This window comes from Aristolochia californica, unplaced genomic scaffold, assembly GCF_029961685.1.
Source record: "Aristolochia californica isolate CCGP_79_NKW_82.1479 unplaced genomic scaffold, dmAriCali1.0.hap1 SCAF_8, whole genome shotgun sequence".
Taxonomy (NCBI): Eukaryota; Viridiplantae; Streptophyta; class Magnoliopsida; order Piperales; family Aristolochiaceae; genus Aristolochia; species Aristolochia californica.
Genome location: NW_027182279.1, coordinates 38,566,366 through 38,710,544, shown reverse-complemented (window position 1 = coordinate 38,710,544; position 144,179 = coordinate 38,566,366). Strand labels below are relative to the sequence as shown.

The following is a 144,179-nucleotide window of genomic DNA, read 5'->3' as shown; positions in this document are numbered from 1 at the left end:
ACCATATAAGCTTCCTGCACGTCATATTGACATTTAAATGAGTGCATGGCGAATACCTTCTTTACACTGGGCATTTTAGTCATTACAAAATAAAATTATAAAAAATATCAAATTAGAGAATTGACAAAAAAAATACGTGTAATGACAAAAGTACCCCACCATTTGGCATTTTTTCATGGTTGTTTCGACCCGTTTATAAATGTAAGAAACGAGATGATAGAAGGGTAATTTTGTCATTAATTACTTTAATGGAATCTAGACCGTTGATGTCTTATTTTTACTACATAAAGAATATATTAATAGAGGGTCAATCCAATATGAAAAATTATTTGGTGCGATATGCTATCTCAGCCGTCCGATCAAGATCAACGGTTATCTCAACACGATCGGACGGTTAAGATAATTATTTAGCACCAAATGGCTTTTCGGCTCGACCGTGTATAATAATTAATATAAATCCTAGAAAAAGAATTATTATAAAAAAAAAAAACCTTGCAGACGGCCATGAAGTCATGATCTGATTCTCGATCTCCGATCGCCAAGTGGGGCAGCTCATCCCCTAACTCCATCTCGAGGGCCCACATTTTCTTCTTTCCCACCAACACCCCCGGCTTTTTAACAAATCCCGTTGCTCTCCCCGTCCGACCGTCGACCTCAATCTCCGTTCCCAGCACCGTGTCCGCTCCCAGAAACTCCTTCACGAACGCCTCCACCATGAACGTCGGGTTCGCCGTAACGATCACTCTCCTGCCGCCGCAGCGGCTGAACACCCGCCAGCTCTCCTCCCTCACATCCCCGGCATAAAACCTCGGCAGCACCGCCCTGGCCGCCAGCTGCAGGTTCCGGAACTTGACCCCGGCGACGGAGACGAAGATCATCAACTGGATGGCCAGCGACTCGGAGAAGCATCTATAGAGAAAGTAGATAGTCGGGGAGAGGAAGAGGAGGAGAGCGCCGCGGAGAAGGCTACCCGCTTCGATGGCGATGAGGAGGAAGTAAGGAAAGGATGAACGGGAGATAAGGAGGGTCCCGTCGAGATCGGCAGCTATGGAGTGGGATTCTCTGTTCGTGGGGTCGCAGGTGGCGATTGATGGGAAGGTTCTTGGTGGTGGAGGGGACATGGCTTTGATTGCAGACCCTGAGGAGAGAGGATTATCGGAGAGCTGCTCTCGCATTGAAGAATGAATGGAGGTAACGGTTTAAATCGGTGATGGCAAAGACGGGTTAATTCGTTAATGGTGAAACTAATGGCTGCTTCAGATGACGTTAATGGAGGGTTATTTTTTTCTAGGTCATTCGGATTTTGTCAAACCTACGCTGATCAACTGAGATAAAGGGAGGGTCGAGTGTGGAAATACCATTTTTGGGTGCCTGAATTGCGTTCTGAAGCTCTCTCTTCCTCTCTTTCTACGGTCAAAATCCTCAATAAATTGATTAGATTAAAAAAACAGAGAAACTCACACTGACTTGATGATCTCATTCATGTTTGTTGAAGGTGCTAGTCATCCATGTCTCCAACATATCCAGCCTCCAAAACCCTAAAGCAAACAGAGATTTTATTTTTATTAATAACAATTCTTTTTATTAATAATATGAACTGAATTAGGAGAATAACCAAATAAATATTATATAAATATAATTTCCTACTAAATGATCATTTTAAACGTGGCAATTTTGTAATTATAATAAATATTACTTTATATTATAACATATCGTCCAATCAAATCTCATTTCGTAACTTTCGCCACGATAGAGGCTTTCGTATTGGATCACGCCTCTATATATATAATCTTAATGAAACCGAAATGTCATCGTCGACTTAGCAAGGAGATAACATAAGCACAAAAGGAGGTCAAAATTCGAGAAAAATTAAAGAATTAAACTTGTAGTTTACCAAAGAGTACTCATTCATTTTTGCATTTGAAGTTTTTCGAATGATCCATGTGTCCTATAACTTGTTCAGCCTGAATGCATGAGAGAGATAAGCTACCTCCAGACCGTTGTACCGCTCTCGCCACAGACATCTCCATTTCTCCATCTCCATCGGTTTGGTAGGAGTGGTTGGAATGACTTGTTTGGATTTTGTGAGCAAGAAGAAATGTCTCCATTAGAAAGTAGATAAGAAGTAGATATAAAACCCCAATGGCCTAAACCTAACTCTAGCTCTGTCTCTCTCTACCCTTTTGGCCACTTCTCTTTAATGGGTTTCTTCTTGAAAGTTATAACCGAACCAGATACACCCAGAACTGGAGTCCTCTCCATTTTGATTTCGTTTAAAATTGATGGATGCAGCCGATTGATCTAGTTTATAAACTGGTAAAACTGGAGCAGTCAGATATGTTCAGATCATATCATGTTGAAAGAAGCATTCGACGATGAAGTTGAAAAGCTAGGTTAATTTAAGAAACGATGTGAACATCAAACTGGTTTGATGAAAATGATATATGTTTTGGTGATTGAAAGCATTGAATAGTTCTGAGATCATTTTTCATTGTAAATGCAACAACTGTAAATGCTCTAATTCAATATTGTGACATGAAAACTGTTGCTTTCTTGTAAATGACAAATGCTTCATTAGTAATTGAAGCAAGATAAGCTTGAGACTCTTACACAACATTGTTGTTAGAAAGGTGTAGGAGAACTATTTTTCTTTGTGAATAAAGCACCTTGTGTAGATCTCTTACTTGGGAAAAACCATCCTTCAACTTTTATGCTCAATCAAGATACCATATCCTTCATCCTTGAAGGCCATGGAATAAAAAAACTTGTCCCTACAAAAACACATATGGGTATGTGAATCTAGAGGGCTGATCCAATACGAAAAATATTTGGTGTGAAACATGCGAAACGGCTATATTAGTTGTCCGATCATGATCAATAGCTATTTTAGTCGTCCGATCATGATCAACGGCTATCTTAGTCGTTCGATCAATGGCTATTTCAGTTGTCTAATCAACGGCTATCTCAACCGTCCGATCAGCCATTGATCATAATCGGATGGTTGAAATAGCCGTTTCGCACCAAATAATTTTTCGTATTGGATCAAATCTCTGTGAATCTAATCCTATCTTTATCCCTATCCCTAAGCAATGGATAATTTTTCTGCATTTTTCAATAGCCTTATTGAACTAATGAATTTTTATAAAAGAATTTAAAAAAAAACTTTTTTTTATTTTTTGTTAAATTGTAAAGGGTGATTTCATCATATCCTCTATGGATTGGAAGCATGGCAACCTTTAGGGATATGTTAAAAATAATGTAAAGTTCAAATAATTTATTGAGAATTGTGTAATCTAATAAAGTGCCAAAGTTATCTAGCAAGGGAACAGGAAAAGATATAATAGTTAAATTGAGGAGTTACTAGCAAACAACTAAAAAAAGTGGACTTCATATAATAGTTAAATTGAGGAGTTACTAGCAAACAACTAAAAAAAGTGGACTTCATTAGCACGCCAGGATGGCAATTTCACTAGCAGATGTCTTATTGTAATAAATTTTGTAAGAAAATTATAATTTCATTGTATGCTTGCAAATTTTATGAAATAAATTCACAGGCAGAGATGCTATCTTTTCCAGTGATTTTAAAATTTGTAGAAAAAATATTATTTTAAAAAAATAATATTATTTTTAGTATTTAATGATTCAATAAAAGCAAAAATAATTTAAAATAAAATAAATGATATATAGAAAAATTATATAATAAAATCAAAAAAATTGTTACAAACTATACAATTTTTTTTACAAAACTAAAAAACTTACAAATTATACAAAAAGAAAAAAACTATAGTTCATCTATGGGAGGATCCGGTGGTGGTTGGCTATGAGTTTGCAAATGCTAAAAGAGCCATATTTGCATCTCTAAGTTCTTCATGTTATGTTCTTGCTCTTTAGCATGACACTTTACCTTTTTCAGCTCTTCCCGACTTCCTGATAGTGGCTCTTTAGTTACTTACAACTCTTCCTCTAAATATTTAGATAGTTGAGACGAAGATGGTCGGGCCATCCTGGGTAGAGGTGGTTGAGACAAACCCAACCCCTTAATGTAGCCAAATCGAGATCCACGAACCTGTTGGACAATGGCACTCTTATCAATTAGCTCACCAACCTCTTGTGCCTCTTTATTCACTCGTTGCATATCCTCTTGTGAAAAAATAACATAGAGAAGTTATAAATATTCATGCTTAAAATAAAATATTATATTTATGAGAAAATTATACTTTTTTTGAGAGCATGTATATGGGACTCTTACACTATCCTCACAGAAAAAAGTCTCATAGAACATTAATTAATATAACAAAATCATACAAGAGTCTCATGGGAGGATGTCTTACATAAGTCTTTCGATTAAAAGGTGTTTTAGTTATTTCATTCTTCTATTTATGTTCAGTTATTTAATTATGCTAGGATTTATCTTTAAGTGTTAGACTTTGGGTGTAACTGAGACAAGGGCAATTTAATTGTAGCTGGATTATATTTGTTTCCTCTAGTATAAATAGATGCTCATTGTACTCAAATTACAACAAGTCAGTGAAATATTTATCTTTTCCAAAAAATTAACTTGGTATTAGAACGGATTCTGTGTATTGACTCAGTCAACCAACATAGATAATGTGATCATTTTTTTATTTATTATCTCTAGTAGTTTAGGTTTGTATTCAACATTTTTCTTCCTTTTCAGTCCTAGCACCCGTCGTCTCCTTCACCTTTGAACCTCCATAGTAAGCTTTTCATATTAAAAATTATATATTTAAGGAAAGATATTTAAATCTACTTTTGAAAAGAAATTGGCAATTGGAATTTTCTACAAAGAGAAATTGATTTTTTAACCTGTAAATATCAGACAATAGGAGTAGTTCAAACAACAGAAGAAAGCTTCAAGTTTTTAGGTATTTTATGCCATAAAGAAAGAGGCTTTATATGGAAATTATATGTTAAAATAAATATTTCAAGTCTATTTTCTAACCTGTCAAACCAATTATCAATTTGAGTTTTCTAGAGGGAGATATTAATATCAGAAGAGTCAATGGTCATGCTAGCCAAATACGAAAGAGTACTCAGTTCAACCACATTACAAAGTCCAAAATCTATCATATCTTTCTCACCTCCTTCCTGTTAAAGTTATTTTTCTCTAGTTCTTATTCAATTTATCATCTTTTGTTTTCATCGCTTCAAAGTAATGTCAAGACCCACCACCTAAAAAGTATAGGAGTGCGCCCAACATCCAACTTGAGTCAAGTATTTTATTCTTCATCCTAAAGGTGATTTGTGTTTGAGCTACCCTTTGAAATGAATAATCTCTTTGTTGTGCCTTACAATTGGACCATTTTTCGGCCTTTGAAGTTGAACGAAATGTGTTTTAGACTATGACTGTTTTGACTCTTATATGGAGTTTTGTCGTATGATCAGGGTTAATTTTCTTCTCCCATGTTGTGTTTTATCCAAGTTGGGTCTCTATTTTCTTTTTATCCCAAACTTGAGAGAGAAAAATAAAAGAAGTACAAGAAAGATTATTTTATTCCACATGTTGTGGTAATTTTACGTGACCAAAATATTCAAGAAAGGGGGATAAAAAAAAATAAAAAAAAATGCATCTAAGAAGAACTTTTTAAGCAAAAGAAGATTGAAGACCAAATTTTTTTTCTTGCAAGCTGAAGTTATAAACTCCAACTTGAGGGGGAGTGTTGAAGAGCATGTATGAGAGAGTCTTACATGGCTCTCATAGAAATAAGTCTCATAGAGTACTAATTAATATGACACAATCTTATAAGAGTCTCATAGGAGGATATTTTACATAAGTGTTTTAGTTAAAAGGTGTTTTAGTTATTTCATTCTTCTATTTATGTTTGTTGAATAGCAAATATGGAAGAGTCTTACATGACTCTCACAATAAGAAGTCTTACAGAGCCACAATTATTATGGAAAAAGGTCTCAAAGAAGAGTTTCAATTTAAAGGTGTTTTAGTTATGCTAGTCTTCTATTTATGTTGAGTTATTTAAGTATGCTAGGACTTATCTTTAAGTATTAGAGTTTGAGTGTAATTGGGATAAGGGTAGTTTAATTGTAATGGGACTCTACTACTTTTCTCTATTACAAATAGGAGTTCATGTACTCTAATTACAACAAGTCAATGAAATTTTTCCTTTTTTCATAAATTCAACATGGTATCAAAGCAGGTTCTATGAGTAGACTTGGTCAACCCACAGAGATAATGTGATCCTTTTTTTATCTATTATCTCTAGCAGTTTAGGTTTGTATATTTTTTTTTTCTTTTCAGTCCTTATACCTGTTGTTTGATTTGCGCTTTCACCTCTATACTAAGTTTTTAATATTGCATATTATATATTGGCAAAAAGATATTTGAGTCTACTTTCCAAAAAAAATGAATTTTAGAAATATAAGTTTTCTACAAAGTGTAATCAATATTTTAAGCGGCAAATGTTAGATTACAAAAGATGTTCGAGTAGTAATAGAAAACTTTAAATTCTGAGCTATTTTATGCTATCAAGAACGAGACTTTTTATGGAGAACTATATATAAAAAGAAATATTTGTAAGACTATTTTCTTACCTATTCAACCAATTCTATATCTGAGTTTTATATATGGAAATATTGATCTTGGAAGAGTCAATAGTTATGCTGGCAAAAGGAGAAAGAGTACTTCGTTCGGCCAGATTACTGAGACTGAAATCTATCAGATTATTTATCTCAAAAGAAGTATATTTTATGAAGAAAAGTTATGTGGATGAATGATATTTAAGTCTAATTTCATAAGGAGAAATTTTCATGTCAATCTGATCTATATTTAAGGATATATTCTCATTGGATGAATCAAAAGTCATGCTGGTATCTTGTTGCATCGAAAAATCTGAATTTAAGCCAAATTTTTTGCGTCACTTTTTGATTTGTTGTTATTGATCAACAATATTAGAAAAATATCTCACTTATTTTTTACCTCGGTTATACATGTTCGAGTCCCGAGTTCTATACATATTTCTTTTGCGACTCGATTATATTAGTCTACTATTTGACTCGGTTCGACTCAGTTTGACTCGGTTCTCTATCTTTGGCTGGATTATTATATTGAATTATTACTCGATTCCAATATACTATTTGGTGCAACTTCCTTATTTATTGATGGACTCGCTGCAAACTATTTCATGTGTCCTTATTACTCTTAAGGACTCTATTATTTATCGGTTATTCGTTGCTATACAATTGCACATGTGGTACATGTTATTTGGGCATTGACCCATTTCCACTATTGTTATTGTGTCTCTTTGATTGAGACATTATTTCTAAAGAATAACTCCTCGATTTCTTGCCTGGGGTTCATTATTTGCTGACTGTTGTCGGCATTGGTTCGTCTAATGCGGAATTTGAATTTCTTAGAAAAATAAAGCTCATGGTGGCCTCAACATCTTATCTTCCTCTTTACCCATTACCCATTGGTTATTTGGCAGCCCTTCTCCTACCTTCTATTATTTGACTTTCACATACTTCTTTGGGCCAACCTCTTGTGTGTTGCTTCGGTTGGTTTATATATATATATATATATATAGGTGTTTTAAGTCCATTGAGACTTTTTATATGTATTTGTGGGTCTTTTATCGCTGTTTTGTGACTGATAGGCATTACCCACTAATCACCCATTTCTACCTTTGAGAGTCGGTGCCCAGGTTGGGACACCGTGATGGAAGAACTTATTACTATATATATGTTATTTTGTTCAAGCTGATATCATTGCCATTACCTCCCAATTTGAGGTGGAGAAGTAGAAGAAGTAAAAGAAAGAGGTATTTTATTCCATATGTTGTGGTAATTTTTATGTGACCAAAATATTCAAGAAATGAAGAGCACAAAAGACGAAGTTTTTACATCTATGAAGAATTGCATTTGTGAAGATTTTTGTTTTTCAGAAAAATAAAATTAAAGACCAAAAATCCTTTTCATGGCAAATTGAAGTTATAAACTCCACCTTGAGGGGGAGTGTTGAAGAGAAAATATGAAGGAGTCTTACATGACTATCAATATAATAAGTCTTATAGAGTCACAATTATTATGGAAGGAGGTTTCACAGAAGAGTTTCAGTTTAAAGGTATTTTAGTTATGCTAGTCTTCTATTTATGTTGAATTATTTAATTATGTTAGGACTTATCTTTAAGACTTAGAGTTTGGGTGTAATTGGGCCAATAGTAGTTTAATTGTAATTAGAATCTGCTACTTTCTACTATTATAAATAGGGGTTTATGTACTCTAACTACAACAAATCAATGAAATTTTTCTCTTTTCTATAAATTTAACAATGTTCAATTGTTTAATTATACTAGGCTTTGGTATAACTGGGGCAAATATAGTTTAATTATAATTGGAGTCTACTTGTTTCTTTTATTTTCAATAAACGTTCATTATACTCAAATTACAACAAGTCAATGAAACAGAGTTTTGTTCCCCACTCTCGTTCCGGTTTTTTTTTGGGAGACAGGGATAAGGTACGGGGATAGAGTTCAGGTTCGGGCTTTGGGAAACCTGTCCCGGACCCGACCCATGCGCATCCTTACAGTTACGCCCCTTCTCGTTTGTGCGATTTCAAGGCGCTGAGATTGGACCCATTCCGGGTCAGATTCGACTACGGCCGGCACTTCCTCAATCTTCCCGTTAATTTTCATTTGACGATCCATCTCCCACGGAAGAGCACTGCTACCCTTAGTTGCGGGATTGAAATTCTTTACCTATAAATACTGACCTAGAATTCCAATAGCGGGACCTGCGTCACCAAACAAGCACAGTCGCTCCAGAGGCACTCACCAAACTCAAGATCTCCAGTCTCTCCCACCCTCCCGCCTCGTTCTTATCGCCCTCATGGGTTCCTCCTCCGCTCCGGCTCCGGCGCCCAACAGTGCCGCAACTCCCGGCCGCCTCGCCGACGTTTACAGCGAAGTCCAAAGAAGCCGTCTTAGTTATCCTCTCCCATTACCCGATGTCCTGAAGAAGCCCTTTCAAGTCGCCGACGGTCCTCCTAGTTCCGCTGCTGGGAACCCTGGTTGGGTCACTCTCCCTCTCTATGATCTGATCTGTAGTCCTTTGACGCTTGCTCCAGCTAGTACCTTAGTCCTTCTTTGTTTGCGTGATCTCTCTTTACAGAAGAAATAGCGAAGCTCTTTCCCAAGCTTTTCGGACAGCCGTCGGTTTCGCTTATTCCTGCAGACTGCACTCCCTCAGGAGCGGATCGGAAATTGAAGATTGGCGTTGTACTTTCGGGAGGACAGGCTCCTGGTGGCCACAATGTTATTTCCGGCATTTTTGGTAGATTTCTTTCGCGTCATCCCTCTAGCTGCTTTATCACGTTTCTTATTTCTGGCATCCCATTACATCTTCCTTTTGTGTTTGAGTTCGGTGGTTTAATTTTTCGGGTACTTGCAGATTATTTGCAGGATCGTGCCAAAGGGAGCACCCTTTATGGATTCAAGGGAGGTCCCGCCGGAGTAATGAAGTGCAAATATGTAGAGCTGTCATCAGAATTTATCCACCCTTACAGAAATCAGGTGACTGACTTTTCCTTGTGAGGGATTTCTTCGCTTGGTATCCTCATAGTTGGTTTTAATGTCACAGAATATAATTTTTTCTTTCTGCTTGCTGGCATCGGTTTTGTTTCTCGTGTATGTGAAAAGAATTCCGCTGCTACCATTTCAGTGTTTTTCCTTCTTTTCCGCTTGTTCAGTTTTCAGATGAATTTGTCAGGAACGGGTTAGGCAGATTAACGACATATTTTCTACTACCAATGAATAAATTACCAGTGCGGAGCTGTTGAAGCACCGGGCATTTATGTTAGCTTCCATTGCTGCATATAGTGTTGCGAGACTTTCAGAGAATTTCATTTTTTGCATAAGTTTCTGTATAAGACTACTAAAGACCAGAGGTAGCATACTGCTTACTAATTTATATGTTGCACGCAGGGTGGGTTTGACATGATATGTAGTGGAAGGGACAAGATTGAAACTCCAGAGCAGGTAACTACCTATATATTGCTTATTTGTGGTTATTTACTGAGTTTATGCTGTCTTCTTCAGAACATTTCTTTTGTTCGCTTCGTTCACATTGAAGTTGTATGCTTATTTTAGCTTCTCACAAATGTCAGTTTAAGCAAGCTGAAGAGACAGCAGTGAAACTGGATTTGGATGGTATCGTAGTCATTGGTGGAGATGACTCTAATACAAATGCTTGTCTCCTTGCTGAAAACTTCAGGTAGAAGGTCAATTTATGATTTTCCTGTGCTGTCTGGCTTACAACATGACATGACGTTTTTTAACCTTACATTGACATTTCCCAACTTCATAGAGGGTGCCCCATTCAATTTTATAAGTTCCTTAGAGCTTCTTATTTCTTTCCTCCTTTTGCTTTTACCATTATTTTTGGATGCATCCCCATAATTTTTACCATCATTTCTTCTTCAGCTAACTGTGAAGTACTAAGTTCAACTCTTTTAAGTGGAACATAAACATGTGAAACTAGTCATATGATATTGGGAATACCAATGATGACTTTCGTGATGATATTCCTATTTTGAATTTGTTTGATTTTGTTTTTTTCTACTATCCTTACTGTTATGTATGAGCATTGTCTTGTTTGGTTAACCAGGGCAAAAAATGTGAAGACGCGTGTTATGGGGTGTCCAAAGACAATTGATGGTGATCTAAAATGCAAGGAGGTTCCAACTAGTTTTGGCTTTGATACAGCTTGCAAGGTGATTCTTGCTAATGCTTTAAAATCAATCCATCAACTTTTTATTTTGAAAAGCAAGAAAGTTTATTCAAAGAGCGAAAAATCCATTTCTGACCAGACAACCTTATTTGTTATTTTTCCTTTTTGAAAAAGCAGTCAAACAAATTACATACAATTAGAAAAAATTTCAGTTATTCTGTGTAAAGAAGTAAGATTAAAGAATTTAAGAGGAGAGAAATTAAAAGAAAAGAGGAGGAAGAAATAGGATTGCTGCGCATTGAAGAAGATGATTAGGGGTTGAGCTCAACCCTTTCTTTCTTTTATATCTCACTTTTAGTTTAAAAATGGTGAAAGTACAAAATTGCCCCTTCAAATACATCATTGTCTAAATAACTTTTAAGTACATAAACAGAAAACTAACTATCTATCAAAAGGACATAACAACCTAGATATGAGAAAGCACATCTGATTGAACTAATCTTGAATGTTACGAATGACTGAAATACCCCTAACTTTTCTCATCAGTCCTTCCTCAAGTTTAAGTGTTACAAAATGTCTCAAACCCCTTTGTCCAATGGCTTTGGTGAAAAAAGTCACAAATTTGATTTGCGGATTGAAAATGTTGGGTTCATGATTGTATGCTAATGAAGTGGCAATCTAGTTTTTGGTTCTTCATGAAACACCAAATGACTTGCAATAAAGATAGTTGTTTGATTATCATATTCTTGCACCATTTATTCTTTTACTTAAACCCAAACTCATTATAAGAGAATTTGTCCACATCAATTCACATGCATTGTGAGCAATGGCTTTGTACCCAACTTTGATACTCAGTTGTGCCTCTATAGTTTGTTTCTTGCCTTTCCATGTGATCAAATTATCCCTAAAAAGTACAATACTCACTTATGGACCTTTTGTTAATTCTAGACCTTGTATAATTTGCATGTAAGGATCCCTTAATGATGAGATGGCCAAGTGACTTGTGCAAAGTCCTTTACAAGAGTACCCTTTAGTACTGCAAAACTCCATAAATTGCTTCTAGATGTACCTTTCATGGACATACTTTGATCATCATAAAGGTCAAAGCTTCTTTCAATTGGTTTAGCCCGAAGTAGTCTAGTTTCACTAAACAAATCCATTATGTGTTTTCTCTGAGTCTCTACAATTTCTAACTTATTTTTTGCCACCTCAATAACCAAAAAATACTTAGTATGCCCTAGACCCTTGTTTTGAAAGCATGTTTCAAGTGCTTCCTGATAGCCCTGATGGATATAACAGAAAATATTTGCGGTCAAATGGACTAGGCACTTGACATAACCCCTGTACATAAAAAAAGGGACTAAATGGAAGGTGCAATAACTCTTCTTATTGACTCTAGATGGAAACATTGATTGGCGATGTTTCCAAGTTCATATGCTTCACACTCAAATGATAAAGAACTCATTGAAGGAAACGGTTGAAGGAGCTTAGCAAGAGATGAGTGACCAAGATGAAGATGTCGTTGGGATGAAGAAACAAATGAATGTAGCACTTTGGCTCCTGAATCAACAACATCATCCAAGTAGTAGAGTCCATTTTCCTCATATCTGCCACCAATCATCCTCTGTTTGGAGATTTTGAAATATGGAAAATGAATGGGAAAATGTTCCTGAGCAATGGAAATGTTAAGTACTTTGACTGACAGGAAGAAGACTTGTATGAATTTTGAGAACACAGAGAATAAATGATAAGGATATGGGTATAGCACAAATTATTCCTTCACCACATATCTGAGAGTAGGAAATGTTGACAAGAATAATTGTGTTAAAAGATGAAGATTGATTTAGCGAAGAATGAGAAGAGTTATCTCGCATGTGAGCCTACGCCTCTGGGTCTATGATCCTCTAACCTGTAGAACAAGCATGAAACACACTCATACATGAATGTGCTAGAGTGACATCAGTTATCCCACTAGAACTACTATCTCCGTCTTGAACAGTTTGAGTCAGCTATGCTGGTTTTCCAAATTTACTGCAGCACCAATCTGGAATATTTTTAGTGCATCCACATTTGGCACACTTTCTCTCACTGTGGCCATGATTGTGGCTTCCCCCATCTCAGCCTCTACCTCTTTGACTACCACCATGCTCTTTAGGGGCTTACGTAGAGTTCGAATCAAGAGTGGATACGTCAAATTTGTTTACAAGCTTCATAATGGGAGTCACTATTGGCTTAACTCATAATACTCGACCACATACTTTCGCAAAGGAGGGCTCTTCCTGACTAGCCAACACTTGGGGATCTAATATGAAATATAGTACCAAGAGAAATTTGAGAAAAGAGAATGAGAGAGAAATGCGGTTGCTGCATTTTGGAGAGGAAGATGGTTGGGCCCCTTCTTTCTTTTAATCTCATTTAAGAATAAAAAATTGCCCATACATCATTATGTGGCTTATTTCTAAGTACATAAAGAGAAACTTAACATATAGGACGTGTAACAACCTGGATAAAAGAGAGGGCATATGACTAAACTACTCTTGAGTAAAAATGACTAAAATACCCAAGATTACTTTTCTCTATGAAATAACAATTTCTGTGATTTTTTTTTGTAATCACTAATGTTATTATGCTGGAGGAAAAAAGTTAATATTGTTACTGTTGGAGAGTCCTCAGATAGTGGGCCTTAAAAATATGTAGGTGGTTCAGTGGATTTAACCAAGATGAAAAACAGAAAATAAACTTGAAATAATAACTTGCTTCGTTAGTGATATACAAAGTATTTGTGAGATTTAGGAACTGTCGACAATCTTTAGCAAAAGAGATCCATGATCAATTTTGTGAGACTTTTTTGAGTCCGTTATTATGAACACTTCATCAGCTCTACTAGAATGATCTTAAGACTGTTAACAGTACTATGCCTTGCTTCTTTTTTATCTTCTCCTTTTTCAATGTGATTTTCTTTCTTTTTATATGGTTTATCACCCTCACATCTTAACTATATTCTGGTTGTGTTGGTGGCAGTTACATGAATCTTCCTCTATTTTGCGGTCCTTAGCTAACTCTAATGCTAAGCTACACTTCTGCAGCTTTTCTCACCTTCATGTGTATGGTGTTGCTTTGTCTTTGCATTTGCAACCAGTAGGCTGCTTCATATATTCTCAAACCATCTCAATTAACACTTTTATTTATTCCTCTGTTTGTCCCACTCCTGAGTTTTCTATATGTCTCCATTGTTTCTAATTTATTTCCTTCCCATGTTCATAGCCCAAATGTCTTAACGTTCTCATGTTTGCAACCTTCATCTTCTGCAAACATTGCCCAATGCTCCATTCCATAAAAGATCAAGGGTCTTTTGATCAAGGATTTGTGTTAGTTTTTTATATGAGGCAATCCATGTTCTTTGACCTAGGATTGGCCATTAAGTGCTTAACTGCAGCTTTATTATCTTTTTAGGTATGAAAATATCTATTGAAGTAAATGTAAAAATTGATAATGTCTTTTGACCCAAAGTGTCATATGGCTTTTTTTGGTGGCTTACATCGCATTTGCATAGTTAGAGCCACCCAGCAGTGGTGAATGATGAGAATGAATGGTGTTTGCTCAAACTTCACTCTTGTAGTTCTTCCAATCATTAAATTTATAATACACAATTTTACTCATCATGGGGTGGTTCAAGTTGCGGTTAGTTGTTGTTCTAATTCACTGCCAACTTGTTGTAGGTGGTTCATTTATTCCTGTAATTGAATGGAGGTATCACATTATATAAAGCAAAAAGTATTTGACCTGAACCACTCCTCTCTTAAAAGGTCAAACATAGAAATGCGTCACTAATTTCCCAGGTTGACACATTTAATTTTGGTATGCCAATTTTCTAATTTAGGCACCAAATTTAGGCCTATTTATTTTTTATTTTTTTATTATGCTCACATAGTTGATGTCCAATTAGAGTGTTTTTGTTTTTATTTTGGAATGAGAAAATAGAAATTATTACTTTATGCAAACGTAATGGAGTAACCATATAGAACTTCGGTGAAAAAAGTTGGTATCCTCACATACATCTTTGCATGTGTGTGGAGAAAGCAAGAAGCAGTTGCAACTTTATTAGAGTGATTAGCAAATTTAGTTATTTTAATTTGAATTTTCTCTTAACACCATTACATTAGGTTTTTTAATCTGATGATAGGATTTTGTTGGGGTAATTTTTAAAGTGAAAAGTTTCATGTTTAAAAATTTTACATTCGCTAAAAAATCCAGAAAATAGAAAGTTAAATCTTTTGCTTTCAAAGACAGGAAAAGTAATTTTCAATAGATAGTGCACCCTTAGATTACTTAATAAGAATACTTGGGATTGACCCATTCATATTGCGATTTATCCCATCTGAATAATCAATCAGTTTGGGTGCCTTAAAATCAGTGGGTCCAGCCAATAGCATGCCCTATGAGCTAAGTACTAATTTCAGTCTATCGCCAATCAAATGGGTGTCTTCTTTACCTCTGCTGTTTGACAGTCATTTGGTTGTCATATAGGACATGGGATTTTGTAAAGGTAAAACCTGTGGAAAGCTATTTGTGCTCTTTTGTATAGGCTCTTTTACTGTTGATGGATCTTCATCTGGCTTTTGTCTTGGTACATCTTTGATTTATTTTGGAGTACCCTACCCTTTTTTAATGTGGCAATGGTGGTTTATAATCCTTTTCACTTTGTATTTTGAGTCTTGAGTCTAAGAGAATTTCAAACAGGCTTGTAGTTGGGACGTATTCTCACTTATGACAGTATATCCATACTTTACATGTATTTCTATATATAGTAAATGGACTTCATATTACTTTTGGTCACACAGATATATGCAGAAATGATAGGGAATGTTATGACTGATGCGCGGTCTACAGGAAAATATTATCACTGTAAGTCCATTGCACTTATATTTGCAAAGTTGGAAGCTGAAGCTGTAGTTTCTCTCTCTCTCTCTCTCTCTCTGTCTATCTCTCTCAACTTGTTCTATATCTGCATAAGTTGGATCGGGTTTCTTTTCATCCAGCAGCCTTGATGATGGTAAGGTTAACAAAAAGATCTAGGATAACCTGTTTGACTTGATCCTGTCTTATAACCAATTAGCTCAATTTGGTTATTGATTACTGGATCATCTAATAAGTTGGATCTACCCAATGGTACGTGTCGCTCTGAACAATCTACTTTATCTGTTATAATGTCAAAGAAGTGGTCGTTTGGTTAATTCAATTGTAGCCAAAGAGGCATTTTTTAGTTCGGAGTTTCAGTGGTTTCTTCTTTTATTGGTTCCTTCCTTTTCTAGTGAATGCTTTTATTGTAAGAGGGGAACTCTTTTTTGTTCTTTATCTCAACATTAAAAAACATCTTTTTAAGAAAATATATAATGCAATGGTGTTTAGAGGTTTTTTTTGGTAGTATAGCTAATATAGGGGTTTCGTGTTTTCAGTTGTAAGGCTTATGGGACGTGCTGCCTCTCATATCACATTAGAGTGTGCCTTGCAAACGCATCCAAATATAACGATTATTGGAGAAGAGGTATACTGTATAGTACTATAATCTTGTACTTCGTTGTTTTTCTGAATTGCAGTTATAATTGCTTTCTGATATCTTATTCTTTCGTTTCATTATATCCATTTTATGACTTAATCTTTGTTTTGTTATCTTATTTCTTGATACAGGTGGCTGCTAAGAAGCAGACTCTGAAAAATGTCACAGACTACATTACAGATATTATTTGCAAACGAGCAGATCTTGGCTATAACTATGGTGTCATACTTATACCAGAAGGCTTAATTGATTTCATTCCTGAGGTTAAGTTGTTAAATTCTACACCCCCACCCCCGCACTAAGAAAAAAAAAGAAACTTTCTAGTTCTGATCGTGCTTCTTCTTCAGGTGCAACAACTTATTGCTGAGCTGAATGAGATCCTTGCTCATGATGTTGTTGATGAAGGTGGACTGTGGAAAAAGAAACTAAGACATCAATCACAGCTGCTTTTTGATTTTTTACCACAAGCAATTCAGGAGCAGTTAATGCTTGAAAGAGATCCTCATGGGAATGTGCAGGTGATTTAGTTTGATGTGTTTTCTTCGTATTTCCATATAAGCTAGGACAAGACATTATTTGGCATTTTTTGTGATTTTTTGCTAATTTATTTATTTGAAATTGCATCTCTGTGAATTTTGAACATCAGGTTGCCAAAATTGAGACCGAAAAGATGCTTATATCGATGGTTGAAACTGAGTTGGAGAGAAGAAAGGAGATAGGTCAATATCTGGGACAGTTCAAAGGACAATCTCATTTCTTTGGGTAAACTAATATATTTCTTTTGATATCTGCTGGCTTTTCAAAAAAAAATATTTCTTCTTAATTTTGTTAGCATCTTAGCCTGCATTAAGCAATGAATGACTATGATGGATTCTAGCTCTGATATCATTCTACAATCTCATAAATCTCTGGTTGTGCTTTTTTTTTTTTCTGTTTTCAGTTATGAAGGAAGATGTGGGTTGCCCACAAATTTTGATTCTACCTATTGCTATGCATTAGGTTATGCTGCAGGCGCCCTTCTTCAGTTTGGAAAGACTGGCTTAATTTCATCGGTTTGTTGCTTCTGCCTCTTTTCTTTCCAATAGGTTCCTCTGTTAAGAAATGCCATTTAATTGTTGCTTTTGATCTTTCTTTTATTCTTCTGTGATCATGAGTACTCATTGCTTCTTTTCAAGAAAAAATTGAATAACCATAGTTTGCCCTTTTTTTTTTTTAAATGATCATGACTACCGAAGTTATGATAATGAACATTTCATTAGTTGATTTAAAGTATGAAGCAATAGGACCAAAATATGAGGGAAAAGATTATAGACTCTAGTCCAGCCAACCTTGGCTGGACCCAAATTTTTGTTCCTTAGGAAAGTTTTATTTACATGAATTCCATCCGCTCCATTGTGTCTACAACAACACAATTATCTTCTTTTTATCATAATTTTTTTTAAATTGAGAAAAATTCAAAAGAAAATAAAAAATAGTGCAAGGGATAATAAATAAATATGTAATAAAAAATCAAATGTTAAGTTATTCTATTCAATTTGATGGTTTTATAAAGAGTTGGGTGCATGTAAGCGTATATGGAAACAGGTCCATACTCCTTTTTTCCCCCAAAATATTGTAAAATAACCCAAAAATTCTGGTGATGTGCTATTGAAAGAGTAAAAACGGTCGACTGAATAACTTCTGCAATTTGTGGAACCTCTTGTCCTCACTTGCTAGGGATAGTGTTGAAAGGAATATAGTTACTGTTTTATTATTAGAAAAGTACACCGCTATGCCATCCTGAAAAAGTATAGGCATGGCCTTCAAAAACAAACACAGGTTGTGCACATGGTGATTTACTTAATTAAGATGCGCTCTGGTGGTTTATGCAGGTGGGAAACTTGGGTGCTCCGGTTGAACAATGGACTGTAGGTGGCACTGCATTGACTTCACTTATGGATGTGGAGAGGAGACATGGTATAAAATCAATATTGCACTTGGTCACCATTTAAAGTTGGCTTTGCTCTATCCACTTTCTTGTTGTCAAAAGGATGTCCATTTTTTGGTGTCCCAGTCCTTATGTCAACTGTTTGGATTTGGTTCTTTTTCTCCGTCTTTACTAAAAACATTTAGTTTGGAAGTAGTGAAACTGGGTTTGGTTTGGGGCAGGTTCTTGAAAACCTGACCTGTCCTGCTACTCTCTCTGTTAAAACCTGTGATGGGGTTGGATTTGCAACCTCATCTCTATCTTGCCTCCATCTTGTGTCATTGGAAGCCTGCAGCAAGTTTGATTTTGGTAATTTATTTTTGAACAAGGATTTTGGTATTCTGTGCCTCTTCTTGGTAATATGTTCTGCTTTTGTAAAAGTTATATTTATTTTTCAGGTAAGTTCAAACCTGTTATCAAGAAGGCCATGGTGGAGCTTGAAGGTAATTGTCAATTTCGTGGGTGGCCGGCCCATCTGAAAGTTGTTATGACATGTCTTATATTTCTTGTTTTTAGATCTTTAATGTACAAAATCTACTGAAAATTTCAGGTGCACCATTTAGGAAATTTGCATCCATGAGAAATGAGTGGGCTCTCAAGAACCGCTACATCAGCCCTGGTATGTTATCATTTGATCTGTGGCCTTATATTTTTTAAAGGTGTTTACTCCACGTCAAAGTGGATTTGCCCCAAAAGCACTCATTGATGAACTGCACCAACACAAAAAAGAAAACCTCATACACTTCCTGAAGCCATGGCGACTTTTTTATTTCTGCAGACTACAATAACACTAGAAATTTACAAGTCACCGTCACACTGCGAGCTATTTGGTGTCTTTTCATATGTTTTCTTAGATGCACATGTTCATTTGCCTGACATTGAGCGATTTACCGATGAACAGGTCCTATCCAGTTCCATGGTCCGGCCTCTAATGACATAAATCACACTTTACTGCTTGAACTTGGAGCCCAAGCCTGAACATTTCCCATCTCTGTCATCTATGTGGAGAAAGGCAGTTGGGTTGAGTAGAGTCCGTCTGGCTGAGGTATGCATGATGAATAAATGAGTTATTACAAAAAGAACGGTAGCCCTTGTAATTGGCAAATTAATGTACTGATGATGACCTTCTGAAAGCACTTGCAATTACTTTGCCACCAGGGGGATAGCCCTGATGAGAAGCGATGTTTTTTGCTTACATCTCTGCTTCCGCGAGGGTTATTGCTGTTTTTGTTTCGAATTGAGGACGTTCGTGTAGGATACGATGTTCTGAGTCCATTATCTTATTCTATAATGGCTTGTTTTATCTTCTTTCGTTTTTCTTTTCTTCTCTCACTTCTCTCCTCCAAAAAGAATGAGAAACTTTAATTAGATTTGAATATGATGAAATTTGGGTTGAAGGGTGATCTGAGGTGAGCAGAAATCTCTGATTCTTATGGGAGCAAGGGATGACCAAAAAGGCACTTGGGTTTGAAAGAAAAAAAATTTCTTTTTAAAATTACTCAAACCCCATGTCATAAAGATTGACTGTTTTCTTAAAGGTGATTGGGTAGGACTGTTTTCTAGTGTTGCAGGGCTCTTGCTATGGTTACCTTCATAAATTATGTGACTTGTTGGAGTGGATTAACCACTTGAACAGGTAAATTGAGCGTGGTCAGCCCAGTTTTGACTCACTATGAAGTTATTATACAAGACTCATTTTCACAAGTGATCCAATCTGATTAAAGATAGTTCAATTGGCCTATCTATTTGGTGATTATAACACTGCTTGGAATAATACTCAGGAAGTAGAAAGAGCAATGGAAGAGGACTGCATACATCAATGGACGTGCATTAAATTTAGAAAACTTAATGAAAGAATCAAAAGCAAAAGTTTTAGTAGTCTTTTGGTGGTGAAGAGGATGGAGACAGGACAGGTAAAGATGGGACACAATTGCCAAATGGGAGCAAAATCCGAGTTGACAAGGAGGAGAGATGGTAAAGATGAATTGTGGCATCAAGTTTGAACTACAATCCATTTTTTGGTAACCAAATCTGTCCCTGTAGCTGTTTCACCCATCTTCTAAAAAAGCAAGCTGAAATAATAAGAATGGTTTCTTCCTCGAACTTCATAGCAAAATGGACATACAAAGAGACAAAAAGAAGAGAGAAACTGTAATGGGAGAATCGATATTGTCTTAACAAGTTGATGTCCAATTTCTCTTTCTGCTGACTCTCTGGTTCACTTCACCTCAACCAAATGATGTTTGGCTTATTCATAAGAGAAGGCTGCCCCATTTCTCTTTAGAGTCTAGTAATCTGCTTACTAGGGGTGTTGGAAATAATACATTCACAAAAATAATAACGCTTAATAAATGCAAATAAATTCTAGTGTTGATCTTTTTGTCGAACCGTTTCAGTTAAATAACATCTCTCTCTCTCTCTCTCTCCAAGATACAATAGATATTTTTGCCCTCTTAGAGACCTACAATACTAAGTAGGTCCACGAACCTTACAAGATTTTTTGATTGTTGGAACCTGATTTTTTCTCATTTTTTTCTCAAGAACACGAAGAACACTCTTCTCGTATAACACTTCTAGAGCTCAATTTTTTTTTCCATCTGTATCTCTTTAAACGTTTTGTAGCTCTATTTATAAAGTTTTCTACCCCTTCCTAGTGATTTTTGAACCGATCTGACCATCCAAATATGTAATCTTACGGTTCAAATCAATAATGCCTAATCTAACTATTCAAATTGGTTACCGCTTTGATCTAATGGTTCAGTAACTGCATGATTTGAAGGTTCGAAAGGCTATTATTTCAGGTTCCGTAGTAGATATGGTAATCAAGGTCTGCTTGGAAGATTTCCAAATGACTGATACACCACATAGTAGAAAAACAAAACCACACGTGGCTTTAATATTATCAAAATTAGAAATCCAGTTAGCATTAGTGTACCCTTCTATTACAATATAAAATCCAAAATAATGTATTTTTTAATTAATAGTACCTTTTAAATATTTAATAAGTCTTTTAATAACATCCCAATGAGTTTTATCGGGGCTACTCATATACTTCCTCAATCTTCCTACTGCGTTGGAAATATTTGGTTTGGTATAGCTTGATAAATATATTAGACTTCTAATAATTTGATAGTACCTCATCCGAGAAACACTATCTGCACCATTGTTGTTTATTTTTTTGCTCGTATTAACTGGTTTACAATTCTCATATCTGAACCATTTTAAAACTTTTTCTACATAATGAGATTAATGCAACATAATCTCATTTTTATTTTTAATTATTTCGACTCTTAAATTATATTTTCTAACCCAAGGTCTTTCATATCAAAATAATCATTAAAGTATCTTTTTACCTATAATATTTTGATATTTTCATTTCCAAATATTAAAATCTCATCAACATAAAAGACATAAAATAGTGAAAGACTTATTGTATGTTTTCCAATACACACATTTATCAAAATCACTTATTTTGAAACTATATGATAGGATCATGCTACTGCATAAGACCTTGTTTTAGACCATATACAGATTTGACTAACTTATACACCTTATTATCTTGACCAGGAACTACAAAATCCTCTGATTGTTCCAAATAAATTTATTCCTCTAATTTGCTATTGAGAAATACTGCTTTAACATCCATCTGATGTATTTCTTGGGCCACGTAACAACTTGGCTACTGACCCAAAAAGAGTTCACAAGTTTCAATAGTTCCGATCTCATAGGAAACTGACAACTGGTTTTTGGGCTGCCTCAACCTTCCCGCTCCCCCGATTATAGCTATTTGGGTCCCTCCACCAACAGGTCACTACAAGTTAAACTTCGATGGGAGCGCTTTTGGCTGCCTGGCTCCTGCGAGTTATGGAGGAGTTATCTACGATGCAAACACTTGTATCCTCTTCTCCTTTGCTAGGCCACTTGGAGTCTCCAACTCCACCACAACATAACTCTTTGGACTGAGATTCAAATCTTTACCGGCGGGTTACAAGCCCCTTGCATCAAAGGGGACTAAAAGAGGTCATTGATTGTTGTGCAAAGTCTATCTGTGCCGATCATTTGGCAGACATTCAAGCTAAGTTGGGTATTTTGCGGAAGACCCGCTTAGCTAGGTTTGTTTGTACTTTTTTTTTTTTTTAATAGTTTATACACCGTATCTAAAAAAAAACAAGAGATGTCCAAAGAATTCCATGTCCCTACTCATTGAAATTATTCTCGACCCTGCCACCATTTTCCTTCTCTTCAACGATCGCAGATTTTACAATACCACTCTCACATGAACCGGGGCGGGGGGTTAGTCAACATGAATAAAGAGATGAAGTTCATCTGGATTAATTAGGTCATTTAAAGAAACCGTTAGTGGTGCCAGCGCCAGATTCAAGTGAATGAAGCACTATCGCACTCGTTCTCCCTCTCTTCTCCCTCACGCTCTCGGCCTCCCATCTCCTTCTCCCTCTCGCCTCTCCCTTTTTCCTCTCTCATCTCCCTCTCTAGCTCTCGGCCCGCAACAGCTCTACCTCTCCCCCTCCGACCTTCCCCTCCGGACTTTCGTCGCTTATAAAATCTCTGACTTCTCCCTCCATTTGTTTTTTTCTGTTTTTTCAAACCCCAGAGACACTTTCTCTTTTCTAGGCTAATCGAATCTCAATTTCGCTCTTTTGTTTCCGTTTTTTTTTTCAAATAATCGGTCGGTTCCCATTTGTGAGATAAACCTTTTATTAGTCTGTCGCCGGGGATCAAGATCTGGGTATCGAGTATAATTTCATATAGAGGCTGGTGCCTGGGGTTTTGAGGAACATCCTGTTGGCTTCGGTTGTGCGTCTTCTTCATCGATTTTGTTTTTTTTTTTTTTTTTTTTTTCATATGATGCCGCTAGATAATCAAAAGGATTAATTTGTGCTGGAAAGGATTTGTTTGGGGGAGAAGGATTATGGCGATGGCGGCTGCGTCGTTCAACGATATTGAAAGAGCTCAGCAGATGTACCGTGACGGGAAGCATGAGGATGCTTTGGAGTTCTATACAGAAGCACTTGCGATCTGGGATACATTTTGCATCTGGAAACTTCAAATATTTGACCCGTGCTGTTAACAATTTGGATGATTTTGATTAATTGTGTTAGGTGCTTCATTGGATTCCTTGTTTTTGAATTTCTTTAAAGAAAACAGAATCGAAAATATAATAGTAAATTCCATAATTTACACAATTACATAAAACCTTCATACTTAAACAACTCAGCAGCGAGAGGAAGAAGAAAAGAAGAAGAAGAGGCTACAAACAAAGATTGCAAGGGGAAAAAGAAAAGTTACGAGCTTAAGACTTGGTCTTGAATGGGATGGCCCTGATGACAATCTGGTGGTAGACTGCAGCAAGAGCAGCACCGATGAAGGGACCAACCCAGAAAACCCACTGTAAATAAGAAAAAAGAAACAGTTAGAACACATCTGATGTAAGTCAAATAGAGCAGGTGAATTGATGGATTTGGAGTCTTACATGGTCATCCCAAGCATGGTCTTTGTTGTAGATGATGGCTGCTCCAAGGGACCTTGCAGGGTTAATGCCAGTTCCAGTAATGGGGATTGTGGCCAAGTGTACAAGGAATACAGCAAACCCAATAGGCAAGGGAGCAAGGATCTGTTATAATAAAAAAAAACAGTTTAGTTAGACTCCATCAACCAGATTTCCCATACACCAAGCTTGAAAGGAGAGCACAAAGTCAATAATGGAGTAAAGATAAAAAGATAGTGAAGGACAGGAGTAATGAAGTTGCCCTTAAATAATTGAAAGACATCAATAATATCACGTGCAGTGGGCATTTGGAGGATCAAATTTCCATTTTTTCAGGGTAAAGGTTCTGGGGGGGAGGGACCCTTGAAACAGATGCCAACTTTGAGTAAAAAGCAAGCATCCAAGGAAAAGCATGGATAACCCATTTTAAAAGCAGAGAAGCCTTATCTGGAGAAACCACTCAGGAATGAGAGTGAGGGTGGTCTTTCAACTTTATCAGAATTTGGAATATTGAGATGAGACATGGTGGTTGGAGCCTATTGTTTTCTTGAAGCAGTTTAGGCTAAGGCTGTAGATTCTACTAGCAAAGAGTTGCAGAAGACAAACAGAAGGAATTGCCGAACCAAAGGCCACAGGAAGGAAATCCACGACCTAGGAAACAAGATGAGAAGAAGTAAAATCTAATCTAAGTAGATTGGAGAAACTATCAAGAACATAGAACAAGATTCAAGAATTAGTCAGCCGAGATGGCATATTATCAGAACAAGAAACCTTTTGAAAGACCAGTAAACAAATTCAACACTTGAAGAACTCAGATCACTATAAAGGAAGAAGATTCGGTTTTTTAACTAATACTTACAGGAACATGAGAATCCCTGGCGTTTCTCTTGGCATCGGTGGCAGAGAAGACAGTGTAAACAAGAACAAAGGTTCCCACAATCTCAGCACCAAGGCCATCACCTTTGGTGTAGCCATGGGCAACCACGTTGGCACCACCACCAGAAACCTCGTAAGAACTCTTTCCAAAGCCCTTGACAACTCCAGCACCACAGATTGCACCCAAGCATTGCATCACAATGTAGTAGAGGGCTCTGGTGAGGGAAAGCTTTCTGGCCAGGAAAAGCCCAAAGGTAACAGCAGGGTTGATGTGTCCACCTGAAAGGAAGACAACTCAGAAGCATGAGATTCAAAATCAGAAAACCAAAACGTTCCCCTAGTAGTCAACTTGACCAATCCAATCCGGTACAAAATTATGAGGACAGAAACAAAAACAAAAGGGCCTAAGTTTGTAGGAAAACTGATACAGAAGAACAGCAAATATATTTAGCAGATTTTAAGCCATATAGCAGAAAAAAAAATAGCAGATTATAAAAGAAAAAAGACAGAAAGGACCAAGTTCGTCTCAGAAAGACACAAAAAAAGGAGAATTCTAGTTGATTAGCAGAGAAATCGTCCCAACATTAAAAAGAAGAAAACAGAAAATAAAGAGAATTTTTTTTAAAAATTTATCCCCAAGCAGAGAAAGAAAAAAACAATTTTTTACCTGAGATCCCAGCTGTGCAGTAGACCAAGGCAAAGATCATACCACCAAAGGCCCAAGCAATCCCCTGAATACCCACCGATGCACATTTGTTGGGAGCTCTGTTAACCCCCATCACGGTCAAGATCGTGATGTAGAGAAACAGGAAGGTAGCTATGAACTCTGCAATTCCAGCTCTCCAGAAAGACCAAGACTTGAGTTCCCCTGGCTCAAACAAAGGAGCTGGTGGAGGCTCCTTGTAGTCCTTGTCCTCGGTCTGTGCAGTTGTTCCAATAGGCTGCCTTTCAGAAAACTTGTTTGCTCCGAGCTTAACATCCTCTTCCTTGCCCTCCATATCTCCTCTCTCTTGTTTCTCTCTCGAAACTCAGGGGAACCAAACAGCCACTGAGACAAGCTGTGAAGTGGTTGGAAAGATGATATAGGGGGTTTTTATAGATAAGGATTATCAGTAGATTAAAGTGGTTTTGTCGACTTTCTTCCGCTTTAATTATGAGTTTTTGGTTATATTTTTATTCTACAAAGAAAAAAACACAAGTGGATCATGTTTGGTAGGGCCTTGACAGGCAACACTGTGAAGGACTGAAACCATTTAATTTCTGGATTATTCCTTACTAGACCTCTCTAAAATTTTCTTTTTTCTGTAACAAACCAGACCTGCTAGATAAAACGGAACTTAGCTACATGGTAAATCAAAACAGAGTTAACTTATGCATGGTGGGTGGGTATTATCCATAGTTTGATTTCTGATAAGCTTCATTATCTTTCGTTTTTTTTCTTTTTTTGGTAAGAATCTCATTTTTTCTTTGGTATGAAATACCTACTTTCTGGTTCTTACCGACAAAGAAGACAATAATTTTAACCGGGCAAAATACAATCAAGAAGGTTATCTTTTAACTGAGAAAACTGTAGATCTGTCAAAATACAGACAAAGGAATTTCTGGGCAAAACATCCTAGAGTCGCAAACAGTATAAGATTTTATTCAGTTTTTGATCGACTAAAAGGATTATAATGAATTAAGGAATATCCTCATCTGCTTACATTTTGATTAACCAGGGAGATAATATTAAAGAAACGATTTGTGGGTATTTGTGGGGTTCCATGACAGCTCGTCTGCCGCAAATTGTTCTGGAAAGGAGGCAGAGGGATGTTGACAGAGAAGGTAGGAGGATGTTGCTTTGTCGTTATCTCTTTTTGCAGACATTTTACCTTTTCTCCAGCTCTCTCACCAGGTCTGTGCGTAAAGAATGTCAAAGTTATCTTTGCTTCTAACTCATTCTAGATTCTTCCTTTTAACCCTCCTTTTCAAGTGAAATCGGAAGTCAGGAACGGCTCTCTTCATCTCCCAACGGCACATTGTTGTCAACATAAACATCAGAGATTGAAATTTTCACAAAATAAAATTGATATAGCTGAGGGATTTCGGTGGGAGAGAGCCGGAATCCACTACAAATCTCTACTATTGTGACCGTTAGGAAAGTGGAAGCCCCCACTCGTTGGCACCAAAAAAAGAAATCCGAAACCATTCTCTGCAATTTTTTTGAGTGTTTACACTGTTTCTCCGGTAGTCGTTTGATGTTGTCTGGTTCGTAAGTCTTCGTGCTCGCGAATCTTAATACCTTTGTGCAGATACCCGCCACGTACCTTCTGTTAATCTTAATTCTGATTCTTCTTCCCTTCTCATCTTTCTCAATCATCGCCCTTTTGCCCCGTGATTCCGACGAAGCTTCGTGCATTTCTGTCCGGCGTCTCCCATTGAGAAAAGAGGCCTTCGTTCGTTCAAAAGTTTGTTTTTTTACTTCATTTTTAACCTGTTAAGCCCACGACAGCGAGGTAGCTATTTTTTATAATGTGAAATTACTTTAACACCCTCGTATGTTTATTCACAATTCTACCTTTAGTTTAAGAAAGATTTTTTCATCTACTAAGATTTTGGGTTTAATAATTAAAAAAAGGAATGGTAATGTTGTGATTTTTTCATCTAAATTGGTTATCCTTCTACCAAATCTGTAATTAGGGATAACAAATTTTCCTAATTACCCAATTAACCTATTTACTCATTAATTATAAAAATTAAAAAAGATTTTTTTTCCCGTTTATGAATTCGGGCTAATTTACCCGATTACCCGTCACCCAGTTTATTAACAAAATAGATATAGATAATGGATTTTTCGGTTCTATAGAATATGAATTTGAGTTAATTTACCCGATTACCCGTCACCCAGTTTATTAACAAAATAGATATAGATAATGGATATTTCGGTTCTATAGAATATGTATGCAACCTAGAAGAAGCAAGAGAGTAGAGAATAATAAACTATTTTTAATAATTTTTAATAGTTTTTTCGTTTTAAAATAAATTTATTATATTTATATAAATATTATGTGATGTTGTAGTTTAATTTTAATTATTTTAAAATATTTATTACCATGTTTATATAGTTTTAAAATAATATAAAATTAAATTATCTATTTATATATACGTTTACTTATTTACCCATATGTAAACGGGTAAGAAAATCATATACAAAGTAAGCAGTTATCCATACGGGTGAGATGAGTAACAGAACAAAGGTATGGTAAATAGAGTGGATAATAGAATACCCATTACTTGTTTCATCCATTACCCATTTACACCCTTACCTCAAATAACTTCCACTAATTGACATAATTAAGGGTATTCTTATATAAAAATGGAATCAGGTAATGCCTATTGTTTATCGGTTTACCTATTTATCGATAATGTAAGGGTATTCTTATAATTTTATATACTTAGGAGGATATTGTTATTTATTTTATTATATAATTTTTTACTACCTTCATATATTATAAATATGTTCTTATTTTTTAAAAATTTCAAGAATTTTATATATTATTATTATTTATTTACCCGTTACTTATTTCATATAATTGGTATATGGTTCATAGACCTCATACATATATGTGGGAGTGGCCCACTTATGACATTCATGACCAGACAATTCAATCCTCAGGGACAAATAACCTCTAAGTGGACCCTACGACAACATCTGTGACAAAGAAAGCAACGAAAGGGCACCCTCACCAAAACCCCCTAATCCTCATCTTGGTTGCCACGTATAGACTGTGATTGTCCTACGTCAGCAAAGACGTTTACCCACGTGTAGCCATCTGGCTTGTATTGAGAGAGGAGAAATTTGGAAGAATGGAGAGAGACTGCAAAGCTGTTTGGTGGGTAGATAATAATGAGAGAGGATTATCTAAAATTAATTAAGGATAAGAATAATGCTTAAGAGATGATGGATTAATTTATGTGAAGATGATTTTTTTATATTGTAGGCTTTGAAATATCATAAAATTGAGGTGTCATTTGTCACATTAATTATAAAAATGATTGGTGGTATTGTAATTTACATGAGTTTTTTTTTTTAATATTTCTCATATGAAAGAGAAATGATTTATATAAAACCAACCTATGCCCAACATGAGTGCATTGATAAGAAAACCACAAGTAATAAAATGATTATTTTTTTATTAATAAAATTTTAGTTGTGAAGTTTAATGCATAAATATATTTTAAAAATATTTAATATTAAAAAATTGATATGAAAAAATTATAATTTTGGGTGTTGAAAATTATCAATTATTGGGTTTGCGTGGTATGAAGGTTGGGCAGGTATTGAAACATGAAAGATATGGCGAAACAGAAGATAAGTTTTAACTAAAAATAAATAATAGTGAATATCTATGTAATATATATTTTCATTATATAGAAGTTAAAAAATGAAGATTTTTTTATTTATAATATAAAATTACTCTAAATTTCAACAAAAAACATCATATATAGTAATTTCAATTAAGAAAATATGCTTTAAATTATTCTTTAAAATCCTTAATGTATTAAGGAAAGCAACGAAAGGGCACCCCCACCAAAAACCCCTAATCCTCATCTTGGTTACCACGTGTAGACTATGATTGTCCTACGTCAGCAAAGACATTTTACCCACGTGTAGATTGCCATGTGGCTTGGATTGAGAGAGGAGAAATTGGGAAGAATATGGAAAGAGACTACAAAGGTGTTTGGTGGGTAGATAATAATGAGAAAGGATTATCTAAAATTAATTAAGGATAAGAATAATGCTAAGAGATGATGGATTAATATATGTGAAGAAGATTTTTTTTCATATTGTTGGCATTTTGGCATTTAGATCCCTCTAGAGGTATGAACAGTGACAAGAACAACTGAAAATGAAGTTTCTCTACTCAGCAGCCCCATTAATGAGCTGCAGTATCCAGACAGGAACAACTGCTTCTGCTACAAAAAATCTTGTTTTCATCAGTTTACTTACTTCTAAGTTAAAAGAATTCCATGACAGTTTCTTTCTAGTAGCAGTGAAGAACAATTACCATCTGGCAATGAGTGTGATCTTGTCGTTCATTAATCTTTGAAGTGGGGTTTTCTACTATCTAAAACATTTAAGTAACCATGGCTTCAATCGCTTGATATGCCAAGAAGAAGACTGGACGATCATATTAGGTACCACAGAGTACGTACCCATTTATTTTAATATAAACTGTCGACAAGCTATTACACAATGCCATCTGCTTATTACAAATAACTAGTAGTAGTAGTAATAGTAGTAGTAGATGACTAGTAGTAGATGCTTAGGGTTCGTGATTCAGTGCCACCATGGAAGTGCAGTTCAACAAGTGCCCCCCGGTCCTCCAAAATAGAAGTGTGGGCCAATCGTGGCGACATCAGCCGGGTTGTCTCCTAACTTATAGCATTGTGGTGTTGGTGTAATTGGAATAATATTACTTGGGGCATCTACGAACTGCATGCTACTGTCTATCACCTTCATATTACTCATATAAGCTGCCTTTTTATAGCCTTCAGAAGGGAATTCACCACTCCCCATTGGCGCATAAGTTACTCCTGGGTTAACCAAAGAAGCAGTTTCTCCTCCCCACTGGATAGTGTCTGCGTAATTAGCTAGAGAGTTGAAGAGGTTCTCTGGCCAGTACCCAACTGATACATAACCATTACTGTCTTCGTACCCGAGCCACCAATGTGCAGGGCTGTTAGCCTTATACACGGAAAGGGTGATTTCCTCTTGAGTTCCATTGTAAGTAGAGGCAGCTAATATCATTCCAGGAGTTATTCTTGGGTGTACTTGGACGAACCCACACTTAACGTTATAGCAGTCTACGGTTGCGTAATTATCCGCCTGCCACACCATAGAGATATTAGTTGATGGTAACAGCGAATGATCTTTACTGAAAGATTAATGGGAGCTTTTTTAGGACTTACTGTAAAGTAAACGAAGAGGCGAACTTCAGTGCTGCCTCCATAATATCCTGGATATACCTGCAGTAAAGATAATCCACTCATATATGATAGAAGAAGCTAAATTTCCACGAACTGATCGAATAGATTAGAACACTTCGTTACTTACATGCCATCCGGCTTCTATAGTGTTACGTACAGGGCCACTATTGACGAACCATAACTGGGCTAGACTGAATACTTCATGGTTTGTGGTATTAATCACTGGCTTCCATACGTTTATTGTCACTTTTGTTCCATAGTAGGGGCCACCTAGTAATGTCTTCTGTGCATACTGAATGACACAAATGAAACGTAACAATTATTTGTGTAAACAATATATCTAAAGAACAAATTCGGAATTGTTTATAGGAAGGATACTTGCCTGATGTTTTGCTCCTTGGCCCAAGGGCTGGTAGCCACTTCGTCCATACTTGCTGTTGTAGTTCTCCACTGAACCAAATTTTAACAAGTCCTTCATGTGGACTCTTATCATTGGAACTGTTCCCAGTGGGCAACCTTCGTCGTCTTTTTCTGTCATCATGCTAATGTAGGATGAAGGCCTGAGCTTCTTCATAGGTGGAAATGAAGGAGGTTCGAGCTGTAACACGAATTCATTTATCAAAACTCCTGTACCAGAGAGTATCAGAAACCTAAAAAAATTATAAGCAAAAGGAAAAATTTGCACCTGCACTGTGTGGTTTCTGAGTAAAGGATGATCCAGAGATGGTTGTTTGTTTATATCAACACAATCGAAAACATCTCCGGCCTTGGTCTACTTCCATATGATGAAATTGAATGCATTAACCTTCAGAAAAAGTAACTAAGATATTTGAAAACGATAATAGGCAGCGTGCGTTTAGAAATTTCACCGTGATCGTCGTCACCGGGGGCTTGTTCACAGAAGCAAGGTATTTCTTCATCCGCACATACTCTTCCACAGATACATCAAAATCATCACAGAAGCCGTGGGAAACGAAAGCTAAAATGAGTAACAACGTGAATAAACTAATATTCATCAGACGATCCATGGCTACGGAGTCTCCGTGTAGTTCCTGCAAGTATCAGATTATTGATTCTGTAAGAAAATAACTACAAGAAACTTTTCGGCTTACTGCAATGAATGAACAAAACATCAAACTAAAAAGATAAACGACCTGTAGATTCCTACTAGAACTTCTTGCTATGAACACTGAATTACAAGGTAGCCTATTTATAGGAGTGGGACGCTTATTTTCTTGGTGGAGCGAACACAATTCTGGTGGGAAATTTATTTCTGCATTAAATAGCAAGATAGAACACGCGATCCGTTTAATTTCTTCCGGGTGGTCCGAGTAACAGTAGCAATTCGCATCGGCCATGGATATGACGGGAGTACTAAAATCTAAAAATACCTTTAACGGGACTAAGCTCTTATTGGCAGGTGATCACTGGTTTTATAAATGGCATTTACTCACGGAACCAATCTCATTATAAAACAAAAGTGATGTTATAATAGAATTATATGAATAGAACAGTTCTTTATGAACGATTCAAACAGTAGTGAAACAGGGATCATTGTCATGATAAACCAAGGAGTTTTCGTGAGACTGAATATTACCTTTACACCTCTTGGGCTTTTTTTCAACCATGTGATGACAGGTTGGTGCATGCATTGAATGCAAACAGGTGAGGTTTTATTGTCGTTCAGTATGCAGAGAAGGTAACACAAGGTGGTCCTTACTACGGAAGTTACCAATGCTGGCCCTGTACGTAACACTGTACAAGTCGGATGGCATGTAAGTAACAAGTGTTCTAATATACTCGATCAGTTCGTGGTAATTTAGCTTCTTCTATCATATAGGAGTGGATTATTTTTACTGTAGGTATTTCCAGCATTTCACAGAGGCAGCTCTGAAACTCGCCTCTTCGTTTAATTTATAGTAAGTCCTAAAAAAGCTCCCATTAATCTTTCAGTGAAGATCATTAGCTGTTACCATCAACTAATGTCTCTATGGTGTGGCAGCACCTGATTACGGACTCGGAAGCTGCTAGAACACTATCGGGGGTAGTCAACTTGAAGATAAAGATGAACTTCAGCCGCAGTGAAGTGCCAGACTTCAAGTCATCTCGATGCTTAAGGGAAGGTTAGTCAACAAAACGGAAATTTAAAGTTCATCTTCATCTCCAACATGAGCTTCATGTTAGTCATATACATGAACTGCATCTTTGGACTTGGTGTTAGTGTTGACGACTTCATGTGCATTGGAAAACAGTTTCCAGTGTTAGTGCCCCAACATGAGAAAAATATAAAAAACAAGAGAATCCTTAAACCCTAACAATATACTTATTTAAAACATAACCTTTAAACCCCAAATTAGGTAAAACATGCATTATTACTACACAAATAAGTAATTTAATGTATAATTAAAATATATTAATATAATCATTAATTAAATTAAATATTATATTATTTAATGATTACATTTTATTACACATTAATACAGTAATTACATGAACCAATGAAATACGTACATGATTAATTATAAATAATAAATAATAAATAACGTTATAAATAACAGAAACGAATGTAATAAATTTAATTATTAATTTATTAATAACATATGATATATGTTAACCTAAAAAAATGATTTAACAAGAAAATTGATCTAATCATAACTTTAATACACTATATATTTGTACGTAATATTAATTAATAATATATGTTCGTTAAATTTAAAACCATTGATTTTATTAAATAAAAAATAGGTTAATTAAACAAAAAAGTTGTCACAGCTCAGATTATTGAAAGGAAAAAGGTCGAATTGTCAAATAAAGAATAATAATAAATTTTTTATTTTATTTTATTTTCTTTTCCTTGGGTTCAAACATACCCTTAATAGCAAATATTAAACCATTTGAATATAGACAGACTCTGAATGCCAAATAAAGAATTTATTCGCTAACTGTACGTGCCATCCACAAATGGTTCGCCTTTCAACTTTCAACTTTCAACTTTCAACTTCCCTCGAGTGAAGTTGAACAAAATCTGCAATGGAGCAACTACGTCTTTTCAATCCCTCCACTGAACACCCAGAATTTAGTGATCCATGTCAACTTGGTTCAGCTCCGGGAAAGCACCAGAGCTTTCCATGTTGGCAGCATTCTTCTCCAGCATTATCAGAATCATAACATTAGTCAGAAACAGGTCTCGCAGCATCTAACCAAGAGTACCAAACAGAAGACCAACAAGCAGCAAGAAGATCACCATATGAACTTTTGTCAACATCTATTAAACTAGACATTAAATGACTTTGGGTCCAGGGCCTAAATTATTTCTTTAATTCTAAATGAACTCTGTAAAAAAAAAGCAGTGATTTTTTATTGATTGAAACAAAGCTGTAATCAAGTTTCTGCTGCATGCAAAAAGTGATTACAAAAATTGTAATGTATGTCAATATTTATTAATAACCTCATCATGCTTGGCTAGGCCAAAGCCTGTCTAAAACATCAATTATGAGTAAAGCACCTTTCAGTATCTTGAATAAAACCAGACTGCTTGCATTCATGGTTGGTTGCAACATGGGCCCAAGAATAAGAGTTGGGCAGACAGTCACAACGTCAAGTCTGTTCTTCTGTCCATACTCCAAAGCTTCACTTTCTGCTACTGTTTTTGCAAGGCAATACCAGTTCTAGTAGCACACAAATGGAGTGTTCACCTTAATCTTTTCCAAAACTTATAGACAAGACTTAGCCATTTACAGAACTGTCCATAAAACATGGTAAACAATGACATTCCACACCAATATAAAAAGCATAGTATCTACTTGATATCTACAATCAATGAGAGGAGCTCATCCTTATGATAGAAACTAATCCAGATTATAAATAGACTCTTTAACCATCCACTTGCATAAGAGAAACTAACCTCCAAACAGGGTCCAAATTTGTCTATTGATTGTAAACAAAATCTTGAACCATCTACTCGCATAAGAGAAACTAACCTCCAAACAGGGTCGAAATTTGTCAATTGATAAACACTTTTCACAACAAAGCATGATAAGCAAAATTCCAAAAATTAAACCCTATAAAGACGAAATTGAACTATAAATACCATAAACCATAACCCTAAACCCCCAAATTATGCATAGAAATTAAAATTAAATCAAATACATCTCTAAATTAATCGGAAAAAAAATTAGGGTGTAGGCTTATCTTCTGAAATTTGGGGAAAACCGAAGTTGAAGGGTGAAATCGAAGCCGAATGGGGAAATCGACGCCGAATCAAAGTAGAATAGAAGAAATCGAAGCCAAAATGTCAAAAATCGAAGAAAATTGAAATCGAAATGGGGAAAATCGAACGAAATCGGGAGGTATTTTGGGGGAAAAGAGAGTAGCGACAGGAAGAAGGAAGTGGGAGGCCGAGATGGAGAAGAGAGGGAGGCCGAGAGGGAGAAGAGAGGGAGGCCGAGAGGGATAGGAGTGAGGGAGAAGCTAGTGGGAGGCTGAAAGGGAGAGCGAGGCCGAGAGGACTTTCACAGCGAGAGGGAGAAGGAAAGGGAGGCCGATAGAGCATCTACACTTATTTAAAATAACATAAACTTAAAAAGATAAATAATTAATAGTTTAGATGAAAAAAAAATTGAATAATATGAACATAACATGAGCATAACCAATTCACTAATTGATATAATAAAAGAGGATCGGCCGAACTATAGTTTGACCATGACCTAGTCTCCTATTGCATGCTTATTGTCTACCAAATAATGTGATGACTCCTATCATTTAGTTAGGATAACTTTTCATGGAGAAGCGTCTGAAGACGCTGAGGGTGGATGACTTGAACATGCTACAATATGATATTATATCATTTGGAAAGCGTTTTCCACCTACATTCTATGATGTTACAGTGCTTCTATCAATCCATCTATCACAAGAGGTATTGATATGTGGTTTAGTGCAATATTGGTGGATGTATTCTTCTTTCATGAAATAGGACTCTATACAACTATACCAAGCTCGTGGAGCTTGTTTAAATCCATACAAGGCTTTTTTCAATCTTAAAACCTTCTGCTCATTGCCCTTCTGTTCATAGCCAAGTGGTTGTTTGACAAATACTTTTTCACTTAGTTCACCATGCAAAAAGGTTGACTTTACATCTAATTGGTAGATTGTCCACTCCTTTAGAGCTGTAAGAGAAATCACTAGTCAAATTGTATCTAACCGAGCTACAGGTGCAAAAACCTCAGTATAATCTACTCCATGCTTTTGAGTGTATCCCTTTGCGACCAACCGGGCTTTGTACTTATCCACTTTTCCATTCTCATTGAGCTTTGTCTTATTAACCCATTTACCCAAACCTTCTTTGCTTCAACAAGTAAGTTTGTCAACTCTTCGTATCATTTCTCTCTATGTCTTCTATTTCTACATCCATTTTTTTTCTCCACTTCGTACTTTTCACAACGTCACCAAATGAGACTAGATCACTGCTTGCAAACAAAGCTTGGTATGCAATATTTTCTTCCTCAGAGAGACCTTCTCCACTTTCATAATCTCTCATCCAAGCTGGTGACCTTCTGACTCTTTCTGCATTGCCATTACTCCTATTTTCTTCATTTGACTCATCTGAATGATCACCCTCTACATCTTCTGTTGAATTGTCACGGTGATCAGCCTCAATGTTTCCACCATTGTTATTTATTGGAAGAGATTCTTTGTCACTTTATCCTCAGTCCAGATCAACCGTAATAACTTCTTCATGACTCTTGCTCCAATCCTAACTGTTTTCTTCTTCAAAATTCACATCTTTGCTTACTATTATCTTCTAAGAAGCTGGATCATACAATCTATATGCCTTTGTTTCCTCACTAACTCTGAGTAGAATACATCTCACACTCTTGTCATCAAGCTTAGTCCTCTTATTATCAGGAATATGAACATGTGATATGTAACCAAACACTGAAATGATCAACTGATGGTTGAATTCCACTCCAAGCTTCTTTCAGAGTCATGTTTTTAACTACCAAAGTTGGACTTCTTTTCAGAACATAGACAGTCCAATTGACTGCTTCAAGCCAGAAAGTTTTTGGAATCTTTCTTCCTGAAAGCATGCTTCGAATTATATTCATAATGGTTTGGTTTTTTCTCACTGCAATTCTATTTTTTTGTGGAGTATATGCTGCAGTTAGTTGTCTATGTATGTCATTTTCTTTACAAAAATTTGTGAACTTATGTGATGTAAATTCTCGTCCACGATCAATGCGAAGACATCTTATATATGAACTAGTTTTTCTCTCAACACGACTCTTATAATTCTTGAAAGTAATGAAAGCTTCTGATTTATCTACCAAGAAATAAACCCAAGTTTTGCGGCTAAAATCATCAATGAAAGTGATTAGATACCTTTTCTTGCCTTTTGAAGTAGGGTTGATTGGTTTATAGATATTAGCATGCACCAGTTGAAGATTCTGAGAAACCCTCCATGTGCTTTCTTTTGGAAATGGATCTTTGTGTTGTTTTTCTACCAAACAATTTTCACATACCGTCGAAGGAGCTATAACTTGAGGCAGTCCATTCACCATTCTTTTTCGATGAAGAGTTTTTAAGCCATTGAAGTTTAAATGTCCATACTTAGAGTGCCAAATCAGAGTTGGATCCTCTGTAAGAGAAGAAAAACATATTTCTTCTTTTGGCTGTTTCTGACAGATAAGATGAACATTTTGTTTGAGGTCATTGCAGTCTCCATGATCAATCATCTCTCAGGATGATAAATTTTACATTTCCCATGCTGTATGAGAATTGCAAGCCCCTTTTCTTGTAGTTGTCCAACACTTAACAAATTAGTCTTCAGTTCTAGAACATAAAACACCTCAGTGATGACCTGCACAAGTCCATTCACCAGCATTCGTATGTTTATTTTTTCTATCACAGTCATGCTTGAATTGTCTCCCAACTTTAAAAAATTGCTAAAACTTGCATCAAGCATGAAGATAAGCTCCTTCTTGCCACATGTAACCTGAATCATGGAACCATAGCTCCTCTTTACTAGCTTCCTTGGAGTCCACATATGCCATTAACAATATTTCTTCATTAACTTCTACATAATGTGCGTTTGTCTTTGTCCCCTTTGTTGGGCATTCATATTGAAAATGTCCAACCTTATAACAATTATAACACTCAATGGTAAACTTGTCAAAATTTTGCCTACCTCGTCCTTTCCCTCTAAATCCGCCACGACCTTGTCCTCTTCCTCCTGATTGTCCTTCATAAGTAACCTTCAATGCTTGTTCTTCCACAACATGACTATTCATGCGTTGTTCATGCACTAGAAGACTGCTTTGTAGCACATCAATGGACAAGGTGTCTCGATCATTTGACTCTTTAATTGAGCACACAACATAGTCGAATTTTGTTGTCATAGATCTTAGAATATTTTCAAATACCACAATATCCTCCATTTTCTCACCATGAGCCCTCATCTTGTTAGCTATAGTAAGGGTTCGAGCAAAATATTCATTCACAGATTCTCCAAACTTCATGTTGAGCACCTCAAATTATTTTTGAAGTACTTGACGTTGTACATACTGCACCCGTGCCGTCCCCTTGTACTTTTGCTTCATTGACTCCCAAATATTCTTTGATGTATCCTTGTTCAAAATAGTCCCCAGGACTGATCGATCAATGGCTTGGAAGAGATAATTTTTAACCTTCAAATCCTTCAGCTTTGCATATGCAATCACCTTCTTTTGTTCTTTTGTGAGTTCTGCCCTTGATTCTGCTCTAAGGCTCCCTTCTTCTATCAAGTCCCAGTATTCCATGAGTGTAGAAAATTTTCCTTGATCAAAGTGTTCATTAAGCTTTGGAATTGCTCGTTGAACAAAACTATTGTCATTCTTATTGATTTTTTTTCTCTTCTCGAAACAAGCGCCGTTCTTCTCTCATCAAATCACAAGGCTCTCCTTATTTTTTTATTCCTCCTCCCCTCGAAACGCTCTCCTCCTCCTCGTATTTTTTTCTTCTCCCTCCTCTAAACGCTCTCCTCGTTTTTTATTTTTCTCTCTTATCTCCGCGAAACAGGCGCTGCTCCTCTCTCCTCAAAGCGGCGCTGGAAAAACGAAGACTGATCAGCCATTCAGCTGGGCCAGAACCCTGGCGATGGCAACGTCGACGCCGGCGAAGAAATCAGAGTCGTTTCTTCCGTCCAAAGTTAGGAAGCAGAATCGGCGAAGAAAGGTTTGAGGCTGCAGCAGGACTATTTTTTTTTTCTTGATGTCTCTCTTGCCGTCTCTAATTTTTGGGATCTCTGGGTTTTGGGAAGCTCTGGGCAGACAAAATACAATCAAGAAGGTTATCTTTTAACTGAGAAAACTGTAGATCTGTCAAAACACAGACAAACGAATTTCTGGGCAAAACATCCTACAGAGTCGCAAACAGTATAAGATTTTTAATCAGTTTATATCGTCTAAAAGGATTATAATGAATTAATGAATATCCTCATCTGCTTACAGTTTGATTAACCAGGGAGATAATATTAAAGAAACGATTTGTGGGTATTTGTGGGGTTCCATGCCAGCCCGTCTGCCGCAAATTGTTCTGGAAAGGACGCAGAGGGATGTTGACAGATAAGGTAGGAGGATGTTGTTTTGTCCTCATCTCTCTTTGCAAACATTTTGTGTTTTCTATAAAAGTTTATTTTTTAAAACTTTAAAATATAAGAATGAAGAATAATATTGTCGGGGTAAACTATTTATAGAATTATACAGAAATTAGGAAAGTGGAAGCCTCCACTCGAAGGCACAAAAAAAAAAGAGATCCGAAACCATTCTCAACAATTATAAATATGTTCTTATTTTTTAAAATTTTAAGAATTTTATATAATAATAATAATAATAATAATAATGATATTATTATTATTATTATTATTATTATTTATTTACCCATTTACTTGAATGATAATCAAAAACATATTAGAATAACTTATTTCATATAATTGGTATATGACATTCATGACCTGACAATTCAATCCTCAAGGGACAAATAACCTCTGGGCCCTATGACATCATATGTGACAATGAAAGCAACGAAAGGGCACCCTCACCGAAACCCCTAATCCTCATCTTGCTTGCCACGTGTAGACTGTGATTGTCCTACTTCATCAAAGACATTTACCCACGTGTAGATTGCCATGTGGCTTGGATTGAGAGAGGAGAAATTGGGAAGAATATGGAAAGAGACTGCAAAGGTGTTTGGTGGGTAGATAATAATGAGAAAGGATTATCTAAAATTAATTAAGGATAAGAATAATGCTAAGAGATGATGGATTAATTTATGTGAAGATGATTTTTTTTCATATTGTTGGCATTTTGGCATTTAGATCCCTCTAGAGGTATGAACAGTGACAGGAACAACTGATAATGAAGTTTCTCTGCTCAGCAGCCCCATTAATGAGCTGCAGTATCCAGACAGGAACAGCTGCTTCTGCTACTAAAAATCTTGTTTTCATCAGCTTACTTACTTCCAAGTTAAAGAATTCCATGACAGTTTCTTTCTAGTAGCAGTGAAGAATAATTACCATCTGGCAATGAGTGTGATCTTGTCGTTCATTAATCTTTGAAGTGGGGTTTTCTACTATCTAAAACATTTAAGTAACCATGGCTTCAATCGCTTGATATGCCAAGAAGAAGACTGGACGATCATATTAGGTACCAAAGAGTAAGTACCCATTTATTTTAATATAAACTTTCGACAAGCTATTACACAACGCCATCTACTTATTACAAAGCACTACTACTAGTAGTAGTAGTAGTAGATGACTAGTAGTAGATGCTTAGGGTTCGTGATTCAGTGCTGCCATGGAAGTGCAGTTCAACAAGTGCTTCCAGGTCCTCCAAAATAGAAGTGAGGGCCAATCGTGGCAACATCAGCCGGGTTGTTTCCTAACTCATAGCATTGTGGTGCTGGTGTATATGGAATAAGATTACTTGGGGCATCTACGAACTGCATGCTACTGTCTATCACCTTCATATTACGCATATAAGCTGCCTTTTTATAGCCTTCAGAAGGGAATCTACCACTCCCCATTGGCGCATAAGTTACTCTTGGGTAGTCATAAGAAGCAGTTTCTCCTCCCCACTCGATCTTGTCAGTGTAATTAGCTAGAGAGTTGAAGAGGCTATTTGGCCAGTACCTAACTGGTACATAACCATTACTGTCTTCGTACCCGAGCCACCAATGTCCAGTGCTGTAAGCCTTATACATGGAAATGGTGATTTCCTCTTGAGTTCCATCGTAATCAGAGACCTTAGGCAATATCATTCCAGGAGTTATTGTACGGTGTACTTGGACGAACCCACATTTAGTGTTATAGCAGTCTACGGTTACGTAACTATCCGCCTGCCACACCATAGAGACATTAGTTGATGGTAACAACGAATGATCTTTACTAAAAGATTAATGGGAGCTTTTTTAGGAGTTACTGTAGAGTAAACGAAGAGCTGAGTTTCAGTGCTGCCTCCGTGATATGCTGGATATACCTGCAGTAAAGATAATCCACTCCTATATGATAGAAGAAGCTAAATTTCCACGAACTGATCAAGTAGATTAGAACACTTGTTACTTACATGCCATCCGGCTTCTATAGAGTTAAATACAGGGCCACTATGAAGCCGGATGGCATGTAAGTAACAAGTGTTCCAATCTACTCAATCAGTTCGTGGAAATTTAGCTTTTTCTATCATATAGGAGTGGATTATCTTTACTGCAGGTATATCCAGCATTTCACGGAGGCAGCACTGAAACTCGCCTCTTCATTTACTTTACAGTTAAGTCCTAAAAATGTTCCCATTAGGGGGGTTAGTCAACTTGAAGTCTGAGATGATCTTCAATCGCATGACGCCCTTCAACACTTGAAGTCGTTAGTAGAACGCATATGACATTTCATCTGGATGTAGGGGATGAAGCGGTCCTTCATCTCCACGGGTTAACATCCTTCATCTCAAAGAAGGCCATATTTGATCTTCTTTGAGATGAAGGACGCGCGACGCTTACTTTTTCCTCTCTCTCCTCGCACCCCCTCTCTCTCGCGTCCTCAGTTCCCATTTTTCTTCCTCTCTCCCGCACTCCCTCTCTCGTCTCCCTGCACCCCCGACGTCGCTGCTGCCTCTCTTCTCTCGGATTCTCGTCTCCGGCCTCCATCTCTGCTCCCTCTCGTCTCCGACCTCCCTCTCTCGGTCTTCTCTCGGACTCGCCCTCTCTTTCGCACCCCCTCTCTCGTCTCCGTGCCTCCCTCTCTTTTCTCAGACTCGCTCTCCGTTTTTCTCTCTCCCTTCTCTCTCTCTCTCTTATCCCTCTCGACCTCCCTTTCTTCTCTCTCTTCTCCCTTTCAGCCTCCCACTCCCTTCTCTCTCTGGCTATTCTCCTTTCCCCCAAAATACCTTCCGATTTCATTCGATTTCCCCATTTCGATTTCGATTTTGACATTTGGGCATCGGTTGCTTAATTTCTAGTTCGATTAGGCATCGATTTACCCATTCGGCATCGATTTCACCCTTCAACTTCGGTTTTCCCCAAATTTAGAAGGTATGACTAAACCCTTATTTTTTCATTAAATTAGTGTTTTATTTGATTTAATTTTATTTTCAGTGCCTAATTGAGGGTTACTTGTGCATAATTGTGGGATTTAGGGTTACGGTTTAGGGTCTAAATTCTTGATTCGTGTTAGGGATTATTTTTTGGGTTTGGTGCTCGACATTTAAGGATCATGTAATTAGGGTTTAGGGTTTATGGTTAAGGATTTAGGGTATTTTAGGGATTATGGTTTTTAAGGTTTAGGGGGTTTAGGGTTTTTAAGGTTTTGGGGGTTTTGTGTTTTTAAGCTCTAACGTTTTATGGGTTTAAGGTCTGGAATTAGGGTGTAGGGTTTAGGGTTTAGGAATTTTAAGGTATTAAGTTTTGGAATTAGTTTTTAGGGTTTACAGTTTTGTAGGTGATAGGGTTTAGGGTTTGATGGTTTAGGGTTTTTAAGGTTTTGGGGGTTTTGTGTTTTTAAGCTCTAGGGTTTTTTGGGTTTAGGGTCTGGAATTATGGTGTAGGGTTTAGGGTTTAGGGCTTCTATGGTTTAGGGGGTCTAGGGTTTAGGGTATTATGTTCTGGAATTAGTGTTTAGGGTTTAGAGTTTAGTAGGTGATAGGGTTTAGGGACTTTAGGGTTTAGGTTTTATTAGAGGTTTTTTAGTCCAAATCAAACAAGGTTAAGTTGCCTACACGGGCGTCCATTAGCCAATGAAACCCGACCCCCATCACTTACGAGGTACAGTTCGTAGTGACTGCGAAGTTATATGGGGCTCTTCCAGGGGTGTTCGGTGAATTTGGACTTGATGTGTGTGTTTTCTCATTGTTTAATGCATATGCAGTAGTGAAAATAGTTTAATTAATTTTGAAATTTTGAGAATGTTGTTGAGGATTTTTTAAGTGCTATGGAATGTTTTTGCCATGTGGTGAGGAGATTCGGGTGTTATACGTATCCACCACATGGTATTCTATTTTTTATGGTTTGTGTTTCCGTGACGGGATTTTTTTTTTATGTTCCCTTTGTATGTGCTTTTTGCATGTTTTACTCAATCGATACAAGCTATGTTTGATGTGAATCATTGTTCCACGTTCTAATCGTGCCAACTTGTTAAACACTGACTCGTGATTACTAAAAACAAGAAACCCTCATATGTGATTTTTTCTTGGTCTGTTCATCTTCTTTCATTTTTGTGGTAGTTTTCTTTTCTTGCTCTCTCAGTTATTTGTTGTTTTCATACAAATGAACATTTCAATCTACCTTGGATAATATTTGCAGGCATGCCATACAAAAGCAGAATATGAGGAATACGGTGCAAGTATTTGCAACACAAACCCTGTCTTTAAAGGGATGTATTGAAGTTGGCATGATTTTCTTTATGGCAGTTTCTTCCATCTGCCCAATTGTACACATTTCAAACAACCTTTCTTACTCCCGCCTGACCAGTCAAGATATCTTCTTCATGGCCATATACCAGTATACTGACCTATCTGCAACTTGTCATTGGAAATATACTATGAACAAAAGGTTCGTTTCGAGCGCAGGTATTCCCGCATTGAAGGTTGTTAAGAAGCTGTTGCCTGTATACCCTTTGTAGGTAGGGGTTTTGGGTACCGTAGCCATTAGACATGACGCTAAGATGAATGGTATTTTAGCATTCTTCTTAGTTGATTCAGAATAGCATTTTTTGTATTGATTTATTTCATTAGGAGGAAGTTCCACATTGTAAAAGATTAATATATTCTTTTTTTGTTCATTTAAATTTATTTAGCTCAGATTGGTATTTTTTTATCAGAGGGAGTTTTGAGAATTTAAAGTGAATTATTGCAGATTGATGGGACGCTTAATTCCTCGATATTTTCTTGGTGGAGGGAAATTTATTTCTGCATTAAATGGTCCGTTTAATTTCTTCCCTGCGATCAGCCATGGATATGATGGGATTACTAAAATCCAAAAATACCTTTCACGTGACTAGTGATAGGCTTTCCAATATATACAAGGGTGGGGTATTAAACAGAAGGGGAACTAAAAAATCTTAGTTGTGTATGTAATTAGGTAATTTTACTTATTTATCGTTTTACTATTTATTAAAATAAAATGGAATGAGATAATACCTATTGTTTACCTGTTTACCCATTTATGGATAATATAAGGGTATTCTTGTAATTTTATATAATTAGGAAGATGTTGTTATTTATTTTATTATATAATTTTTTACCACCTTCATATATTATAAATATTTTCTTATTATTTAAAAGTTTTCAAGAATTTTATATATTATTATTATTTATTTACCCGTTTACGTGAATGATAATCAAAAGCATATTAGAATAACTTATTTCATATAATTGGTATATGATTCATAGACCTCATACCTATATGTGGGAGTGGCCCACTTATGACATTCATGACCAGACAATTCAATCCTCAGGGGACAAATAACCTTTGGGCCCTATGACAACATATGTGACAAGGAAAGCAATGAAAGGGCACCCTCACCAAAACTGCCTAATCCTTATCTTGGTTGCCATATGTAGACTATCATTGTCCTATGTCACCAAAGACATTTACCCACGTGTAGATTACCATGTGGCTTGGATTGAGAGAGGAGAAATTGGGAAGAATATGGAAAGAGACTGCAAAGGTGTTTGGTGGGTAGATAATAATGAGAAAGGATTATCTAAAATTAATTAAGTATAAGAATAAAGCTAAGAGATGATGGATTAATTTATGTGAAGATGATTTTTATTATATTTTAGGCTTTGAAATATCATAAAATTGAGGTGTCAGTTGTCACAATAATTATAAAACTCAAAATAGCGGTATTGTGGTGACTGATGTATAAGAATTTTGTGTATGTGGTAAAAAGTAAATAGTTTGGTGTAAGTAACCAAAGGCATAACGTCAAGATGGACAAGTACATTAGGGTTCATTCAGACCTGTTCAAATCACGTGTCACCAGTCAAAGAAGATTATCACCTGTTGTTGCAGAAACTTGAAAGAGAGTAGAAACCCTTCGTCATATTGTTGGCCTTTAGATCCCTCTAAAGGTCTGCCACAAATGTAAAACTTAGTTGTGTATGTAATTAGGTAATTTTACTTATTTATTGTTTTACTATTTATTAAAATAAAATGGAATGAGATAATACCTATTGTTTACCTGTTTACCCATTTATGGATAATATAAGGGTATTCTTGTAATTTTATATAATTAGGAGGTTGTTGTTATTTATTTTATTATATAATTTTTTACTACCTTCATATATTATAAATATTTTCTTATTATTTAAAAATTTTCAAGAATTTTATATATTATTATTATTTATTTACCCGTTTACGTGAAGGTACATGGTTCCATTTAATTTCTGGATTATTCCTTACTAGACCTCTCTAAAATTTTCTCTCTTCCGTAACAAACTAGACCTACTAGATAAAACGGAACTTTGCTACATGTAGAATTAAAATATATTAATATACTATTTAATTAAATAATATATTATATTAATTAATGATTGCAATTTATTGTACATTAATACAATAATTACATGTGACAATTAACTGTCCACTGATTAATTATAACAAATAAATAAATAAATAAATAAATAAAAATTAAAAATAACATAAATGAATATAATAAATAAAATTATTTATTTATTAATAACATAAGATATATTTTAACATAAAAAAGAATAATTAAACAAATGTAATTGATCAAATGCTAACTTTAATAATATTTTAATTACCACTCTTAAATCACTAATTTAATAGAGTAATAAAAATGAATATAATACTATATATTATTTTATCAATAAAACATGATTTATTTTTACGTATTATTAATTAATAATATATTTCAAATAAATTTAAAACCATTGGTTTAATTAATTATAAAATGGGATAATTAAACCAAAATAATTGATCAAATACTTACTTTAATAATAATTTAATTACCACCATCAAATCACTAATTTAATATAGTAATTAAAAAATGAATAAAATGAATAAATAAAAATATTATTTTATTAATAACACAACATGGATTTTTACGTAGTATTAATTAATAATATATTTCCACAAAATTAAAAATGATTAGTTTAATTAATTATAAAAATAGGATAATTAAACCACAATAATTGATCAAATGCGTACTTTAACAATATTTTAATTACCAGTCTTAAATATATAATTTAATATAGTAATAAAATTAATGAATATAATAAATAAATAGATATATTATTTTATTGATAGATTATTAATAACATATATATAATTAAAAATTAAAAAACATGCTTGATAATGAACTGGTTTACTTGTAATAGTCCATAATTTGTAGCATAAAAGCAAACATTTATGCCTTGGAAGATAACAACGAGTTCGTGCATTTAATATTATAATCATCAAGTCACTAGTTTAGTACATGTGAACGACAAGATACATGTTCAAAAGCAATAAGATACAACAATCAATAATCATTCCACATGCGAGTCGCTAAGGCATCTTGGTATTGTGAGGCTCATGTGGATTGTAATACACGTTGCCTCCAAATATTTGTTGATCGGTTGTCTTCATCCATAAGACTATAGCTATCATCGCTATCTTCATCACTATTTACACCTAATTTGACCCATCACCTGAATCATCATCTTTCGTTTCAAACATATCATTGTAATCCTTTCTACTTATATAATTATGTAATATACAACAAGAAATTATAATTTTTATCTGGATCTTATAAGAAACTGAGCGCCTTTAAACATTTGAAATCAAGCTTTTAAAGCACCAAAAATTCGCTCAATAGTATTCCTCAAATATGAGTGCCTTCAGTTGAATAATTCTTCCGGTAAGCTTTTTGAAATTTAACATAAGATTTGTCTAGTGTCTTTTTCATATACAATGGACCACCAATCCCACAAGAACATGGTACATGTCTATTGCAATGGCAGAGATAGTATCTTCCAATGGCGAACAAAATACTTGTGAATGCAAACATAATTGCAATCTTTTCTTCGTATGTCATAATATCCATGGAAACCTACAAATACAATCGCTACAATCACAATTACAACTACAAAAATAGTTCATGTTTCTTCCTAAAAGTCATAAACACAAACACGCCCCTATCTTCAATCATAACCTATTTTCAATCACACCTCTACACAACCATATCCATTCAGACATCCATTTTCATCCACATTCCCACACTCTTACCTTCAATCACAACCCTACACAATCATATCCATTCACACCCATATTGTCCACATCCATACTCATCCACTATATTCATCCTCACAATAACAACACAACAATCATGAAAAAAAATCTCAACCATAATGACATTCATAAAAGATCAATGATAAGTCTTACAATGTCATAATTCAAAAATCATCATTAAAATAAAAAACACTCATCCCAATGTAGATAGTGCACTTAAAATCCTTACTACAATTAACGATAACAAAATTTAAGCCACTCGAGTTGGTCTTCCACGATCATCTTCATAAACATGACCTTCTTATTTGGCATCTCCAACCATTCAAGCATGCGATACTTCAACTCTATCGACAGGTCCGAGATTTCCAAGAGAGCTTCGTACCAATCATTGTTGGTATTCACATCTTTAGACTTGATGACATCCCTAAATGCCTCAACAATATCCTTCATTGCATCAATGAATCTGCTAGTGTCATCAGTGGACATTTCAGTTCTCTTTCTATGACAAGTTAAAGGTGACGGATTACCTCTTCGAGACTGCTCAGGTGGCGACTCATTCCTGCTAAGGAATGGCGATGGAGTATCCTTACCAACATTGACATCCTCGAGCTCGTCCATTAGTGCCCGTTCTGACTCACGGAGGAGATCATCGCCCAGATCTACGCAAGTTTGACTTGTTGTCCATGTGGCTATTGAGTTTCCCGCTACAAAAGTCAATTTGTTGTAAAGTGGGCACCCTTCACGTCTATACTTCTCAACTTTTTTATGCTCCTACAAGAAAAAAATATCTTTTAGATGTCTTGGAATAGAGTTCTAGTAATGCAAAAAAATACAAAATATTTTGTCGTAAAACATTATTTACTGACCTTGATGTAGTCTTGCCATATAGAATGACAAGCAGTAACTCGTTGTGTAGTTGCATCCCAGTCAAACTCACTAGTGTTGAGACAGCTTGTTACTGTTTGGTAAGTTTTCTTCCATGATTCTGTTCGATTCTTGAGCTACTCACAAGTTTTTTTTATTGACTGCGTGTTGACATAGTCCATATACACCTCATCCTTCTAAACCCCATTGGGCAACTTGTTCCCCGTATTGACCTACTCAACCAAGAGATCGAGCATTTTTCTGTCATCTTCGAAGGTCCAAATGTCATATGATCGATCATTTTTTTGTCTTCTTCCAGCCATATATAATCTAAATCTGAGATAGTCCTCATGAAAAAAAAACTTAAACAGACAACCTTAACCTGTCCTAGTAACAAGGGACACATCGAAACACAAAAAACATTGAAAAAAATGTAACATGGAAAGATCATTCCATAGCACTTCAAAATTATTCAACAACATTCTATAACATTTAAAAATTAATCAAACTAATTCCATTGTAGATGACTAAAACAATGCAAAAACACACTCATCAAGTCACTGAAGACCCCTTGGTAGAGCCCCTTATGACTTTGCGGCCACTACGAACCATACCTCATCAGTGATGGGGGTCGTGTTTCGTTGGCTAATGGACACCCTTTTGGCGACTCAGCCTAGTTTGAATTGGACTCAACCCACCCTCCATTACCCAACATATCCTAAACCCTAATCCAAGAAAATACACCATACTAAACCCTAGCCCCTTCAAAACCCTAAACCCTAAACCCTAATTTTAATTAACCCTAACCCTAATTCCAGAAAGTAAACCATACTAAACCAATACCCTCAACACTAAAAACCTTGAGCCCCAAACCCTAAACCCTAACCTCTCGAAAACCCCAAACTCTAAAGCCCTGAACCATAATTTCTATTAACCCTTCCTGAAGACTGAGAATCCTATAAAAAATTACCATAAACCATTAACCCAAAACCCTAAATACCCTTAACCATACCCTAAACCCAAAATTATACCCTATAAAGACAAAATTAAACCCTAAATACCATAAACCCTAACCCTAAATCCCAAAATTATGTAGTAATTAAACAATCAATACAGATATCACATACAAAAATTAAAATTAAATCAAATACAACAGTAAGTTAATAAAAAAATTAGGGTTTAGGGTTTCCTTCTGAAATTTGGGGAAAATTGAAGCCCAATGGGGAAATTAAGGGAAATCGAAGTAGAATTGAAGAAATTGATGCCAAAATGGGAGAAATTGAAGGAAATCAAAACCGAAATAGGAGAAATCGAAAAAAATCGGAAGGATTTTTAGTGGAAAAGAGAGTGAGAAACGAGAGAAGGGAGCAAAAGAAAGGTAGAGGTGAGAGGGGAGGAAGGTCGGAAGGGAGAGCAACGCTGTTGTGGGCCGAGAGCAAGAGGGAGATGAGAGAGAAAATTTCACCGAGAGCGAGAACGAGAGGTTGTAGCACGATGGGAGGCCGAAAGTGAAAGGGAGAAGGAGACAGTGCCGAGTGGGAGAAGAAAGCGGGAGCTAGAGGAATAAAAAAATTTGGGAGGAACAAAGAGTCACGAGAGGCAGAAACTTGCGTCCCAACGAGTTCAAGCAGATGAATCAGGAATTTAGGTGGGAATCCTGATTCAGCCGCTTAACACTATAGCCACTTCAAGTGAATGATTTGCTTCACTCACCTCAACCTGGCAGAGGTGCACCACTAATGGGTTCAACCCCCCAACCCCACCCCCGAGACAAGTAGGGGTCACTACTTATATCGATTATTTTAAAATAAATAATTTAATGTAAAGATTGTAAAGCTTAATATCTTATTTTAATATTAGCATTCAGTAAATTTATATAGTATTCATATTTTATGGAGGGGAAACCTAATGCAGAATTATTTCAGTGGCAGTGCTGCTCATCTCACCTTTCAAAAAAAATATTTTCACTCATAGACCAAGTTTAAGTATCTTGGTTATTATCATCAAAATTAGGATACTTGGAGGAGTCTTGAGCCTCAATTTCAATACCCTCTTGCCTTCTTCTAGGGAAGGAGAGGGGTAGTGTGTTGCCCCTTTTGTGAAACATATTCTTTTTTTTATAGATTATGACATCACAATGACTTTAGATGGGTGAGTAGGCAGCCAAACCTGGTTAAATTGGGTTCATTTGGACCTGTACATGAGAGTTGAAGAAAAACTCAAGAACTTATTTGAATAAAGCCCAAATATCTTTCTGTTTCCATTGCCACTATTTCATAGAATTGGATTTAGTTTGGCACTTGACAAGTTGAAGAAGGCATAATGCAAGGACCTATCCAAATACGAATTTTTTTAAAGAGTAGAAACTTGCTATAGAGAAACATCATATTAGGTACCAAAAAGTAAGTACCCATTTCTTTTAATATAAACTTTCAACAAACAATAACCATGAGGCTAGTGCGCAACACCAAGATTACTACTGCTACTATTACTACTACTACTAGATGACACTGTATTTATAGTCATAGGAAGGTGTTTACAATGACTACAATGCCCTTAGGGTTACATACTTCAAAAGAAAAAAATATAGGAGGACATGCACCAACTTGCATAATTATAATTTAGTGACATCTCTATATAAGTTCTCCTTATTTACAAGACATGACACCCCAACAAACAAAGTCTTCCAAAACCCTCAATTATTAATCTCATCCAATAGAATCTATTTGCATTCATTGCATGCACCAAACTGAAGTGACATGGTTGAAAGCAAACCCAAGAGGTGTAAAGTTAATATTCCAGTTGGGACTTTGGATCTTCATAAAATCTATCTGATGTTTTCTCACTCAGTTTAACGAAAACTATTTTCAGAAGTATATAATGACAATGATCCCTGACTCACTACTGTTTGATTCTGTCATAAAGAACTGTTTTATTCATATAATTATGTTAAAACATCACTTGTTTTTTTATAAAACCAGTGACCACCTTTGAATGAGAGATTCGTCCCGTGACTGGTATTTTTGCATTTTGGGTACATTCTGTCATATCCATGGCCGATGCCGAATACTAATGTTTGTTACCAACCAATGCTGGTAATCTGTATAAGCAAAAAGAGTCAACAGCAGTATGTTATTTTATTTTGATGTTTTGTTCGTGTTTTGAAGAAAGACGAAAAGTTTCTTCGTAATTGTTTTGCTACCAAATCAATACTCTGTCTAATCGTGCTAATGATGCCCGATTCTCTCATACTTCTAGGAAGGAGCAGAGACTCCGTCGCCACGGCTCGTCTGCTGAATATTAGTTTATTCACGTTGCTGCTCATTTTGGCTTTCGTTTCCCACGGCTTCTGTGGGGTTTTCGATGTATCTGTGGAAAGAGTATGTGAAGATGAAGAAATACCTTGCATCTGTGAACAAGCCCCCGGTGACGACGATCACGGTGAAATTTTTAAATGCACGCTGTCTATTATAGCTTTCAAATGTTTAGTTACTTTTTCTGAAGATTAATGCATTCAATTTCATTATGTGGAAATAGACCAAGGCCGGAGATGTTTTCGATTGTGTTGATATAAACAAGCAACCATCTCTGGATCATCCTTTACTCAGAAACCACACAGTGCAGGTACAAGTTTTTCTATCACTTTTTTCCACTCTCCAGCCAAGAGAAAACAAGGTGGCCCCTACTATGGAACCCAAGTGACAATAAACGTATGGAAGCAAGTTATTAATACCCAAAACTATGAAGTATTCAGTCTTGCTCAGTTATAGGTTGCCAATCGTGGCCCTATACTTAACACTGTAGAAGTCGGATGGCAGGTATATCCATCATTTCACAGAGGCAGCAATGAAACTCGCCTCTTCGTTTTCTTTACAGTAAGTCTTAAAAAAACTTTCATCAATCTTTCAGTAAAGATATTTCTCTGTTACCATCAACTAATATCTCTATGGTGTGGCAGGCGAATGATTGCGGACCCAGAAGCTGCTATAAAACTAGGTGTGGGTTTGTCCAAGTAGACAGAAAAATAACTCCTAGAATGATATTGCCTAGGGTCTCTACATACGATGGAACTCAAGAGGAAATCACCATTTCCGTGTATAAGAATGACACCTCTGGAGATAGGTGGCTCAGGTACGAAGACGGTAATGGTTATGTACCAGTGGGGTACTGGCCAAATATTCTCTTCAACTCTCTAGCTAAAGATTCAAACAGGATCACTTGGGGAGGAGAAACGACTTCTTTTGTTTTCCCTCGCACAACTTATGTTCCAATGGGGAGTGGTAGGCTATAAAAAGGCAGCTTATATGAGTAATATGAAGGTGATAGACAATAGCATGCAGTTCATAAAAGGCCCAAGTAATCTTATTCCAATTACACCAACACCACAATGCTATAAGTTAGGAAACAACGCAGCCGATGTTGCCACGATTGGCCAACACTTCTATTTTGGAGGACCTGGGGGCACAGGTTGAAGCCCTAATCATCTACTAGTGTCATCTAGTAGTAGTAGTAGTGAGCTCTAATAAGCCTCATGGTTGTTGTGCACTAATTGTTAAGTTATGGAGCCTAATCAATGCCTTACACTGAGTCAGTACGCGGATCTACCTTTCCGGTAAGGTCGTCGTAGGGGTTGGAAGGGGGGCGAGGAACCCCTGAAAGGTCCACGATATATTGACTATTATTTTATTAAGGGCATTTTGTGATTATTATTATTACTCTCATTAGTTTGGAATTAGAACATTTAATTCCTAACACTAGCTTCATGGTACCTAATATGATGTTTCTCTATATCAAGTCTCTACTCTTTAAAAAAGTTCGTATTTGGATAGTTTCTACAGCATGCCTTCGGCAACTAATAGAGTCAGGTGCCAAACTATGTCCAATTTTGTGAAATAATGCATGCATTTGATACTATATTTATTACTGAAGTTGACATGGCAATGGAAACAAAAAGATATTTGGGTTTTATTTGAATGAGGAGTCTTTCTTCAACTCTTAGGTTTGGTTGCCTATTGACCCATCTAAAGTCATTGTGATGTCATAATCCAAAAAAATAAAAAAATATGTCTCACGAAAGGGGGTTAAAACACTACTGCTCTCCTTCCCTAGAAGAAGGCAAGAGGGTATTGGAATTAAGCCTAAAGACTCTTCTAAGTATCCTAATTTTGATGATAATAACCAAGATACTTAAACTTGGTCTATGAGTGAAAATATTTTTGTCAAAAACAAAGACATTTATGCCATTTTTTGGAAAAGGAGTCGACTCTCTATGAAGGAGTCGTGCCCATTAGTAGGCAGAAAGAAAAAATGAGTCAAACACGAGTTACAAAAAGCTTCTTATAAGGCGGCAGAGGGTGTAATTTAACGGTCTTCTTATAAGGATGGGACAAAGGTGTAATTAAAGAGAATGATGTATATTTGCTTATGTTTTTTTTTTTTTTTGAGAGCTTGTAGCCCTAAGGGCATTGTAGTAATTGTAAGTTCCTTCATCAACTATAAATAGAGGCTTAAGGCATAGGGTAAATCATTAAGTCTCCCTTCTTCCCTCTCAAATTCATTCTTAGACTTTTCTCTCTCTCTTCATCTCTTTAGTCGTCTCTCTCTCTTCTTTCTCCCTTCTTCCTTCTTCCTCTCATTTCTTCTCCTCTTTTTCTTTCCCCCTTCTTCCTTCTTCCTCTCATTTCTTCTTCTCTTCTTCTTTCTCTCCTCTCTCACCACCTTGGTTGAGGATATTGTCATGGGATCCTAAATCAAACATTGTCGAAGCCAGTTGGAAGAGAGAGGTTTGATAAAAATGTCTACAAGTTGGTTGACAGAGGGAATATGATGAACTTGAAGACATCTCATTCTTACTTTCTTGTGAACAAAATGATAGTCTATGCTAATATGTTTACTGCAATAGTGAAAAATATGGTTGTGGCAAAGTAAGTAATACATAAATTGTCTAATAGAAGAGATGGAGGTCAAGTTGAATAAATGTGCACATCTTTTAGATGATACTAAAGCCAAGTGATTCAGCACATGTAGAAGTCATGGCTCTGTATTTGGCTTCAGTAGTGGAGCGAGATATTGTGGGTTATTTCTTTGCAAACCAAGAGACAATGTTGGGTGGTGGATCACCTTGTTAGTGGGCAATTACCTCAATCTACATCAGAAAAGGCAAGAATATCTAGTGATGAGGGTTTTGAAAAGAGTAAGCCATAGTCTATGGTACCTTTAAGATATTGAAGAAATTTTTTAGCTAGTCTAAAGTGAAAAGTAGTGGGGGAATGCATAAATTGGGTTACAAGATTGATGGAGTAAAATATATCAGATTGTGTTAATGTTAAATATTGAAGGGCTCCTATAAAACTTCTATAGTGAGTAGGGTTAGAGTAAGGGGAACTTTGAAAATCAAGTTTTGTGTTAGTGGCAAGAGGAGTTCCCAAGTGCGCATGATTTCATCCTTACTTGAATTGAAATATCTTTTAAGTATTGAGCTTGATAAAGAAAAATATTGGCGGGCCTTCTACGTACTTGAATGCCTAAGAAAATATCTAGTAGGCCTAGACTTTTTACAGAGAAAGTATCACTTAGTGCTGTTTCAAAAGTTTGAAGAAGCAAGGGTTTTTCCCGATGAGGATAATGTCATCCACATATAAGAAATATTTTAGAGTCCACCAATCTATTTTATTATTTTTATATTTTTAAATATTATATATTTTATTCTATCTTGAGAAAATATTTAAAAAAATTACCTCTTTAGTAATTAAGAAATTATTATCATGTCATCAATTACTATTTTTAAAATATATAATTACAATAAATAAATAAAATATATAAAACATAGATTTATAGTTTATTTTTCGTCTCTCATCCATTGGATAGCGTTTAGGGTTTAGGGTTTCTGACTTTTGTGAAATTATATTTATCCATATCAATTCCGCTAAATTAGCGACATGCGGTGAATAGATTAATGCACAAACACCGCATAGATTAATGCACATACAGGAAAAGAATGTTATTACATGTCCGATTGTAAACAAAGCTCTAAAACAAAACAACTAGTTAAATAGGAATTAAAAAAAATAACATGGAATAAGACTGAAGAGACATTATAGACATTCAAATCTACATAAATTGCCACCTTCCACAAAAGATACCTCATTTATGCAAATAATCCTTGATTTAATATTTAAGATTCTAACTAATCTCTTTCATTTAAAAGAATAATTTTCTTCAAAAATGTTTAAGATATGATGCAAATTAATTATTGATAGGCCACAAATCAGTGCCCTTTCATCTACTATATCTATTTACTCAACCTTCCAGGTTCCTTCAAGCACAATCTAAAGCATCCTTTGCGCACGCTTTTCCTTTAATTTCGATGTTGATGTCTGGTAGTTACCCAGTTAGATAAATACAAGGAAGAAAAGTGTGTGCTCTTCTTCTTCTCTTTGTTTACTTTCATATGTTCTTCGACATTTTTAGAAACTCACTTTGCTGCTCAGCGAGATGTCTTCTAAGTAGCAGTTTCGTGCTTCTTTCTCTAACGTTTGGATATCATCGACGAAATCATCTAAGCTCAGTCCAATTTTTATTTGTATTTTTCTATGAAATGGCATCTAATCAAGTGTTGATCCATACACAACTCTAAAATAATTTGTGGGATCATAAGTTCATTTCACATATTAAAGTTAGAAGTAAAACTAAAGTAGGGTTGGTATTGAGCCAAACCGATTCACAAGCGCTTGAGCTCCACTCGTGCTCAAACTTGGAATAAGGCTTATCAAGTATAACAAGCTAAGCTCGAGATTTTACGATCTAGGCTTGTTAGTTTGTAAGTCAATTCGTTAGCATACTTTTTTTTTATGAAAATACCTTTTATCCTAATTGTTATCGATAATTCCCTCTTTAGTTGATTGGTGATTGCTCTTATTTACCTCAAACCTCAAAAAAGACCGATCGTTCAGCCCTTTTGGGTTCCTCAACATCCGATGTTACTACTTGTCAATGGAATAAATGCTATTTATAGAGAAATTTACTCTTTACTATTAGGTTTATTAAATTGACTGTTATACATTAATATGCTTCATTGCAAAGTCTTAGACTCATCTACAATAATGTGCAGTTAAATGGTACTAAGCTTATCACCAAATTCTTTATATTCATTTTTTTTCGAATTTATGGAAAAGAGAAAACCTTCATTGACTTGTTTTAATCAGACATGAACCATTATTTATAATAAAGGAAAATAGTAGAGTCCAATTACAATTAAACTACCCTTGTCCCAATTACACCCAAACTCTAACACTTAAAGATAAGTCCTAGCATAATTAAATAACTCAATATAAATAGAAGACTGACATAACTAAACTACCTTTAATATTGAACTCTTCTATGAGACCTGCTTTCATAATAATTTTGGCTATGTAAGACTTTTTATTATGTTACACTCATCATGCCACCTCACGTGATCATGGTAGGTCCCACCAGCTTGTGTGATCATGGTGGATCCATATCTTACGGGTTTGGGCTCATCTTCCAACACACTTGGATATGTGGGTTTTCCTTGGTCGTGTGGGTTTGGGCCTATCTTCCAACACTCACCCTCAAGTTGGGGGTGAAAGAATATCATGAACTCCCAGCTTACTGCAAAAGGTGTATAGGATCTTCTCGTATACAATGGCAGTCTTCCATATCTACCAACACCCCCCCCCCCCCCCCCCCCTCACGCTGGTAGTCTCTTCCATGAGGCCTAGCTGGCATAAGATAAGTGAGAGTAAAATCGCTCTAAGTCGTATGACATCGCTCCATACTCTAGTCATAACCCATGCTAGATGTAGGACACACTCCAATCTTTTATAGGTAGTGGGTCTATATGCAGTGCTCAAAAATGTAATAAAACTCCTCCATCACCGTGTCCCTTCACAGGACACTGACTCTCAAGTGGTAGGAGTAATAAATGCAAATTAAGGGGGTAATGGGTAATTACCCAAAAGATAATATTTTGGGACACATGAAATAGTCTGCAGTGAGTTCATCAGTAAATGAGGAAGTAGCACAAAATAGTATGGTGCAATCAAGTAATAATCCAAGATAATAATTTAGTAGGAGATAGAGAATCGAGTGATGCTTCCAAATTCAAAAAAAAATTCCACCAAATTCGAGTATAATTCAGCAAATTATGCAGCTCAAGGATTAAGCTGGCTTGCTAAACTCTTGTGCTTCCAACAATAACAGTAATGGGACTCGCACAATGGGCTCTGGCCTCTTCATATTCTCAACATGAAGGTAGTGGTAAGTTGTTGAAGATCAATGCATGAGACCATTTAGTTACTGATTTACCAACAGTAAATATTCTCAATAGAAGCAACGTGCTTATGCAACAACGATTTACTGAGACATACTTGGCCAGAAAACTCTACTGATTTATTGATTTTGTAGCAATGTGACCAGCTTGGTTAGCTATTCTCAATAGCAGCAATGTGATTCTGCAGTAACATGACCAGCTTGGTCAGAAGAAATAAAAAATGAAACTTAGGAGATTAGTGGACTTAGGAGTCTGGTTCTAAAATAGAAATGGAAAAAAACTTCCTTGAATTGCAACTACTTGCGGTAGATTACTGGATCATGAAACTAATTGAACTTCTGTCATGCAAGGACTCTTCATACCACAACAACCTTTCAGGAATAGCAACAACGTTTGTCTAGACTTGTCTTCTGCCATTCAAGGATTCTTCATGCAGTAGCATCAACGATTGTCGAGACTTGTCTTCTACTGTTCAAGGATTCTTCATGCAGCAACAACGACCACGTCTCAAAGATGAAACCACCGGTGACAAATAGAACAAAAACACTGGATTATCTGGAAGATCATATGAGACAGACCCAAAAACTAACATCGTGTACTGGTTTCTACTTGTCCTCCTTGACTCCATCTCATTCAAAGACAATTAAAGTTCGTCGATGCAAAATAATCAATATTCTTCCAATGCAAATTTATCCTTAAATATATATCAGATTGATATGAAGTTTTCTCTTTCATAAACTAGACTTAAATACCTTTCATCCAAGTATAATTTCTCTTCATAAAATATAATTCTTTTGAGATAAATAATCTAATAGATTTCAATCTCTGTAATCTGGCCGAACTAAGTACTCTTTCTTCTTTAGCCAGCATGACTATTAACTTTTCCAAGATCAATATCTCCATATAAAAAACTCAGATAGAGAATTGGTTGAATAGGTAAGAAAATAGACTTATAGATATTTTTTTATATATAATTCTTCATATAAAGTTTAGTTCTTGATAGTATAAAATAGCTCAAAAGTTGAAGTTTTTTGTTGTTGCTCAAACCTCTCTTGCAGTCTGACCTCTGCTGCTTAAAATATCAATTTATTTTTTTATAAAATTATATTTCCAAAATTCGTTTTGGTTTGGAAAGTAGACTCGAATATCTTTTCCGTCAATATATAATATGCAATATTAAAAGTTTAGTATCAAGTTGAAAACGCAAAGAAAACAACGGATATAGAGACTGAATAGAGAAAAAAATTGATACAAACCTAAACTGCTAGAGATAATAGATAAAAAAAATGACCACATTATCTTTGTGGGTTGACCGATTCAACTCACAGAACCTACTTTGATACATTGTTGAATTTATGGAAAAGAAAAAAACTTCATTGACTTGTTTTAATCAGAGTACATGAACCCCTATTTATAATAGTGGAAAGTAGTAAAGTCCAATTATAATTAAACTACTTTTGTCCCAATTACACCCAAACTCTAACACTTAAAATAAGTCCTAGCATAATTAAATAACTCAATATAAATAGAAGACTAACATAACTAAAATACCTTTAAACTGAAACTCTTCTGTGAGACCTGCTTCCATAATAATTTTGGCTCTGTAAGACTTCTTATTGTGTAAGACTCATCATGCCACCTCATGTGATCATGGTGGGTCCCACCAACTCGTGTGATCATGGTGGGTCCTTATCTTATGGGCTTGGGCCAATCTTCCAACACACTTGGATATGTGGGTCTTCCTTGGTTGTGTGGGCTTGGGCCCATCTTCAATAATTTTTTGTATTTTTTTTTTTTGGTAGTTTTAAATGTATGATGAGCTTGAATCCGGCTCAAACTCGAGTTTAAACTCATTTAGAATTTTCAAACTCGAGTTCAAGCTCAAAGTTTTAAGGTCAAACTAAACTCAAACTTACACAGGTTTGAACTTCACTCAACACGATGCCACCCCTAAACAGAAGGATGAAAAACTATCCATCTGACTGAAACATGTCAAAGGCAAGGTGAAGGAATAACATAACAAAAAAAGGTCCACCCTTTATTTGGATTGAGCTTTGATAACTTTTTGTGTAAACTCACATACCCCTAATTATTAGAGAAAACTTAGCTAGCAGGAACTCCTAGGAACATCTCCATCATGTACATTTTTTTCTGGGTTTATCCTATTTTGCATCAAAGCAGCTTAAAAATAAAGAAAAAATTGAGTGATATTGTTAAAATTCACTCTCAACTTATTCACCCAATAAAAAAATTATGAAATTAAAAAAAAAATCATGAATGGGCAGCTCAATGCATGCAAATGTGATATAGTTATTAGCAATAAACAATTTATTTCAATTTGTATAGCTGATATGTATGATGTATCGGATGACCCATATCTTGTTTTGAAGTAGGCATAAGAGAACCTAACAGTGAGTTCAATGGACAACTCATTTCAATCTGACCCAGTTTAGGTAGCGAGGGATTTTCCCTTACATTTCGAGAAGCAGGGACAAGATTGACAAAAAAGAAAAAACGAAACTTAATTTTTTTCTCTTTCTTTCTTAACCCAAATAGAAGACAACCATATTAATGCTACCGACCTTGAATAAGACCCAAATAACCTTTATATTCCATTGATGTGTTCTTTAACAAGGTTTAAGGAAACTCTAATTAAAGGGGTTAATTATTCTTATATTCCTTAAATATGACATATAACCTCCGGTTTTTTATTAATTGCTACATATCTTATAGTATAACATAAATTACTTTTTTCTATTATCATTTATCGCTAATTTTGATTAGATAATTCTAAGTTTGACATATGAAAAAACAAAAAAATAACACATAGAGACATAGAAGAATGACTCCAACTCTCGGATCTAACATGACCCATATGAAATTAATTTGGGTTGAGTTGTTCAAATTAGATTTTTAAGTCAGGAAAACTATCGAAATGAGTTGTAAATTATGTAATTTGTTATTGTAATTATAGGAAACGATTTGTTTCCTTGATTTGTTCTTGATTTTAAGATCTAAATTGAATTTTAATTAGGTTGTAAATGTATTATAAAAAGCTTCAATGAGGAGCAGAATAGAAATCATCGGAAAATTCTGTGTATGTGTTATTGCTTTAGTTACTCCGTTTGACATGGTATCAGAGCGGGAGATGTCTTCTGTCGTCACCTTATACGAAGAAGTTGTCCTATAGCCGAAGACCAGAGCAACAACTCTGTCGCCAGAAGAGAAAAAAAAATAGAGCTCTGCTCTGCCGTCACCTTGAACGAAGAAGACGGTGTACGTTTTATATCTTTTCCTTCAATCGTCGCATAACACCACCAAATTCCACCACCCGAACTCCGTTGGAACCCACCAAACCGTTGCCAAACCGCCGTCGAAGCACCGCTCGGCTTTTTGGAGCATCAACAGCCCGGCGAAGAGGAAGAGCTTCCGTTGCCGTAGCTGTGAACAGAATTGCCATCACAGAAGACCGACAGAAGCTCCAAAAGCTGCCACCGCTCGGCCTCCCAGCAAACAGTGTCGTCGCCGAAACTGCGGTCGCTAAAGGAAGCCGACAACCTTGGTTTTTCTCTGCGATTGCCGACGGTCCCGTCGAATCCTTGTCATCGATTATCGCCGACGACCACAGACGACCGCACCATCAACCCCGTTGTTGTTGCCGACCACCACGCCGAAGGAAGCCGACGCTGCCGCTGCTGAAGAAGAAGGCGACAACTCCGATTAAATTTTTCCTAAGTTAGGAAAATTTAATCGAGCGCTGGCCCGCGCCTGTTACAGACCCAAAACCGGACTAGAATCGGACCAAACCAAACTGAATCGGACCCGAACTGGACCACAATCGTACCAGACCAGAACCGAATCGGACTAGTCAGAACTGAATCAGACCACAATCAGACCGGACCTGAACTAGACCAGACCGAACCAAATCGGACCGGATCAAACCAAATTTCCAGACCGGACCAAAAAAATCTGAATCAGCCCAGAGACTGACAATGGATAACTATCGTCAAATATTTGTAAAAGCTAACAACCGGGTATGCACTCACTGCAGGAAAAAAGGTCATTCACAACAACGTTGTTACAAGATTATTGGTTATTCAGAGTGGTGGGACTTCTCAAAAACACCTTTGAAAAAGATTGTTGGGGAAAAGCTACTACCTATAACGAATGTTGCCCATCCAGGTATTATCGGTAAAACATTAGTATTCTCTGCATATTCTAATAATAGAACTTGGATTATTGATACAAGTGCATTCGATCACATGACGAAGGATTCCAGTCAGTTAACATTTGTCCTACCTTCTCCTCAATCCGTTATTTCCACCGCCAATGGTAGTACCTCTCTTACTACTGAGGAAGGGTCAGTTATCTTGTCGAATAATCTTATATTAGATATTGTCCTTGTTGTTCCATCTCTTGAATACAATCGGTTGTCTGTTAGCCAAATTACTTCAACTTTTGCTTGTACTGTAACTTTCTGGCCCTCCTTTTGTGTCTTTCAGGACATTCTAACCCGAAAGATTCTTGGTTATGGTGTTAGACGGGGCAAACTCTACTATTTGGAGTTAACAGATAATGGGGGATAAAAAATCAGTCAGGCAAATCAAACTAGTAGTGAAGAAAGTGATCAAGCAACTATATGGTTATGGCACCGAAGACTCGGCCATCTTTCCTTTGGTTATCTTAAGAAATTGCGACCACAACTTTTTTCAGGTTTGAATAATCTGGATTTTCATTGTGACACTTGTGAACTGTCTAAGAGCCACCGCATCTCTTATTTACCAAGTTTGCATAAGAGTTCTGAACCTTTTGAGGTTATTCAATCTGATGTTTGGGGTCCTGCAAAGGTTCCCTCTGTTTCTCGAGTTCGGTATTTTGTGACATTTATTGATAAATGCACTAGAATGGCTTGGGTATCCTTGCTGATAAAAAAGAGTGATGTGTGTCTAGGTTTTTAGAAATTTCACCAAATGGTACACACTCAGTACCAGAAGCAGATTCGTGTTTTGCAATCTGACAATGGTACTGAGTTTGTTTATACGTCGCTTGGTAATTTTTTGAACAATCATGGAATTGGTCATCAAACCTCATGCACCTATACTCCCCAACAAAATGGATTGACAGAGAGGAAGAATAAACAATTTTTGGAAGTAATGTGTGCCTCTCTCTTTGGCATGAACATGCCTCGATTTTATTGGGGTGAAGTTGTTAAATCTAATGCCTACCTTATCAATCGAACACCTTCTCGAGTTATAGACTTTCAAACTCCTCAACAAAAACTGCACTCCCTAATTTCCATTCCCCATCTTCCGAATCTTGAACCCCGGGTTTTTGGGTGTACTGTATATATTCATATCCCAAAAGTCTTGCTAAATAAACTTGATCCAGTGACAAACGATGTGTTTTTTGTTGGCTATTCTGATTTTCAAAAAGGATATCGGTGCTATGATCCACACACCCGAAAGCTCCATGTAACTCTAGATGCCTCATTCCATGAATTACAACCTTATTACTCAGGGGGAGTCTCTCATAATTCTCTTCAAGGGGAGAGCTCAAGTGAAGAGAATGTTCAACAAGAGAATAACAGAGAGGCTGAGTTTACTGAGTTAGAAGTAGTGAATGAATTTCTTCACCAACTAGGTCGACATGATGTGCAACAAGACTGTGCTCCCAACCATGAAGTCAAGAATGAATCATTAATTTCTCCTGAAGAATCCTCAGAGTTGCCTCTGTCTGCACCATCAACTGAAGAATCAACCCAGAATGTTCCTCCTCAGGTAAATACGAAACATGTGTTTAATGAATCTATTGAAACACGTGTTCGTACAAAAAATATAATTCCTAGATATCCACAAAGATTGAATAGGGGAATTCCAAAGAAACAGTATGAACCTGATCTTGAAGCCAAGACAAAATACTCAATCAACAACTATGTGTCCTCCCATAGGTTGAGTAAATCGTATGCATTTACTGTTGATAAATTATCCAGGGTTTCTATTCTTAGTAATGTGCATGATGCATTGGCTGATCAAAAATGGAAAAAGGCAATGAACGAAGAAATGGAGGCTTTAAAAATAATGCCACTTGGGAACTTGTTTCACAGCTTAAAGGTGTGAAGACAATTGGATGTCGATGGGTGTTCACGGTGAAACTCAAACCGGATGGAAGTATTGACAGATATAAAGCTCGGTTAGTTGCAAAGGTATGGAATAGACTATCAGGATACTTTTGTACCAGTAGCTAAGATCAATACAATTCGCATTCTTATATCTATAGCAGCAATTCGAGACTGGCCTCTGTAACAATTTGATGTTAAAAATACATTTCTCAATGGAGATTTAGAAGAAGAAGTCTACATGGAGTTACTACCCGGAGTTAAAATTAGTTCTTTATGTCAAGGTAAAGTTTGTAAATTGAAGAAATCATTGTACGGGTTGAAACAATCACCTAGAGCATGGTTTGGAAGATTCTCAACTACAATGAAGGAGTTTGGCTATAAGCAAAGTAACTCAGATCATACTTTGTTTATAAAATGCAAAGAAGGAAAAGTAACGGCTTTAATTGTATATGTTGATGATATGGTCTTGACAGGAGATGACCCATGTAAAATGCAAGCTTTGCAGGAGTATTTAACCACTAAATTTGAAATGAAGGATCTCATACAATTTAAATATTTTTTGGGAATTGAGGTGGCAAGATCGAAACATGGATTCTTCCTTTCACAACGAAAATATGTGTTGTATCTTCTAGCCAAAACCGGAATGCTTGATTGTAAACCAGTAGAGACGCCCATAGAAATGAATCATAAGCTCAGAATTCTCCCAGATTAAATCCCAACAGACAAAGGGCGTTATCAATGATTAGTTGGAAGATTAATCTACCTATCACACACAAGACTAGGTGTAGGATATGCAGTGAGCGTTGTGAGTCAGTTCATGCATGCACCAAGTAAAGAACATATGGAAGCAGTCTATCGGATCTTGAAATACTTAAAGAGTGCTCTAGGAAAAGGTTTGTTATTCGGAAAAAAGAGTGTCTCTAACATTGAAGGATACACAGATTCTGATTGGGCAGGAGATCAGACAACCAGAAGATCCACGTCTGGTTAATTTACTTTTGTGGAAGGTAATTTTGTCATGTGGAGAAGCAAAAAACAGAAGGTAGTATCAAGATCAAGTGTTTAAGCTGAATTTCAAGGCATGGCTCATGGTGTATGCGAATTGTTATGGATAAGAAATATCCTGAGGGACTTAGGGATTGAATATGTTGAATCTATGAAACTCTACTGTGATAAAAAGGTAGCCATCGAAATTGCAAAAAATCCTGTTCAACATGATCGCACTAAACATGTTGAAGTTGATCGCTATTTCATCAAGGAAAACCTTGATGCAAAGATTATACAATTTCTTTTTATTCCATTCGAGAGTCAGTTGGCTGATATGCTCATGAAAGGAGTATCAGGGAAAGTATTTCATGGTATCATTGACAAGTTGGGCATGATCGACATCTATGCACCAACTTGAGGGGGAGTGTTGAAATGAGCTGTAAATTATGTAATTTTTTACTGTAATTATAGGAAACGATTTGTTTCCTTAATTTATTCCTGGTTTTAAGATCTAAATTGGATCTTAATAAGGTTGTAAATGTATTATAAAAAGCCTCAATGAGGAGAAGAATAGAAATCATCAAAAATTTCTTTGTATGTGTTATTGCTTTGATTACTCCGTTTGACAAAACTCACAAAAAATGTGAGAAGTGAGTCCAACCCCTTACTCAACCCAGCCCCTTCCTAATCCAAGTCGAGTTAGACAATCCAATGGAAAAGTGACTTAATTTTATTTTGTAAAAGTATTTTTGCCTTTTAATCGTATTGAAGTTAGAAATAAACCTTGCTTTCAAAAGGATTGAAAGTATGAATCATAATCAAACCCGACTAAAGCTTAGTCAAGGTTAGGGTGAAGGAAGAAGAGAGAAGTGAAGGACCATTATCAAGTTAATCTTTTTGAGAGTTTCTTCATCCAATTTTTATGATTTAAAGTAATTAGTCAATAGTGATAAATTGAGGGGATGTGCTTAATATTAATATTCAACTTATGACCCCAATCAAAAGATTAAGGGTATGCTTGGAACCCCATGAAAAATAAAATAAAAAAATAAGAATTTAACCATTATTATTCCAAAAAAAGTTAATGAAAAGAAGAATTTGATCATTATCTCGTTTTTACTAATTATTTTTTGAAATAATAATGGTCAAATTGTCATTTTCTTTTATTTTATTTTCTTTTCTAGGGTTCCAAACTTACTCTAAGGAAATTCAGAATTTGATTTGTCATGAATGGGCGCATCTCAATTTCTACGAATTTGATATAATTATTACTAATGCTTTAGTTATCCACAACTTATCCAATATGAAAAGCTATTTGGTACGAAATGGCTATCTCAAAGGTTTGATCATGATCAATGGTTATCTGATCGGGTGGTTGAGATAGCCGTTTATCATTATCAGCCGTTTCGTATATTTCGCTCCAAATAGTCTTTTGTATTGGATCAGCCCTTTTAGTTATCAAATAACCAATTAACATAGCTTAATTATTTTGATGCATAAATTAAAAAGATCCATTCAGCTTAGTGATCGATTTTCCCTTTACACCCATGGAACAAGGACAGATTAACCCAGAAAGTTTGATCTCCGGAAAGGTGGCCATCCGCATTGCGGATATTGCTTCTCCACTTCTCCTAGTTGAAGAACAAATATACAAGAGCAGTTTTAATAATCAAACTGAGACTAACCCAAATCCCATTATCTAGGAAAGAAATCAAAGCTGAAGAAACAGGAACCGAACTTTGAAGCAACAAATATCAAACACAGAAATCCCAGTACTCGGACTTCATGCTAAAGGATGATAGTATCTGTAGATGCCAAAGAAGGTGTTGGTGATAGCCAGACAAATAGCCAAAATTCCAGCCGCTAATGAAACTATCGCCCACGGATTGCCGAAGTAGTCCCGATTCAGCTTCGCCCTCCACATATTCCATGGAGTCTTGTAGTATTTCATTATATCTCTGGTTAATTTCTGATACTTGTCCTTGGCATCTGATTCAACTATCACTCCCTTGGACATCATGTTGAACATCAAAGCGATGTTCTTTTCACTGCCCAACCCATGAACGATAATCCCACTTTGATGCAGAATCTCCACGTCCTCGGCAGTGTTCACGATGAAATCCATAAAAGCAGCGTAGAAGGTGAAGCATTTCCCGAGTGCAGGGTTGGCTTGTTCGAACGCTATCAAGTTTCTCAGGAAGGTGTTTGTGTAATTGTCAACAAGAACGTGTGAGATTTCCATCACTCCGTTCTCGAATTTTATGTCCAGGAAGTTACCTCCCTTGCGTCTCTTGAATTTGATGCCTGCGTCTTGGAGCCTCTTTGCACATGGGACGGTCGGTAATGGCCTTAGGCGATGGGAGCGGTGGTCGTCGGAGGGGTGCTTTTGCTTGACGAGAGGGAGTAGAGAGCTAGAGGAGTCGAAATTCCTTACTGGGTCGTTACCCTGATCGGATGTTACCATGAAATGGGAGTGAACCAAGTGGAGCAAGTGAAGGTGACTGGATTCTTCTGGGTGGAAGGATTTCTTGTCCTTGTCTCTGTGAATGGACGATTCCGCTTTGCTGATTGTATAATACGGGGTTTTGAAGAAGTTCACAGAGAGACTAACCAGAGAAACAGAGGAGATCGTTTTGGCGAAAGAATTGAATAATTGAAGTAAGACGAAGAAGGGGAGCTGGTTCTCTGCCAGGAGCAAATCCCTGGCTACACATCTCAGAATCCATTCAGAAGAAGAAGCAAATATGAGGTCTGTCTCGTATAATTTCTTGTCTTCCACGTGAGACTTCCTCTCCTGTGATTTGAGGAACAGCTCCAGAATGAAGCAACCATCGAGCACCAGCATCTCCCCAAACTCGTCTTCCCCAATAGGAATGTCCTCGGAGTAGCACCTCCTCGCTGATTTCTTCAATTCCTGCACACAGGATTTCATCCAAGGTCAAACCCTCGTTCCGAGAGCAGAAGTCACGCAGATACTTCCACTTCTTCTTCTCCATCGCCAGCAACCTCTTGTTTTCCCGGTGATAAGGACCGATGGAGAGAATCTCAGGCTCGTAAGCTTCCTCATTTGTACGGCGTATGATATGAGGCACCCGGACAATGGTGGGTAGCTCCGGATGTGACTGCTCCGCATTTGAGGACCTGTATTTGTTTTTCATGGCAATCATCCATGACCCATCGTCGCCTTCTCCAGTACTCATCTTCGAATGCACAGCTTGCTCGAATGGTGGCTTCAGATGAAATTACAGGAGAATAAGCCGAGAATGCATTGAGAAACCAAGTGGAATCGGCGGCCTATGTATAAAAAAATGGACTCGATCGACCTATCTGGAAGAGTAGTTGAACAAGGACAGCCATCTTTATGAAATCAGTAAATGAGCAACATGGCCGGCACAAAAATCTTTCTTCTTCTAGTTTTTTAGTGGACTACAGTTCAGCATAAAACCTCTTCTTTTCTTACAAAGGAAATTTGAATCGAGAGAAAATCCCTAATGAAAGAATCAAATAATCTTTCATTAGCCTATAAATAAGTTTGTATTAATTGTAAAATTCATTTTGATTCAATAAAATTCGTCCCTCTCTCTTTTCGTATGTGGATTAGATTCGCAAGGCTTAACCACGTAAAATTGGTTTGTGCTTTTTGTTTCTTTTATCTTCAATTTCATGTTCACATCACATGGTGTCAAAGCCAAATGTTTTATTTTGGCTATTTTTTGTTTCGCATAATTTTTGTGTATTTTCTATGATATTGTTTTTCATTCAAATTGATTTATGCATTAGATAGATCATCTTATTACGAGCATTTTGCTTCTTGTTTCATCAAAATCCATTGAGAAATGGTCTATAATTTTTTTCACAAATAGTCACCGTATTTTTTAACCACTTTTTTCGTTGCAATATAGTACTTTTTTTTATGTAAACTAAAGCATTCATTTGAAAGAGGATTCAACTACAAGTATTTCCCCTCACATTTCATCAAAATCTATCAAGAAATGATGGTGCACTTGAGATTTCAAATCTATAGTTCATTTTGCATCGAAGAAATTCACGTTCACAAGATGGAGATTCTATCCCATAAGACAGCAAGTTATATTTCCTCTTACCCCCATTACAACTTGAGGGGGAACGTTAAGAGAAAAATTAAATTAAATTTAAAATTAACCTATGTAATAATTTAGGTAAAAATAATGACAAATCAATCTCTATCAATCAAGAGATTGATTTGCCGTGATTTTAAGAAATCATAGGAAAATCTTGATTGATTTAACGAAATTCGTATCCTTAATTAAGGAATCAAATGATCCTTAATTAGTCCATAAATAGGCTCGTATTAATTTTAAAATTTATTCTAATTCAATAAAAAAATTCCGGTGTCGGCAACCAACTCAGAGATTACTTACAACCACTACTTTCAAGAAAAAAAGAAGTACAACATAATAAATTTAGATCACTATAGGCAATGTGTTACATTTATATTGTTAAAGTGAGCATTCAATTTATTTGGTTAAATTCAATATCAATGTGTTCAATGGGTAGCACTACTTGACGGCATTTATGGATTAAATTTTGCATGAATTTATAGATGAGACAAGATTGAAATGAAGCAATGTTATAAAATTTAATTGATGTGGTGTTGAAGTCAATAGATGCTTCTAGATGTCGATTTTATTGATGAGACAAAAGTTTTAGACTTTTGCTTGTGAAATCAATTTTTTTTTAAATATGCATTTAAAAAAATATTTTATTTATTTTATTTTCCTCGTGTAAAAATCATAAAATTTAAGAAATTTAGCTTAAATAACAACTAATTTGGGGAATGACTGGATCACTACTTGTTTGGCTCTCGATCCCCATTAAATCAATTTTGATTATAAAAATACTTAAATAACTAATTAAAAAAATTGAGTTATTTAAATGACAAAAAAAAGTCTCAGATGAAAATTGGTTGAACATCTATTTGACCATTAGAATACTCCATGTAAATAGATTGACTAGTACTTCAAGATTGTTTGATTGCTTGGCATCTTGAGAAGCAATTGTCCAAGTCGAGCATTTCTACAGATAGATTGTTGGCCCAAGTGGCTTCTCAAGAGGCGTGGGGGAGGAGGTAAATTGAGATTATAATTTAAAAAATTAGTGCTTAAATATAAAACTTAAATCATAGTAATAATAAAAGTAAACACTACAGAGGAGACGGAGAGTTTTTGTTTTCCATGTTTCATTTGCCCAAAAAAAATTAGAGATTTTGGCTCTCTTTAAGCCTAGTGTAATGTCCAATTACACACAAGTCAATTTCTCCTAAAGATTATACAACTAGATTATATAGCTCTAATATGCTTTTCCCTTCTAGATTCCAGGTTCTAGAACACATTTCAAAGAATAAATCAAAAATACCCAAAAGAAAGAAAAACTGACACCCTTTTTAATGGAGAGACAACCTTCTCCAAAAGAGTTATCAAGCCTTTTGAGCACAAGAGTTGAAGTAGAGGAGGTTGAATGTTGAGTGATTTGAGAGAGGTATGTAGTTTTTGCAAAATGTATAGCTTTTTTTCTCTCAAAAAAGGTTTGTACAAAAAATTCAAATGAATAGGCTTTTTGAGTGCTTTGAATTGCCAATGAATGCTTCCTTAAATGCTTCCCAATGAGTTTGGGGGTTAATTATTATAAGTTTTCCAACCAAACTAGTCATTATTATAGGTTTCCCAAACTTGTTGATCAATCGAGGCATCAATAAATGAGTTTTCAACCTTTGAAAAAACTCATTGATCGACCCTTTTCCATTGCTTTATAGGATTGGTTGTGTAGTGCTTGGCATGATCGATCATGCAATAAGGTATAATTGATCATGTTGTATAAACTTATATAGTAGCATTCTGGATGATCAATCATGCTTTATAAGCTATGCCACACTACATTTGGGATGGTCGATCAATCCCATGTAGGTTGATAGATCATGATTTATGCCAGAGTGTAAATTTGAGTTTTAAGCCTAACTAAAATAAAACTAAGGGTTATTGTAAGTTTAAATCAGTTTTATGCATCGTTCAAATATAGTTTTAAAAAATTATATGCCCTAAACCTCCAATACTCATGTGTACCATAGAATTGAAGTTTGTTGACTATCCTCATACAATACTAGAGTTCTTGAGATATTTTTTAAAGACATTGACTCTAATTTTCAAATCTCCAAGCTTTACTAGTAGGTGCTTCTTCAAAATGACTTGACATGTCGTATAGCTCGAGGCCTTGTATTAGATTTTCTAATTCTTTTGTATAAACTTTGATCTTGTATCTCTTGAAGGAAATGCATTTGAAATGTTTGAGTTGCAAAAATCAACATAATTACAGTTAAGGTTTATTATCATTACAATATGGAAGAGAGTCAACCAGATGTCGTTTGAAGTAGGGTTGATTGGTCCATAGATGTCAGCATGCACCAGTTGAAGATTCTGAGAAGTCCTTCATGTGCTTTCTTTTGGAAATGGATCTCTGCGTTGTTGTCCTTCCAAACAATTTTCACATACAGTCGAAGGAGCTGTAAATTGAGGCAGTCTATTCACCATTCTTTTCCACTGAAGAACTTTTAAGTCATTGAAGCTTAAATGTCCATATCTAGAGTGCCAAATCCGAGTTGGATCCTCTGTAAGAGAAGAAAAACATATTTCTTCTTTTTGTTGTTTCTATGCAGATGAGATGAACATTCTGTTTGAGGTCATTGCAGTCTCCATGATCAATCCTCTCTCAAGATGATAAATTTTACATTTTCCATGTTGTATGAGAATTACAAGCCCCTTTTCTTGTAGTTGTCCAACACTTAGCAAATTATTCTTCAGTTCTGGAACATAAAACACCTCAATGATGACCTGCACAAGTTCATTCACCAACATTCGTATGTTTTCTTTTCCTATCACAACCATGCTTGAATTGTCTCCCAAACTTTACAAAACTGCTAAAACTTTCATCAAGCATGGAGAAAAGCTCCTTTTTGCCACACATATGGTTGTTGCAACCTAAATCAAGGAACTATAGCTCCTCTTTACTAGCTTCCTTGGAGTCTACATATGTCATTAACAACATTTCTTCATTAACTTCTACATAATGTGTCTTTGTCTCTGTCCCCTTTATTGGGCATTCATATTGAAAATGTCCAAGCTTATGACAATTGTAACACTCAATAGTAGACTTGTCAAAATTTTGCCAACCTCATCCTCTCCCTCTAAATCCGCCACAACCACGTCCTCTTCCTCCGGATTGTCCTTCATAAGTAACCTTCAATGCTTGTTCTTCCACAACTTGACTATTCATGCGTTGTTCATGCACTATAAGACTACTTTGTAACACATCAATGAACAAGGTGTCAAGATTATTAGACTCTTCAATTGAGCACACAACATAATCGAATTTTGTAGTCATAGATCTTAGAATATTTTCAATGACCACAATATCCTCCATTTTCTCACCATGAACCCTCATATTGCTAACTATAGTAAGGGTTTGAGCAAAATATTCATTCACAGATTCTCCTAACTTCATGTTGAGCAATTTCTTTCGAAGTTCTTGACGTTGTACATGCTGAACTACTTTTACTTCAAGAAGTCCCAAATATTCTTCGATGTATCATTGTTCAAAATAGTCTCCAAGACTGATCGATCAATGGTTTGGAAGAGATAATTCTTATCCTTCGAATCCTTCAACTTTGCATATGTAATCACCTTCTTTTGTCCTTCTGTGAGTTCTGCCCTTGATTCTGCTCTAGGGATCCCTTCTTTTATCAAGTACCAATATTCCTTTGAGTGCAGAAAATTTTTCATGATCATACACTTGTGATCATAGTGTTCATTAAGCTTTGGAATTGTTGGTTGAACAAAACTACTTTCAGTTGTCATTCTTAAAGTTTTTTTTTTCACTTCAAGGATTTTTTTTCTCTCCTCGAAACAAGCGTCGTTCTTCTCTCCTCAAAGCAACACGAGGCTCTCCTTGTTTTTTTTTTTTAATTTCTCCTCTCCTCAAAAAGCTCTCATCGTATTTTTTTCTTCTCTCTCCTCTAAACGCTCTCCTCGGTTTTTTTTTCTCTCTTATCTCGTCGAAACAGGCGCTCTCCTCGAAGCGGCACTGGAAAAACGAAGACTGATCAGCCGTTCGGTCAGGCGAGAACCCAGGCGATGGCAATGTCGACGTCGGTGAAGAAATCAGAGTCGTTTCTTCCATCCGAAGTTAGGAAGCAGAAATTGGAGAAGAAGGGTTTGCGGCTGCTGCACGACTATTTTTTTTTCTTGATGTCTCTCTCGCCGTCTCTAATTTTTGGGATCTCTGGGTTTCGGGAAGCTCCGGAGGGAGCTTTTGTCGAATCAGGAGGGGTCTGCGGCTACGGTGCGGCTATTTAGTCAGCAGAGATGGCATATTATCATAACAAGAAACCTTTTGTAAGACCAGTAAACAAATTCAACATTTGAAGAACTCAGATCACTATAAAGGAAGAAGATTCGGTTTTTTAACTAATACTTACAGGAACATGAGAATCCCTGGTCGGTTTTTTAACTAATACTTACAAGAACATGAGAATCCCTGGCGTTTCTCTTGGCATCGGTGGCAGAGAAGACAGTGTAAACAAGAACAAAGGTTCCCACAATCTCAGCACCAAGGCCATCACCTTTGGTATAGCCATGAGCAACCACGTAGGCACCACCACCAGAAACCTCGACCAGAAACCTCGTAAGGACTCTTTCCAAAGCCCTTGACAACTCCAGCACCACAGATTGCACCCAAGCATTGCATCACAATGTAGTAGAGGGCCCTGGTGAGGGAAAGCTTTCTGGCCAGGAAAAAGCCCAAAGGTAACAGCAGGGTTGATGTGTCCACCTGAAAGTAAGACAACTCAGAAGCATGAGATTCAAAATCAGAAAACCAAAACGTTCCCCTAGTAGTCATCTTGACCAATCCAATCCGGTACAAAATTATGAGGACAGAAACAAAAACAAAAGAAAAAAGACAGAAAGGACGAAGTTCTTCTCAGAAAAACACAAAAAAAGGAGAATTCTAGTTGGTTGATCAGAGAAATCGTCCCAACATTCAAAAGAAGAAAACAGAACATCAAGAGATTTTTTTAAAAAAAAATTTATCCCCAAGCAGAGAGAAAAATATGAAAAAAAAAAAACAATTTTTTACCTGAGATCCCAGCCGTGCAGTAGACCAAGGCAACGATCATACCACCAAAGGCCCAAGCAATTCCCTGAATACCCACCGATGCACACTTGTTGGGAGCTCTATTAACCCCCATCACGGTCAAAATCGTGATGTAGAGAAACAGGAAGGTAGCTATGAACTCTGCAATTCCAGCTGTCCAGAAAGACCATGACTTGAGTTCCCCTGGCTCAAACAAAGGAGCTGGTGGAGGCTTCTTGTAGTACTTGTCCTCGGTCTGTGTAGCTGTTCTAATAAGTTGCCTTTCAGAGAACTTGTTTGCTCCGAGCTTAACATCCTCTTCCTTGCCCTCCGTATCTCCTCTCTCTTGTTTCTTGTTGAAACCATTGTGCTAAAAGGCTCGAACTTGTTAGGAAAGCAACCCCACGGATCTTATACAAGGATTGGTCCGGTCGATACAAACACAAATTCCAACACTCCCCCGCACGGGGAAAACCCGTGGACAAACTCCTGGAAAAACCCAGGACAAATTCACCAAAAATACCTGAGACAAAATTCGGTGGGAGCGGGACTCGAACTCGGGACCAACCTGCTCTGATACCATGTTACTTACCATTGCGCCAAAAGACCGGTCTGTTAGCGAAGGCGCAGCATGCATATTAAAGACAAGTCATTCCAACACTCCCCCACACGGGGAAAACCCGTGTACAAAAGCAAATGCACAATCCCACCTATACGGGGACGGCCAAAGACAAAGTCCCACCTATGCGGGGACGAAACAAACGGGGGGAGCGGGACTCGAACTCGAGACCACCTACTCTGATACCATGTTGAAACCATTGTGCTAAAAGGCTCGAACCTGTTAGGAAAGCAACCCCATGGATCTTATACAAGGATTGGCCCGGTCGATACAAACACAAATTCCAACATTTCTCTCCTCAGGGGCACCAAACCGCTACTGAGAAAAGTTGTGCAGTGGTTGGAAAGATGACATAGGGAGTCTTTATAGGTGAGGATTATCTGTAGATTAAGGCCCTGTTAGTGGTTTTGTCGATTTTCTTCCGCTTTAATTATGAGTTTTTGGTTATATTTTTATTCTACAAAGAAAAAAATACAGGTGGATCATGTTTGGTAGGGCCTTGACAGGCAACACTTAGGACTGAAACCATTTAATTTCTGGATTATTCCTTACTAGACAAACCAGACCTGCTAGATAAAACGGAACTTTGCTACATGGTAAATCAAAACAGAGTTAAAAACTTGGACACAAACTTATGCCTGGTGGGTGGGTATTATCCATAGTTTTTCTTCTGGTGGAAAGAATCTCATTTTTTCTATGGTATAAAATACCTTCTTTCTGGTTCTTATCGACAAAGAAAACAACAATTTTAACCGGGCAAAATACAATCAAGAAGGTTATCTTTTAACTGAGAAAACTGTAGATCTGTCAAAACACAGACAAAAGAATTTATGGGCAAAACATCCTACAGAGTCGCAAACAGTATAAGATTTTTAATCAGTTTAGATCGTCTAAAAGGATTATAATGAATTAAGGAATATCCTCATTTGCTTACAGTTTGATTAACCAGGGAGATAATATTAAAGAAACGATTTGTGGGTATTTGTGGGGTTCCATGCCAGCCCGTCTGCCGCAAATTGTTCTGGAAAGGACGCAGAGGGTTGTTGACAGAAAAGGTAGGAGGATGTGTTTTGTCCTCATCACTCTTTGCAAATACGAAGAATAATATTATTGGTGTAAACTATTTATAGAATTATACAGAAATTATAGGTGATTAGGACTCTACTATCTCTAATAAAATTAATATAAGAGGAATTTCGGTTGGAGAGAGCCAAATCCACTACAAATCTCTACTATTGTCACCTTTAGGAAAGTGGATGCCTCCACTCGTTGGCACAAAAAAAAAAGAGATCCGAAACCATTCTTAGCAATTATAAATATGTTCTTATTTTTTAAAATTTTAAGAATTTTATATAATAATAATAATAATATTATTATTATTATTTATTTACCCGTTTAGTTGAATGATAATCAAAAGCATATTAGAATAACTTATTTTATATGCTTCATAGACCAGAAAATTCAATCCTCAGGGACAAATATGTGAGAGTGGCCCACTTATATGACATTCATGACTTGACAATTCAATCCTCAGGACAAATAACCTCGGCCCTATGACAGCATATGTGACAAGGAAAGCAATGAAAGGGCACCCTCACCAAAACAGCCTAATCCTCATCTTGGTTGCCACGTGTAGACTGTGATTGTCCTACGTCAACAAAGACGTTTACCCACGTGTAACCATGTGGCTTGGATTGAGAGAGGAGAGATTTGGAAGAATGGAGAGAGACTGCAAAGCTGTTTGGTGGGTAGATAATAATGAGAGAGGATTATCTAAAATTAATTAAGGATAAGAATAATGTTTAAGAGATGATGGATTAATTTATGTGAAGATGATTTTTTTATATTTTAGGCTTTGAAATATCATAAAATTGAGGTGTCATTTGTCACATTAATTATAAAAATGATTGGTGGTATTGTAATTTAAATGAGTTTTTTTTTAATATTTCTCATATGAAAGAGAAATGATTTTTATAAAACCAACCTATGCCCAACATGAGTGCATTGATAAGAAAACCACAAGTAATAAAATGATTATTTTTTTATTAATAAAATTTTAGTTGTGAAGTTTAATGCATAAATATATTTTAAAAATATTTAATATTAAAAAATTGATATGAAAAAATTATTATTTTGGGTGTTGAAAATTATCAATTATTGGGTTTGCGTGGTACGAAGGTTGGACAGATGTTGAAACATGAAAGATATGGCGAAACAGAAGATAAGTTTTAACTAAAAATAAATAATAATGAATATCTATGTAATATATATTTTCATTATATAAAAATTAAAAAAATGAAGATGTTTTTATTTATAATATAAAATAACTCTAAATTTCAATTAAGAAAATATGCTTTAAATTATTCTTTAAACTCCTTAAGGTATTTTTTTCGTATTGCATAATTCAATTTGCAATATTTATTAGTAACTTATATGAAACAAAAAAAACAAAAAAAAAATAACATAGACATATTTAAATAACTTATATGCAATGATTTGTTTTTCTTTAATTTTATTGGTTTATTTGATACAAAAAATATTTCTTAAATTTAAATATAATCGGAGTGCTATGTAACGGTAAATATGCAACAAGGATCTTTTTGTGGAGCCAAGGGTGGTAGGATGAGACCATTGTATGGATTGTGTGAAGAAGGATTATGTGTCTATTTTATAATGATAGCAACGAGTATAGATCCACAGGAAATCGTGTTCAGCTAAGCCTTAATGTGGTGAAGTGGGGGTTTCCACCATCTAAAATATTTAATTCACTATGACTTCAATCGCTTGATATGCCAAGAATAAGATTGGATGATCATATTAGGTACCAAAGAGTAAGTACCCATTTATTTTAATATAAACTTTCGACAAGCTATTACACAACGCCATCTGCTTATTACATATGACAACAACTACTACAACTACTAGTAGATGACACTGGTAGATGATTAGGGTTCGTGATTCAGTGCCGCCATGGAAGTGCAGTTCAACAAGTTCCCCCAGGTCCTCCAAAATAGAAGTGTGGGCCAAGCGTGGGAACATCAGCTGCGTTGTCTCCTAACTGATAGCATTGTGGTGCTGGTGTACTTGGAATAAGATTACTTGGGGCATCTACGAACTGCATGCTACTGTCTATCACCTTCATATTACGCATATAAGCTGCCTTTCTATAGCCTTCATAAGGGAATCTAGCACTCCCCATTGGCGCATAAGTTACTCCTGGTTTAACCAAAGAAGCAGTTTCTCCTCCCCAAGTGATCCTGTTTGCGTAATTAGCTAGAGAGTTGAAGAGGTTCTCTGGCCAGTACCCAACTGATACATAACCATTACTGTCTTCGTACCCGAGCCACCAATGTCTAGGGTTGTTAGCCTTATACACGAAAATGGTGATTTCCTCTTGAGTTCCATCTTTAGTAGAGACCTTTGGCAATATCATTCCAGGAGTTATTCTTGGGTGTACTTGGACGAACCCACACTTAACGTTATAGCAGTCTGCGGTTGCGTAATTATCCGCCTGCCACACCATAGAGACATTAGTTGATGGTAACAGCGAATGATCTTTACTGAAAGATTAATGGGAGCTTTTTTAGGACTTACTGTAGAGTAAATGAAGAGCCGAGTTTCAGTGCTGCCTCCGTGATATGCTGGATATACCTGCAGTAAAGATAATCCACTCCTATATGATAGAAGAAGCTAAATTTCCACGAACTGATTGAGTAGATTAGAACACTTGTTACTTACATGCCATCCGGCTTCTATAGTGTTACGTACAGGGCCACTATTGACGACCCATAACTGGGCTAGACTGAATACTTCATTGTTTTGGGTATTAATCACTGGCTTCCATACATTTATTGTCACTCGAGTTCCATAGTAGGGGCCACCTTGTATTCTCTTCGTTGCATACTGAATGACACAAATGAAACGTAACAATTATTTGTGTAAACAATATATCTAAAGAACAAATTCGGAATTGTTTATAGGAAGGATACTTGCCTGATGTTTTGCTCCTTGGCCCAAGGGCTGGTAGCCACTTCGTCCATACTTGCTGTTGTAGTTCTCCACTGAACCAAATTTTAGCAAGTCCTTCATGTGGACTCTTATCATTGGAACTGTTCCCAGTGGGCAACCTTCGTCGTCTTTTTCTGTCATCATGCTAATGTAGGATGAAGGCCTGAGCTTCTTCATAGGTGGAAATGAAGGAGGTTCGAGCTGTAACACGAATTCATTTATCAAAACTCCTGTACCAGAGAGTATCAGAAAATTAAAAGCAAAAGGAAAAATTTGCACCTGCACTGTGTGGTTTCTGAGTAAAGGATGATCCAGAGATGGTTGTTTGTTTATATCAACACAATCGAAAACATCTCCGGCCTTGGTCTGCTTCCATATGATGAAATCGAATGCATTAACCTTCAGAAAAAGTAACTAAAATATTTGAAAGCGATAATAGGCAGCGTGCGTTTAGAAATTTCACCGTGATCGTCGTCACCGGGGGCTTGTTCACAGACACAAGGTATTTCTTCATCCGCACATACTCTTCCACAGATACATCAAAATCATCACAGAAGCCGTGGGAAACGAAAGCTAAGATGAGGAACAACGTGAATAAACTGATATTCATCAGACGATCCATGGCTACGGAGTCTCCGTGTAGTTCCTACAAGTATCAGAGTATTGATTCTGTAAGAAAATAACACGGAAGAAACTTTTCGGCTTTCTGCATTGCATAAACAAAACATCAAACTAAAAAGAAAAACGACCTGTAGATTCCTACTAGAACTTCTTGCTATGAACACTGGATTACAAGGTAGCCTATTTATAGGAGTCGGACGCTTAATTCCTCCATATTTTCTTGGTGGAGGGAAATTTATTTCTGCTTTTGGCATTAAATACCTTTCACGTGACTAATCTCATTAAAACAACGTGGATTTAACCAGTTAAGCACACAACAGTGAGGCGGCTATTTTTATAAGGTGAAATTACTTTAAGACCCTCGTATGTTTATTCACAATTCTACCTTTTACTTTAAGAGATTAACATAATTTTTTTCATCTACTAAGATTTTGGGTTTAATAATTGAAAAAAAGGAATGGTAATGTTGTGATTTTTGAAGAATTCAGTGTTGGATTTTGAAGAATTCATATAATTGATATATGCTTCATAGTCCTCGTACCTACGTGTGAAAATTCATGACGAGACAATTCAATCCTCAGTGGACAAATATCCTCTGAGTGGGCCCTATGACTGGAAATGTGAAAAGGAAAGCAATGAAAGGCCACGTGTAGACTATGATCGTCCTACGTCAGAAAAGACGTTTACCGACGTGTAGAAAATTCGATTGAGACGAGGAGAAAATTGGAAGATGCTTGAGAGAGACGTTTACCGATGTGTAGAAAATTGGATTGAGACGAGGAGAAAATTGGAAGATGCTTGAGAGAGACTGCAACGGTTAAGAATAATGCTAAGAGATGATGGATTAATTTATGTTACCATGAATGTTTTATATTTTGGCCTTTGAAGAATCTGACATATTAGTAATAAATAAAATAAAATAAGCAATTTATCTATGTTTTAGTGAAAAATATTATTAATAAATAAAATTTGAAATTACTGTATATTTTAATTTTTAATTTTTAGAAACTACGGAGAGAGGACAAACTTGGAAGAATATGGAGAGAGCTTTGCCTTTGTACCAACTGCCTTTTCCAATTCTAAGTTGACATATTGGGGCAATACTGAAGAAGAAAACAACAACTTTAACATCTAAGATGCAAAAAAAACCGACAAGCATTATGTGCCTTTTGAAAGTTTAATTTAGAGTCTACTTTGTACACTAAAACATATAGTTAAAGATTGAAAACTACTTATCTAATTTATTATATTTATATAAATCTTATGTGATCTTGTAGTTTAATTTTAATTTTTAATTATTGTAAACTATTTATTACCATGTTTATGTAGTTATAAAATAATATAAAATTAAATTATCTATTTATACATACGTTTACTTAATCATTACAAAGTAAGCAGTTATCCATTCAGGTGAGATGAGTAACAAAACAAAGGTATGGTAAATAGAGTGGATAATAGAATACCTATTACTTGTTTCATCCATTACCCATTGACACCCTTACCTCAAATAACTTCAACTAATTGACATAATTAAGGATTCTAGAGTATTTGATATAGAAATTTTGTAGTAAGTTAATATGCTTTTATTCTGCTGTCGATAAATAACATATGCAAGATCAAACCTAATTTGAGGACATCAGAACAATACCCAAGAAATCTCATAAATTTGATTGAGTTTTCAGAATAAACAACATATGCAAGATCAAACCTCATATGAAGATATCATACCCAAGAAACTTAAAAACTAAGGTTAATTATGATTAGGCCAAGTTTTCTATTAGCTCAATGATTTTGTTAGACTAAGAATGATATCATTTAAGCTCTATTCATCGATAATGTAAGGGTATTCTTGTAATTTTATATACTTAGAAGGATGTTGTTATTTATTTTATTATATAATTTTTTTACTACCTTCATATATTATAAATATGTTCTTAATTTTTTAAAAATTTGAGAATTTTATATATTATTATTGTTTATTTACCCGTTTACTTGAATGATAATCAAAAGCATATTAGAATTAACTTATTTCATATAATCGATCTATGCTTCATATTCCTCATACCTATATGTGAAATTTCATGACGAGACAATTCTATCCTCAGGGGACAAATATTCTCCGAGTGGGCCCTATGACAACAAATATGAACAGGCCTAATCCTCTTCTTGGTTGCCACGTGTAGACTGTGATTGTCCTACGTTAGAAAAGACGTTTACCGACGTGTAGACTGCCATGTGGCTTGGATTGAGAGAGGAGAGAATTGGAAGAATCTGGAGAGTGAATACAAAGGTGTTTGGTGGGTAGATAATAATAAGAGATGGCAAAGTATAAGAATAATGCTAAGAGATGATGGATTAATTTATGTGAAGATAAATTTTTTATATTTTTTTATTTGAAATATCATATAATTGAGGGGTCAGTTGTTACACTAATGGAAAACATGATTGGAGGTATTGTAATTAGAGACTCACAAACCAACCTATGCACAACATGAGTGCATTGATAAGAAAACAACAAGTAATAAAATGATTATTTTTTATTAATAAAATTTGAGTTGCGAAGTTTAATTCATAAAGTATATTTAAAGTTAAATTAATTTTAAAAAATTTATGATTTGTTTTTATAAATTTGGGTGCTGAAAATTATCCATTAATGGATTTGTATTATCGGAAGGTTGGTGGGTGTCGAAACATGAAAGATATGGTAGAACAGAAGAAAATTTTTAACTAAAAATAAATAATAATGAATATCTAAGCAATATATATTTTCATTATATAAAAAATTAAAAAAAAGAAGTGGTTTTTATTTGTAATATTTTTTTTAAAATTTCAACATAAATATCATATATAGTAATTTAAATTAAGAAAAATTGCTTAAAATTATTCTTTAAACTCCTTAAGTTATTTTTTTATATTTCATAATTCAATTTGCAATATTCATTAGTAACTTAAATGAAATAAAAAAAATAACATAGACATATTTATTAAACTACTGAAGAGTTTCATATTAAATAAAAATATTCCTTATATGAATAAAAAAATTGGTGTAAATTGATTTAGAATGTGAAAAATATTATTAATAAATAATTTTTATAAATTATTGTATATTTTAAAATATTTTTATTTTTAATTTTATTTGCGTATATGTTCATGTAATTTAAACTTTTGGTTAGACCACCATGATTTCATTACTAGGAGTGGAATGAGGGTGGACCCAATGTTGTTTTATAAAAAAAAAAAAAGATTAGGGAAATGTTGCCCTTATTGTTTTTCCATATTACGATAGTTCAAACTCTTGTTTAGGTCCCAACCTTAAACATGTAGTTGAGGGACTCGAGGCGAGTTCCACGAAATAATTCAAGAAGTGGGGGTAGAGAGTTAAACTTGATCAATTTAGATTTTTGCTTCAAGAAAGGCAAGCAAAGGAGCAAGAGGTTTACATATTTAGAAGACCACAACTATGTTTACTAGTGTCTCTTTGCTTTTCAAACCTGAACCAAATTCACTATTTGTTAATTGAATATGAAAAATGTTAGCAATCCCCATTAACTTTTCCAAACATATTTAAGAGTATTAAAAATATTCAACATGCTAGAACACTAAAAGTAACTTTTTTCTTAGAGCTTGAGTGTAATCTATCTACTTCAAATATCAAAATCTTAATGATTCTTTTAGGCCTAAAGTGAAAATGGAAAATCATATGTTATTAATAAATTAATAACTCGACGTAGTACTTTCGTTTTTGTTATTTATAACGTTATTTATTTATTATTTGTAATTAATCATGTGCGTATTTCATTGGCTCATGTAATTACCATATGAATGCACAATAAAATATCTAATTCAATTAATAAATATATAAATATATTTAATTATACATTAAATAACTTATTCATGTAGTAATAATGGTTGTTTTACCTAATTTGGGGTTTAAGGATATGTTATAATTAAGTGTACTGTAAGGGTTTAGGGATTCTTTTTTTTTTTACGTTTTTCTCATGTTGGGGCACTAACGCTGGAAATTGTTTTCCAGTGTACATGAAGTCGTCAACACTAACACCAAGTGCAAAGTTGAAGTTCATGTACATGACTGACATGATCTTCATGTTGGAGATGAACATGAACTTCAAAAATCCATTTTGTTGACTACCCCCCCTAAAAGTAACTTGTTTCTTAGAGCTTGAGTGTAATCTATCTACTTCAAATATCAAAATCTTAATGATTCTTTTAGGCCTAAAGTGAAAATGGAAAATCCGACTTCAATTATCATAAATATAAACTTACTTGGAGATATAACCTTGATATTTTCAACATAAACAATAACGTGTATGTACCAAAGACATAGTATCATTTAAAAACATTTTCTTTAGACTTACTAAAAGACATATGTTAAATTTTTAGAAAAGAGAAATACTTCATTGACTTGTTCATAACTGACTATAACGAACCTCTATTTATAATAAAGAAAATAAGTAGAATCAGAGTATAATTAAACTGCACATGTCTCAATTACACCCAAACTCTAACATTAAAGATAACCTTGATGCTTTCAGCATAAATAATTACGTGTATGTACCAAAGACATAGTATCATTTAAAAGCATTTTCTTTAGACTTGCTAAAAGACATCTATTAAATTTTTAAAAAAGAAAAATACTTCATATACTTGTTCATAACTGAATATAATGAACCTCTCTTTATAATAGAGGAAATAAGTAGAATCAGAGTATAATTAAACTACCCATGTCTTAGTTACACCCAGAGAATCAGTTACACTTAAAGATAAGTCCTATCATAATTAAACAACTGAGCATAAATAGAAGACTTAAATAACTAAAACACTTTTTAACTTAAACGCTTCTTTGAGACATCCTCTCATGAGACTCCTGCAAGATTCTATTATATTAATTTCTATTTGTGGGATTTCTTCTGTGAGAATCATGCAAAAGTTTTCACTACCTGCTCTTCAATAACATTAATTTTCACTATTTGATGCAAATATTTGATGTTTGAGTTTCTCATATGCACGGAAATTGTCCTTGAAGAGATCTAGAATACGGAGATCAACTTCTTGATGAGATGCTTAACATTTTGCTTTAATGTGAAAGGCTGAAATATTTCACTCTAAGCATTGACAACCAAAATACTAGTATGGATAAATTCAATATTTTACCTCAATGTTGTGTCAGAAGTTCCATTGGAAAGTAATAAAAAAAAAAAAAAAGAAGAGTCCAAACTGAGCAGTGTGTTAGTCTCCAACAAACATTGCATTAAAATAATTGAATGGTCACCTCTACATATTGAGCATTCAACACCAATTTGTTCTAACTCTAAGTGAATATTACTGATGAACCTTGAGCTCAATTATTGACTTACAATATTCAATTATTGTCACTATCATCTCATGGTGGTGATTATTATTAATATTATACATAGAGAGTATGTGATACTTTTTTGGTAATCGATAGAGTAACCCTCCAATTGCTCCACATGGAGCCATAAATCCCATCTCGAACAGTTTACAATGTATATAAGTCATAGTTTAAGCACTAAAAACACTATCCAACAGCCTTTTCCAATTCAAACCCAATTAGATTGACTAAGTTGACATATTGGGCCAATACTGAAGAAGAAAACAAAAATTTTAACATCTAAGATGCCAAAAAACCGACAAGCATGATGTGCCTTTTGAAAGTTTAATTTAGAGTCTACTTTCCACACTAAAACATTTAGTTAAAGATTGAAAAACTACTTATCTATGTATAAGAATTAGATTACAATAAACCTACTTATTGCATAAGAATTAGATTGCACCCAACTATAGAACTAGGATAGATCTTGAATTGTTTACTTTAGATTGAAATTTTAATTTAGAGTCTACTTTCCACACTAAAAAATATTAGTTGTGTATGTAATTAGGTAATTTTACTTATTTATCATTTTACTATTTATTAAAATAAAATGGAATGAGATAATACCTATTGTTTATCTGTTTACCCATTTATGGATAATATAAGGGTATTCTTGTAATTTTATATAATTAGGAGGATGTTGTTATTTATTTTATTATATAATTTTTTACAACCTTCATATATTATAAATATGTTCTTACTATTTAAAATTTTCAAGAATTTTATATATTATTATTAATTATTTACCCGTTTACTTGAATGATAATCAAAGGCATATTAGAATAACTTATTTCATATAATTGGTATATGATTCATAGACCTCATACCTATATGTGGGAGTGGCCCACTTATGACATTCATGACCAAACAATTCAATCCTCAGGGGACAAATAACCTCTGGGCCTTATGACAACATGTGTGACAAGGAAAACAACGAAAGGGCACCCTCACCAAAACCGCCTAATCCTTATCTTGGTTGCCACATGTAGACTGTGATTGTCCTACGTCAACAAAGACATTTACCCACGTGTAGATTGCCATGTGGCTTGGATTGAGAGAGGAGAAATTGGGAAGAATATAAGTGTGATCTTGTCGTTCATTAATCTTTGAAGTGGGGTTTTCTACTATCTAAAACATTTCAGTAACTATGGCTTCCATCGCTTGATATGCCAAGAAGAAGATTGGACGATCATATTTGGTACCAAAGAGTAAGTACCCATTTATTTTAATATAAACTTTCGACAAACTATTACGCAACGCCATCTGCTTCTTACAGATCACTACTACTACTACTACTACTACTAGTAGATGATTAGGGTTCGTGATTCAGTGCTGTCCTATCAGTTCTTCATGAATGATTCCTTTGTTCGTTCAAAAGTTTGTTTTTTTACTTCATTTTTAACCAGTTAGGCACACAACTGTGAGGCGGCTATTTTTATAAGGTGAAATTACTTTAAGACCCTCGTATGTTTATTCACAATTCTACCCTTTAGTTTAAGAGATTAACAAGATTTTTTCATCTACTAAGATTTTGGGTTTAATAACTAAAAAAAAGGAATAGTAATGTTATGTTTTTTTAAGAATTCAGTGGGATTTATGAAGAATGCTGTGTTTGGAACACAAAAAGAAAGTGGAGAGAAAAGAAAAGAAAAGAAAGAGAAATTTTTTTTCTCTTGTTTGAATGCGTGTGGAAAATGAGAAAGAAAATAGAAGAGAAATATAATTCAAGTTGTTTAGATATACGTAGAAAAAAAATAGTAATATTTTAAATTATTGATGATTAAAATTTTATCTCAGGTTTATTTTTTCTTTAAAATTTTAAATTATATATGATTTTATTCTCCTTAAATTTCATTATTTTGTGAGAAAAATTTTATTAACTAATAGAGATAGTGATTTTTTTTTCTCTCGAAGATTCTCCAAACAACAAAAAATACATTTCTCTTCCTTTATTTTATTTTTTGTGGTTTCCAAACAGATACTACATGCTAATGTGTTATATACATTTTCTCTCGTATACATTCCACTTATGGTTCATTTCCATATAATTTTAAATTATTAATAAATATTTAATAAAATAACAATGGCAAACAAGCACTATCAAATTATGAACATAACTCTTGATTAAGGGCTCTTTTAAACCCTTCTAGTAATTTCTTTCATCTACAGAGTACATTATTGTAATCGAAAATTATTGGTTCCTTTACAAATATAAGGTTGATTAGTTCATAAAAACTGATCAAATAGAAAACTGATAGTGGTACTTGTACCACTATAATATTAGAACTCCTAAAATGCATTACAACACCCAATAATGGTAAAATCTTGCTCTAAATTGGTTATCCTTCTACCAAATCTGTAATTAGGGATAAGAATTTTACCTGATTACCCAATTAACCTATTTACTTGTTAATTAAAAAAATATAAAAGATTTTTTTTCCTGTTTACGAATTTGAGTTAATTTACCTGATTACCCGTCACCCAGTTTATTAACAAAATAGATATAGATAATGGATTTTTCGGATCTATAGAATATGTATGCAACCTAGAAGAAGGAAGAGACTAGAGAATAATAAACTATTTTTAATAAGTTTTAATAGTTTTGCTGTTTTCAAATAATTTATTATATTTATATAAATCTTATGTGATGTTGTAGTTTAATTTTAATTTTTAATTATTGTAAAATATTTATTACAATGTTTATGTAGTTATAAAATAATATAAAATTAAATTATCTATTTATATATATGTTTTACTTAATCATATACAAAGTAAACAGTTATCCATTCGAGTGAGAAGAATAACAGAACAAAGGTATGGTAAATAGAGTGGATAATAGAATACCCATTACCTGTTTCGTCCATTACCCATTTACACCCTTACCTCAAATAACTTCCACTAATTGACATAATTAAGGATTCTAGAGTATTTGATATAGAAATTTTATAGTAAGTTAATATGCTTTTATTCTGTTGTCGATAAATAGTATATGCAAGATCAAACCTAATTTGAGGACATCAAATCAATACCCAAGAAATCTCATAAATTTGATTGAGTTTTCAGAATAAACAACATATGGAAGATCAAACCTCATATGAAGATATCATACCCAAGAAACTTAAAAACTAAGGTTAATTATGATTAGGCCAAGTTTTTCTATTAGCTCAATGATTTGTTTGACTAAGAATGATATCATTTAAGCTCTATTCATCGATAATGTAAGGGTATTCTTGTAATTTTATATACTTAGGAGGATGTTGTTATTTATTTTATTATATAATTTTTTACTACCTTCATATATTATAAATATGTTCTTATTTTTTAAAAATTTCAAGAATTTTATATATTATTATTGTTTATTTACCCGTTTACTTGAATGATAATCAAAAGCATATTAGAATTAACTTATTTCATATAATCGATCTATGCTTCATAGTCCTCATACCTATATGTGAAAATTCATGATGAGACAATTCAATCCTCAGGGGACAAATATCCTCCGAGTGGGCCCTATGACAACAAATGTGAACAGGCCTAATCCTCTTCTTGGTTGCCACGTGTAGACTGTGATTGTCCTACGTCAGAAAAGACGTTTACTGGCGTGTAAACTGCCATGTGGCTTGGATTGAGAGAGGAGAAAATTGGAAGAATCTGGAGAGAGACTGCAAAGGTGTTTGGAGGGTAGATAATAATAAGAGACTGCAAAGTATAAGAATAATGCTAAGAGATGGTCACCTCTACATATTGAGCATTCAATACCAATTTGTTCTAACTCCAAGTGAATATTTCTGATGAACCTTGAGCTCAATTATTGACTTACAATATTCAATTATTGTCACTATCATCTCATGGTGGTGATTATTATTAATATTATACATAGAGAGTATGTGATACTTTTTTGGTAATCGATAGAGTAACCATCCAATTGCTCCACATGGAGCCATAAATCCCATCTCGAACAGTTTACAATGTATATAATAGATTGAACAATGGAAGATATAAGTCATAGTTTAAGCACTAAAAATACTATCCAACAGCCTTTTCCAATTCAAACCCAATTAGATTGGCTCAGTTGACATATTGGGCCAATACTGAAAAAGAAAACAAAAATTTTAACATCTAAGATGCCAAAAAACCGACAAGAATGATGTGCCTTTTGAAAGTTTAATTTAGAGTCTACTTTCCACACTAAAACATATAGTTAAAGATTGAAAAACTACTTATCTATGTATAAGAATTAGATTACAATAAAGCTACTTATTGCATAAGAATTAGATTGCACCCAACTATTGAACTAGGATAGATCTTGAATTGTGGGTGACACACATTAAATAATATTTTCTCTTGGTCCCTAATTGCCTGGCTGACACAATTTACAAAGTTTTGCATATGAGAAACTAGTAACGACTTGGTGCTTATTGTGAATGATTTCATAGAAGCAAAACCTATTTGAATATTACCCAAATATCTTGTGTTGCTTTGCATTAAGCCTACTTCATATAATCAAATGTAGTAAACGAATGAGTTGTAAACACCAACTTTTCCATTGTTGCTGAACAAGTGAGAAAAGAAAGGAAATCAGCCTTGTTATTTCCTTTGTGTATAGGATCAAGGTTAATTACTAAATCTTCTAAATTCGTGTTTTGGCCCTCGGACTTCATATTCCTCATATAAGCATCCTTTCTATAACCTTCAGAGGTGAAATGAGCAATCTTCATTGGTGAGTAAGTTGTGTTGAGGTAAGTGTAGGAGACCATTTTTTAATTCACGACATTTGCTTTATTTGCTACGGAATTGAAGATGGCAGCCAATTTCAAGTGATTTCATCCTTCACACATTAAAATAGCTTATGTGCAATGTTTATATGCTTTTATAGTAAACCTAGGCATATTGGAAACTTTACTTACCCAATATAAAAGTAAAATCTATTTCCTCTTGATCTACTCCACCTTAAGTAGAGTTTAGTGTTATAAAACCCACATAACTAGGTTCAATTGGACTATGTCTTATGCTTGGGTTAATAACACATGAGACCAAAACAATGTCAAATTCTAGTTGACCAAGTCAAGTTGTCTGATTCAATTGATGAATCAGCTGATCCAACCTGGTCATGACTAGGTCATATGATTCCCTCACTCGATGCACAATATGGGAATTAATAAGGGAGGTGACCTTGCTCTCCTATAACTTTGATGGGAAGGAGGTGACTGACACACCACATATTGTAAAAACAAAACCACACGTGGCTTTAATATTATCAAAATTAGAAATCCAGTTAGCATTAGTGTACCCTTCTATTACAATATGAAATCCAAAATAATGTATTCTGTAATTATTAGTACCTTTTAAATATTTAATAAGTCTTTTAATAACATCCCAATGAGTTTTATCAGGGCTACTTATATACCTACTCAATCTTCCTACTGCGTTGGAAACATTTGGTTTGGTATAGCTTGATAAATATATTACACTTCTAATAATTTGATAGTACCTCATCCGAGAAACACTATCAGCACCATTCTTGTTTATTTTTTTTGCTAGAATCATATGGTGTGGTAACTAGCTTACAATTCTCATATCTGAACCATTTTAAAACTTTTTCCATATAATGAGATTAACGCAACATAATCTCATTTTCATTTTTAATTATTCTGATTCTTAAATTATATTTGCTAACCCAAGGTCTTTCATATCAAAATAATCATTAAAGTATCTTTTTACCTATAATATTTTGATATTTTCATTTCCAAATATTAAAATGTCATCAACATAAAGACATAAAATAATGAAAGACTTATTGTATGTTTTCCAATACACGCATTTATCAAAATCACTTATTTTGAAACTATAAGATAGGATCACCTTGTCAAAATTTTCATGCTACTGCATAAGAGCTTGTTTTAGACCATATAAGGATTTGATTAACTTATACACCTTATTATCTTGACCAGGAACTACAAAATCCTCTGACTGTTCCATATAAATTTATTCCTCTAATTCGCCATTGAGAAATACTGCTTTAACATCCATCTGATGTATTTCTTGAGCCACGTAACAACTTGGCTACTGACACAAAAAGTGTTCAAAAGTTTCAACAGCTCCAATCTCAGAGGAAACTAGCAACTGGTTGTTGGGCAGTCTCAACCTTCTCGCCCCCCGATTATGGCTATTTGGGTCCCTCCACCAACGGGTCACTACAAGTTAAACTTCGATCAGAGCGCTTTTGGCTGCCTGGGTCCTGCAGGTTATGGAGGAGTTATCTACGATGCAAACAGTTGTATCCTCTTCTCCTTTGCTAGGCCACTTGGAGTCTCTGACTCTACCACAACATAACTCTTTGGACAGAGATTCAAATATTTACAAGCGGGCTACAAGCCCATCAAAGGGGACTAAAAAAAGTCATTGATTGTTGTGCAAAGTCTATTTGTGCCAATCATTTGGCAGACATTCAAGCTAAGTTAGGTATTTTGCTGAAGACCCGCTTAGCTAGGTTTGTTTTTACTTTTCTCTCTCTTTTTAATAGTTTATACACCATATTGAAAAAACAAAAAAACACAACCAGGCAAGCCATTTGATTTAGAGAATTCCATGTCCCTACCCATTGAAATTATTCTCGACTCTGCCACCATTTTCCTTCTCTTCAACGATCGCAAATTTTACAATACCACTCTGACATGAACCGTCTTAGGGGGGGGGGGGGGGGGGGGGGAGGGAGTTAGTCAACATGAATCAAGAGATGAAGTTCATCTTGATTAATTAGGTCATTTAAAGAAACCGTTAGTGGTGCCAAAGCCAGATTCAAGTGAATGAAGCACTATCGCACTCATTTTCCCTCTCTTGTCCCTCACGCTCTCAGCCTCCCATCTCCATCTCCATCTCCCTCTCCCTCTCCCTGTCGCCTCTCCCTTTTTCCTCTCTCACCTCCTCTCTAGCTCTCGGCCTGTAACAACTCTACCTTTCCCCCTCCAACCTTCCCCTCCGGACTTTCGTCGCTTATAAAATCTCTGACTTCTCCCTCCATTTTTTTTCTATTTTTTCAAACCCCAGAGACACTGTCTCTTTTCTAGGCTAATCGAATCTCAATTTCCCTCTTTTTTTTCCCTTTTTTTTTCAAATAATCAGTCGGTTCCCATTTGTGACATAAACCTTTTATTAGTCTGTCGTCGGGGATCAAGATCTGGGTATCGAGGATAATTTCATATAGATGCTGGTGCCTGGGGTTTTGAGGAACATCCTGTTGGCTTCGGTTGTGCGTCTTTTTCATCGATTTTTTTTTTTTTTTTTCATATGATGTGGTTAGATAATCAAAAGGATTAATTAGTGCCGGAAAGGATTATTTTCGGAGGGAAGGATTATGGTGATGGCGGCTGCGTCGTTCAACGATATTGAAAGAGCTTAGCAGATGTACCGTGACGGGAAGCATGAGGATGCTTTGGAGTTCTATACAGAAGCACTTGCGATCTGGGATATATTTTGCATCTGGAAACTTCAATATTTGACCCGTGCTGTTAACAATTTGGATGATTTTGATTAATTGTGTTAGGTGCTTCATTGGATTCCTTGTTTTTGAATTTCTTTAAAGAAAACATAATCGAAAATATAACCGGGGGGGGGGGGGGGGGGGGGGGGGGGGGTCGTTAGTGGAGCGCAGATGACATTTCATCTGGATGCAGATGATGAAGCGGTCCTTCATCTCCACGGTTTAAAATCCTTCATCTCAAAGAAGGCCATATTTGATCTTCTTTGAGATGAAGGACGCGTGACGCTTCTTTTTCCCCTCTCTCGTGTGTCCACATTTTCCTTTTTTTCTTCCTCTCTCCCGCACTCCCTCTCTCGTCTCCCTGCGCCCCCGACGTCGCTGCTGCCTCTCTTCTCTTGGATTCTCGTCTCCGTCTCTCGGTCTTCTCTCGGACTTGCCCTCTCTCTCGCACCCTCTCTCGTCTCCGTGCCTCCCCCTCTTCTCTCAGACTCGCTCTCCATTTTTCTCTCTCGCTTCTCTCTCTCTCTCTCTTATCCCTCTCGACCTCCCTTTCTTCTCTCTCTTCTCCCTTTGAGCCTCCCACTCCTTTCTCTCTGTGGCTATTCTCCTTTTCCCAAAAATACCTTTCAATTTCGTTCGATTTCCCTATTTCGATTACGATTTTCTTCGATTTTGACATTTGGGCATCGATTGCTTAATTTCTACTTCGATTAGGCATCGATTTTCCCATTCGGCATTGATTTCACCCTTCGGCTTCGATTTTCACCAAATTTCAGAAGGTATAACTAAACCCTAATTTTTTTTCACTAAAGTAGTGCCTAATTGGGGGTTATTTGTGCATAATTGTGGGATTTAGGGTTACGGTTTAGGGTCTAAATTCTTGATTCGTATTAGGGATTATTTTTAAGGTTTAGTGCTCGGTATTTAAGGGTCCTGTAATTAGGGTTTAGGGTTTATCGTTAAGGATTTAGGGTATTTTAGGGATTAGGATTTTTAAGGTTTAGGGGGTTTAGGGTTTTTAAGGTTTTGGGGATTTTGTGTTTTTAAGCTCTAGGGTTTTTTGGGTTGAGGGTTTAGGGCTTCTAAGGTTTAGGGGGTCTAGGGTTTAGGGTATTATGTTATGGAATTAGTGTTTAGGGTTTAGAGTTTAGTAGCTGATAGGGTTTGACTTTAGGGTTTGATGGTTTATGGTTTAGGTTTTATTAGGGGTTTTTGAGTCCAATTCAAACAAGGCTGGGTTGCCTACACGGGCGTCCATTAGCCAACAAAACTCGACCCCCATCACTGACAAGGTACAGTTCGTAGTGACTGCGAAGTTATATGGCGCTCTACCAGAGATGTTCGGTGAATTTGGATTTGATGTGTGTGTTTTCTCATTGTTTAGTGCATATGCAGTAGTGAAAATAGTTTAATTAATTTTGAAATGTTTGAGAATATTGTTGAGAATTTTTGAAGTACTATGGAATGTTTTTGCCATGTGGTGAGGAGATTCGGGTGTTATACATATCCACCACATGGTATTCTATTTTTAATGGTTTGTGTTTCTGTGACGGGTAAAGGTTGTCTGATAAAGTTTTTTTCATGAGGACTGTCTCGGATTTAGATTATACATGGCTGCAAGAAGACAACCAACTAGTCGACCATATGACATTTGGACCTTCGAAGACGATAGCAAAATGCTCGATCTCTTGGTCGAGCAGGTTAATCTAGGGAACAAGTTGCCTAACAGGGTATGGAAGCATGAGGTATATATGGACTGTGTTAATAAGTTCAATGAAGACGCAGTCAATAAAAAGACTGTTAAGCCGGTGAAGAATCGAAAAAGATCATGGAAGAAAACATACCAAACGGTAACAAGTTGTATCAACACTAGTGGGTTCGGTTGGGATGCAACCACACAACGAGTTACTGCATGTAATTCTATATGGCTTGACTACATAAAGGTTAGTAAATCATGATGTACTATAACATATTTTTTATGTTTTTCGCGTTAGTATAATTCTATTCCAAGACGTATAAATGATGTTTTATTCTTGTAGGAGCATAAAGATGTTGAGAAGTACAGACGTGAAGGTTGTCCCCCTATACAACAAATTAGCTGTGGTGGTGGGAAACACAATAGCCGTAGGGTAAGGAGGTGCAACCTTTGTAGATCGGGCCGATGAACTCATCCATGAATCGGAACATGTCCCGATGGATGAGCCCGAGGATGTTGATATAGTTAGGGATACTCCATCGCCATTATTAAGCATGGATGAGTCTCCAGGTAATCAATCTGAAAAAAGTAAGCGGTCATCTTCAAGTCGTCGTAGAAAGAGAGCCGAAATGCCCGATGATGACACTAGTAGATTCATTAATGCAATGGATCGAATAGCTCAAACATTTGAGAATTTCATGATGAAGCCTAAAGAGAAAGAGCTCGATATTGAAAGAGATTGGGTCAAAGCCCTCAGGGAAATCCCGAACCTGTCTGCAGAATTGAAGTTTCACGCTCTTTTATGGTTGGATACGCCAAGTAAGAAGGTCATGTTTGCGGAGATGACAGTGGAAGAGCAAGTCGAGTGGCTTAAATTTTGTTTTGAAAACTACTTGTAATGCATTATAAATACACTATTTTTTTGGAATATTGTTATGTATTAGGTATGATGTTTGAATTATGACGTTGCAAGACTTATTAGTATGGTTAGTATTTAAATTTGATATGTTGTTGTGTTTATATATTGCATGGATGAATATGGTAGATGAGTATGGATGTAAACAATTAAATGAATATGGTTGCGTAGGGATGTGATTGAATGTAGGATGTGGGAATGTGGATGAATATGTTTGTGTATAGGTGTGATTGCAAATAGGTTATGATTGAAGATTGATGTTTACTTGTGTTTATGACATTTAGGCGATTGAATTTGTAGATTTCCATGGATACTATGACAGACGAAGAACAGGTTGCAACTATGGTTGCATTCACAACTTTGTTTATCGCCATGGGAAGATACTATATGTACCATTGCAACAGACGTGTACCACGTTCTTGTGGGATGAATGGTCCATTGTATTTGCAAAAGGCACTAGACAAATCACCAGTTAAATTTGGGAAAGTTTACAGGATGAATCAACTAGTATTTCACAAATTGGCAGATATACTTACTAGTAAAGGGTTTTTTATCAACCACAAAGACCATCTCATTTGAAGAACAACTTGCATATTTCCTCCTAATTGTTGGTCAACAACAATCTTATAGTGTCACAGCAGAGATATTTGATAGATCAAACTAGACCATAAGTAAGTATTTCAACAAGGTGTTGGATGCAATCCTCAAACGTCACTTTGATTACGTCAAACGACCTTCGGAACGCACACACTCGAAGATTTTAACCAATTCAATGTTTTATCCGTACTTCAAGGTAACATCACTTCCTATAACTAAATAATTTTAGATTAATATACAAAGTTAGTCAATATTAATTGAAAATGTATAATTAGGATTGTATTGGAGCTATTGATGGAACTCATATCAAAGCGAACATTCCACTTGAAGATCAACCAAGGTTCTGGAATAGAAAATGATATCTCTCACAAAATGTGATGGCAGCATGTTCATTTGACATGCAATTCACTTATGTACTTGCTGGATGGGAGGGATCAACAGTTGATTCCCGTGTACTGAAGGACGCATTGACTCACCGAGATAAAATCTTTGTACCTGAAGGTAAGTAATATATTTTTATGCAGTCATTTTTTATCTATTTTATCTTCAATTATTTTATGTAGTATATAATTTCTATTATAGGAAAATATTATCTAGTCGATGCTGGTTATGCAAATCTTCCAGGATTTTTGGCTCCATATCGAGGAACCCGGTATCATCTGCAAGAGTTTGGAGATAATATTCCTAGAAATGAAAAAGAATTATTCAACCGAAGACACTCATCTTTACGGAATATTATTGAGCAAACTTTTGGTGCTTTAAAAGCTCGATTTCAAATGTTAAAAGGCACTCCTCCATTTTCTTTTAAGATCCAGGTGAAAATTGTACATGCTTGTTGCATATTGCACAATTATATACGTGGAGAGGATTATGATGATATATTTGAAGATGAAGATGATGATTCGGGTGGCGAGTTCGGTGGAGGAGGTGATGCGGTCCAATTAGGTGCAATGGATGATACAGACAGCGACGATTGCGATGGTCTTGAGGATGTGGGTAGCTAAGTAACATGCTTTCGGAGGCAGAGTGCATTAGAATCCACAAGAGCCGCACAATTTCGAGATGCCATATCGACTTCCATGTGGAACGATAAATGATGGTTGTATCTTATTACTTTTGAACGTGCGTCATTTATATGTACTAAACTTGTAACTTGATGATTTTAATATTAAAGGAACGAACTCGTTATTAGAATAATTTCTTTTAGGTTATTAATAAAGTTGTATATGTATTTATTTATTACTTTTGTTAAATTTTATTACTATATTAAACTTCATATATAAGTCTTTGGTAAATAAAATATAATTAAAGTATGCATTTGATTAATTAATTACTTTTAATTTTGTCAAAATATATTATTAATTAATACCATGTAAAAAATCTATCTTATGTTATTAATATAATACTTTTTTATTCATTGATCATATTTATTTTTTATTTACTCTATTGTATTTGTAATTTAATAGTGGTAATTAAAATATTGTTAACTCAAACACTTGGTTTAATTAACTTATTTTTATAATTAATAAAATCAGTGGTTTTAATTTTCGAAGATGAAGATGAAGGTGAACTTGTCCACACTAACACCCATTGCGAAAGATGAAGATCATATAGATGCATGAGATGAAGATGAAAATCAAATTTTCGTTTTGTTGACTACTCCCCCCCAATAGTAAATTCCATAATTTACACAATTACATAAAACCTTCATACTTAAACAACTCAGCAGCAAGAGGAAGAAGAAAAGAAGAAGAAGAGGACACAAACCAAGATTACAAGGGGAAAAAGAAAAGCTACGAGCTTAAGACTTGGTCTTGAATGGGATGGCCCTGATGACAATCTGGTGGTAGACTGCAGCAAGAGCAGCACCAATGAACGGACCAACCCAGAAAACCCACTGTAAATAAGAAAAAAGAAACAGTTAGAACACATCTGATGTAAGCCAATTAGAACACGTGAATTGATGGATTTGGAGTCTTACATGGTCATCCCAAGCATGGTCTTTGTTGTAGATGATCGCTGCTCCAAGGGACCTTGCAGGGTTAATGCCAGTTCCAGTAATGGGGATTGTGGCCAAGTGTACCAGGAATACAGCAAACCCAATAGGCAAGGGAGCAAGGATCTGTTATAATAAAAAAACAGTTTAGTTAGACTCCATCAACCAGATTAGCATTTCAGTTTACATTTCCCATACACCAAGCTTGAAAGGAGAGCACAAAGTCAATAATGGAGTTAAGATAAAAAGATAGAGAAGGACAGGAGTAATGAAGTTGCCCTTAAATAATTGAAAGACATCAATAATATCACGTGCAGTGGGCATTTGGAGGATCAAATTTCCATTTTTTCAGGGTAAAGGTTATGGGGGAGGGACCCTTGAATAGGGGTAGCATCGAGCCGAGCCGAGCCCGAACCTACCTAAGTTCGAGCCGAGCTTGATTTAAATATTTCGAGCCAAGCTTCAAGCAGAGCATCGTCTCGAGCCTAATATTGCAATCGAACACGAGCCCAACGAGTTCGAGCCGAGCTTCGAGCCAAGCTCGAGCCTCAACATTCATTTAAAACTTTTTAAAAAATATATATCGAATAAAATGTATATAAAATTATACATACATTTTACATAAAATTGGGCATGACCTCTACATAAAATTGGGCATAACCTATATATATAATACGTGTATAAGATTGGGCATAACCTCTACTTAAAATTGAGCATAATCTATATATATAATACTTGTATAAAATTCGGCATGACCTCTACTTAAAATTGGGCATAATCAATATACATAATACCTGCATAAACACTCCATAAACACTCCATAGAATTGTTTATACATTCCATAAACACTCCATGAAATTGTTTATACACTCCATAAAATAGTCTAAACACTCCATACACTGTATAACATTATAAATAAACTCCATACAATAATCAAACACAACAAAATTAAATGAAATATCACTATCAATTTACAATCACCCAAATAAAAACTATCAATCCTTTAAATAAAATCTTATTACTATTAGAGACTTACTAGAAAATTACAATAAATATTTTAAAATTTTCTTAGAAAAGTTAAATGGACCTCTTATTGCCTTTTCTAAGGAAATAAATAAAAATTAATAATTAATCTAATATATTATTATACTTATTGATAAATTTTAAATCACATAAAATGTCAAACACAAAATTGCTATGAAAATTGCCTCATGCTTAAAGTATTATATCATCAACTGTCAAATACTTATTCAAAATTTTCTATATGGTTTTCTAACCCATCTTGGTAAGAAAATCTTACTTAGAGAATTATATGATTTTTTAAAAAGAATTTATAATTAGAAAAATATTTTGAAAAAACATGAGGCACTAATGGTCCCTATATTTCTACTAAAAATGTCTTTTCAACATTTATTGAAAAAACCACTAATAGTCTCTAGAAACGTATTTCTACTAAAATATCTTTTCAATTTCTTTAAGAGCCATGAGGAAGGGACAGAGTTTTTTTTTCCTTGTTTATGATCTCGCCCGTAGGGGTGGGTTTGAATAAATTATATATAAAATTATGCATACATTTTAAAAAAATATAATGATAGGGGAGGTTCAGGATTGAATTTCAATAATGGATTAAAATGCACCAATATTAATCTTTTTTACTCCAATTGTTGTCTAGCTTGTTTTGTAATTTTTGAATCCCCCTAGATGAAAATTTATATTCTAGGAAAAAATAAAAATATTTTTCCTATGATACATATGCCCAAAAAAACCTTTAAATAAAATCTTATTACTATTAGTGACTTATTAGAAAATTACAAGAAATATTTTAAAATTTTCTTAGGAAAGTTAAATGGACCTTTTATTGTCTCTTCTAGGGAAATAAATAAAAATTAATAATCAATATAATATATTACTATACTTATCGATAAAATTTTAATTAAATAAAATATCAAACACAAAATTACAATGAAAATTGCTTCATGCTAAAAGTATTACAGCATCAACTGTTAAATACTTATTCAAAAAATTTCTATACAGTTTTCTACCCCATCTTGGTACGAAAATCTTACTTAGAAAATTATATGATTTTTAATAAAAAATTTCAATTAGAAAAATGTTTAAAAAAACATGAGACACTAATATTTTATAGAAACTTATTTCTATAAAATTTATTTTAAATTTTTTTGAGAGGAAAAAGTTTTTTTTTTTTTTACTTTATGATCTCGCACGTGCGAGATCATCTTCGCGCGGAGGAGGGGGGAGATTATTTCTCCCCTAATTTCTCCCCTGAAGTTAGGTTATGGTTTTCCGCCGAGACAACACGGAGGGAAGGACGTTACGGCACCGGGGAGGACCTATCGTCAGGGATGACGAAGGTGGCGGCAACGTAAACGACGATGACGGAAGCAATGGCGACGGAAACAAATGCGATGACGAGGAGAGAAAGAAATCAAACGGACGGCGACAGAGGCAGCCGATGAGCAGCTGCGACGGTGGTAGAGACGGCCAACGAACAGTTGCGACATCGATAGAGGCGGCGACAACAGCCGACGGGAGGGGTTCGGCGGTGACAAGGGTAGGAAAAAATCTCCCCCCCCTCGCTCTCGATCCCACTCCCAATCCCGATACCGATTCCGACTCACCTCGAGCAGACGAATCGAACCTGGCTTCGGTCGAGCTCGGCTCGTTAAGGTAAACGAACCGATTTTGGTGCTCGAGCTTGGCTCGAGCTCGATAGATAACGAATCGAACCGAGCCGGTACCGTGCCGAACTCAAGCCGCTCGCGAGCCGGCTCGGTTCGAAGCCACCCCTACCCTTGAAACAAGTGCCAACTTTGAGTAAAAAGCAAGCATCCAAGGAAAAGCATGGATAACCCATTTTAAAAGTAGAGAAGCCTTATATGGAGAAACCATTCAGGAATGAGAGTGAGGGTGGTCTTTCAAATTTATCAGAATTTGGAATATTGAGATGAGACATGGTGGTTGGTGCCTATTGTTTTCTTGAAGCAGTTTAGGCTAAGGTTGTAGATTCTACTAGCAAAGAGTTGTAGAAGACAAATAGAAGGAACTGCAGAACCAAAGGCCACCGGAAGGAAATCCACGACCTAGGAAAAAAGATGAGGAGAAGTAAAATCTAATCTAAGTGGCTTGGAGAAACTATCAAGAACATAGAACAAGATTCAAGAATTAGTCAACAGAGATGGCATATTATCAGAACAAGAAACCTTTTGAAAGAATAGTAAACAAACTCAACATTTGAAGGACTCAGATCACTATAAAGGAAGAAGATTCGGTTTTTTAACTAATACTTACAGGAACATCAGAATCCCTGGCGTTTCTCTTGGCATCAGTGGCAGAGAAGACAGTGAAAACAAGAACAAAGGTTCCACAATTAGGGGTGGCTTCGAACCGAGCCGACTCGTGAGCGGCTCGAGTTCGGCTCGGTGCCGGCTCAATTCGATTCGTAATCTATCGAGCTCGATCCGAGCTCGAGCTCTGAAATCGGCTCATTTACCTTAACGTGTCGAGTTCGATAGAAGCCAGGTTCGGTTCGTCGGCTCCCGAGCCGGCTCGAGGTCAGTCGGGATCTGTATCGGGTCGGGAGTGGGGGAGCGGGAGCGTGAGTGAGAGCGAGGGGGGGGGGGGGGGAATTTTTTCCTCCCCTCCCATCAGCTGTTGTCGCCGCCTCTACCGTCGTCGACAACTGTTCTCTTCGGTCACCACTGTGGTTGTCCGTTCTATTTCTTCCTCTCCTCGCCGTCGCCTCTGTTTCCGTTGCTGCCATTTCTGTCACCGTCGCTTCCGTCGCCGCCGCCGCCGCCTCCATCACAGCCGTCATCCCCGATGACAGGTCCTCCCCGGCGCCATAACCCCCTTCCCTCCTCCTCGTCTCGGCGAAAAACCAGAACCAAGGGAGAAATTAGGGGAGAAATAATCTCCCCCCTCCCCCGCGCGAAAATGATTTCACACGTGCGAGGTCATAAAGTAAAAAAATAAAAATCCTTAAACTCTCCTTCCTCGTAGCTTTTGAAAAAAATTAAAAATACAGTTTATAAAAATAAGTTTCTATGAACTATTAGTGTCTCATGTTGTTTTTAAATATTTTTCTAATTGAAAATTCTTATTAAAAATCATATAATTTTCTAACTAAGATTTTCCTACCAAGATGGGGTAGAAAACTGTATAAAAAATTTTTGAATAAATATTTATGTTGTAATACTTTGAGCATGAAGCAATTTTCATTGCAATTTTGTGTTTGACATTTTATTTGATTAAAAATTTATCGATAAGTATAATAATATATTAGATTGATTATTAATTTTTATATATTTCCCTAGAAGATGCAATAAAAGGTCCATTTAACTTTCCTAAGAAAAATTTAAAATATTTTTTTAATTTTCTAATAAGTCACTAAAAGTAATAGGATTTTATTTAAAGTTTTTTTTGGGAATATGTATCATAAGAAAAATATTTCTACCCTTCAGTTTAAGAGATTAACAAGATTTTTTCATCTAAATTGGTTATCCTTCTACCAAATCTGTAATTAGGGATAGCAATTTTTCCTGATTACCCAATTAACCTATTTACTCCTTAATTATAAAAAATAAAAAATAATTTTTTTTCCAATTTATGAATTCGAGTTAATTTACCCAATTACCCGTCACCCACTTTATTAACAAAATAGATATAAATAATGGATATTTCGGTTCTATAGAATATGTATGCAACCTAGAAGAAGGAAGAGAGTAGAGAATAACAAACTATTTTTAATAATTTTAAATAGTTTTTATGTTTTAAAATAATTTATTATATTTATATAAATCTTATGTGATGTTGTAGTTTAATTTTAATTATTTTCAACTATTTATTACCATGTTTATATAGTTTTAAAATAATATAAAATTAAATTATCTATTTATATATACGTTTACTTATTAACTCATATGTAAACGGGTAAGAAAATCATATACAAAGTAAGCAGTTATCCATACGGGTGAGATGATTAACAGAACAAAGGTATGGTAAATAGAGCGGATAATAGAATACACACTACTTGTTTCATCCATTACCCATTTACACCCTTACTTAAAATAACCTCCACTAATTGACATAAATAAGGGTATTCTTATATAAAAATGGAATCAGGTAATGCCTATTGTTTATCGGTTTACCCATTTATCGATATTGTAAGGGTATTCTTGTAATTTTATATACTTAGGAGGATATTGTTATTTATTTTATTTTATAATTTTTTACTACCTTCATATATTATAAATATGTTCTTATTTTTTAAAATTTTCAAGAATTTTATATATTATTATTATTTATTTACCCATTTACTTATTTCATATAATTGGTATATGGTTCATAGACCTCATACTTATATGTGGGAGTGGCCCACTTATGACATTCATGACCAGACAATTCAATCCTCAGGGACAAATAACCTCTAAGTGGGCCCTACGACAACATCTGTGACAAGGAAAGCAACGAAAGGGCACCCTCACCAAAACCCTATCCTCATCTTGGTTGCCACGTGTAGACTGTGATTGTCCTAACGTTTACCCACGTGTAGCCATGTGGCTTGAATTGAGAGAGGAGAAATTTGGAAGAATTTGGAGAGAGACTGCAAAGGTGTTTGGTGGGTAGATAATAATGAGAGAGGATTATCTAAAATTAATTAAGGATATGAATAATGCTTAAGAGATGATGGATTAATTTATGTGAAGATGATTTTTTTATATTTTAGGCTTTGAAATATCATAAAATTGAGGTGTCATTTGTCACAATAATTATAAAAATGATTGGTGGTATTGTAATTTAGATGAGTTTTTTTTTAATATTTCTCATATGAAAGAGAAATGATTTTCTTAAGTTAAGATTTTTATATTATTTTTATTTTAATTTTAATTAGAAACCATCAAACCAACATGAGTGCATTGATAAGAAAACCACAAGTAATAAAATGATTATCTTGTTATTAATAAAATTTTAGTTGTGAAGTTTAATGCATAAAATATATTTTTATAATATTTAATATTAAAAAATTGTTATGAAAAAATTATAATTTTGGGTGTTGAAAATTATCAATTATTGGGTTTGAGTTGTACGAAGGTTGGCAGGTGTTGAAACATGAAAGATATGGCTAAACAGAAGATAAGTTTTAACTAAACATAAATAATAATGAATATCTAAGTAATATATATTTTCATTATATAAAAATTAAAAAAATGAAGATGTTTTTATTTATAATATAAAATTACTCTAAATTTCAATTAAGAAAATATGCTTTAAATTATTCTTTAAACTCCTTAAAGTATTTTTTTCGTATTGCATAATTCAATTTGCAATATTTATTAGTAACTTATATCAAACAAAAAAAATAACATAGACATATTTAAATAACCTATATGCAATGATTTGTTTTTCTTTAATTTTATTGGTTTATTTGATACAAAAAATATTTCTTAAATTTAAATATAATCGGAGTGCTATGTAATGGTAAATATGCAACAAGGATCTTTTAGTGGAGCCAAGGGTGGTATGATGAGACCATTGTATGGATTGTGTGAAGAAGGATTATGTGTCTATTTTATAATGATAGCAACGAGTATAGATCCACAGGAAATCGTGTTCAGCTAAGCCTTAATGTGGTGAAGTGGGGGTTTCCACCATCTAAAATATTTGATTCACTATGACTTCAATCGCTTGATATGCCAAGAATAAGATTGGATGATCATATTAGGTACCAAAGAGTAAGTACCCATTTATTTTAATATAAACTTTCGACAAGCTATTACACAACGCCATCTGCTTATTACATATGACAACAACTACTACAACTACTAGTAGATGACACTGGTAGATGATTAGGGTTCGTGATTCAGTGCCGCCATGGAAGTGCAGTTCAACAAGTTCCCCCGGGTCCTCCAAAATAGAAGTGTGGGCCAAGCGTGGGAACATCAGCCGCGTTGTCTCCTAACTGATAGCATTGTGGTGTTGGTGTACTTGGAATAAGATTACTTGGGGCATCTACGTACTGCATGCTACTGTCTATCACCTTCATATTACGCATATAAGCTGCCTTTCTATAGCCTTCAGAAGGGAATCTAGCACTCCCCATTGGCGCATAAGTTACTCCTGGTTTAACCAAAGAAGCAGTTTCTCCTCCCCAAGTGATCCTGTTTGCGTAATTAACTAGAGAGTTGAAGAGGTTCTCTGGCCAGTACCCAACTGATACATAACCATTACTGTCTTCGTACCCGAGCCACCAATGTCTAGGGTTGTTAGCCTTATACACGGAAATGGTGATTTCCTCTTGAGTTCCATCTTTAGTAGAGACCTTTGGCAATATCATTCCAGGAGTTATTCTTGGGTGTACTTGGACGAACCCACACTTAACGTTATAGCAGTCTACGGTTGCGTAATTATCCGCCTGCCACACCATAGAGACATTAGTTGATGGTAACAGGGAATGATCTTTACTGAAAGATTAATGGGAGCTTTTTTAGGACTTACTGTAGAGTAAATGAAGAGCCGAGTTTCAGTGCTGCCTCCGTGATATGCTGGATATACCTGCAGTATATCCACTCCTATATGATAGAAGAAGCTAAATTTCCACGAACTGATCGAGTAGATTAGAACACTTGTTACTTACATGCCATCCGGCTTCTATAGTGTTACGTACAGGGCCACTATTGACGACCCATAACTGGGCTAGACTGAATACTTCATTGTTTTGGGTATTAATCACTGGCTTCCATACATTTATTGTCACTCGAGTTCATACTGAATGACACAAATGAAACAAATGATTATTCGCTTAGTATTCTCTTCGTTGCATACTGAATGACACAAATGAAACGTAACAATTATTTCTGTAAACAATATATCTAAAGAACAAATTCGGAATTGTTTATAGGAAGGATACTTGCCTGATGTTTTGCTCCTTGGCCCAAGGGCTGGTAGCCACTTCGTCCATACTTGCTGTTGTAGTTCTCCACTGAACCAAATTTTAGCAAGTCCTTCATGTGGACTCTTATCATTGGAACTGTTCCCAGTGGGCAACCTTCGTCGTCTTTTTCTGTCATCATGCTAATGTAGGATGAAGGCCTGAGCTTCTTCATAGGTGGAAATGAAGGAGGTTCGAGCTGTAACACGAATTCATTTATCAAAACTCCTGTAACAGAGAGTATCAGAAACCTAAAAAAATTATGAGCAAAAGGAAAAATTTGCACCTGCACTGTGTGGTTTCTGAGTAAAGGATGATCCAGAGATGGTTGTTTGTTTATATCAACACAATCGAAAACATCTCCGGCCTTGGTCTACTTCCATAGGATGAAATGGAATGCATTAACCTTCAGAAAAAGTAACTAAAATATTTGAAAACGATAATAGGCAGCGTGCGTTTAGAAATTTCACCGTGATCGTCGTCACCGGGGGCTTGTTCACAGAAGCAAGGTATTTCTTCATCCGCACATACTCTTCCACAGATACATCAAAATCATCACAGAAGCCGTGGGAAACGAAAGCTAAAATGAGTAACAACGTGAATAAACTAATATTCATCAGACGAGCCATGGCTACGGAGTCTCCGTGTAGTTCCTACAAGTATCAGATTATTGATTCTGTAAGAAAATAACTACAAGAAACTTTTCGGCTTACTGGAATGAATGAACAAAACAACAAACTAAAAAGATAAACGACCTGTAGATTCCTACTAGAACTTCTTGCTATGAACACTGAATTACAAGGTAGCCTATTTATAGGAGTGGGACGCTTAATTCCTCGATATTTTCTTGGTGGAGCGAACACAATTCTGGTGGGAAATTTATTTCTGCATTAAATAGCAAGATAGAACACGCGATCCGTTTAATTTCTTCCCGGTGGTCAGAGTAACAGTAGCAATTCGCATCGGCCATGGATATGACGGGAGTACTAAAATCTAAAAATACCTTTAACGGGACTAAGCTCTTATTGGCAGGTGATCACTGGTTTTATAAATGGCATTTACTCACGGAACCAATCTCATTATAAAACAAAAGTGATGTTATAATAGAATTATATGAATAGACCAGTTCTTTATGAACGATTCAAACAGTAGTGAAACAGGGATCATTGTCATGATAAACCAAGGAGTTTTCGTGAGACTGAGTGAGAATATTACCTTTACACCTCTTGGGCTTTCTTTCAACCATGTGATGACAGGTTGGTGCATGCATTGAATGCAAACAGGTGAGGTTTTATTGTCATTCAGTATGCAGAGAAGGTAACACAAGGTGGTCCTTACTACGCGGAAGTTACCAATGCTGGCCCTGTACGTAACACGGATGGCATGTAAGTAACAAGTGTTCTAATATACTCGATCAGTTCGTGGTAATTTAGCTTCTTCTATCATATAGGAGTGGATTATTTTTACTGTAGGTATTTCCAGCATTTGACGGAGGCAGCACTGAAACTTGCCTCTTCGTTTACTTTACAGTAAGTCCTAAAAATGCTCTCATTAGGGGGGTTAGTCAACTTGAAGTCCAAGATGATCTTCAACCGCATGACGCCCTTCAACACTTAAAGTTGTTAGTGGAGCGCAGATGACATTTCATCTGGCTGCAGGGGATGAAGCGGTTCTTCATCTCCACGGATTAAAATCCTTCATCTCAAAGAAGGCCATATTTGATCTTCTTTGAGATGAAGGACGCGCGACGCTTACTTTTCCCCTCTCTCTCCTCGCACCCCCCTCTCTCGGGTGTCCTCGGTTCCCTTTTTTTCTTCCTCTCTCCCGCACTCCCTCTCTCGTCTCCTTGCACCCCCGACGTTGTTGCTGCCTCTCTTCTCTCGGGTTCTCGTCTGCAGCCTCCGTCTCTGCTCCCTCTCATCTCCGGCCTCCGTCTCTCGGTCTTATCTCGGACTCGCCCTCTCTCTCGCACCCCCTCTCTTGTCTCCGTGCCTCCCTCTCTTCTCTTGGACTCGCTCTCCGTTTTTCTCTCTCTCTTATCCCTCTCGACCTCCCTTTCTTCTCTCTCTTCTCCTTCTCTTCTCCCTTTCAGCCTCCCACTCCCTTCTCTCTCTGGCTATTCTCCTTTCCCCCAAAATACCTTCCAATTTCGTTCGATTTTCCCATTTCGATTTCGATTTTCTTCGATTTTGACATTTGGGCATCGATTGCTTAATTTCTACTTCGATTAGGCATCGATTTCACCCTTCAACTTCGGTTTTCCCCAAATTTCAGAAGGTATGACTAAACCCTAATTTTTTCATTAAATTAGTGTTTTATTTGATTTAATTTTATTTTCAGTGCCTAATTGGGGGTTATTTGTGCATAATTGTGAGATTTAGGGTTACGGTTTGGGGTCTAAATTCTTGATTCGTGTTAGGGATGATTTTAAGGGCTTGGTGCTCGGTATTTAAGGATCCTGTAATTAGGGCTTAGGGTTTATGGTTAAGGATTTAGGGTATTTTAGGGATTAGGGTTTTTAAGGTTTAGGGGGTTTAGGGTTTTTAAGCTCTAGGGTTTTTTGGGTTTAGGGTCTGGAATTAGGGTGTAGGGTTTAGGGTTTAGGGCTTTTAAGGTATTAAGTTCTGAAATTAGTGTTTAGGGTTTAGAGTTTAGTAGGCGATAGGGTTTAGGGTTTGATGTTTTAGGGTTTTTAAGGTTTTGGGGGTTTGGTGTTTTTTAGCTCTAGGGTTTTTTGGGTTTAGGGTCTGGAATTATGGTGTAGGGTTTAGGGTTTAGGGCTTCTAAGGTTTAGGGGGTCTAGGGTTTAGGGTATTATGTTTTGGAATTAGTGTTTAGGGTTTAGAGTTTAGTAGGTGATAGGGTTTAGGGACTTTAGGGTTTGATGGTTTAGTGTTTAGGTTTTATTAGGGGTTTTTTAGTCCAATTCAATCATGGCTGAGTCGCCTACACGGGCGTCCATTAGCCAATGAAACCCGACCCTCATCACTTACGAGGTACAGTTCGTAGTGACTGCGAAGTTATATGGGGCTCTACCAGGGGTGTTCGGTGAATTTGGACTTGATGTGTGTGTTTTCTCATTGTTTAGTGCATATGTAGTAGTGAAAATAGTTTAATTAATTTTGAAATGTTTGAGAATGTTGTTGAGGATTTTTGAAGTGCTATGGAATGTTTTTGCCATGTGGTGAGGAGATTCGGGTGTTATACATATCCACCACATCGTATTCTAATTTTTATGGTTTGTGTTTCGGTGATGGGATTTTTTTTTTTATGTTCCCTTCGTATGTGCTTTTTGCATGTTTTACTCAATCGATACAAGCTATGTTTGATGTGAATCATTGTTCCACGTTCTAATCGTGCCAGCTTGTTAAACACTGAATCGTGATTACTAAAAACAAGAAACCCTCATATGTGATTTTTTCTTGGTCTGTTCACCTTCTATCATTTCTGTGGAGTTTTCTTTTCTTGCTCTCTCAGTTATTTGTTGGTTTCATACAAATGAACAATTCAATCTGCCTTGGATAATATTTGCAGGCATGCCATACAAAAGCAGAATATGAGGAATACGGTGCAAGTATTTGCCGCACAAACCCCATCTTTAAAGGGATGTATTGAAGTTGGCATGATTTTCTTTATGGCAGTTTCTTCCATCTGTCCAATTGTACACATTTCAAACAACCTTTCTTACTCCCGCCTCACCAGTCAAGATATCTTCTTCATGGCCATATACCAGTATACTGACCTATCTGCAACTTGTCATCGGAAATGTACTACGAACAAAAGGTTCGTTTCTGAGCGCAGGTATTCCCGCATTGAAGGTTGTTAAGAAGCTGCTGCCTGTACACCCTTTGTAGGTAGGGGTTTTGGGCACCGTAGACATTAGACATGACGCTAATATGAATGGTATTTTAGCATTCTTCTTAGCTGATTCAGAATAGCATTTTTTGTATTGATTTATTTCATTAGGAGGAAGTTCCACATTGTAAAAGATTAATATATTTTTTTTTTGTTCATTTCAATTTATTGAGCTCAGATTGGTATTTGTAGACCATGATCTGTTTATCAGAGGGAGTTTTGAGAATTTAAAGTGAATTATTGCAGATTGATGGGAACTTAGGATAATTTTATACAAAACTTACAAAGGCCCTCCTCCCCAAAACACTATTTGATTCAATTCACTATACAAGGCAAATGATGGTTTCCACATAAAGAGGGGGAGAGGTTAAATAAGTTTGAATCTAAATGCTTCAAGTGAATAAATTTGGAAATACATGGTTGACTGTGTTGCACATATACACACTAAAGAGCTAATCAGAAAAATTCTTAATAACTCATTTTAAAGAAAGCTCAAAGGTGTTGGGACTAATTCTTGATCTACCTTTCTACTTTCATGTAGAAGAAATTCAAATGAAAAAAAGAACAACGCTTTATTTGAATAATCTTTCTTTTAGGTTATTAATAAAGTTGTATATGTATTTATTTATTATTTTTGTTCAATTTTATTACTATATTAAACTTCATATTTAAGTCTCTGGTAAATAAAATATAATTAAAATATGCATTTGATTAATTAATTACTTTTAATTTTGTCAAAATATATTATTAATTAATACCATGTAAAAAATCTATCTTATGTTATTAATATAATACTGTTTTATTTATTAATCATATTTATTTTTTATTTACTTTATTGTATTAGTGATTTAATAGTGGTAATTAAAATATTGTTAACTCAAACACTTGGTTTAATTAACTTATTTTTATAATCAATAAAATCAATGGTTTTAAATTTCGAAGATGAAGATGAACTTGTCCACACTAACACCCTATTTCGAAGATTTCGAAGATGAACTTGTCCACACTAAGGGGGGGTTAGTCCACAATGAACTTGAATTGAAGTAAAGTGAATTGATTCAACTTCAACTCATGTTTGGGTGTTAATATAGGCGAGTTCAAGTGGCTGAAAAACAGATTCCAGTGTTAGTGCCCCCAAATGAAAAATATGATATAAAGAAGAGAATGAGTAACCTTTTATAATATACTTAAATAGAACATATACCTAAACATATAATTAACAAAAATAAACGTGGTTACTACACTTATAAGTGATTTAACGTGTAGTATTAGAATATATTAATATCCTAATTAATGAAAAACTATATTATATTACTTAATGATTATAATTTATTATAAATTAAAACAATAATTACATGTGACTAGAATAAATTATACAAAATTAATAAAAAAATTAAAAAATAACACAAGAGAATATAATAAATAAACCTAATGGCTTAATTAATTATAACAATTGGATAATTAAACCAATTAATGATTACAGATTATTATGAATTAATATACTAATTACGTGTGACTAGAATAAATTATTTAAAATAAATAAAAAATTTAAAAATAACATAAGTGAATATAATAAATAAATAAATTATTTTTTAATAACATAAGATATAGTTTAACATTAAAACTCAATATTTTAATAAAAAATAAAAAATACATAATAAATAAATAAATATATTAATTTATCAATAACATAATATATATTTTACATATTATTAATTAATAATATATTAACAAAAAAATTAAAAACTAATGGTTTAATTAATTGGATAATTAAACCATTTATGACGATGGTTTAATTTTTCCTAACTTAGGAAAAATTAAACATCGTCTTCGTCTTCCTCAGCGGCGGGCCAGTGGGCAACGGCGACAGAGGCGACGCTCCGACGGTACGCCGAGAGGGAGAAAATAGGGAGGCCGAGAGAGAAGAGAAGCTGGGAGGCTGAGGGGCTCTGCGACAAAGGCTCGGCCTCCCGTGCTCTGAGACGAAGGTCGAGAGGGAGAGGAGAGGGAGGAAGGAAGGCCGACAGGGGGGGGGGGGGGGGGGGGGGGGGGAGAGAGGGAGGATGGCCGACGGGGGGGGGGGGAGGAAGAGGGAGGAGAAAAAAAAAACACTTTGCTGAACGATCGCGGAGGGAGCAGAGATCGTCGGGAGACGAAGGCCGAGGAGAGGGAGAGTAGAAAAGCAAGGGGGGGGAGAAGCAACGTGCGTCGTGCGTGGAAAGCTGATGATTCGCAAAATAGGTAGGAAACAACTTTCCCCCGTTTTTGCCTGAGTGAATGAAATGGTGTAATCTCACTTCAATTCAAGTCTTTCTACACTAACGCCATTTTTTGATGAACTAGGTAATGCAAGGGGAATTCATTCCACTTCATTGTGGACTAACCCCCCCTAACACCCATTTCGAAGATGAAGATCATGTAGATGCATGAGATGAAGATGAAGATCAAATTTTCGTTTTGTTGACTAACCCCCTTAATCTTTCAGTAAAGATCATTCGCTGTTACCATCAACTAATGTCTCTATGGTGTGGCAGGCGAATGATTACGGACCAGAAGCTGCTATAACACTATGGCGGGGGGGGGGGTGGTGTGTTTAGTCAACTTGAAAATGAAGATGAACTTCAGCCGCATTACTCAGTTCATCTCCTGACGTCAATAGTGGAGTGCCAGACTTCAAGTCATCTCGATGCTAAAGGGGGGTTTTAGTCAACAAAACGGAAATTTGAAGTTTATCTTCATCTCCAACATGAACTTCATGTTAGTCATCTACATGAACTGCATCTTCGGACTTGGTGTTAGTGTTGACGACTTCATGTGCATTGGAAAACAGTTTCCGGTGTTAGTGCCCCAACATGAGAAAAATATAAAAAACAAGAGAATCCTTAAACCCTAACAGTATACTTAATTAAAACATAACCCTTAAACCCAAAATTAGGTAAAACATGCATTATTACGACACGAATAAGTAATTTAATGCATAATTAAAATATATTAATATAATTATTAATTGAATTAGATATTATAGTATTTAATGATTGCATTTTATTGTGCATTAATACAGTAATTACATGAACCAATGAAATACGCACATGATTAATTATAAATAATAAATAATAAATAATGCTATAGATAACAGAAACGAATGTAATAAGTTTAATTATTAATTTATTAATAACATATGATATATTTTAACCTAAAAAAATGATTTAACAAGAAAATTGATCTAATCATAACTTTAACACACTATATATTTGTACGTAATATTAATTAATAATATGTTTTCGTTAAATTTAAAATCATTGATTTTATTAAATAAAAAATAGGTTAATTAAAATATGCTTTCCCCTGGGTTCCAAACATACCCTTAATAGCAAATATTAAACCATTTGAATATATACAGACTTCGAATGCCAAATAAAGAATTTATTCGCTAACTGTACGTGCCATCCACAATTGGTTCGCCTTTCAACTTTCAACTTCCCTCCAGTGAAGTTGAACAAAATCCAGCAATGGAGCAACCACGTCTTTTCAATCCCTCCAGTGAACACCCAAAATTTAGTGATCCATATAAACTTGGTTCAGCTCCGGGAAAGCACCAGAGCTTTGTATGTTGGCAGCATTCTTCTCCAGCATTATCAGAATCATAACATGACTTAGAAACAGGTCTAGCAGCATCTAACCAAGAGTACCAAACAGAAGACCAACAAGCAGCAAGAAGATCACCATATGAACTTTTGTCAACATCCTTTCTACTCCTATGGCACAACAGAACAACCATCTATTAAACTAGACATTAAATGACTTTGGGTCTAGGGCCTAAATTATTTCTTTAATTCTAAATGAACTCTGTAAAAAAAAGCAGTGATTTTTTATTGATTGAAACAAAGTTGTAATCAAGTTTCTGCTGCATGCAAAAAGTGATACAAAATATGCTGGATTACAAAAATTGTAATGTATGTCAATATTTCCATTAATAACCTCATCATGCTTGGCTAGGCCAAAGTCTGTCTAAAACATCAATTATGAGTAAAGCACGTGTCAGTATCTTGAATAAAACCAGGCTGCTTGCATTCATGGTGGGTTGCAACTAGGGGTGGCATCGAGCTGAGCCGAGCCCGAACCTGCCTATGTTCGAGCCGAGTTTGATTTAAATATTTCGAGCCGAGCTTCGAGCCGAGCCTCATCTCGAGCCTAAAATTGTTATCGAGCTCGAGCCCACCGAGTTCGAGCCGAGCTTCGAGCCGAACTCGAGCCTCAACATACATTTAAAACTTTTCAAAAAATATATATAAAATTATGCATACATTTTACATAAAATTGGGCATGACCTCTACATAAAATTGGGCATAACCTATATATATAATACATGTATAAGATTGGGCATAACCTCTACTTAAAATTAAGCATAATATATATATATATATATAATACCTTTATAAAATTTGACATGACCTCTATTTAAAATTGGGCATAATCAACATACATAATACCTTCATAAATACTCCATAAAATTGTTTATACATTCCATAAACACTCTAAGAAATTGTTTATACACTCCATAAAATAGTCTAAACACTCCATACACTGCATAATATTATAAATAAATTCCATACAATAATCAAACACAACAAAATTAAATGAAATATCACTATCAATTTACAATCACCCAAATAAAAACTATAAACCATTATAAATTTACAAACTATAGTTATTTCTCTTCATGCTAGAAAATAATATACGTCCTTGCTTGAGCAAAATCTCCACCTATGACAAAAAAAAAAATTAAAATTAGTTATTATCAGATAAGAAAATACTCTTCCACTACTAGTTACTTAATGTCGTTAAAAATATTAAAATTACTATGATGAGAAAAACATGAAAAATCATGTAGCTGGTAGCATTATCTCTGCACTCTTCTCAGGCTGTAATCACAAAACAAATTTTTAATAAATAAAACTAAAAAATATCGTAATAAATAATTAATCAAAGAAATTCACCTTTTGATTTTTCTTTATACTGTGAAGAGTCCGAACCCAATCACTGCCACAAATCAAAGTTTGAAATGTATTTAGTACCAAAGAATAACGATACGAGTCTATTAGTCTACCACCAGTACTAAATAATGACTCCGAAGCTACTGTGGATATGAGAATTATAAGAGGGGTTAGTCAACAAACTTAAACTTTGAAGTTCATCTTCATCTCTTGCTTCAAATTCATTTAATTCCTCTACATGAAATTCAATTTTAAACTTGGTGTTAGTGTGGACGAGTTCATATACATTGGAAAACAGTTTCCAGTGTTAATGCCCCAAAATAAGAAAAATATAAAAAACAAGAAAATGAGTAACTTATAATAGTATACTTAATTAAAACATAATATTTAAACCCCAAATTAGGTAAAAAAAACATGATTACAACACAAATAAGTAATTTAATGTATAATTAAAATAAATTAATATATTAATTAATTAAATTAGATATTATATTATTTAATGATTGCAGTTTATTATACATTAATACAATAATTACGTGAGCCAATTAATTGTGTACATGATTAATTATAAAAAATAAAAAAATAAACAAGAAAATTTGATCAAATGCTAACTTTAACACACTATATTTTTACTTATTATTGCATCGTCCAGAGGAAAAACAGGCTGAGAATAGAATTTTCAAGCTTTTTTTTTTTTTTATAAAAATCACACATGCGAAACTCGCATGTGTGAACTGCACGTGCGAGTTCGCACGTTGTGCGGGATGGAGCGTCGAGGGGGGAAAATAATCTCCCCCCCTCAACTTAGGTATCCAAACTTTAGGTATCCGGGGGTTCTGTGTCGTTCTGGCAAGAGCGGTGGCCGACTGATTTGACGGCTGTAGCAGGTGGTGGTAGAGGGGTGACGACGACGGGAGAGGGTCCAGAGAAGCCGCTCTAGTTGGGGTACGACGAGGCGAGGGAGACCCTACGGGAGTCGACGGCGACGACGATGAGAGGTAGAGAAGGCGATGAGTGGGGGGAAGGATTAGGTGCGGAGGCGGCGGAAGGGGCACTGACGGCGAGAGGGAGAAGGGAGATGGAGGCCGAGAGAGGGAATTTAGGAGGAAGAAGAGAGAAGGGAAGGAGGCGACGAAGAGAGCAAGGGCGGGAGAGAGACCGAAATATTTTTTTCGGGAGAGAGAGTGCGAGACTCCCGAAAATTTGCCCCATCCCGCCGCTCGTTAAATTAACGAGTCGGCTCGCGAGCCGACGAGCCGAACCTGGCTCTGCTTGAGTTCGGCTCGTTAACCTAAACGAGCCCATTTCTGAGTTCGAGTTCGGCTCGAGGTTGATATATAACGAGTCGAATCGAGTCGGCTCGTTTCGAAGCCACCCCTAATGGTAACAGCAAATGATATTTACTGAAAGATTAATGGGAGCATTTTTAGGACTTACTGTAAAGTAATCGAAGAGGCAACTTTCAATGTTGCCTCGGTGAAATGATGTTAGGGTTTAATGATTCTCTTGTTTTTTATATTTTTCTCATGTTGGGGCACTAACACTGGAAACTGTTTTCCAATGCACATGAAGTCGTCAACACTAACACCAAGTTCAAAGATGCAGTTTATGTAGATGACTAACATGAAGTTCATGTTGGAGATGAAGATGAACTTCAAATTTCCGTTTTGTTGACTAAAATCCCCCCTTAAGCATCGAGATGACTTGAAGTCTGACACTCCACTATCAACATCAAGAGATGAACTGAGTAATGCAGCTGAAGTTCATTTAATTAATTTATTTATTTGATAAAAAATATTTTTCTTAAATTGAATTATAATCAGAGTGCTATGCAATGGTTTTATATGCAACGAGGATCTTTTTGTGGAGCCAAGGGTGGTAGGATGAGACCATTGTATGGATTGTGTGAAGAAGGATTATGTGTCTATTTTATAATGATAGCAATGAGTATATATCCACAGGAAATTGTGTTCAGCTAACCCTTAAAAATTATTCATAATTTGCACATAATGTGATTATAACATGTATAATATTCATCGATAAACATAAGAAATATATAATTAAGATGAAAGAACGTAAGCATAACATGCACTTAATACACTTATAAACATAAACAACTAATAATTAGGCTGATCAGGAACTTAGAACGACGATTATAACATGAGCATACTACACTTATTTAACATAACATAAACTTATAAAGATAAATAATTAATAGTTTAGATGACAAAGAATTGAATAATATGAACATAACATGAGCATAACCAATGCACTAATTGATATAATAAAAGAGGCTTGGTCGAACTATAGTTTGACCATGACCTAGTCTCCTATTGCATGCTTATTGTCTACCAAATTATGTGATGACTCCTATCATTTAGTTAGGATAAATTTTCATGGAGAAGTGTCTGAAGATGCTAAGGGTGGATGACTTGAACATGCTACAGTATGATATTATATCATTTGGAAATCGTTTTCCACCTGCATTCTATGATGTTATAGTGCTTCTAGCAATCCATCTATCACAAGAGGTATTGATGTGTAAACCAGTGCAATATTGGTGGATGTATCCAATTAAGAGATAATTAGCGGTTCCTTGTCATAGAATTGCATGTGTCTTATTTTGTCATATTTGTTCTAACTTATTTCATTCAAATAGTCTTCTACACATGTTGAAAAATACAGTATGAAAAAAAACTTGTCTTGAAGGCTCCATCATTGAATTGTATATTGATAACGAAACATTAAATTTTTGCTTAATATTCTTGGATGGTGTGGAAACTAGATCCAACTAGCCCGATCAAATTTTTGATGGGGATCCTAGGTTTTGGAAGGATAAAATATCAATTTTCCACACAAAACATACGAGCAGTCATAGTATAGACACATTGGTATTTATAGACCCAATACCAAGGTCATCTTAATAGACACTTTGATATTTATATCCTTGGTTTTGGCCCCATCAGCCAACGTATTTACTCAAACTGCATCATCAATGATCTGAGAATAAATACTGAGCAGCTTGAAGCACATAAAAGAATTCAAAATAGCGTTATTGTGGTGAATGACTATTATGTGATGGTGATTGAGATAATAGAATTGTGCTACTTGTATAAGAATTTTGTGTATGTGATAAAAAGTAAGTAGTTTGATGTAAGTAACCAAAGGCAAAACGTCAAGATGGACAAGTGGTTCACTAGCATCAACAAGTCTTGCACATGGTGCACTGATGACCATTTTGCATTGGCATGTCAAGACTAGATTCTTTTTTATGTTATGACATCATAATGACTTTAGATGGGTCTATAGGAGACAACCTTGTAAATTTGTTGAATATTTCATATACAAGGCAAAAATTCGGGAGCTGGAAAAATTGTTTATTCATAAAATCAAAATGGCTTACAAATAGCCTTACAGTGGAACATAAATTCTTCTGTTTTACATTCCGAAAGTCATGGTCTAAGGAATAAAAATAGTCCTGAAGGAATAGTTCCTTCTAACAATTCTAACAACTTTAACATTCTCCCTTAAACTGAATGCTTTTAGCAATTGGTTTACACCTGGATCCGAACAAACACCCAACAGAGCACGTATCTTCAAGAACACGTCAAGCTTTAAAGGCTTAGTCATTGTATCTGCAACTTGTTCCTACGTATGAAAATAAACTATCTTTACAATTTCATCTTTGTTAGCTCACGAAGGAAATGAAAACAAACATCAATCTGTTTGCAACGACCATGCATCACTTTATTTTTAGAAAGTTTGATTGCTGAATTGTTATCACAATAAATGGTTGTGGAATCATGTTGAGCATGACTGAGAGTTTCCAATATCCTTCTTATCCATATTGCTTGACAGGCACATGAGGTTGCAACAATGAACTCAGCTTAAGTAGTGGACAAAGTGACTATAGGTTGTTTCTTCGAGGACCAAGACACTGCTCCTGAGCCCAACATAAACACATAACTTGAAGTGCTTTTCCTCTTGTCTAAATCCTCAGCATAATCACTATTTGTGTAGGCAATTAATTCCTCACTTCCTTCCTTCTTGTAGAACACACCAAAATCAATAGTACCTTTCAAATACCTTAATATCCACTTTGCTGCTTGAAAATGAAGTTCAGTAGGGCAATCCATGAATCTACTGATGAGACTCACCACAAACATAACATCTGGACGGGTGGTAGTCAAATACATAAGACTTCCCACATTCTGCTTTTAGAAAGTACTGTCTATACTCCATCTCCATTTTTCATGAGCTTGAATCCAGGAACCATAGGATTGCAAATTGGGTTGCACTTGTCCATGTTGAACCTCTTCGACACTTCATGAACATATTTCTTTTGACTAATAAATATGTTATCTGATCTTTGCATCACCCCAATGCCAAGAAAACATCTCATTTTTCCAAGTTCAGTCATATCAAAACAAGCATCATGTTTTTTTTTTAAACTTAGCAAACATAAACTCATCATTCCCAGTAAATATAAGATCATCCACATAGAGATATACAATTAAGATCTTACCTTCATTTCCAGTCTTGATGAATAAAGTAGGTTCATGGTGGCATTTCTCAAATTCTTTTTTCATGAAATAGCACTCTATACGACTATACCAAGCTCGTGGAGCTTGTTTAAATCCACACAAGGCTTTTTTCAGTCTTAAAACCTTCTACTCATTGCCCTTCTGTTCATAGCCAAGTGGTTGTTCGACAAATACTTTTTCACTTAGTTCACCATGCAAAAAGGCTAACTTTACATCTAATTGGTAGATAGTCTACTCCTTTAGAGCTGTAAGAGAAATCACTAGTCGAATTGTATCTAACCGAGCTACAGGTGCAAAAACCTCAGTATAATCTACTCCATGCTTTTGAGTGTATCCCTTTGCGACCAACCGGGCTTTGTACTTATCCACTTTTCCATTCTCATTGAGCTTTGTCTTATCAAACAATTTTACCCCAACCTTCTTTGCTTCAACAAGTAAGTCTGTCAACTCTCCGTATCATTTCTCTCTATGACTTCTATTTCTACATCCTTTGCTTTTCTCCACTTCATACTTTTCACAACATCACCAAATGAGACTGGATCACTGCTTGCAAACAAAGCTTGGTATGCAGTATTTTCTTCCTCAAAGAGACCTTCTCCACTTTCGTAATCTCTCATCCAAGTTGGTGGCCTTCTGACTCTTTCTGCATTGCCATTACTCCTATTTTCTTCATTTTACTCATCTGAATGATCACCATCTATATCTTCTGTTGAATTGTCATGGTGATCAGCTTCAATGTTTCCACCATTGTTATTTATTGGAAGAGATTCTTTGTCACTTTCTCCTCAGTCCAGATCAGCCGTACTAGCTTCTTCATGACTCTTGCTCCAATCCTAACTGTTTTCTTCTTCAAAATTCACATCTTTGCTTACTATTATCTTCTGAGAAACTGGATCATCTATATGCCTTTGATTCTTCACTAACTCTGAGTAGAATACATTTCACACTCTTGTCATCAAGCTTAGTCCTCTTATTATCAGGAATATGAACATATGATATGCAACCAAACACTGAAATGATCAACTGATGGTTTAATTCCACTCCAAGCATCTTCCAGAGTCATGTTTTTAACTACGAAAGTTGGACTTCTTTTCAGAACATAGACAATCCAATTGACTGCTTCAGGCCAGAAAGTTTTTGGAATCTTTCCTCCTGAAAGCATGCTTTGAACTATATTCATAATGGTTTGGTTTTTTCTCACTGCAATTCTATTTTGTTGTGGAGTATATGCTGCAGTCAGTTGTCTACGTATGTCATTTTCTTTACAAAAAATTGTGAACTCGTGTGATGTAAATTCTCGTCCACAATTAGTGCGAAGACATCTTATATATGAACTAGTTTCTCTCTCAACACGACTCTTATAATTCTTGAAAGTAATGAAAGCTTCTAATTTATCTACCAAGAAATAAACCCAAGTTTTGCGGCTAAAATCATCAATGAAAGTGATTAGATACCTTTTCTTGCCTTTTGAAGTAGGGTTGATTGGTCCACAGATATTAGCATGCACCAGTTAAAGATTCAGAGAAGCCCTCTATGTGCTTTCTTTTGGAAATGAATCTCTGTGTTGTTTTCCTACCAAACAATTTTCACATACCGTCGAAGGAGCTATAAATTGAGGTAGTCCATTCACCATTCTTTTTCGACGAAGAGTTTTTAAGCCATTGAAGCTTAAATGTTCATATCTAGAGTGCCAAATCCGAGTTGGATCCTCTATAAGAGAAGAAAAACATATTTCTTCTTTTGGCTGTTTCTGGGCAAATAAGATGAACATTTTGTTTGAGGTCATTGCAGTCTCCATGATCAATCCTCTCTCAGGATGATAAATTTTACATTTCCCATGCTGTATGAGAATTGCAAGCCCCTTTTCTTGTAGTTGTCCAACACTTAGCAAATTAGTCTTCAGTTCTGGAACATAAAACACCTCAGTGATGACCTGCACAAGTCCATTCACCAGCATTCGTATGTTTCCTTTTCCTATCACAGTCATACTTGAATTGTCTCCCAACTTTACTAAATTGCTAAAACTTTCATCAAGCATGAAGACAAGCTCCTTCTTGCCACACATATGGTTGCTGCAATCTGAATCGAGGAACCATAGCTCCTCTTTACTAGCTTTCTTGGAGTCCACATATACCATTAACAACATTTCTTCATTAACTTCTGCATAATGTGCGTTTGTCTTTGTCCCCTTTGTTGGACATTCATATTGAAAATGTCCAACCTTATGACAATTGTAACACTCAATGGTAAACTTATCAAAATTTTGCCTACCTCGTCCTTTCCCTCTAAATCTACCACGACCTTGTCCTCTTCCTCCTGAGTGTCCTTCATAAGTAACTTTCAATGCTTGTTCTTCCACAACATGACTATTCATGTGTTGTTCATGCACTAGAAGACTGCTTTGTAGCACATCAATGGACAAGGTGTCTAGATCATTAGACTCTTCAATTGAGCACACAACACAGGTGAATTTTGTTGTCATAGATCTTAGAATCTTTTCAAATACCACAATATCCTCCATTTCTCACCATGAACCCTCATCTTGTTAGCTATAGTAAGGGTTCGAGCAAAATATTCATTCACAGATTCTCCTAACTTCATGTTGAGCACCTCAAATTCCTTTTGAAGTGCTTGACGTTGTACACGTTGCACCTGTGCCGTCCCCTTGTACTTTTGCTTCATGGACTCCCAAATATTCTTTGATGTATCCTTATTCAAAATAGTCTCCAGGACTGATCGATCAATGGCTTGGAAGAGATAATTTTTAACCTCAAATCCTTCAGCTTTGCATATGCAATCACCTTCTTTTGTTCTTCTATGAGTTCTGCCCTTGATTCTGCTCTAGGGGTCCCTTCTTCCATCAAGTCCCAATATTCTTTCGAGTGCAGAAAATTTTCCTGATCAAAGTGTTCATTAAGCTTTGGAATTGCTGGTTGAACAAAACTATTGTCATTCTTACTGTTTTTTTCACCTCAAGGATTTTTTTCTCCTCGAAACAAGCGTTGTTCTTCTCTCCTCAAATCAACACGAGGCTCTCCTTATTTTTTTATTTCTCCTCTCCTCGGAACGCTCTCCTCCTCATATTTTTTTCTTCTCCCTCCTCTAAACGCTCTCCTCGTTTTTTATTTTTCTCTCTTATCTCCGCGAAACAGGCACTGCTCCTCTCTCCTCAAAGCGGCGTTGGAAAAACGAAGACTGATCAGCCGTTCGGTGGGGAGAGAACCCAGGCAATGGCAACGTCGACGCCGGCGAAGAAATCAAAGTCGCTTCTTCTGTCCAAAGTTAGGAAGCAGAAATCGGCGAAGAAGGGTTTGCGGCTGCGGCACGACTATTTTTTTTCTTGATGTCTCTCTCGCCGTCTCTAATTTTTGGGATCTCTGGGTTTCGGGAAGCTCTGGATGGAGCTTTCGTCGAGTCTGGAGGGGTTTGCGGCAACGATGTGGCTATTTTTTTCTTAATCTCTCTCTCGTCGTCTCTGATTTTTGGGAAGCTCCGGAGGGAGCTTTCGTCGAGTCAGGATGGGTCTGCGGCCGTCTCTGATTTTTGGGATCTCTGGGTTCCGAAATTTTCTTTTCTGGAGGGGTCTTGCTCTCTCCCTCTCTCAAATTTCTTTTCTCTCTCGCCGTCTCCTCTGATTTCAGGATTTTCTTCCTGAACGGAATTTTCTTTTCTAGAGGGGTCTCACAAATTTCTTTTTTTTTCTTGATGTCAGACCTCTCTCCTTCTACGGTTGCGGCGCAAGAAGACCAGGGGTCGCCGAACGGAATTTTCTTCCTGGAGTCGCTAATCCAGCTCTGATACCAGATGTTGAATTTTTCATATACAATGCAAAAATCAGGGAGCTAGAAAAAACTGTTTATTCAAAAATCAAAATGGCTTACAAATAGCCTTACAGAAAAACAAAAATTCTTTTGTTTTACATTCCAGAAGACATGGTCTAAGGACTAAAAATAGTCCCGAATGAATAATTTCTTCTAACAATTCTAACAACTTTAAAAAAATTAGGGTTCACTCATACTTGTTCAAATCACGGATCACTAATCAGGTTATTTTTTTATGACATAAAAATCGTTCCAGTTTTTCATCTACCGGGATAAAGCCGGGGTTAAAGCCGCTTAGTCTTATGGGGGCTTCTTGGTCTGTAATTGTTTGTTTGCATAATTAAAGAAGAACACCCATTTTAAAGACGAGTATGGCAGCTTTTATGAGACTTTACGATAAGCAAATGAAGAAGACTAAATATTTTTCAAATTTGATCTCAAAGAAGATTATCACAATTTGCAGAAACATGAAATAGAATAGAAACCCTTCGTGATAGGTATACCGCAAAAGTAAAACTATGCAAGTCAGTGACAGGAATAACTGAAAATGAAGTTTCTCTGCTCAGCAACCCCATTAATGAGCTGCAACATCCAGACATGAACAATTGCTTCTGCTACTAAAAATCTTGTTTTCATCAGCTTACTTATTTCCAAGTTAAAGAATTCCATGACAGTTTCTTTCTAGTAGCAGAGAAGAATAATTACCATCAGGCAATGAGTGTGATCTTGTCGTTCATTAATCTTTGAAGGGGGGTTTTCTACTATCTAAAACATTTAAGTAACTATGGCTTCAATCACTTGATATGCCAAGAAGAAGGTTGGACGATCATATTAGGTACCAAAGAGTAAGTACCCATTTATTTTAATATAAACTGTCGACAAACTGTTAGGATCTTCCCGAGCCATGAATCTTCTCACCCTTCTTCCTTCTCTTCCCTCCAGATTGGATGTTGACGCTGGGAGAGAAACTCTATTTCTTGAACGTGGAATGGTGATGACGGAATAGAGATGATTGAGCTATGAAGGAAGCTCGACTTGGACCTCTGAGGGAGAATCCAACCTGTCTAAACTAGATTTCTCAATGCTTAATCTTCATTCCTCTTGTCGTCCCCATAAATAGGTTTGGGGACGAAAATACAAGTTAGACCCGTGGGTCCATTGGTTCACGCCAATTTACATCCAGACCAAACCAAACCAAATTGAAATACATGAAAAGGGAAATAACATAATTTAATTCCTACGCCTGTTGATAACTCGGGATGCAATGGAGTCCATAACATCAGCCCTCTCCTGGAGAAAGAGCTTGTCCTCAAGATCGAAAGTGGGGTATAGAGCTCTGAAAGCGGCCAAGGGCTCCCTTGTAGTGTCAATGGGGTCAGCATCCGCCCACTGAACTAGTACCTCCCAATCACCCTGAATGTTAAGGGCCTGCAACACTTGCGCGAGAGTAGAAAGGACATGTCCCTCATGTAGTGGGGGAAGAGGGGTGTGCAGTAATGGGGAGTCTCCCTGGAAGGCCTTCAGTTGGGAGACATGAAACACATTGTGGATCTTGGTCTCGGGTGGAAGTTGCAAGCGGTAGGCGACTGTGCCAATGTGGTCCAACACCTGAAAGGGACCATAATATTTCGGAGAGAGCTTGAGGCGTTTGGTGGTTGTCAGTGAAAGCTGCCTATAATGTTGGAGAGGCAGCCATACATAATCACTTGGAGAAAAGAATATTTCCCAGTGCTTCTTATCATAATATAATTTCATAGTATTCTGAGCATCCTGGAGATGAGTTCGCACCTCACTGAGCATGGTGTCCCTTTCTACTAAAGCCTGGTCCAAGGTGGCGACCTTGGATGCACCGGCTTCATACGATAAAAGTCGAGGCGGATCTCTGCCATATACAAACCCCAACCATGAGCCTATTACACAACGCCATCTGCTTATTATAGATCACAAAGTCAATAATGGAGTTAAGATAAAAAGATAGAGAAGGACAGGAGTAATGAAGTTGCCCTTAAATAATTGAAAGACATCAATAATATCATGTGCAGTGGGCATTTGGAGGGTCAAATTTCCATTTTTTCAGGGTAAAGGTTTTGGGGAGAGGGACCCTTGAAACAGATGCCAACTTTGAGTAAAAAGCAAGCATCCAAGGAAAAGCATGGAGAACCCATTTTAAAAGCAAAGAAGCCTTATCTGGAGAAACCATTCAGGAATGAGAGTGAGGGTGGTCTTTCAACTTTATCAGAATTTGGAATATTGAGATGAGACATGGTGGTTGGATCCTATTGTTTTCTTGAAGCAGTTTAGGCTGAGGTTGTAGATTCTACTAGCAAAGAGTTGCAGAAGACAAACAGAAGGAACTGCAGAATCAAATGCCACTGGAAGGAAATCCACGACCTAGGAAACAAGATGAGAAGAAGTAGAATCTAATCCTAGTAGCTTGGAGAAACTATCAAGAACATAGAACAATATTCAAGAATTAGTCAGCAGAGATGGCATAATATAAGAACAAGAAACCTTTTGAAAGACCAGTAAAAAAATTCAACATTTGAAGAACTCAGATCACTATAAAGGAAGAAGATTCGGTTTTTTAACTAATACTTAAAGGAACATGAGAATCCCTGGCGTTTCTCTTGGCATCGGTGGCAGAGAAGACAGTGTAAACAAGAACAAAGGTTCCCACAATCTCAGCACCAAGGCCATCACCTTTGGTGTAGCCATGGGCAACCACGTTGGCACCACCACCAGAAACCTCGTAAGGACTCTTTCCAAAGCCCTTGACAACTCCAACACCACAGATTGCACCCAAGCATTGCATCACAATGAAGTAGAGGGCCCTGGTGAGGGAAAGTTTTCTTGCCAGGAAAAGCCCAAAGGTAACAGCAGGGTTCATGTGTCCACCTGAAAGTAAGACAACTCAGAAGCATGAGATTCAAAATCAGAAAACCAAAACGTTCCCATAGTAGTCATCTTGACCATTCCAATCCGGTACAAAATTATGAGGACAGAAACAAAAACGAAAGGAAAACTGATACAGAAGAACACTAAATATATTTAGCAGATTTTAAGCCATATAGCAGAAAACAAATAGCAGAATATAAAAGAAAAAAGACAGAAAGGACGAAGTTCTTCTCAGAAAGACACAAAAAAAGGAGAATTCTAGTTCGTTGGCAGAGAAATCGTCCCAACATTCAAAAGAAGAAAACAGAAAATAAAGAGAATTTTTTTTTTAAATTTATCCCAAGCAGAGAAAGAAAAAATCTGAAAAGAAAAAAACAATTTTTTACCTGAGATCCCAGCTGTGCAGTAGACCAAGGCAATTATTAATTATTTATTTACCCGTTTACTTGAATGATAATCAAAAGCATATTAGAATGAACTTATTTCGCATATTCGGTATATGCTTCATAGACTTCATACCTATATGTGGGAGTGGCCCACGTATGACATTCATGACCAGACAATTCAATCCTCAGGGGACAAATAACCTCGGCCCTATGACAGCATGTGTGACAAGGAAAACAACGAAAGGGTTCCCTCACCAAAACCGCCTAATCCTTATCTTGGTTGCCACGTGTAGACTGTGATTGTCCTACGTCACCAAAGACATTTACCCACGTGTAGATTACCATGTGGCTTGGATTGAGAGAGGAGAAATTGGGAAGAATATGGAAATAGATTGCAAAGGTGTTTGGTGGGTAGATAATAATGAGAAAGGATTATCTAAAATTAATTAAGTATAAGAATAATGCTTAAGAGATGATGGATTAATTTATGTGAAGATGATTTTTTTTATATTTTAGGCTTTGAAATATCATAAAATTGAGGTGTCATTTGTCACATTAATTATAAAAATGATTGGTGATATTGTAATTTAGATGAGTTTTTTTTTTAATATTTCTCATATGAAAGAGAAATGATTTTTATAAAACCAACCCATGCCCAAGATGAGTGCATTGATAAGAAAACCACAAGTAATAAAATGATTATCTTGTTATTAATAAAATTTTAGTTGTGAAGTTTAATGTATAAAATATATTTTTAAAATATTTAATATTAAAAAATTTTTATGAAAAAATTATAATTTTGGGTGTTGGAAATTATCAATTATTGGGTTTATGTTGTACAAAGGTTGGCAGGTGCTGAAACATGAAAGATATGGCTAAACAGAAGGTAAGTTTTAACTAAAAATAAATAATAATGAATATCTATGTAATATATATTTTCATTATATAAAAATTTAAAAAATGAAGATGTTTTTATTTATAATATAAAATTACTCTAAATTTCAATTAAGAAAATATGCTTTAAATTATTCTTTAAACTCCTTAAGGTATTTTTTCGTATTGCATAATTCAATTTGCAATATTTATTAGTAACTTATATGAAATAAAAACAAAAAAAAATAAGATAGACATATTTATTGGACTAATGAAGAGTTTTATATTAAATAAAAATATTCCTTATATGAATAAAAATTTATGTAAATTAATTTAGCATGTGAGAAATACTATTACTAAATAATTTTTAGAAATTAATGTATATTTTTATTTTTTATTTTATTTATGTATGTGTGCAGGGGAGTCTGTTGAGTGTGGATGTTTGTCCATGTAATTTAAAACATTTGGTTAGACTACCATGACTTCATTACTAGGAGTGGAATGAGGGTGTTGTTTTATAAAAAAAGGATAAGGTAAATGTTGCCCATATTCTTTTTCCATGTTAAGGATGTTCATACTCTTGTTTAGGAAGATAGTCTAGCCCAGTTCCAACCTAAAACATATAGTTGAGGGACTTGACGAGAGTTCCTCAAAATAATTCAAGAAGAGGGGAAGAGAGTTAAACTTGACCAAATTAGGTTTTTGCTTCTAGAAAGGCAAGCAAAGGAGCAAGAGGTTTACATCTTTAGAAGACAACACAATTATGTTTATAGTGTCTCTTTGCTTTTCAAACCTTAATCAAATTCATTAGTTGTTAATTGAAAATGAAAAATGCTAACAATCCCCTTTAACATACTCAAACACACACACACACACACACACACACACACACACACACACACACACACACATATATATATATATATAGAGAGAGAGAGAGAGAGAGAGATTTGAGTAATTAGTATATTGTAATGTAGTTTAGTGTTTAATTTTAATATAAACTTTCGACAAGCTATTACACAACGCCATCTGCTTATTACAGATCACTACTAGTAGTAGTAGTAGTAGTAGTAGTAGATGACTAGTAGTAGATGATTAGGGTTCGTGATTCAGTACCGCCATGGAAGTGCAGTTCAACAAGTGCCCCCAGGTCCTCCAAAATAGAAGTGTGGACCAATCGTGGGAACATCAACCGGGTTGTCTCCTAACTGATAGCATTGTGGTGTTTCTGCATCTGGAATAAGATTACTTGAGGCATCTACGAACTGCATGCTACTGTCTACCACCTTCATATTACTCATATAAGCTGCCTTTTTATAGCCTTCAGAAGGGAATCTACCACTCCCCATTGGCGCATAAGTTACTCCTGGGTAGACATCAGAATCAGTTTCTCCTCCCTAGTCCATCCTGTCTGCATAATTAGCTAGAGGGTTGAAGAGGGTTTTTGGCCAGTATCCCACTGATACATAACCATTACTGTCTTCATATCCAAGCCACCAATCTCCAGAGGTGTCATTCTATACACGTAAATGGTGATTTCCTCTTGAGTTCCATCGTAAGTAGAAACCTTAGGCAATATCATTCCAGGAGTTATTTTTGGGTCTACTTGGAGGAACCCACAGTTAGTGTTATAGCAGCTTCCGTTTCCGTAATTATTCTCCACAGTTAATGTTTTAATAGGAATGGTTATGATAGTAACAGCGAATGATCTTTACTGAAAGATTAATGGGAGCTTTTTTAGGACTTACTGTAAAGTAAACGAAGAGCCGAGTTTCAGTGCTGCCTCCGTGAAATGCTGGATATACCTGCAGTAAAACCTCAATTAATAATCTGATGCAATAGCATCTGTTTGCATTCATTGCATCCACCAACCAGTGGTCACATGGTTGAAAGAAAGCCCAAGAGGGGTAAAGGTAATATTCTCACTCAGTCTCACGAAAACTCAGTTTATCATGACAATTATCCCTGTTTCACTACTGTTTGAATCATTCATAAAGAACTGTTTTATTCATATAATTCTATTAAAACATTTCGTTTTATAACGAGATTGGTTCCGTGAATAAATGCCATTTATAAAACCAGTGATCACCTGTCAATAAGAGATTAGTCCCGTTAAAGGTATTTTTAAATTTTAGTAATCCCATCATTTCCATGGCCGATGCGAATTTCTACTGTTAATCGGACCACGTGTTCCATCTTGCCATTTAATGAAGAAATAAATTTCCCACCAGAATTGTGTTCGCTCCACCAAGAAAATATCGAGGAATTAAGCGTCCCACTCCTATAAATAGGCTACCTTGGAATTCAGTGTTCATAGCAAGAAATTCTTGGCTGTGTTTTGACAGATCTACAGTTTTCTCAGTTAAAAGATAACCTTCTTGATTGTATTTTGCCCGGTTAAAATTGTTGTCTTCTTTGTCGGTAAGAACCAGAAAGTAAGTATTTTATACCATAGAAAAAATGAGATTCTTACCACCAAAAGAAAAACTATGGATAATACCCACCCACCAGGCATAAGTTTGTGTCCAAGTTTTTAACTCTGTTTTGATTTACCATGTAGCAAAGTTCCGTTTTATCTAGCAGGTCTGGTTTGTTACGGAAGAGAGAAAATTTTAGAGAGGTCTAGTAAGGAATAATCCAGAAATTAAATGGTTTCAGTCCTTCACAGTGTTGCCTGTCCAAACATGATCCACCTGTATTTTTTTCTTTGTAGAATAAAAAAACTCATAATTAAAGCGGAAGAAAGTCGCAAAACCACTTACAGGACCTTAATCTACTGATAATCCTCATCCATAAAGACTCCCTATGTCATCTTTCCAACCACTGCACAGCTTTTCTCAGTAGCGGTTTGGTGCCCCTGAGGAGAGAAACAAGAGAGAGGAGATACGGAGGGCAAGGAAGAGGATGTTAAGCTCGGAGCAAACAAGTTCTCTGAAAGGCAGCTTATTAGAACAGCTGCACAGACCGAGGACAAGTACTACAAGGAGCCTCCACCAGCTCCTTTGTTTGAGCCAGGGGAACTCAAGTCATGGTCTTTCTGGACAGCTGGAATTGCAGAGTTCATAGCTACCTTCCTGTTTCTCTACATCACGATTTTGACCGTGATGGGGGTTAACAGAGCTCCCAACAAGTGTGCATCGGTGGGTATTCAGGGAATTGCTTGGACCTTTGGTGGTACGTGTGAGTCTTAATCATGAATTTCTAATAACAACATGAAATTCATTATGAATTAAACGGAAGATAAATCATACCTCCTTCCATACGCTTCAAATTCCTTCGCTCTGTTTTCTCGGTGGTTCCGATCTCTGAGCACTCACGGCGATGGCACTGAACTGAAGGGGAATGAGAGTGACGAGACAGGGGACCGAAAACCATACTTAACCGAAGCCAACCTCCCATCAAGGTTCATGGCTTCGTGTTACCGAGGGAGTTGCAACTGCCAGAAATTTGAGACCACACGTTTGAGAAAACCGTTTCTCACAAAAAACGGTTTACATTCTCCCACTTGGTCCAAACTTCTAATATAATTTTAAACTCATCGATAATCTGAATTTAAGTAATAAATACATGAATCATGGCGATAGGTCCTCTAATGACGAGTAGTATCTTTCATGTATTACTATGTATGTATTACTTATACTGTATGAATAAACCCTATGTTTACTTTTGGTCCAACACAGATGAATTTTCTCAAAATTAAAGTGCACATAAATATGAGAAAAAAACATCACATTAATTTAAGAATTTCACTGAAATAACATTGTTCATACAATGAAAAAATTTACATAATGGAACCAAGTCCCATATTCACAACACGATCCTTGAATTTAAACGGTGGCATGCCCTTAGTCAAAGGATCTGCGATCATTAAGTCAGTGCTGACGTGCTCAATGACCACTTTCTTTTCTTTAACATGTTCTCTTATGGCCAAAGACTTAATGTCGATGTGTTTACTTCGACTTCCACTTTTGTTGTTCTTGGCCATAAAAACAGCAACTGAATTATCGCAATATATTCTTAATGGCCTAGAGATAGAATCCATAATTCTAAGCCCAGAAATGAAACTCTTAAGCCATACACCATGTGAAGTAGCCTCAAAACAGGAAACTATCTCGGTTTCCATAGTCGACGTGGAGGTCAAAATCTGTTTGGCACTCCTCCATGATATTGCTCCACTAGCTAACAAGAAAATGTATCCTGATGTTGATTTGCGGGAATCAACACAGCCAGCAAAGTCAAAATCTGAGTAACCAATGACTTCTAAATTGTCCGTCCGCCTATACATCAGCATGTAGTATTTGGTTCCTTGAAGGTACCCCATATGGCTAGGATTGTGAGAGGAGAAATTTGGAAGAATCTTGAGAGAGACTGCAAAGGTGTTTGGTGGGTAGATAATAATGAGAGAGGATTATCTAAAATTAATTAAGGATAAGAATAATGCTAAGAGATGATGGATTAATTTATGTGAAGGTGATTTTTTTTTTTCATATTGTTGGCATTTAGATCCCTCTAGAGGTATGCAGCAAATGTAAAACTATGCAAGTCAGTGACAGGAACAACTAATAATGAAGTTTCTCTGCTCAGCAACCCCATTAATGAGTTGCAGTAACTGCTTCTGCTACTAAAAATCTTGTTTTCATCAGCTTACTTACTTCCAAGTTAAAGAATTCCGTGACAGAACAATTACCATCTGGCAATGAGTGTGATCTTGTCGTTCATTAATCTTTGAAGTAGGGTTTTCTACTATCTAAAATATTTCAGTAACTATGGCTTCAATCGTTTGATATGCCAAGAAGAAGATTGGATGATCATATTAGGTACCCAAGAGTAAGTACCCATTTATTTTAATATAAACTTTCAACAAGCTATTACACAACGCCATCTACTTATTACAGATCACTACTAGTAGTAGTAGTAGTAGTAGTAGATGACTAGTAGTAGATGATTAGGGTTCGTGATTCAGTACCGCCATGGAAGTGCAGTTCAACAAGTGCCCCCAGGTCCTCCAAAATAGAAGTGTGGACCAATCGTGGGAACATCAACCGGGTTGTCTCCTAACTGATAGCATTGTGGTGTTTCTGCATCTGAAATAAGATTACTTGAGGCATCTACGAACTGCATGCTACTGTCTACCACCTTCATATTACTCATATAAGCTGCCTTTTTATAGCCTTCAGAAGGGAATCTACCACTCCCCATTGGCGCATAAGTTACTCCTGGGTAGACATCAGAATCAGTTTCTCCTCCCCAGTCGATCTTGTTTGCGTAATTAGCTAGAGAGTTGAAGAGGCTATTTGGCCAGTACCCAACTGATACATAACCATTACTGTCTTCGTACCCGAACCACCAATCTCCAGATGTGACTTCCTTATACACGGAAATGGTGATTTCCTCTTGAGTTCCATCGTAAGCAGAGACCTTAGGCAATATCATTCCAGGAGTTATTTTTCTGTCTACTTGAATGAACCCACACATAGCGTTATAGCAGCTTCCGGGTCCGTAATTATTCCCCTGCCACACCATAGAGACATTGGTTGATGGTAACAGCGAATGATCTTTACTGAAAGATTAATGGGAGCTTTTTTAGGACTTACTGTAAAGAAAACGAAGAGGTAAGTTTCAGTGCTGCCTCCGTGAAATGCTGGATATACCTGCAGTAAAGATAATCCATTCCTATATGATAGAAGAAGCTAAATTTCCATGAACTGATCGAGTAGATTTAAGAACACTTGTTACTTACATGCCATCCGGCTTCTATAGAGTTAAATACAGGGCCACTATTGGCAACCCATAACTGGGCTAGACTGAATACTTCATGGTTTTGGGTATTAATCACTGGCTTCCATACGTTTATTGTCACTCGAGTTCCATAGTAGGGGCCACCTTCTATTCTCTTCACTGCATACTGAATGACACAAATGAAACGTAACAATTATTTGTGCAAACAATATATCTAAAGAACAAATTCGGAGTTGTTTATAGGAAGGATACTTGCCTGGTGTTCATCTGTTTGGCGTAAGGGCTGGTAGCCACTTCGTCCATACTTGCTGTTGTAGTTCTCCACTGAACCAAATTTTAACAAGTCCTTCATGTGGACTCTTGTCATTGGAACTGTTCCCAGTGGGCACCCTTCGTCGTCTTTTTCTGTCATCATGCTAATGAAGGATGAAGGCCTGAGCTTCTTCATAGGTGGAAATGAAGGAGGTTCGAGCTGTAACACGAATTCACTTATCAAACTCCTGTATCAGAGAGTATCAGAAACCTAAAAGGAAAAATTTGCACCTGCACTGTGTGGTTTCTGAGTAAAGGATGATCCAGAGATGGTTGTTTGTTTATATCAACACAATCGAAAACATCTCCGGCCTTGGTCTACTTCCATACGATGAAATTGAATGCATTAAACTTCATAAAAAGTAACTAAAATATTTGAAAACGATAATAGGCAGCGTGTGTTTAGAAATTTCACCGTGATCGTCGTCACCGGGGGCTTGTTCACAGACGCAAGGTATTTCTTCATCCGCACATACTCTTCCACAGATACATCAAAATCATCACAGAAGCCGTGGGAAACGAAAGCGAAAATGAGCAACAACGTGAATAAACTAATATTCATCAGACGATCCATGGCTACGGAGTCTCCGTGTAGTTCCTACAAGTATCAGAGTAGTGATTCTGTAAGAAAATAACTAGGAAGAAACTTTTCGGCTTACTGCAATGAATGAACAAAACATCAAACTAAAAAGATAAATGACCTGTGGATTCCTACTAGAACTTCTTGCTATGAACACTGAATTACAAGGTAGCCTATTTATAGTAGGAGTGGGACGCTTAATTCCTCGATATTTTCTTGGTGGAGCGAACACAATTCTGGTGGGAAATTTATTTCTGCATTAAATAGCAAGATAGAACACGCGGTCCGTTTAGTTTCTTCCCGGTGGTCCGAGTGACGACAGGTTGGTGCGTCTAATCTCTTGGGCTTTCTTTCAACCATGTGACGACAGGTTGGTGCATGCATTGAATGCAAACAGATGAGGTTTTATTGTCATTCAGTATGCAGAGAAGGTAACACAAGGTGGTCCTTACTACGGAAGTTACCAATGGTGGCCCTGTACGTAACACTGTAGAAGTCGGATGGCATGTAAGTAACAAGTGTTCTAATATACTCGATCAGTTCGTGGTAATTTAGCTTCTTCTATCATATAGGAGTGGATTATTTTTACTGTAGGTATTTCCAGCATTTGACGGACGCAGCACTGAAACTTGCCTCTTCGTTTACTTTACAGTAAGTCCTAAAAATGCTCTCATTAGGGGGGTTAGTCAACTTGAAGTCCGAGATGATCTTCAACCGCATGACGCCCTTCTACACTTAAAGTCGTTAGTGGAGCGCAGATGACATTTCATCTGGATGCAGGGGATGAAGCGGTCCTTCATCTCCACGGGTTAAAATCCTTCATCTCAAAGAAGACCATATTTGATCTTCTTTGAGATGAAGGATGCGTGACGCTTACTTTTTCCCTCTCTCTCCTCGCACCCCCCTCTCTCGGTGTCCTCGGTTCCCTTTTTTTCTTCCTCTCTCCCGCACTCCCTCTCTCGTCTCCCTGCACCCCCGACGTCGCTGCTGCCTCTCTTCTCTCGGATTCTCGTCTGTGGCCTCCGTCTCTGCTCCCTCTCGTCTGCGGCCTCCGTCTCTCGGTCTTCTCTCGGACTCGCCCTCTCTCTCGCACCCCCTCTCTTGTCTCCGTGCCTCCCTCTTCTCTCGGACTCGCTCTCCGTTTTTCTCTCTCACTTCTCTCTCTCTCTCTTATCCCTCTCAACCTCCCTTTCTTCTCTCTCTTCTCCTTCTCTTCTCCCTTTTAGCCTCCCACTCCCTTCTCTCTCTGGCTATTCTCCTTTTCCCCAAAATACCTTCCAATTTCGTTCGATTTTCCCATTTCGATTTTGATTTTCTTCGATTTTGACATTTGGGTATCGATTGCTTAATTTCCACTTCGATTAGGCATCGATTTCACCCTTCAACTTCCGTTTCCCCCAAATTTCAGAAGGTATGACTAAACCCTAATTTTTTTCATTAAATTAGTGTTTTATTTTATTTAATTTTATTTTCAGTGCCTAATTGGGGGTTATTTGTGCATAATTGTGAGATTTAGGGTTACAGTTTGGGGTATAAATTCTTGATTCGTGTTAGGGATTATTTTTAGGGCTTGGTGCTCGATATTTAAGGATCCTGTAATTAGGGCTGAGGGTTTATGGTTAAGGATTTAGGGTATTTTAGGGATTAGGGTTTTTAAGGTTTAGGGGGTTTAGGGTTTTTAAGCTCTAGGGTTTTTTGGCTTTAGGGTCTGGAATTAGGGTGTAGGGTTTAGGGTTTAGGGCTTTTAAGGTATTAAGTTCTGAAATTAGTGTTTAGGGTTTAGAGTTTAGTAGGCGATAGGGTTTAGGGTTTGATGGTTTAGGGTTTTTAAGGTTTTGGGGGTTTTGTGTTTTTTAGCTCTAGGGTTTTTTGGGTTTAGGGTTTGGAATTATGGTGTAGGGTTTAGGGTTTAGGGTTTCTAAGGTTTAGGAGGTCTAGGGTTTAGGGTATTATGTTCTGGAATTAGTGTTTAGGGTTTAGAGTTTAGTAGGTGATAGGGTTTAGGGACTTTAGGGTTTGATGGTTTAAGGTTTAGGTTTTATTAGGGGTTTTTTAGTCCAATTCAATCAAGGCTGAGTCGCCTACACGGGCGTCCATTAGCCAATGAAACCCGACCCTCATCACTTACGAGGTACAATTCGTAGTGATTGCGAAGTTATATGGGGCTCTACCTGGGGTGTTCGGTGAATTTGGACTTGATGTGTGTGTTTTGTCATTGTTTAGTGCATATGCAGTAGTGAAAATAGTTTAATTAATTTTGAAATGTTTGAGAATGTTGTTGAGGATTTTTGAAGTGCTATAGAATGTTTTTGCCATGTGGTGAGGAGATTCGGGTGTTATACATATCCACCACATCGTATTCTATTTTTTATGGTTTGTGTTTCGGTGATGGGATATTTTTTTTAATGTTCCCTTCATATGTGCTTTTTGCATGTTTTACTCAATCGATACAAGCTATGTTTGATGTGAATCATTGTTCCACGTTCTAATCGTGCCAGCTTTTTAAACACTGAATCGTGATTACTAAAAACAAGAAACCTTCATATGTGATTTTTGCTTGGTCTGTTCACCTTCTATCATTTCTGTGGTAGTTTTCTTTTCTTGCTCTCTCAGTTATTTGTTGGTTTCATACAAATGAACAATTCAATCTGCCTTGGATAATATTTGCAGGCATGCCATACAAAAGCAGAATATGAGGAATACGGTGCAAGTATTTGCCGCACAAACCCCATCTTTAAAGGGATGTATTGAAGTTGGCATGATTTTCTTTATGGCAATTTCTTCCATTTGTCCAATTGTACACATTTCAAACAACCTTTCTTACTCCCGCCTTACCAGTCAAGATATCTTCTTCATGGCCATATACCAGTATACTGACCTATCTGCAACTTGTCATCGGAAATGTACTACGAACAAAAGGTTCGTTTCTGAGCGCAGGTATTCCCGCATTGAAGGTTGTTAAGAAGCTGCTGCCTGTACACCCTTTGTAGGTAGGGGTTTTGGGCACCGTAGACATTAGACATGACGCTAAGATGAATGGTATTTTAGCATTCTTCTTAGCTGATTCAGAATAACATTATTTGTATTGATTTATTTCATTAGGAGGAAGTTCCACATTGTAAAAGATTAATATATTCTTTTTTTGTTCATTTCAATTTATTGAGCTCAGATTGGTATTTGTAGACAATGATCTGTTTATCAAAGGGAGTTTTGAGAATTTAAAGTGAATTATTGCAGATTGATGGGAACTTAGAATAATTTGATACAAAACTTACAAAGGCCCTCCTCCCCAAAATACTATTTGATTCAATTCACTATACAAGGCAAATGATGGTTTCCCATTAAAGAGGGGGAGAGGTTAAATAAGTTTGAATCTAAATGCTTCAAGTGAATAAATTTGGAAATACATGGTTGACTGTGTTGCACATATACACACTAAAGAGCTAATCAGAAAAATTCTTAATAACTCATTTTAAAGAAAGCTCAAAGGTGTTGGGACTAATTCTTGATCTACCTTTCTACTTTCATGTAGAAGAAATTCAAATGAAAAAAAGAATAACGTTTTATTTGAATAATCTTTCTTTTAGGTTATTAATAAAGTTGTATATGTATTTATTTATTATTTTTGTTCAATTTTATTACTATATTAAACTTTATATTTAAGTCTTCGGTAAATAAAATATAATTAAAATATGCATTTGATTAATTAATTACTTTTAATTTTGTCAAAATATAGTATTAATTAATACCATGTAAAAAATCTATCTTATGTTATTAATATAATACTGTTTTATTTATTAATCATATTTATATTTTATTTACTCTATTGTATTAGTGATTTAATAGTGGTAATTAAAATATTGTTAACTCAAACACTTGGTTTAATTAACTTATTTTTATAATCAATAAAATCAATGGTTTTAAATTTCGAAGATGAAGATGAACTTGTCCACACTAACACCCTATTTCGAAGATTTCGAAGATGAACTTGTCCACACTAAGGGGGGGTTAGTCCACAATGAACTTGAATTGAAGTAAAATGAATTGATTCAACTTCAACTCATGTTTGGGTGTTAGTATAGGTGAGTTCAAGTGGCTGGAAAACAGATTCCAGTGTTAGTGCCCCCAAATGAAAAATATGATATAAAGAAGAGAATGAGTAACCTTTTATAATATACTTAAATAGAACATATACCTAAACATATAATTAACAAAAATAAAACGTGGTTACTACACTTATAAGTGATTTAACGTGTAGTATTAGAATATATTACTATCCTAATTAATGAGAAACTATATTATATTTCTTAATGATTATAATTTATTATAAATTAAAACAATAATTACGTGTGACTAGAATAAATTATACAAAATTAATAAAAAAATTAAAAAATAACACAAGAGAATATAATAAATAAACCTAATGGCTTAATTAATTATAACAATTGGATAATTAAACCAATTAATGATTACAGTTTATTATGAATTAATATACTAATTATGTGTGACTAGAATAAATTATTTAAAATAAATAAAAAATTTAAAAATAACATAAGTGAATATAATAAATAAATAAATTATTTTGTAATAACATAAGGTATAGTTTAACATTAAAACTCACTATTTTAATAAAAAATAAAAAATACATAATAAAGAAATAAATATATTAATTTATCAATAACATAATATATACCTTACATATTATTAATTAATAATATATTAACAAAAAAATTAAAAACTAATGGTTTAATTAATTGGATAATTAAACCAATTATGACGATGGTTTAATTTTTCCTAACTTAGGAAAAATTAAACATCGTCTTCGTCTTCCTCAGCGGCGGGCCAGTGGGCAACGACGACGGAGGCGACGCTCCGATGGTACGTCAAGAGGGAGAAAATAGGGAGGTCGAGAGAGAAGAGAAGCCGGGAGGCCGAGGGGCTCTGCGATAAAGGCTCGGCCTCCCGTGCTCTGAGACGAAGGTCGAGAGGGAGAGGAGAGGGAGGAAGGAAGGCCGACAGGGGGGGGGGGGGGGGGGGGAGAGAGAGGGAGGATGGCCGACCGGGGGGGGGGGGGGGGGGAAGAGAGAGAGGGAGGATGGCCGACGGGGGGGAGGGAAGAGGGAGGAGAAAAAAAAAACACTTTGCTGAACAATCGCGGAGGGAGCAGAGATCGTCGGGAGACGAAGTCCGAGGAGAGGGAGAGTAGAAAAGCAGGGGGGGAGAAGCAACGTGCGTCGTGCATGGAAAGCTGATGATTCGCAAAATAGGTAGGAAACAACTTTCCCCCGTTTTTGCCTGAGCGAATGAAATGGTGTAATCTCACTTCAATTCAAGTCTTTCTACACTAACGCCATTTTTTGATGAACTAGGTAATGCGGGGGGAATTCAATCCACTTCATTGTGGACTAACCCCCCTAACACCCATTTCGAAGATGAAGATCATGTAGATGCATGAGATGAAGATGAAGTTGACTAACCCCCCTTAATCTTTTAGTAAAGATCATTCGTTGTTACCGTCAACTAATGTCTCTATGGTGTGGCAGGTGAATGATTACGAACCGGAAGCTGCTATAACACTATGGGGGGGAGATGAAGTTGACTAAACCCCCTTAATCTTTCAGTAAAGATCATTCGTTGTTACCATCAACTAATGTCTTTATGGTGTGGCAGGCGAATGATTACGGACCGGAAGCTGCTATAACACTATGGGGGGGGGGGGGGGGGGGGGGGGGGGGGGGGTTAGTGCCCCAAAGTGGATTCTTGAAGATCAAGTCATGTCCAACATGAAGATCATGTCATGTCATGTACATGAAGATCAGGTAAGAATTTGTGTTAGTGTTGACGCCTTCATGTACAGGAAAACAGTTTCCAGTGAATAGTGCCCACTAATTAGAAAAACATAAAAAACAAGAGAATCCCTAAACCTGTACAGTACACTTATAATTACAACATAATCCTCGAACCCCAAATTGGGTAAAACCATCATTATTACTACACGAGTAACTTATTTAATGTATCATTAAAATATATTAATATATTTATTAATTGAATTAGATATGTTATTGTGCATTAATACAGTAACTACGTGAAGCAATGAATACGCACATGATTAATTATAATATAGCCTAAAAATGAATGTTTTAAGAGGAAAAATTGATTTAATCATAACTTTAATACACTATATATTTGTACGTAATATTACCACTATTAAATCACTAATATAATACAATAAATAAAAAATAAATATAATGAGTAAATAAGAATTATTTTATTAAAAACGAAATATGCGTAGTATTAATTAATAATATATTTCAAAAAAATTAAAATTAATCAATTGATCAAATACAGTTCATCTCCTGACGTCGATAGTACGTAGTCAACTTGAAAATGAAGATGAACTTCAACCGCATTACTCAGTTCATCTCCTGACGTCGATAGTGGAGTGCCAGACTTCAAGTCATCTCGATGCTTAAGGGGATTTTAGTCAACAAAACGGAAATTTGAAGTTCATCTTCATCTCCAACATGAACTTCATGTTAGTCATCTACATGAACTGCATCTTCGGACTTGGTGTTAGTGTTGACGACTTCATGTGCATTGGAAAACAGTTTCCAGTGTTAGTGCCCCAACATGAGAAAAATATAAAAAACAAGAAAATCCTTAAACCCTAATAGTATACTTAATTAAAACATAACCCTTAAACCCAAAATTAGGTAAAACATGCATTATTACGACACGAATAAGTAATTTAATGCATAATTAAAATATATTAATATAATTATTAATTGAATTAGATATTATAGTATTTAATGATTGCATTTTATTGTGCATTAATACAGTAATTACATGAACCAATGAAATACGCACATGATTAATTATAAATAATAAATAATAAATAATGCTATAGATAACAGAAACGAATGTAATAAGTTTAATTATTAATTTATTAATAACATATGATATATTTTAACCTAAAAAAATGATTTAACAAGAAAATTGATCTAATCATAACTTTAACACACTATATATTTGTACGTAATATTAATTAATAATATGTTTTCGTTAAATTTAAAACCATTGATTTTATTAAATAAAAAATAGGTTAATTAAAATATGCTTTCCCCTGGGTTCCAAACATACCCTTAATAGCAAATATTAAACCATTTGAATATATACAGACTCCGAATGCCAAATAAAGAATTTATCAGCTAACTGTACGTGCCATCCACAATTGGTTCGCCTTTCAACTTTCAACTTCCCTCCAGTGAAGTTGAACAAAATCCAGCAATGGAGCAACCACGTCTTTTCAATCCCTCCAGTGAACACCCAGAATTTAGTGATCCATATCAACTTGGTTCAGCTCCGGGAAAGCACCAGAGCTTTGCATGTTGGCAGCATTCTTCTCCAGCATTATCAGAATCATAACATGACTCAGAAACAGGTCTAGCGGCATCTAACCAAGAGTACCAAACAGAAGACCAACAAGCAGCAAGAAGATCACCATATGAACTTTTGTCAACATCCTTTCTACTCCTATGGCACAACAGAACAACCATCTATTAAACTAGACATTAAATGACTTTGGGTCCAGGTCCTAAATTATTTCTTTATTTCTAAATGAACTCTGTAAAAAAAAGTAGTGATTTTTTATTGATTGAAACAAAGCTGTACTCAAGTTTCTGCTGCATGCAAAAAGTGATACAAAATATGCTGGATTACAAAAATTGTAATGTATGTCAATATCTTTTTGTGGAGCCAAGGGTGGTAGGATGAGACCATTGTATGGATTGTGTGAAGAAGGATTATGTGTCTATTTTATAATGATAGCAATGAGTATATATCCACAGGAAATTGTGTTCAGCTAACCCTTAAAAATTATTCATAATTTGCACATAATTTGATTATAACATGTATAATATTCATAGATAAACATAAGAAATATATAATTAAGATGAAAGAACGTAAGCATAACATCACTTAATACACTTCTAAACATAAACAACTAATAATTAGGCTGATCAGGAACTTAGAATGACGATTATAACATGAGCATACTACACTTATTTAACATAACATAAACTTATAAAGATAAATAATTAATAGTTTAGATGACAAAGAATTGAATAATATGAACATAACATGAGCATAACCAATGCACTAATTGATATAATAAAAGAGGCTTGGTGGAACTATAGTTTGACCATGACCTAGTCTCCTATTGCATGCTTATTGTCTACCAAATTATGTAATGACTCCTATCATTTAGTTAGGATAACTTTTCATGGAGAAGTGTCTGAAGACGCTAAGGGTGGATGACTTGAACATGCTACAATATGATATTATATAATTTGGAAAGCGTTTTCCACCTGCATTCTATGATGTTATAGTGCTTCTAGCAATCCATCTATCACAAGAGGTATTGTTGTGTGGTTTAGTGCAATATTGGTGGATGTATCCAGTTAAGAGATAATTAGCGGTTCCTTATCATAGAATTGCATGTGTCTTATTTTGTCATATTTGTTCTAACTTATTTCATTCAAATAGTCTTCTACACATGTTGAAAAATACAGTATGAAAAAAACTTGTCTTGAAGGCTCCATCATTGAATCGTATATTGATAACGAAACATTAAATTTTTGCTTAATATTCTTGGATGGTGTGGAAACTAGATCCAACTGGCCCGATCAAAATTTTGATGGGGATCCTAGGTTTTGGAAGGATAAAATATCAATTTTCCACACAAAACATACGAGCAGTCATAGTATAGACACATTGGCATTTATAGACCCAATACCAAGGTCATCTTAATAGACACTTTGATATTTATATCCTTGGTTTTGGCCCCATCAGCCAACGTATTTACTCAAACTGCATCATCAATGATCTGAGAATAAATACTGAGCAGCTTGAAGCACATAAAAGATTTCAAAATAGCGTTATTTTGGTGAATGACTATTATGTGATGGTGATTGAGATAATAGAATTGTGCTACTTGTATAAGAATTTTGTGTATGTGATAAAAAGTAAGTAGTTTGATGTAAGTAACCAAAGGCAAAACGTCAAGATGGACAAGTGGTTCACTAGCATCAACAAGTCTTGCACATGGTGCACTGATGACCATTTTGCATTGGCATGTCAAGACTAGATTCTTTTTTAGGTTATGACATCATAATGACTTTAGATGGGTCTATAGGAGACAACCTTGTAAATTTGTTGAATATTTCATATACAAGGCAAAAATTCAGGAGCTGGAAAAAATTGCTTATTCAAAAATCAAAATGGCTTACAAATAGCCTTACAGTGAAACATAAATTCTTCTGTTTTACATTCCGAAAGTCATGGTCTAAGGAATAAGAATAGTCCTAAAGGAATAGTTCCTTCTAACAATTCTAACAACTTTAACATTCTCCCTTAAACTGAATGCTTTTAGCAATCGGTTTACACCTGGATCTGAACAAACACCCAACAGAGCACGTATCTTCAAGAACGCGTCAAGCTTTAAAGGCTTAGTCATTGTATCTGCAACTTGTTCCTATGTATAAAAATAAATCATCTTTACAATTTCATCTTTTGTTAGCTCACGAAGGAAATGAAAACGAACATCAATCTGTTTGCAACGACCATGCATCACTTTATTTTTAGAAAGTTTGGTTGCTGAATTGTTATCACAATAAACGGTTGTGGAATCATGTTGAGTATGACTGAGAGTTTCCAATATCCTTCTTATCCATATTGCATGACAAGCACATGTGGTTGCAACAATGAACTCAGCTTAAGTAGTGGACAAAGTGACTATAGGTTGTTTCTTCGAGGACCAAGACACTGCTCTTGAGCCCAACATAAACACATAACCTGAAGTGCTTTTCCTCTCGTGTAAATCCTCAGCATAATCACTATTTGTGTAGGCAATTAATTCCTCACTTCCTTCCTTCTTATAGAACACACCAAAATCAATAGTACATTTCAAATACCTTAATATCCACTTTACTGCTTGAAAATGAAGTTCAGTAGGGCAATCCATGAATCTACTGATGAGACTCACCACAAACATAACATCTGGATGGGGGGTAGTCAAATACATAAGACTTCCCACATTCTGATTTTAGAAAGTACTGTCTATACTCCATCTCCATTTTTCATGAGCTTGAATCCAGGAACCATAGGATTGCAAATTGGGTTGCACTTGTCCATGTTGAACCTCTTCGACACTTCATGAACATATTTCTTTTGACTAATAAATATGTCATCTGATCTTTGCATCACCCCAATGCCAAGAAAACATCTCATTTTTCCAAGATCAGTCATATCAAAACAAGCATCATGTTTTTTTTTAAACTTAGCAAACATAAACTCATCATTCCCAGTAAATATAAGATCATCAACATAGAGACATACAATTAAGATCTTACCTTCATTTCCAGTCTTGATAAATAAAGTAGGTTCATGGTGGCATTTCTCAAATTCTTTTTTCATGAAATAGCACTCTATACGACTATACCAAGCTCGTGGAGCTTGTTTAAATCCACACAAGGCTTTTTTCAGTCTTAAAACCTTCTACTCATTGCCCTTCTGTTCATAGCCAAGTGGTTGTTTGACAAATACTTTTTCACTTAGTTCACCATGCAAAAAGGCTGACTTTACATCTAATTGGTAGATTGTCTACTCCTTTAGAGCTGTAAGAGAAATCACTAGTCGAATTGTATCTAACCGAGCTACAGGTGCAAAAACCTCAGTATAATCTACTCCATGCTTTTGAGTGTATCCCTTTGGGACCAACCGGGCTTTGTACTTATCCACTTTTCCATTCTCATTGAGCTTTGTCTTATCAACCCATTTTACCCCAACCTTCTTTGCTTCAACAAGTAAGTCTGTCAACTCTCCGTATCATTTCTTTCTATGACTTCTATTTCTACATCCTTTGCTTTTCTCCACTTCATACTTTTCACAACATCACCAAATTAGACTGGATCACTGCTTGCAAACAAAGCTTGGTATGCAGTATTTTCTTCCTCAAAGAGATCTTCTCCACTTTCGTAATCTCTCATCCAAGTTGGTGGCCTTCTGACTCTTTCTGCATTGCCATTACTCCTATTTTCTTCATTTGACTCATCTGAATGATCACCCTCTATATCTTCTGTTGA

General features: G+C 35.7%; 8 protein-coding genes and 2 pseudogenes across 8 annotated transcripts in view; 1 reads left to right on the top strand and 9 right to left on the bottom strand.

Moving 5' to 3' along the window:
* The window catches only part of LOC137939306 (glycerol-3-phosphate 2-O-acyltransferase 4-like), a 1,989-nt gene extending 868 nt beyond the window's left edge, over nucleotides 1-1,121 (bottom strand). The window contains exons 1-2 of the mRNA XM_068784582.1: nucleotides 492-1,121; nucleotides 1-14 (exon numbers count right to left, since the gene is read on the bottom strand). The exon at nucleotides 1-14 is cut by the window's left edge and continues 868 nt beyond it. Coding sequence (XP_068640683.1) covers nucleotides 1-14; nucleotides 492-1,121 — 644 coding nt within the window. The remainder of the gene's footprint in view (nucleotides 15-491) is intronic.
* Nucleotides 1,122-8,749: 7,628 nt separating this feature from the next.
* LOC137938720 (pyrophosphate--fructose 6-phosphate 1-phosphotransferase subunit beta-like) lies at nucleotides 8,750-19,532 on the top strand. Its single transcript, XM_068783733.1, has 16 exons — nucleotides 8,750-9,040; nucleotides 9,142-9,303; nucleotides 9,421-9,542; nucleotides 9,954-10,007; nucleotides 10,136-10,242; nucleotides 10,636-10,741; nucleotides 15,540-15,603; nucleotides 16,155-16,243; nucleotides 16,387-16,518; nucleotides 16,603-16,773; nucleotides 16,902-17,017; nucleotides 17,196-17,307; nucleotides 18,127-18,211; nucleotides 18,620-18,664; nucleotides 18,772-18,840; nucleotides 19,123-19,532. Exons 1-16 carry the CDS (start codon nucleotides 8,860-8,862, stop codon nucleotides 19,197-19,199), a joined length of 1,692 nt encoding a protein of 563 aa, XP_068639834.1. The 5' UTR covers nucleotides 8,750-8,859; the 3' UTR covers nucleotides 19,200-19,532.
* A 3,857-nt stretch (nucleotides 19,533-23,389) lies between these two features.
* Nucleotides 23,390-25,678, bottom strand: LOC137938141 (probable aquaporin PIP1-5). The gene is made up of 4 exons (XM_068783132.1): nucleotides 25,271-25,678; nucleotides 24,587-24,882; nucleotides 23,713-23,853; nucleotides 23,390-23,628 (listed from the first exon to the last, which is right to left on the bottom strand). The coding sequence occupies exons 1-4, from the start codon at nucleotides 25,599-25,601 to the stop codon at nucleotides 23,533-23,535; spliced, it is 864 nt and encodes a 287-aa protein (XP_068639233.1). The 5' UTR covers nucleotides 25,602-25,678; the 3' UTR covers nucleotides 23,390-23,532.
* A 4,087-nt stretch (nucleotides 25,679-29,765) lies between these two features.
* LOC137938484 (protein neprosin-like) lies at nucleotides 29,766-31,931 on the bottom strand. The gene is made up of 7 exons (XM_068783435.1): nucleotides 31,728-31,931; nucleotides 31,443-31,625; nucleotides 31,259-31,345; nucleotides 30,956-31,171; nucleotides 30,701-30,865; nucleotides 30,556-30,612; nucleotides 29,766-30,472 (listed from the first exon to the last, which is right to left on the bottom strand). The coding sequence occupies exons 1-7, from the start codon at nucleotides 31,929-31,931 to the stop codon at nucleotides 29,948-29,950; spliced, it is 1,437 nt and encodes a 478-aa protein (XP_068639536.1). The 3' UTR covers nucleotides 29,766-29,947.
* An 8,482-nt stretch (nucleotides 31,932-40,413) lies between these two features.
* Nucleotides 40,414-41,518, bottom strand: LOC137938483 (protein neprosin-like). Its single transcript, XM_068783433.1, has 4 exons — nucleotides 41,473-41,518; nucleotides 41,169-41,245; nucleotides 41,025-41,081; nucleotides 40,414-40,941 (listed from the first exon to the last, which is right to left on the bottom strand). Exons 1-4 carry the CDS (start codon nucleotides 41,516-41,518, stop codon nucleotides 40,414-40,416), a joined length of 708 nt encoding a protein of 235 aa, XP_068639534.1.
* A 24,561-nt stretch (nucleotides 41,519-66,079) lies between these two features.
* Nucleotides 66,080-67,828, bottom strand: LOC137939265 (UPF0481 protein At3g47200-like; annotated as a pseudogene).
* Nucleotides 67,829-72,800: 4,972 nt separating this feature from the next.
* LOC137938482 (aquaporin PIP1-2-like) lies at nucleotides 72,801-74,331 on the bottom strand (annotated as a pseudogene).
* Nucleotides 74,332-96,896: 22,565 nt separating this feature from the next.
* Nucleotides 96,897-125,568, bottom strand: LOC137938888 (probable aquaporin PIP1-5; the record flags this gene model as incomplete). The annotated part of the gene is made up of 4 exons (XM_068783981.1): nucleotides 96,897-96,992; nucleotides 97,077-97,218; nucleotides 124,854-125,148; nucleotides 125,535-125,568. Coding segments are annotated over 4 exons (567 nt in total), but the record flags the coding sequence as incomplete, so codon positions are not given.
* On the bottom strand, nucleotides 103,822-106,009 carry LOC137939335 (protein neprosin-like). Its single transcript, XM_068784617.1, has 8 exons — nucleotides 105,949-106,009; nucleotides 105,795-105,829; nucleotides 105,510-105,692; nucleotides 105,326-105,412; nucleotides 105,019-105,238; nucleotides 104,746-104,864; nucleotides 104,607-104,663; nucleotides 103,822-104,523 (listed from the first exon to the last, which is right to left on the bottom strand). Exons 1-8 carry the CDS (start codon nucleotides 106,007-106,009, stop codon nucleotides 103,996-103,998), a joined length of 1,290 nt encoding a protein of 429 aa, XP_068640718.1. The 3' UTR covers nucleotides 103,822-103,995.
* A 5,639-nt stretch (nucleotides 125,569-131,207) lies between the features above and the next one.
* LOC137938887 (protein neprosin-like) lies at nucleotides 131,208-133,173 on the bottom strand. Its single transcript, XM_068783980.1, has 7 exons — nucleotides 133,160-133,173; nucleotides 132,874-133,056; nucleotides 132,690-132,776; nucleotides 132,403-132,618; nucleotides 132,148-132,312; nucleotides 132,002-132,058; nucleotides 131,208-131,918 (listed from the first exon to the last, which is right to left on the bottom strand). The coding sequence occupies exons 2-7, from the start codon at nucleotides 133,030-133,032 to the stop codon at nucleotides 131,391-131,393; spliced, it is 1,212 nt and encodes a 403-aa protein (XP_068640081.1). The 5' UTR covers nucleotides 133,033-133,056; nucleotides 133,160-133,173; the 3' UTR covers nucleotides 131,208-131,390.
* Between the last annotated feature and the right edge of the window lie 11,006 nt (nucleotides 133,174-144,179).

Excerpts from the sequence above, each read along its gene's own strand:
- LOC137938720 (XM_068783733.1), top strand. The coding sequence starts at position 8,860 with ATGGGTTCCTCCTCCGCTCCGGCTCCGGCGCCCAACAGTGCCGCAACT. Across the intron at positions 16,774-16,901 it reads ATCCTCATGGGAATGTGCAG|GTTGCCAAAATTGAGACCGA; the intron begins GTGATTTAGTTT and ends TTTGAACATCAG. Across the intron at positions 18,665-18,771 it reads GGCCATGGTGGAGCTTGAAG|GTGCACCATTTAGGAAATTT; the intron begins GTAATTGTCAAT and ends TGAAAATTTCAG.
- LOC137938141 (XM_068783132.1), bottom strand. The coding sequence starts at position 25,601 with ATGGAGGGCAAGGAAGAGGATGTTAAGCTCGGAGCAAACAAGTTTTCT. Across the intron at positions 24,883-25,270 it reads CTGCACAGCTGGGATCTCAG|GTGGACACATCAACCCTGCT; the intron begins GTAAAAAATTGT and ends TCTTCCTTTCAG. Across the intron at positions 23,629-23,712 it reads ACCATGCTTGGGATGACCAT|TGGGTTTTCTGGGTTGGTCC; the intron begins GTAAGACTCCAA and ends TCTTATTTACAG.
- LOC137938484 (XM_068783435.1), bottom strand. The coding sequence starts at position 31,931 with ATGGCCGATGCGAATTGCTACTGTTACTCGGACCACCCGGAAGAAATT. Across the intron at positions 30,866-30,955 it reads GCCAAGGAGCAAAACATCAG|TATGCACAGAAGACATTACT; the intron begins GCAAGTATCCTT and ends TGTGTCATTCAG. Across the intron at positions 30,473-30,555 it reads GCCTCTTCGTTTACTTTACA|GCGGATAATTACGCAACCGT; the intron begins GTAAGTCCTAAA and ends ATGGTGTGGCAG.
- LOC137938483 (XM_068783433.1), bottom strand. The coding sequence starts at position 41,518 with ATGAAGGACCGCTTCATCCCCTACATCCAGATGAAATGTCATATGC. Across the intron at positions 41,082-41,168 it reads CTATAGAAGCCGGATGGCAT|GTATATCCAGCATATCACGG; the intron begins GTAAGTAACAAG and ends TCTTTACTGCAG. Across the intron at positions 40,942-41,024 it reads AGCTCTTCGTTTACTCTACA|GCGGATAGTTACGTAACCGT; the intron begins GTAACTCCTAAA and ends ATGGTGTGGCAG.
- LOC137939335 (XM_068784617.1), bottom strand. The coding sequence starts at position 106,009 with ATGGCCGATGCGAATTGCTACTGTTACTCTGACCACCGGGAAGAAATT. Across the intron at positions 105,830-105,948 it reads AGAAATTAAACGGATCGCGT|TGTTCATAGCAAGAAGTTCT; the intron begins GTTCTATCTTGC and ends CTTGTAATTCAG. Across the intron at positions 104,865-105,018 it reads AGGAGCAAAACATCAGGCAA|TGACAATAAATGTATGGAAG; the intron begins GTATCCTTCCTA and ends TATGAACTCGAG.
- LOC137938887 (XM_068783980.1), bottom strand. The coding sequence starts at position 133,032 with ATGGATCGTCTGATGAATATTAGTTTATTCACGTTGTTGCTCATTTTC. Across the intron at positions 132,313-132,402 it reads GCCAAACAGATGAACACCAG|TATGCAGTGAAGAGAATAGA; the intron begins GCAAGTATCCTT and ends TGTGTCATTCAG. Across the intron at positions 132,059-132,147 it reads CTATAGAAGCCGGATGGCAT|GTATATCCAGCATTTCACGG; the intron begins GTAAGTAACAAG and ends TCTTTACTGCAG.